The sequence below is a fragment of the Bidens hawaiensis genome, unplaced genomic scaffold (genome assembly GCF_021521415.1).
Source record: "Bidens hawaiensis isolate Kalapana, Puna unplaced genomic scaffold, B.hawaiensis_p1.1 tig00024002_1, whole genome shotgun sequence".
Taxonomy (NCBI): Eukaryota; Viridiplantae; Streptophyta; class Magnoliopsida; order Asterales; family Asteraceae; genus Bidens; species Bidens hawaiensis.
Window position 1 is genome coordinate 1,589 of NW_027493778.1, and position 144,179 is coordinate 145,767.

The window sequence follows — 144,179 nt, forward strand, 5'->3', positions numbered from 1 at the left end:
GTGTAATAACTCGGATATTTTCGTTTAATACTTTATCCAGTATCCAACCCGTTTATATATTCAAGTTATTTTATCAAATAAAAGTACCGCATTTATCGAATTAAATAATTATTATAATATTATCGTTTAATTAGTTATTTAATATAAATATACTTTCAAAATGTTGTAAATCTATATATTTCATGGACTAAAATGCAAATATTACATATTAATATTATTATAAACCAAATAATCCGTTTACCCAAGATTCAGACCAGTTAACCCAGACCCATATTACAAACCTGTGTATACAATTTCGTATCTTGGACCTTAATTCTCGTAACCAATATGAATCAAAATCTTTATTGTACATTCCAAGTTCGGCTCACCGACGTTTGCAATTAAGTTATATCGATCAAAATGATTCAAATTTCTTATTTTAACAAACCGCCCTTACTCGTTAATCGATTTATATTATAACGATCTTGATAATTCAATTAAACGCATATATAACATCCTTATTCCAGCGCAAACCTTTCACCCATAGTTAATTTGATTATAAGCATCTGCTGGTGCCCGTATGTAATCATCTTCTGTCGGCTCTTCTTCGTTACAATTAACCACCCATCCATTCTCGTTTAATGTAATTGTTTGTATCAGTATGATCAGTTTTCAGTGTATAATATATACCCTAACCTCAATTGAAGCTAGGGTTCATATGATTTTATGGTAAATTCATAAGCTGGTTTTATATTTTGGTTCCGGGTCATTCAATGTGTTAGACACCAGCCTGGATGACTGGTGCATATGAGTCTAAGTCACTTGGGTGGATGGGGGTGTGGGTTCGAAACACCCCCCCCCCCCCCCCCCGTTTTTATCTTTGTAAAAATTCTTAAAACTATTATATATTATATATTTATGTTTATAAATATTAATTAATATCATAAAATCAATAACAAATTATATCTTTTCTTAAAACCAACATATTAACTCATTGTATTTTCGGATCCTGATTTAAAATTATATATATATATATATATATAATAGTTATTAGAATTGTTAAAGGTTTTGTTTATATTAAAGATTTTAAAAGGTTTTCTTTTTAAATATAAAATTCTTAATTAAATTTTATAAATATATCTTATTATTTTTACATGATAATTATTTGGTCAATACTCCGTTATAAACAAATACTTATATTATTTATTTCAAAACAAATCTTTATATTGTTTATTACAACCTTAAAAAAATAATGCTTATAATTAAAAAGGATTTATTATGTTAATTATATTTTATTAATCTTTATAAAAATAGTCTTTAAAATAAATTATTTTAAAACTCTCAATCTCAAGTCATTATTAATATATTGTCCATTTATTGATTCGTAGTATTTCCTTCGATTATTACTACTTAGGACATTCTGTTGATTCATCCCGACGAGCGTGACATCTATTATACCATCATTCTTATCGCATACTTTTACTCTTGCTTATTTACTAAGGTGAGTATCTTCCTCCTCTCTTTTAACTCATTTTTATTGTTTCTCAACTTGCAAATGTTAGTCATGTGTGTTTAAAAAGTTATGCCTAACGTATTATATGCTTATATGCTTTATTTGAATACATTTCAAAGAGGTCCATCATAATCTCATAATAGTATGATCATACAACTGTCGTAGTAGCCATCGTCCAGTTTATCTGGCATCGTGCTTAACGACAACATATTTACTTTCTCATTTAGTTAAATTGTTTATCTCACTTAATACAGTTTGCACATTTTACTATACTTATTATATATACACTCATCTGGAGTTTTACTTACTCAACCTAATGTTTACAAACTTATTGTATTTTTATCGCATATGCAGGTCATCGTATGATATGATTATCAGGATTTGCTTTAAGAAAACTTAAGGTTGTATGCTAGAGAAGAAGATACAAGAATTAAATTAGGATTTTGTTATACTTGTTTTATTTATGGGCTTTTGTACTTTGTTTATTTGAACCTTGTGGATTAATTGAAATTGATTAATAGATATTATCATTTTAAAAATTGCATAATAGTACCTTGAGAGCTGTGAGCAATCAGTTCACGCCCCGACATTTCCGCCTTAGGTTGGGGTGTGACAAATAGAGTAGCAATAAAATTCCAGTTGGTATACTTTCATAATCCCTATAGGCAATGTTTACATAACTGGATCGGACAGCGAACCGAACGGGAAACTGGTTCAACCGGTCGGACCAGCAGAACAAATTTTCCTAAAAATGGCGGTTTGGACCAAAAAAGGTTTTTTCAAAAATATATTTTTTTCATAGTAAACCGGTTGAACCGATCCGGTTTTCCGGTCGGACCGCCCAGTTTTCTGGGAACCGAACGAGCTGTATAGAACAGGGCCGGTCAGTAGACCGAATCCCGGTCGAACCGGTTCTACCGGTCGGTCCGGTCCTATCTTAACAACATTGCCTACGGGTGATAACTGAAAAGATAACATTGCCTACGGGTGATAACTGAAAAGATGTATTTTAAAATAGCAAACCACGTCGATTAAAAACTTATTGATCAAAAGCTGGAAATGAGTAAAGTTAAATTAGGATGTACACATGGTAGCCTTTCTTTTGGGGGTTATGAAGGGAAGTATCATCGGGATAATGACAAACAAGATCTAGGGTTTTATCTTTATCATACTTATGAAGTTATCAAATCCGTTAGTCGTAAGTTTTCAAGTAATTATACCTGGTTAAAACTTAGACGCATAGCAACCAGATCTCCACTCAAATCCTCAAAGTAGAGAAACAAAGTCCTTTAAAATCGTAAGACATCATGTTGGAGAAACTTGACGTATGTTTGAAGATAAACTACGTAAATGAGGTGACCTTGGCGCTATTTATATCATTCTAAAATTAAATAGTGAATTTCATATTTGAGATAAATGTGACGGACATGAGGTCTATACCACTAGTTGAGTGACACGTGACCACTGTTATAGTGAAACAACAACGCCCTAATTAGCACTTTTTTATAAAGTTCAGGGTTTAATAATTGACGACACACGTTAATAACGCGATGATAACCTGCCTTATAACTTGAACTCATATAATACACAATCGTCAAGGCTAACATTCTCTCCCGGATAATAATTCATCTAGATTTTTTTTATTACAACTTCGCACTCTGCAAATTTGAAGAGCCCTAATGTCCCACTTTATCCGGACTATGTTGTCTTAACCGGGTCCACGTTAGCTTCAAAGTTTGGCTTGGGCGTTCCACAAGAGCAGAACTCTTTGGCGTAACACACGGTTGGACAAAAACCCGGGCGGGCTCAGGGTTCGAACTAACAACATTTGCATAATGTCTAGCTCAAATCATTCATTGGCAATATCCACAAAAATGTGACACAAATGAGATTCGAACTTGAGTTTCACTGGAGAACGAAGCCTCCAACCACTTGACCACAAGTTGAATATAATAATTCATCTGGATATTAAAATTTTTAAATTTATTGAAAAAATATTATTATTATTATTGTTATTATCATTATTATTATTATTATTTAATAAATAAATGTTTCATATTGCCATATGTCATTCTCTGGTGCATTCCTACTTTTTTTTCCCGCCTCTCTCTCTCCTATTAATTAGACATTAAACATATATATATTTTAATTCATTTTGATTTCTATGATTGCTTTTACAAAATATATTTTATTTAAAAAAAGTTAAGGTTTGTTTATTAAACATTTTTTATAAATTGAACATTTTTCGTTATTTAACTTCTCAAGTATGAATTATATCATTTTTTATATATATAAAAAATTTACAGATATAAGAATCATTTTAGCCCTTAAAACTTACTCGGGTTCATTGTTAAAAAACGTGGATCTTTAACTGAACTCGGCTCGCCTTCTTTTTCTCTATAACCGTAATCTCTTTCTTTCTATCCATATATTGTTGATCAAAACCATATCGATTCTCTTTACGACACATTCTTTGACTAACCGGAAGCTTTCTTCACTTATGACAGGTTCATTTTTGTTTCGATTGAACCAGTTATGTTCTCGTAATACTATTCTACTTTAGTTGTTACCATATTTTTAGTGTATCATCTAATGTTGTATCGAAAGATTATTTAGGGATTTTGATTTATTTTTAAATTTGTGAATTATAGTTGCAATTTAACTTTGTACTTATTTAATGTATAATACTCAACTTGTGAAACTAGCCTAATAGTAAAGGAATAAGAGATGAACATGTAGGGAATAAAAAGGAGATTTTATTAATAAGATGTGTATTACAATTATGTACAATGAGATGCATATATAGGGTTAGAAAACTTGGAAAGAAAGCTAATCTATATTAGGTATTGTCGTATAGATAACCATAATATTAATATATGGGTACCTATCCTAGTTTTTAATAAAAGCAGTGTCCAGGTTGAATAATATATAACCAGCCATCCACAAACAAGTTTCAAATGAGTAGTAACAATGAGTTTCAGTTTAACACCACCCTCTCTCTATTCCCACTCAAACAACCCCCAATTCAATCTTCAATACTTTCACATTCACATTCAATTCCACAAAACCCTAATCCAAAACCCCAATCTCTATTCTCAAATCAATTACTCTCATTAGCAATTGCATTTGTAACACTCACTTCACCACCACCACCATCTCTTGCAATCCCATCTTTAAACAACCCAATTCAGCCACCCAATTTACCTTCTGCCACCACCCCATTCTCCCAATCCAAGAACTTAATCACTGGATTGGATAATGGGTATTCAATTTTTTACTATTTTCTTTAATGGGTTTCATTTTTCTTGAATTGTGATTGTGTTTCTGCAGGAAGATTAGACCATGCCCGTCGAATAATCCAGGGTGTGTTTCCAGTAATCCAAAATCGTCCTCGTTTGCGTTCCCTTGGCGGATTCCGGACAAGTCTTTGGATAATGCACTCCAGGTGTTTGATATTTTGTCAGTTGTGTTTTTTAGGTGTATTTTATTTTGTGTTTGGTGAAAGTTACAATTTTTGAATGTTTATTGCAGCAATTGCAGGATGCGATATTAGAAACGCAGAAAAACGCCAAAATTGAGATTGTAGAAGACACCCCGGATGGTAATTTTGCTTCACTTGTGTAATGCAAAAGCATTGTAATTTAGTTTCGGTTATGTAATGCTAGATGATCCTTTTCAATTTGCATTTCTAGAAATAGAATAATTTATCACGAATCAAGTATAGCTGGTAGCTAGAAAGCGTGGGACACAACGAAGAAGTCACACATGGGTTCCACGGGTAAGAGATATAAAATGCAAATTTCAGACATGCATGCCAAAATGAATCAAAACCCATTGCAAACCTAGAAACACATTCGCAACGTGCAGGTGCGTTAGGCATATATCTGCACCGTGTAAATGGGTTAAACGGACTCTTTATCACACAATGCACAAGCTTCTCAATTCTGGTATACCTTTTTGAAAAAATGAAGTATGCAAATTTTCAAGTTTTAAAAAAAGTGATGAATTGTTTTATAAGTCAGTATGCTTACTACGCTTTGTAGGAAAAATGAGTTTTATATGATTTGCCCTCTATTCTTGTATACATAAATCATGCATTATTTACTTGTTCTTTTCTTTCCTTCTATAACAATTAAAGTCATGAGCTTGTTGATGATGTTGGTGGTTGCTAGTGATCTAAGTAACTAGTAGAACTATAGAAGTGTACGCGCTTTTCGGTTCATTGATTATTGGCCTATTTACATAATATTTACTCGCCAGGTAAATATTTGCAAGCGACGGTGGATGGAAATTTTGGGCGTGATGTTTTAGAGTTCTCGGTGAAAGGAGACGTGGTATCTTATCGGTGCATGGCGACAAAGGTTACATATGTGTACCCTTTCACCACAGCCTTAGGGGACTCAAAGGGTCAAGAAGAAAGAATAAGGAAGATTGTGGACCGATTAGGGTGGGATGCACCTAGTTTTAGTGCCATGGATTAGGATCAGTTTAAATGTGTATACAAACAATCATGTTCATTGGTCCCATTTGTTTATGTTTATATCATTTTAATATGAGATTGTAAATGATGTTTGATTCATTCACTGCTATTATCTGTTAAGTAATTGCTTTTAGAAAACGCAGACCAATAGGTCGTTGACTTACCAGATTCAAGGAGATTCGTCTAGTGAGTTGTGAACTCAGTGAGGTGTTCCGGTTTGTTGTATTACACTACGAAACAGACAGCTTTTTACTAGAGATGCAGCCACAGGTAACTCCAAGGTCAGTATCAGTCCGTTGTGAAACCTGACATGGATAAAAGAGTCTACCGGCGGATAGATTACCTAGGGATTACCACTGGTCTAGATAGCCGTGGTAAATTTAATTACCGACAGGAGTATGGTCGACACACAAGTGAAGGATGTTAAGGGTCCTAGGTACAGGGTAGTGGCATAAAAGTTTTGAATTGGTCATTCAGTGGGTCATCAATACGCACGCTCGCTTAGATCAAAACAGGTTTTGTGTGACAAGATGTTCATGATTAATTAAAGGGGAAATTGTGTAAAGTTTCAGTTCAACCAACTATTCTATACGGAAGGAACCGACCAATAGGTCGACACAAGCATAGAAATTGAAGATAGCGGAAATGAGGATGTACGAATAAGGAATTCGTAGAGGTGACAGATGACTTGACATGTAAGGAATGTGGAGAGTCATGAACCTATGAGGTTATCCAGTTACATGTCTAGCCTCTAGGCTGCCAATGCCTTCAAAAGAGTCACATTTACGACAAATCGTGCGTTTAATAAAGGAATCGAAGAAACCAGTTTTGTACACGGGTAGTGGTTGTGTGAACTCGAGTGATGAATTATGGCGTTTTGTCGAGCTTACTGGTATTCCAGTCACTAATACTTTGATGGGACTTGGAACATACCCGGGCTCTTGCAATTTATCGCTTGGAATGCTCGGGATGCATGGCACAGTTTATGCTAACTATGCTATTGATAAAAGCGACTTGTTGGCATTTGGCGTCCGGTTTGATGACCGTGTCATGAGAAAGATTGAAGCTTTCGCGAGTCGGGCTAAAATTGTTCATATTGATATCGACCTTGCAGAGATAGGAAAGAATAAGTGATAGGAGTCGTATGTTAGTTTTTCACTTAAATAGTATTTTGCAATTGTGGGAGGGGGTATATGTAACTTTACCGTTATAAATAAAGAGGACTAGTGGCTTGGGGAAGGGGAAATAGAATTGGTTAGTATTAGGCTCATTGCCATGTGCATGAGAAGGGCTTAGCCCGGGACACTTGTTGTTATCCTTGTAGATCCTTGTGATCAAATCTTTCAATTTATACAATTAGTATCTTTGATTTTCATCATCTTCGTTATACACAATTTAAACCCTAACAATAAGCAGCCTCATGTGTCGGTTTGTAGCGATATCAAGACCGCTTTACAAGGAATAAATAAGATTTGGGAAAGAGATGAGAGTATGATGAATCTTGATTTCTCACTGTGGAAGGAGGAAGTAATGGGTCAGAAAGCGAGTAACCCGTTGACATTTAAAACATTCAGGAACGCGGTCCCACCTCAGTATGCGATCCAAATGCTCACTGAACTAACAGGCGGGACCGCAATCATAACTACTGAGGTCGGGCAGCATCAAATGTGGTCGGCCCAGTTCTACAAGTACAATAGGCCAAGACAACTGCTGACTTCAAGCGGGCTAGGGGCGATGGGGTTCGGGCTGCCTGCAGCTTTTGGGGCAGCGGTTGCACGACCTGATGCAGTGGTGGTTGATATTGATGGTGATGGAAGTTTTATGTTGAACATTCAAGAATTGGCTACAATTTGTGAGAATCTCCCAGTTAAGATAATCGTGATTAATAACCAACACTTGGGAATGGTTGTACAGTGGGAAGACCGTTACTATAAGGCGGGCTGCCTGCAGCTTTTGGGGCAGCGGTTGAACGACCTGATGCAGTGGTGGTTGATATTGACGGTGATGGAAGTTTTATGTTGAACATTCAAGAATTGGCTACAATTCGTGAGAATCTCCCAGTTAAGATAATCGTGATTAATAACCAACACTTGGGAATGGTTGTACAGTGGGAAGACCGTTACTATAAGGCGGGCTGCCTGCAGCTTTTGGGGCAGCGGTTGCACGAGCTGATGCAGTGGTGGTTGATATTGACGGTGATGGAAGTTTTATGTTGAACATTCAAGAATTGGCTACAATTCGTGAGAATCTCCCAGTTAAGATAATCGTGATTAATAACCAACACTTTGGAATGGTTGTACAGTGGGAAGACCGTTACTATAAGGCGGGCTTCCTGCAGCTTTTGGGGCAGCGGTTGCACGACCTGATGCAGTGGTGGTTGATATTGACGGTGATGGAAGTTTTATTTGAACATTCAAGAATTGGCTACAATTCGTGAGAATCTCCCAGTTAAGATAATGGTGATTAATAACCAACACTTGGGAATGGTTGTACAGTGGGAAGACCGTTACTATAAGGCGAACCGGGCCCAGTCGTATTTAGGAAACCTGAGAAAAGAATTAGAGATATTTCCAGATATGGTGAAGTTTGCTGAAGCGTGTGACATACCAGCGGCCCGAGTGAGCAAAATGGGAGATGTCAGAACCGCGGTTCAAAAAATGTTGGATACACCCGGGCTTTATTTGTTGAATGTTATTGTTCCACATCAAGAACATATTTTGCCCATGATCCCAGCTTGAGGAAGTTTTTTAAGGATATTATAACTGAAGGTGATGGCAGAATACAATACTAACTTCATTAATGTTTTCTTGAACATAATAAGAACAATAACTGCTTTGTAAAGCAGTGTGTATGATGCGTTAAAACACTCAGCACTATGTACCTTGTTGTATAGTAAAAGATTTCAACTTCATGGCATTTGATAAGAATAAAAGAGAAAATCTGGATCGCTCACACGTACAAAATGGATTAATATAAAAACTCAACACAATACAAAATTAAAATTATCAACCATAAATGAATATAAAACCATCAAACCACATATGGCACTGCTTCTAACCAGACATGATTTCTAACGGGTTTTCTTAGCTTTAGCCAACTTCTTTTTTTTCTTCTTAACCGCTTTTGGTACTTTACTCTTTCTAGCTTCTCTTTTCTCTTCTTTTACTTTCTTTTTATTTTCTTTTCTCGCCGCCTTTTTATCCAAAGCTGTCGGTTTTTCATTACTAGAATAATATTCATCATCTGAATCATCTGTTTCGGTTTGTGATTCATGATCTTGTGAATTAGAATGTTGTGCCACGTCAGCATGTGAATCTTCTAAAACATTTGTTTCTTGATTCTGTTCTTCTATTAAACGCACTTGTTTGAGCCCTGTAATCGTTCGATAATACATGTCTCCTGTGTCTTGCCCGCTTGTTAACCGTATTACATCCGCCTCCACGTTTTTCACATTATCCAATGTTTTCGGAATATATGACTACATAAATTAGAATAAAACAAATTTCAGAAACAGGCCCAAGAAAACAAACGGCCCAAATGGTTTAATAGTTAAACAAGGCTCTCGTTAATAAGTCTTTTAACCAAACTAAACAAAGAGTAGATGTGACAGCCCGTTTACAAAGACAAACTTGGTTGTTATGCATACCTGGACGAAAACAGCATCTGCAATTTCATCTTCTGTGGAAAGCTCGTGTCCTCGGGCCAAAACTTTCTTTTGAGCCTGAATTTTTGAATTTGATTAAATATGTGAATTTAATTCCTTGAAATTAAAATTAGAAACAATGATGATGATAATAAGTTAAATAGTTAATAATAACCATAACATACCTCCTCCAAATAACTGTCTACAGACTCATCACTGATTGACGGGTCAACAATAAAGTCAAACAACTCACGAATAGTCATAACCGCCACTCCACCTTTCTTGAAAAAATCCTACATCCCACAACAAAGTTAATATGATTTAACCGATTTGACCTGTTTAATAATAAAAATTAATAAAACGTACAGATACGTGAACGCAATCCTCTCTCAGAAAGTCAAGTGCGTGAGGATGATCAAGATCAACTGATTGAGATACATCAATGATGTACATGTGACCCTGCAAAAAAGAAATTTTAAGTAATTATAATAACACGAAGTTTTTTTTAATATTAAATATGTGCAAAAAAAATAATGAAAATATAAAACTTGCCTCGTGATAAAGTATGTTGTATTCACTAAGGTCTCCATGTACTAGCTTGCACTTTTGATATAGTATCCGCATTGAAGTTATCATCTACACAGAGATACACATGTTGTATTGTAAGAATGTAAAATTATACAACTACTCTCAGTTTTAGTAAAACAATCTCAACTACCTCAACATAACCTTCACGTAACTTGTCTAGAGACAGTGCAGCATCTTTTAGTCGAGGTGCAGCCCATCCAGTGGTTCCTAAAAAAATAAAATACATATATTAATAACCAAATAAATATCATAGTAATAATCCATAGTGATCACACTGAGAGTGTATCATAAGTATATTATTAATCAAAATATAAATACAACAGTTTACCAATAAACTCCATAACCAACACATGGAGCCTTAAAAGAAGCGGAGTGGGGCAACGAATTCCAGCAGCTTTCAGGCTGCAGTAAAATATACATATAAAATTTTAAATCTCCCTCTCGATCTATAACGAAAAACTGAAAAACAAACAAAAACAACACATACAATGATACAAATTCTCTAGTTTATAAATTTTGTATTATGTGTAAGGTAAAAAATTTACTGTTCTGCCTTTTCTATAGCCACAATCTGGCTCTTTGCTGCCATGGCAGCCAAATAAATCACCACATCATTAAAAACGATGACATGTCACCGGTTAGAAAGGCAACAATTGGAAGTATGGTACATTAAAAAGGTAACTTAAAAGCTCAATGCATACATTATCTGTCAGTGTAAAGTTGAATGAATATTTATCTAGTTTACCCTTGACAAATTATTATTGTGTAGTGAACTTTTCTGATTTCTCTAAACAAGATTAATAGAACAGATGTGGCATTTACATTACCATCCAAAATGAAATTTATATAACCATCAAAATTGAAATTTTAAAGACAACGAAAATCACATAACTACAAAGAAAGAAAAACTTGTGTTACCGCATCAGATTCCTCATTTCCTTTTCAGCCCATGTCTTCACCATTTTCCTCGGGTTGTGCTTACAGTATCCATGTCTGAACCTATAATCACCTTGCACATAGCGATCTCTATCCCTGAAGTTGTGAAGAAAAAAACATGAGTATAAAGCCAAATCATAGAATATTTCATCGCTACTTTAATCATCAAATTCACAATGCAATCTTGAAAGGACAAAAGCACACAATAGAACTGACAAAACATACTCATAACACATATTAATGTCACTATAACTTATAGATAATCTAATGAAAGTCTGAGGTTTAGCGTGTGAGACATACTTGAACACAAGAACAGAAGTTTTGTACACTTTGATTGCAAGTTCCTGACCATCCGATTTTGTAGCATGATATACATTTGCCTGTTTGACATAAATAAGTTGAAAGTATAAGAAAACAAACTTTCTTCAAAATGGCTCACTTCTGTTTAAAATGCCTAGAAACATTCTCTTCTGATTCTAATATGTGTAGTAGTGCATCAACACATACCTCCTTCCCAGTTGAAATGCAGCCATTGATATCATGGAAAACACCACGATTCAACATTTTGAAGAGAACCATCCGAGTTCTAGGGTCAATTGCCTGACAATAATAACAGTTTCATTGAGAATACAGGGAACAGTATACGTCAATGTTTACTTAAATGAAGAACATTACTCACTTGTTCAACAGTTGCTCTGTCAGCTTTCTCAGTAGTTTTAGTCTTACCAATAGCCGTCCCACGCACACTCTCACGGATAGCAGTGGTGACCGAGTTCGACATGCCGGTATTCCACCTTCCTTCCCACTCCTGTACACCACCAATTCAATCACCAAATTCTAAAAACACAATTCAATCACTAACATCAACACACCTCCAACGGCGAGGCCCTAATATGATTAGTAAACTTCTGGTTCCGGTTCGAAAGCGGTTGCAGAGCGGACGCATTCGGTCGAGAGTGAGCTCCGCCGTGAGCATTCGGGCGGCGAGAATTAAGTGTGATAGCTCCGTCTACTGCTCCGGCGTCATCTTTGGCGTCCAAATAATCCAAAGCCTCTCCAATTTCAGAATCCGATGACCAGAATACCTCATCGTCGTCGTCTGATGGTAGCTCAGGGTCTTCGTTTTCTTCAATTGCAGGATTCTCAGCAGCTATCGACATCGTTGAATGATTATTGTTCGATTGAAAATGATAAACCTTGTTATAGTTAGGTTTAGGGTTTTAGATTTTGATCCAGTTTTATATGTTGCACAAAGTTCGTTACTACGGTTTTGTTGGATTGGGCTCACGTTACTGGGCTCATCATATGCATCCGGTTGATCGCCCCCTTAACGGCTTAACTTATCAAACCTAATATCGTTTTCACTTAATTTTATTTATAAATTTAGACAGAATTACAAATTTTGTCCTTTAAAATAAGACGAATTACGGTTCGTGTCCTTTTCTAAGTTTCCTTGCAGGCGGTGTACTTTAAACTTTTTTTTCCTACAAGTTTTGTCCTTTACGCTAACTGGGTTAGAAAAAGTCAGTTAAATGCCCTCACGTGAGACGCATGTGAGGGCATTTTTGTCTTTTTACCCATTAAAGACTATTTGTGTAATAAACTAAATTTGTAATTTTGATATTTGGCCATTGTGTAAATCCTACCCCTTAATTTCTTAAAACACCAAGAAACCTCATTATTTTGACTTTGGCTGTGATTTTGAAATTGGCTGCTACTGCAAGTAGGATTATATTGCTCATATTGTTCATAATCATCTGATTTTTTTGTTCTTTACTAATTCCCTACAGCAGCTCCAAGAAATCGAGTCTCTCTAAAATCGATTACAATGTAATCGGGTGTAACAGTGTAATCGAGTCTCAAATGTATTCGAAGGGTAATGGGAACGAACTCAGTGTAATCGATTCTTGTATTCGAGTTGTTCGCATCTGGATCCAATTGTAATCGAGTTTCTTTGTAATCAAGTTATAGTGAAAGTAATCGAACCTCGATTGTAAGCGACTGGTAGTTGTAATCGATGTATAACGTAATCGGTGTCCGATTGTAATCGAATCCACTGTTGTGTTCGAGTTTGGAAGGTAATCGAATCCACTGTTTCGGTGTCCGATTGTAATCGAATCCACTGTTGTGTTCGAGTTTGGAAGGTAATCGGGTTCTGGGATTGTAATCGAATCCTATGAGTAACGAAACCCGATTGTATTCGAGTTCCAAGTAATCAAGTTAACTGGAATCGGGTCCTGGAATCACCGATGATTAGATGGTGGCGGTACTGTTGCAGGTTTTAATCCGAAAACTTGAGTCGATTGAAGCTTCTGATGGTGCGTTTTAACTTTTAATCCCTATATCAGAGATGGCGGTGACGCTGTTGCAGGTCCGCCGGAGATTTCGGTAGACGGTTTTGTGGCCGGAGTTGTTAGTGACGACAGTTTCCGACATTGGGTGGTGTTCAGGCATGGTGATGATGGTGGCGGCGATTCTGGCATGGTGGTTGGTCGGTAGGGTTAATAGATACAGAAACAGAAGAAGAAGAAGAAGAAGTTGTTGGGTAGGCAAAAAGACAAAACTACCCTCACATGCTTCTCACGTGATGAGATTTAACTGAGTTTTTCTAACCCAGTTAGCGTAAAGGACAAAACTTGTAGGAAAAAAAAGTTTAAAGTACACCGCCTGCAAGGAAACTTAGAAAAGGACACGAACCGTAATTCGTCTTATTTTAAAGGACAAAATTTGTAATTCTGTCATAAATTTATAATATCTACTATTATAATAAACAAAAATGATATGTCCTTAACCCACGTGGCATATTTTTTCTTTACCCCGTTTTTGTTCACCTACCGTAAATAAACCTTCCAAATTCACTCGTATTCCTCAATTGACGGTTTCTTTGTTCTTCAATTCTCACAAAAGTTCTTGAATTCGTGTTTGTTACTATTAATCGAAATTCGGTCTCATAATTATGCAGTTACGTTGTTCTTATTTGGATCTATTTTAAGGTATGTTATTAATCTTGCTCCGTTATCCACTTGAATTATTAAATTTCATCCACTGTATAAACCCTAATTCGACTTTATAATATGAAATTGAAACCCTTACTGTGTAGAATTTTGAATTTCATGTTTGTTTTGAATTGCAGCTCGACCACATTAATTCATGCCAATAATACAAGTAAATTCTTTTTAACTTCATTAGTCTGACCACATGAATCATGCTCTAACCTTTTTTAATTAGATCAACTAATTACTTCTATAAGTTGTTTTTTTTTCTTTAAGGCTGCTAATTTTTTTGTTGTAGGGATGTTCGGTACCAGCCAATTATTATTTTAGGTATGAGCTAATCAAGAGTGAAGAACAACAATCGTATGTCAAACCTGTGATGGTAAGCAAATTCTATAATGTCGAGTATGTTTTGTTACAATGGTTTTGATTGTATATTAAGAATGTATTATTGTACATTCCAAAAAACTGTTTTTTTTATTGTATTACAACTTGAAATTCCTCATCATATTCATTCTCATCAGGTACACAAGGGATTTTTTGATTTGTGACCATTGATTGTTGAGTTTACAAGTTTACAATTTTGCTCGGTATTTGTTTAGTTTTGTATTTGCAATTTAATAGAAAATATGAGGGTTCTCGACGTCTAAAATGTTGATTATTTACATGAATTGGTTATTGCATTTTCTTATGTTCGCTCTTGAATGTCTAACCGACATCATTATGCTTGATATATGACGCAAAAATTTTAAATCGAAACCCTACATGTTTACATTTTCCAATTACATGCCTATTTTAAACTGCAATTAAAATAGTAGTTCCTGTCGAAGTGGTATCTTTTAGCAGTTAATAAATTTGATCAAAACATGTTAATATGTGTGTTTGATTATTTTGGTTATTCATTATATGAAATGGATATTAAATTGGTGTGTTTGAAATGTGACCAAGTGGAATAAAAGCTGTCAAGAATCCGAGTGAGAATTTCTTGAGTAAAGGGTTGTTGGTTTATGGGTTGAATTGTTAAACCCTAACAAAATTAGTAGTTTTATTTGTGTCAAGTTCGCCAGCCCTAACTTGCACACATGAAAAATTTTGTAATGGGAAAACAGCCTGTTTTGCCCATTTATCTAAACGTGTCAAATGGGTTGGTGAGTGATAATCAATGTGTAAACTTTTAATCGAATTTGTGGGTTGTAAAATATTGGGTCTAATGGGTCATAAATGGGTCGACCCGTTTTACAAGACAGGATGCAGGTTGGACCATTTAACTAGCCAGGATTGCGGGTTGTCTCGTCTAACTAAAAAAGATGACAGTTCGACCCATTAAACTAGATTAGATGACGGGTTGACCCGTTTATCTAAACCGGTTAAACAAGTCAACCTGAACAAGACCCTTTTAATTTAACAGGTGAAGTTTTTTATTCAAAGAATATTAAATACCATTTGTTTTAATATCGTACTGTACTATTGTAAACACATTCTTTATTTGTGAAAGAAAGTCAAAACAAGATTAACAGGTCAACCCCAACTTTTCGTTGAAGTAAACTAACTTTCTTGCGTCTTTTTGGTGTAGATTGTATTGTGTTTAGTTGTAGTTGAGCAAATTTTTTATTTATATCTGCAAATCAACATTGATACCACCATGGAACTTTCATGCATGTGTTGAGGGCTAGGCGATCAGGTAAGCATCAACACTTATCAGTTGAAATTGTTGTTATTTGCAGGGAATTTTAAAATTGGGTCAATCTTGAGATGAGAAATTAAGGAAAATGACTTAGCATGTAGATGAAGCAGGCATCATTTTTCCATCGTAGGTACATTAAACAACTTTTAGCTTCCCAAATTATGGATATGCTTATGATTTGGAGCTTATGATTTGGAAAACGGGAGGACCTTATTCTTATTCTGGTTGTAGGGTCTTGGATAATTGGGCGTTACTCGGTGTATGCACAAGCAGTTCGGTTGAAACCACGAAACCATCTTGGATTACCTTATTTTGGTTGGTAGGGTTGGCTAATTCCATTTTAGCTCACGTGCTCAAGAAACAAACTTCTACTAATGCTTTTACACAGCCTTTCGGATGCCTTTGTTTTCATAGATATTATGAAGTAGTTTTCTTCTCATTGCGCCATTTATTTTTATACTTTTGTATAAAAGATACAATTTGATATATAACTTAGAAGCTAATCTACATATTGAGTTGCATATTATATTGGTGATTCTAAATTATGGATATGCTTTTCTTCAAATTTTGTAATTCGCTTTTGATTAATAGGTTTGGGGCTGCAAAATTTGTTCTTCGTTTAGTGATCAATATAGTTAATTAAGATTTATAAGTTCGATAGATGCGATATTAAAAATATTAGCTCTAAGTTATAAAAAAGTAACTGGAAATTTAGGAATCGTAACTTTTGAAATTCTATGTTTTCGTTAGACATAGTTTCATTCATAAATAGTATTTTTAAAATTTATGAATTATATTGGTTATCATTGTTCAATACGTGTAAGACACATGTTTCTAACCTGGTGTTGTATATATTTAGAGATTTAAGAATGTCATATATATATATATATATCGTTTAATATGTAATTTATTGTATCATATAATACCTATTTATATTAACGGTCTAACATTTTCTTTTTTTTATTTTGTATTGTTATCATTTAATACATTTATTTATTCCAACCCGTGTTGCACACGGGTGCCTAACCTAGTTACTAATATATATAAAAAGAAAGTGTGGTAACGTTGTTATTTAATTGGTCCGCTTGGCAATGTTTTATTGGGTAAGGTTTTTCATATATAAGTTTTTTTTGTTTTTTCTAATTTAGATAATTATATTTCTAATTAGTTTTGTTATGTTATATATGTTTTATTTTAGTTTCGTTACCGTGACGAACGTGATGTTAACTTACCTAATTTGCATAGACTTACCGCTTTTTGTTTTAGTTCCGGTATTGTAACGAATAACGAAAACCAACCAAATGCCAAATTTTTTAAGTTTCCGGTTTCGTAAAGGACGTGAAAAAAACCCGACCGAATTTGCATAGACACACCACCTCAACATCAGGGATCAACAATGCTCGAGTTTTACCAACCCCATTGATCAATCTCAATTTTTATATCTTTTTGGTTTTAGTTCCCATACAATAACACACGTACCAAAACCGACCGTATTCACGTCGACTTACCGCCCACTTAGGACCAGTAATGCTTGGGTTTACCACCATCCAGATTTACCAACTTGCCAGGCGCGTGGCCCCGCACAACGCGCCGGGTAAAAATCTAGTTACATAAATATTAGGTGTTCTTTGGTTCGTTTTTCAGGTTTCGGGTTTATCGGGTCGGGTTCTTCAAGTTTCAAAGTTTTAATTCTTGACCCAAAACCCAACCCAAATCTCTCACGGGTTTTTGGGGTTCTGGTATTTCGGTTCAGGTTAATCGGGTTTCGAGTATCCTAGAAAAATAATCACACAAAACCAATTTAAAAAAAAACAATGCTAAAATTAAAACAACATATTATTCTTTACTTATAACACAAATAATCAAATAATAAACTAGCCTAGCTTGATAAAACAATTCAAAAGAACAGTAAAACTAACTCGAATTATAATCGTATTCAATCGGACATGATTTGGTTGTTCGATTACGATTGCTATTAGTAATAACCGGAAAACATAAATTAATAATACAAAATTGATCCATAGTAGTTAGAATGACAGTCTATTAGGCCATGGGGTATACTTTAACCCTTACATATGTTAAAGTGACATGACACTTTAAAGATGAATTAAACCACTCCCCTCTTGTGTTAAGTGTGTTAAAAAGTCCCATGGGTTATGCTTTTAACGGGTTAAAATGAACAATATGTATTAATTATGTACTAATTACTAACTAATTTGTTATATTAATTATGTATTAAATGGGTTAAACCATTTCCTTTGTATGACATAGAGTGAAAGAGAAAAAAATGATGATGTGGAGCTTATGTGGAATTAAGATGAGTTAGAGTATACCTCATGGCCTTAGAGCCAGATTTTGATAACTTTAGTGGCTAAGACTTATCCTATTATACATAAAAATATATTTAATTTCAAAACTAACAGTTTATTCATGTTTTTTGGGTTGACCCAAATCTTATAAATCAAATTCAAGAACCAACCCGAATTACTTCGGTTCGGGTTCGGGTTAGTCTTTTCTCAAGTTTGGGTTCTTCGAGTCGGGTTAGTTCGAGTTCAAGTACGGATTTTTTCGGGTTGGGTTTCGGGTTTCGGATAAAAATAATAGCCCTAATTAGGCCTTACTTGCTCTAAGGTTAAAGTCGAGCATCAAAAACCGTTTGGTTTGCTCGAGCAACCTCCGATCCCCGTTTGGAAATGGGAAGACATAGCCATGGATTTCGTTACCAAACTCCCCACTACTCAAAGTCGCAATGATAGTATTTGGGTGATTGTTGATCGTTTGACCAAGTCAGCTCATTTCATACCGTTCCGAGAAAAATCCTCCGTAAGCGAATTAGCCCGACTCTATGTCAAGTACATCATTTGCCACCATGGAACACCTTTGACCATTATTTCCGATAGTGATGGTCGGTTTACCTCTCATTTTTGGAAATCGTTGCAAACCACCTTGGGTACCCGTATTTGTCACACCCCAACCTATGGTGGAAATGCTAGGGCGCGAACTGATTGTCACAGCTCTCAAGGTTACTATCATGCACAATATTTAAATGACAATATTTATTAATTGAATTCAGTTATCAAATAAATCAGCTACAAACAAGTACATAATTCATACAACAATACAAATTTTATATTTCTTGATTAAAATATTCTTCTAGCTAAATTCTTCACTAAGTCTTCACCAATCTGCATATGCGTAAAAAATAAAGTTTTGTCAACAACACATGTTGGGTGAGCAACACACCAGTTTACTTGTACATATAGTATATATAACAAAGTACGTAGCTGCAACAAGTCATATGAGAATAACAAATTAACCAAATGAGCAAGTATAACTGAGATGTCGAGAAGAACAAAGGCTAACGACTGGCGTATGATCATATTAGACTGAGATTATGTTGGACCTCTCCGAATGCGAAAGCATACAAAGCAAATAAGCACATAAACAAGTAAGGTATAAGTTGTTAACACATAAGACAAAGTCGCAGTTTTGTGTATAAGTATATATGAGAAATATAATTTACGCATATGTCCCCAAAACGTGAGAAAACAAGTAAAATAGGGGAATGTGGTACTCACCTTAGTAATAAGCACGAGATAAGCGAATGCGGTAAAGAACGTTAGTAAACAAGAGTCATGCTCTTTGGAAGTTATCGACGAGAAATCCTAAGTAACAATAGTTGAGGAAAAATAAATATGAATTGAATAAAGAATAGAGGGTTCGGAATTTGATGATCGAGTGTAAAACTTGCGAAGGCTATTTATTAATAGATTTATTATTAAATTTATTCTCAAAATGTGATTTAGTTATATAAAATACTTAACATGCTTAAACAATTATTTGTAAAACTTTAAATAAAAAGATTTGTTTTAAAGGTTTAAAAATACAAATACGTTTAATGTGTTTATATAAAACTAATAGTTAATAATTAAAAATAATTATATAAAATATAATATTTTATAAAATATTTATACTATACCTTTAATACGTTACATGACAAGATTATATTAGAGGTATATTTTAGATTAAAACTCTTTTGAAATCATAAAACCTTTATAAACTTTTAATAACTAATATATATGTGTGTGTGTGTGTGTGTGTGTGTGGTTTTAACCAAAATTGAGAAATCAGACCAGTTTAAGTATCGGTTTTAATAAAATACAAAATAAATTATGATTTTATATATATATTTAAAGTACTAATTGATGTTTAATTATACAAAAATGTTTCTAAAAAAAATAAAACGCCCTGGTCGGGACTCGAACCCACGCCAGTGGCTGGTTCAACAGAGCATAAACGCGCACACCCAGCCAACTGAGCTGGATGTGTTCGTTGGTTAAGAACAGAACCCGATAAACAAGATAAGCAGAAGACGAACAAACGAACTCTAAACCCTAGAAATTCAAATCAATCTAATCGGTGTATAATCAAACAAAACAACTTAGGGCTTTGATCTACGTAGACTAGCGATCAAAGCCCTATCATCAATTACCTTTAATTGACGTCTAGGATAAGCTAAATGGGCAGAACAGTGGTGGCACTAAGATGGGTATGAACGAGCAATGAACTGGCCAGGTTAATCTATTAATTGAAATATTATCACTGATTTCGTGAATTAGGGTTAGTCGATTGGCGGTTTGGTTCAAAAAGGAAAAGGGATCAATCAAGAACATAATTAGTTTGTTTAAAACGTCGGTGAGGCCGAAGATACTATTGATAAATGATTTCCAATATCAATTCCATCAATCACAACGATAATTACGGTTCAAGATAGCCAAATTGAATTCGGGTACAAGAAATAGAAAAACGGGTACGGGTCTGGGTAAGAATATCCAAATTAGTGATATGGGTTAGAAAGATATTTATAGTTTTAGTCCCTCGAGATCTAGTATGGATACATAATGAGATAAAACCTAGTTTATGGTTAAATATGTATTTGGTGGAAAGTTATATTATATAACAATAACATTAAAATAATAAAAATGTCTCGATAAGCATGATATAGAAGCGGGTCGGGTTATGATTAAAGAATATAAATTTAGAAAATCCGAGTTCTTACAGTTTCCCCTATTTTAAGGAATTTCGTCCCGAAATTAAAGGATACTATAACAAACCATTTAATTTTGAGAAAAAGAACATTAAAATAAAATTTAATAACTTATCATAGCATAGAACTTTTAATAGTTAAAATAACGATTTAAATGCAAATCCCATAAGGGCACTTATATATAGGATGTACCAGCGGCGTATCCACCATGCCCTTATCATTTTTACATTTGTACCGTCATCCCAACTACTTTCGATTCTATAGTATGACACACAATCTTACGTGTCATGATTTCCATGTGAGGACTTCGATAATTATGTCCCGGACCATAATTATTGTTATCGTCGGATGGTCCACATGATTCGTCCTATCGTGTGGATTTACAAAACGTTTGATTAAAACATGATTTTTGAGGAAACAAAATTTTTTAGGAGTTTTTAATTTTGAACACTAGAAAGTCACCAATGTAAAATTTCAAAAGTTCTAGTGAATTTTAATAAAGCAAAGAAATTTTAAGACGACTTTTAAACATAAAGATATAAGTATTTAAAGTTCAAGAATGGGTAGCTTATTAAGGTTAATGAAGGTAAGAAATAAGATAGAAGTAAGCTTCAATAAATAATATATTTAATCAAAAGAAACTTTATTTATTAAACAAAAGGTAAATAGCTTAAATGGAGAAATAATTCAAGGCCATAAAGAGGCTTTACAAAACGTAATTGAGAAAAGACGAGATAAATTAAGATAGATAAAGAAATCAGTGAAAGTCTTCGGGGTCCTTGAGTAGCTTAACTGATCAGACTTACATGTGACTTGTGCGGATCTCGTATCGATCAGAGCATTTGCTCGATTGTGTGGTTCGGGATATTCACGCGGGTGTAGAAATCGTCCCGTTTCGACTATTCGCGGGACGTGTTTTCTGTGTTTTTGAGTCAATCTTACCTCCTACCATCGAATTCAAGCCTTTGCACCGTCAAGAACCTCGTAAAATCCAGATTTCAGATCTGCAAAAACGTCCGTGTTCATCAGGCGAAGTTGCCGTCAGGATACGTAGGGTTTCAGCGAAGATATAAGGTTAAGCGAAGTTATCCACAACTTCGCCTACCTTCTCAAGTTCGCCTAACTCAGCGAAGTTCTCTACAACTCCGCCTACCTCCTAAGTTCGCTTACCTTAAGCGAAGTTAATCATCAGCGAAGTTCTTCAGCGAAGTTAATCAGCGGCGAAGTTAAGGCTTAAGCGAAGTTATCCGTAACTTCGCCTACAGTACTTTTCAGAAAATTTTTGATTTTTTTCGGGTTTCTTACTTTTCAGGAAAGATGTCGTCGATTAACATCTCTGAGTTAGTAAAGATGGAAGTTGAAGCCGGGTCAGCTACTAAGGCCCCAAGATTGCTGAAGGGAACCGATTTCGTTGCATGGAAGGATCGGTTCATACAATACGTCAAATACCAGGATGCGAAGATGTGGGTATGCATCCAGGATGGTTATATTCCACCAGTTATGGAGTATGAAGGTCGTGATCAAATCAAAAAGTATAGCAAAATGGAAGAAGAAGAGAAAAAGATGTATGAGGCCGAGAGCAAGGCTCATGCTCCTATTACTATGGCTCTTCCACAAGAGATCCTTCATACGTTTAGAAAGTATACGTCAGCAAGAGAGCTTTGGGAAGCTCTTGAGAACAGATTTGAAGGGAATGTAGGAATCCGAGCTTCAAAGATAAAATTGCTCAAAACCAGTTCTCAGTCTTCAAGTATTTGAAGAATGAATCTTTAGATGATATTATCACTCGATATTACCATCTGATGACTGAATTGAGCAACTATTCAATTTCCTACCGAGAAGAAGAAATAGTTGAGAAGCTTCTAGATGCTCTCCCACCAAAATGGGAGAAGTACACTGTGCTGTGAGGGAAGACAAAGACTTTCCCACATATGATCTAGAAACGGCAGTCAACAAGCTCAGAACCTTTGAGCTTAACATGGTTAGAAAGGAGACACCTACGGATCAGGTTCAAGATCCAGGTATGTATGGAGCTAAAGTCAACACTAGCTCAGGATCGAAGACTGAATCTGCTGCCTACTACTCGAAGGGAGAGTCGAGCGCCAACTCATCACATGAGGGGCATGTGTCAGTCAACACAAATGGTGATGTTTGCTATGTAGCAGGTGGATCGAGTGGTTCTCAACCCCAGGTAAGCAAGAGTAGTTGCTCTCCAAGTATTCCCAGCCACAACTACTCCAAGATGCCTATGAGTGTCAAGTCTGCTGAAGAGCAGTTTGGTCTCTATGCTTCTTTTATTGCTTCCTATGAGAACTACATTCAAGGGAAGATTGTTGATCCAGCTATGTTGGATGAAGACTATGACCAGATTGATGCTAATGATATGGAAGAAATGGATCTACAATGGCAGATGGCCATGATCGTGAGAAGAGTGAAAAGGTTTATGAATAAGACCGGAAGTAAGTTTGTCGGTGGAAGGCCAGGGTTCGACAAGACGAAGGTAAGATGCTACAATTGTCAGCAAAACGGTCACTTTGCAAAGGAATGCAGGAATGAGCGTGTAGAACGAAGTCAGGGCAGGTCTACACAGCAAAGTGGGGGTTCTAAAGATTATAGTGCCATGATGTCCAGAGAAGCTGGTGAATACAACTGGAACCTGCAGTCTAAAGAAACTTTTGAGCAGGCAAATTTGGCGAAGGTTGAAACTGAAGAAAGTGAGAAGGTTACCGGAGAAGAAAAAGCTTTCATGGCAGATGTTAAAAACCAGCTCTCCGAGGTATGTTCTAAACCAACATGTTCTAAATGTGAAAACTTGTCTGAGCAATTAGCAACTATAACCGATCAGTATGTTAGGTTGGATGCCGAATTTAAAACCCTAAAAGAAGATCATCATTTTACAAAAGCAAGAGAAAATAGCTATAAAGTCAAAATAAAAGCTTGTGAAAAAGATGTTAAAAGTCTAAAAACAAAATTGCTGAAAAAATTGAAGTGATTGATTTAAGCTATGAAGTTTTGGAAGAAAAAACCAAACTAATTGCTGATAGAGAAAAACAGATTGCTGATCACCAGGTAAAAGTGGTGGAACTGAATAGAAAACTAGAGCAGTTCAGAAATTCCTCTGCTATTCTTGATCACCTTGTTAGTGATCAAGGTTCCTCTGTTAAGAGAGGAGGAATTGGTTATCATGAGGTTCCACCACCGTATAATCACAATTACACTTTTAACCCTAGTGTTCAGAAATCTGTTGACTTTGAGGTTGCTCAGACAGTACCAGTTAAAGTAACTTGTAAAGAACCAAATGTTAGTGGAGGCGAAACAAGTTCGCCTGTTTCAAGTGTTAAAATTTCTGATCCAAGTCCAGTCTCATCGGATTCGGATAAGTCATCCGAGTCTGGTAAGGCAAAAGAGGAGGTGGTATTACCCAATGGTGGAGAGAAAGATAAGACGAATAAAAAGAGTACTCCACTAAACCCGTACGTCCCACCATATGTGAGACGAACGAGCGGTAATAAAGCCTCGACATCTAAAACACCGGTTGATAAAAAGGTTGAGCATAGGTGTTGTTTTAGGTGTAATCAATTAGGGCACCTAGTTGCAGATTGCCCTCTGAAGCAGCGATTCAGAGGTGTAAGGCCTACTAAAACTGAGAATAAGCCTAATAGTAATTATCATGCTGCTAAAAATGAAAACCATTCAAAATTCAAAAATGTGATTAATTCAGGTTTTCATAGAAACAAATCTCAGTTTTACACTGCTAATAACCAAACCACAAGCTATAATTCTTTCAATTCACAAAGGTTTGGAAGGCCTCACAATCAATCTTCAAGGAGATATCCTAATAGGACTTACAGGAATTATCCAGAGACTAACTTTGGAAAGCCAAAGTTTGGGATGTATAGATCCAAGACCAATTGGTCTTGGGTCCCTAAATTCTAATCTTTTGCTTTATTGTGCAGGAACAGTTGAACAGGGCTGCCAACAATCTTTGGGTTGTGGATAGCGGCTGTTCCCGGCACATGACGGGTAACAAATACTTGTTACACGATTTGAAACCTGTTCAAGGAGGGAGAGTGAGCTTTGCCGGTGAAAGTTGAGGCAAGATTACAGGAATGGGAACGGTGTCGAACGGAAAGATGACATTGGAGAAAGTTAACTTTGTAGAAGAATTGAAGCACAATCTGTTGAGTGTGTCGCAGATTTGTGATAAGGAGTACACCGTACACTTCACAAAGAATGAAGCAATTGTGTTACATCCTGGTTTTCAGATACCAGAGGAGTGGATTGTGATGAAGGCTCCACGTGATAGGAATACGTACATTATGGATATGAGGTCGACTGAAATGGCCACGGAAGAATCATGCCTTATGACAAAAGCAAGCGAATCGGAGTCCGAATTGTGGCATAGGAGAATGGGGCACATTCATCTTCGGAAGATGAACCACATTGTCAAGAATGGGCTTGTGCTGGGCGTTCCCTTGAAAAGTTTCAATTTTGAAGACAAATGTCTACCGTGCAAGAAGGGAAAGCAGCACAAGAAATCCCATCACACCAAGAAGGTCAATTCAATTGCCAGTACCCCAGAATTGCTTCACATGGATCTCTTCGGTCCCGTGAATGCAAAAAGTCTAGGAGGTACTTCATACTGCTTGGTGATCACTGATGACTACTCACGATATTCGTGGATATATTTCCTGAAATCAAAAGATGAAACGGCTCAGATGGTGAAGAATTTGATTACCAAAGTTGAGAACGTTATGGATAAAAGGGTTAAGTTCATCAGAAGTGACAATGGAACGGAGTTCAAGAATTTTGAAATGGAGATCTTCTGCCTTCAGAAAGGGATTGAACACCAATACAGCGCTCCATATACACCGCAACAGAATGGAGTGGCTGAAAGGAAGAACAGAACATTAATTGAAGGAGCCAGAACTATGCTGGCTGATTCAAAGCTTCCTGTGGTGTTCTGGGCTGAAGCTGTTGCTACAGCCTGCTATATCCTCAATAGAGTCTTGACGGTTAAACGACTTAATAAAACGTGCTATGAGCTTATGCATGGGAGGAAGCCCAACTTGAGTGGTCTTGAACCATTCGGGTCCCCTTGTTCGATTTTAAAGACAAATTCTAAATTTGGTGAAGTAGCCGATGAAGGAATCTTAGTCGGTTATGTTGTTGTGACACCCAACAGACGTGTCTTTAATACATCGACCAGCAAGGTTGAGGTGGTGTGTAACACCGATATCACAAGTTACCAACCGCCAAAACCAAGCAACGGACCTGCTGAGTTTTTCGACTATGTTAAACTTTTTAAGTATTTTAACATACCGTATTTGGATATTGCTGAAGAAGAAGAGAGAGTTGCTACGAAGATGATCCTTGATGAGGAAGAAAATCTATTGCAAAGACAGCTGATCGATAAATGTCAACCTTCCTCATCAAATGCTATCGATACCCCTGCTGCCTCGACTGAAGAAGAATTTTTCAATCCGTTTCACTCTCAGCAAGAAACAATCATTGACGAGCTCTCTTCTAACTTGGAAGACAATTTGCATGTCGGTTCTGTTCCGACCACGAGAATTCATAAAGATCACCCTTTGGAGAATGTGATTGGTGATGTGTCCTCCGGTGTACAAACAAGACGTATCTTGAATGAGCACACCTGTGTTTACACAAGCATTAAAGAGACAGACATAATCAACGAATGCTTGTACACCTGCTTTATCAGCCAGATTGAACCGAAGAATTATCAAATGGCTCTCAAGGACAGCTCGTGGATCGAAGCCATGCAAGAAGAGTTGGCTCAGTTCAAGAAAATGGAAGTTTGGACTTTGGTTGAAAAACCAAAGAATGTGCATGCGATAGGCACAAAATGGGTGTTTAAGTGCAAGAGAGATGAGAAAGGGATTATTATAAGAAACAAGGCGAGGCTAGTCGTTAAAGGTTTTAATCTACAAGAGGGGATTGATTATAATGAAGTGTTCGCTCATGTGGCAAGATTGGAAGCCATTAGATTGTTTTTGGCATTTGCTGCTTATAAAAAGATGAAGGTTTTTCAGTTGGACGTAAAGAGTGCATTCCTAAATGGGAAAGTTGATGAGGTTGTGTATGTTGAGCAACCTCCGGGTTTTCCTGACCCAGACTTTCCAGACCATGTGTACAAATTAAGCAAGGCATTGTATGGATTACATCAGGCACCTCGTGCCTGGTACTCAACTTTATCAGATTACTTGCTTGAAAATGGGTTTGAAAGAGGGAAGATTGATAGCACGTTGTTCTTCAAGAGAAGAGGAAGTGACTTCCTGCTGGTGCAAGTCTACGTGGATGACATTATCTTTGCTGCATCAAAAGTCTCCATGTGTCAGGAGTTTGAGGCCGTCATGAAGAAAAGGTTTGAAATGAGTGCTATGGGTGAACTAACTTTCTTTTTAGGATTGCAGGTTGATCAGAAGAAGGATGGGATGTTCATTCATCAGACGAAGTATGTCCATGATGTTCTCAAACGATTCAAAATGGAGGACAGCTCTCCATTTGATACTCCAGTCTGCGTCAATTCCAAATTGGGTGCTGATTCAGACAACGATGCAGATGTGGACCCAACTCAATATCGGGCTATTATAGGTTCTTTAATGTACTTAACTGCTTCTAGGCCTGATATAATGTTTGCTGTTTGTCTTTGTGCACGCTTTCAGGCAAACCCAAAAGAATCTCATTTGAAGGGTGCGAAGAGGATACTGCGGTATCTCAAGGGCAAGCCGAAGCTGGGGTTGTGGTACCCGAGAGGAGGAGACTTGGAGCTAGTCGCTTACACAGATTCTGATTATGGAGGGTGCAATCAGAGTCGGAAATCAACAACAGGTGGATGTCAGTTTCTTGGTGGCAGATTGGTGTCGTGGCAATGCAAGAAGCAGACTTCAGTCGCAATTTCAACCTGTGAAGCAGAATACATGGCAGCATCCAACTGCTGCTCCCAGGTTCTTTGGATTCAACAACAGTTGCGCGACTATGGTCTGAATTTCTTACTTACTCCTATTTGCATTGATAACACAGCTGCTATCTCAGTAACTAACAATCCCGTGAAGCACAGTAAAACTAAACATATTGACATACGTCATCATTTTATACGGGATTGTGCTGAGAAGAAACTGATTGTGCTTGAAAAGGTGGATACGCTTGATAATTTCGCTGATTTATATACTAAAGCGTTTGACAAATCAAGATTTCAAAACCTTTTTGAGTTGAATGGGATGATCAATCCCGAGTAACTATGCTTTTTATGTTTATTAAAAAAAAAAAAAAACACGTCACTATCGCTTAGAATTATGTCGGTTGCCTCAGTTTGAAGGACATGTCTTAGGACATGTTTGGTCCTCATTTCTACTTGTAGAATATGAGGATAGCCATTAACCAGATGACTGAAAGTGACCGGGGCGGTTTATGATGTGTTTTCATTCTTTCGCTTAAAATTAGTCGATCATACTTAGTTAGAAGGACACATACTAGTATGTGGTCGGTCCAGCTGATCCATTGGATCTTCGGGATAGCCGTTGACCTGAAGACTTGACTTGATCGGGGCGTTTGAAGTCATAAATTTGTTGAGGGAAATGAAATTATTTTTCTAGTCTACTACTTCATAAGAAGTTAGTTTGCTATGTTTAACAGAAAATTGATCCAACCTTGGAAAATGATAGATATACTGATTCTGTGTGCTTAACTAGTGAAGTTATTAGGCTTAAAAGGCTTTAGGACAGTCATTGTATGTCATGGTAGCTTTTTATGGTGCGTAAAAGTAGATGCGATACAAACAAAATCTACTCGATTTTACGTGGAAACTCCTTAAGAGTTATGCATGTCTTCATATATATCTTTCCGAATGATAGGCAGAAAAGCGATTACCCAGTCATACACGAGCCCATAAATGTTCTGATTCCCGTAAAGATAGTGTGTGAAGAAACTGCAGTGATCCAGATTCGGGACTTGCAGTTGATTACTACTCTGAAGTCTATGCAAATGTTTATTAAAATATATATATATATATATATATATATATATATATATATATATATATATGAGTTATTGAAACACTCTAAGAGCTGAAAATGTTAAGACTTCTCAATCATGGAGTAAGAAAGAGAACGGGAAGCAGATGAAGAGTACTTACAAACTTAATCAGACACTACGGGTCGAAGTCAATTCGGGGTGACTTGGGGAAAGCCAAATACGTTGAGCCCCCGGTTATGTGAGCAACTGTCAACAATCAAGAGGTTCAGTTCTCATCTGAACAAATACGGGTGACTTTACGGTTCGGTGAGGAGACTAGGGATGACCCTACAGAGTTTGTGGCTCCGTTCCGTGATGGAGCGTTTCTCCGAATGGGCTATTCTGGTCCATTAGGTGATACTCAGAGGAGGAAGGGTTTCCTACTCGATCAGTGGCGCTTCCTCATGCACGTAATGATTGTCTGCATGTCTGGGAGGAAGGCGGGCACTAATGGTATGGGTGCGACCATGCAGTCCGCAATGACTGCTCTGACTTATAACAAACGTTATAGCTTCAGTCAGATGGTCTTTTATGAGATCGATAGGCAGAGGAGAGCGATGGCTCGTGAGCGGTTCATTATGTATCCAAGATTCATTCAGATGATCTTGAATCAGGTTGCTCCCACGTTGCCTCAAAGACGTCCAATACGATACGTGGAGAGTGTGTGCAAACGGATCTTTGCTCAATGCCGGACTTCGAGTGCGAGAAGCAAGCCTGAGCTGCGTCCGAGGCATACTCCACTGTTTGGGTATTTAATCAACCCGGAGTATGTTCCTGCTACTGGGGATGAGTTCAGAGACCCTCAACCACGACAGGCAGGAGCAACTCGAGATGTACCTGCTGTGCCTGTTGTATCGGCTGAGGAGGAAGTGGACCTTGATGCAGAATTCGGAGGTCAAGGATTCTTCGATATGGATCGGGTGGATCCAGAGGAGAACGTTCAGATCCCAGTTGAACGTGTCTCGACTGTGCGTGTTACTAGAGCAGCTACGACGGTGGCTGACTCAGATCTTGATGATGTTATGGATGAGGCGAGAAGGATGTTGGTGACTCGAGAGAGGACGTTAGGGAAGAGAAAGAGGACAGTTGATGATAGTGAGTCAGAAGAAGAAGAAGAAGATATTCACAAACTGATCAGACGTTCAAGACGGGAAAGGACAGGTGCAGGTATGGGAGCTGGAGAGACTTCAAGAGTTGTACGTTTCGCTCCGCCCGCACTGTCAGGTATGTCGATTGTTCCTACATCTGTACAGGTTACAAGTTTAAGCGCCGCGGATGTTCCCGTGGTGGCTACATCAGCTTTCGGCATCCCATCCATCACACTACAGATGACGACTCCAGAGATTGTATCGTTGCCGCCTCCAACGCTTACTTCGTCGGAGGTTGTTGCACGATTTATTGAGTCTACAGTCGTTGCAACTGCAGGGTTGTCGGTCACGTTACCACCTGCGGTTACGTCCACAACTGCTTCTGATGTCCCGGTTTCATTCGAAATCCCTGCTGAGTATACTCAAGACACATCTCACATGAGGTTTGATTTCGATGCAACCCTCTCAGACTCGGAGAGAATAGCTGCACTTGAGCGGGTCGTGGCAGAACAATCAAGGGTGAATCTTGTCCAGACCAAGGCTATTCAGCGCCTTGTAGCAGAGAATCAACTACAGTCGTCCCTCCTGGTTGAACATGGGAGAATTATAGATGCTATGAAGGAGTTCTTGGCATCTCAGGGGGAGATAAGCTGTAAAGGCGACGAGTTAAGGACAAAGAAGAGAAATGATAGAGACGATGATCCCAACGCATCGAAAGGTGCAGGTGGTGAGTTGCCAAGAACTACTCAAGCTCTTGGGACTTCCACAGCTCAGGGGGAGTCTGCAGGTGCAGTTGGTGGTGATGAGGTGGTGATGGTTGATGATGAAGATGATGTGATTGATGCTTTGAAAGAATTAGATGATGATATGTTTAGTGATGATGTGTTGTTTGATGATGATGTGCTGCCAATTGAGGAGATTGAGAAGATTGGCGCACAGATTGTGATTGAAGAAGATGTTGAAGAGGGTGAGATAATTGAGGAAAATGTTGAACACGAGATCCCAGATGTTGAGAAAGCCGATATGGGTAATGAGATGGCAAATGATGAGACTGAATGGGAGGAGCAGCCTAGGTGGAAGGAAGGCTATGCTCATTGGTTTATCAAAACTAAGAAGCCTGCTGTTCCAACCATGTTCAAGAAAAGTTATAATATCAAAGGCTACGCTGAGTTCGAAGAATCAGTTGTTAGTGTTAGTTTGCTCGATTGTGTGGTTTAAGTCACATTTGCTCGATTGTGTGGATCTCGTATCGAACAGTCGATTGTGTGGTTCAAGTCACATTCGCACAAATCACTTGAAACATGTAAGTCCCCCCGGGGCGTCGCTGATCGATACGAGATCCGCACGAGGTCTAGGAGTGCGGAATCCTCCTAGACTCGTTTATTGGTGTAAAGATGAAGAACACAAACACGTACACGAACAAATACAAGAACGGGATAATCAAATCTGCAGATTCTTTATAATAATAATTAAACAAACACGTTACATACCGTAACATAAACAGAAACACGTCCGACCCGAGGTGAGCTCTACCTCGGGTCGTCCCTAACGACACTCTCTCTCTGTTTGTTCTCTCTCGACACTCAAACTGTAACACACAACTCTCTGAATTACTGGATTCTTAAAACTAAACAAGACACGCGCATATATATATAAACTTCAGTAGGCGTCAGTAGGCGAAGTTGTTCATAACTTCGCCTATGGCGAAGTTGTGATAACTTCGCCTAAGGTGAAGTTGTCCTAACTTCGCCGTTGGCGAAGTTGTTCTAACTTCGCCTAAGGCGAAGTTGTTCTAACTTCACCTATGGTGTCTCCGCTGGTCTGAATTGCATAGCGACGGTCACAAAATGCACCAACAGTCTCCCCTTTGACCGTTGCTCTCAATTCTAACAAACACGAAAGATCATCTGTTACAAAACATGCACCAAATTGACTCCCTCTTAACTGATGATCTTCTGTTTGCTCTTCAACCGGCCGTGTCTGAAACTGTCTTGTAGCTTCACAAATCTACCAATCACCCAGCGTCTTCCATATCAGATCTCCCCTTCAGTGTAAGCTTCTCCGACTATAACGATTGAGGTCTTTGAAATGCATGCATCCTCGTGCCAATAGATCATCTCAACCAATCACGTGAGTCCATCTGACTTCACCAACACGTGAAGTTGGGCTTCCTCCACAACTTCACCAACTCGTCGGCATACGATAAGGTTTAATCTTCAACTACTCAACATCAAGTGATCAATTTCATCACAAAACCACCTTGACAGAATCTAACACATGACCATTAATTAATCCGAAGCATCTTCAATCACCAGGGATAACGATCAAGAACATAAACACTTTAGTTCCCGATTAAATCCAACTTGTTCCAGAATTTTCACTCTAATAAATAGCATCACGTTTCAGGATCCAATTCTCGAACGCCTTGAAAATAACATAAATAATATGCTCTGACCGCAATCCAGTAATGACAAAAACCTTAAGTTCAATTTGACTTTCTTCAGTTGGTCAACCTCGAACAACAACAATTTCATTGCCCACAAACACCCAAATATGTGTCAATATCCAGTTTCAATCAATATCCCATTCACAAACTCAACTCCATATCCAGAGTTGACACGTATTTGTTCACACGTAAGACCCAGAGATAACAAGTTTCACTCGTTGACGGAACAACATCTTCGGTCTCACAATAATCGTGTACACCGGGCCATACAGACGAAAACACAAAAATACTCTTTTTTTTTTTTTTTTCGTTAACTTCGCCTAAAGTTAACTTCGCCTAAAAGTCAACTTCGCCTAAAAGTCAACTTCGCCCCTCAATAACTTCGCCTGGCCATAACTTCGCTTGGCTGCTAACTTCGCCTGTCCATAACTTCGCCAGACCTTATATCTTCGCTGAAACCCTACGAACAGTGACGGCAACTTCGCCTGATGAACAATAACTTCGCCTGCGGCGCTGTTCGGCCAGAAACGCACAGAAACGTGCCAGAAACACCAAAACGCAGATCTCGAACCATAGCATAAGAGCCTAAGGCTCTGATACCACATGTAAGTCCCCCCGGGGCGTCGCTGATCGATACGAGATCCGCACGAGGTCTAGGAGTGCGGAATCCTCCTAGACTCGTTTATTGGTGTAAAGATGAAGAACACAAACACGTACACGAACAAATACACGAACAAATACAAGAACGGGATAATCAAATCTGCAGATTCTTTATAATAATAATTAAACAAACACGTTACATACCGTAACATAAACAGAAACACGTCCGACCCGAGGTGAGCTCTACCTTGGGTCGTCCCTAACGACACTCTCTCTCTGTTTGTTCTCTCTCGACACTCAAACTGTAACACACAACTCTCTGAATTACTGGATTCTTAAAACTAAACAAGACACACGCATATATATATAAACTTCAGTAGGCGTCAGTAGACGAAGTTGTTCATAACTTCGTCTATGGCGAAGTTGTGATAACTTCGCCTAAGGTGAAGTTGTCCTAACTTCGCCGTTGGCGAAGTTGTTCTAACTTCGCCTAAGGCGAAGTTGTTCTAACTTCACCTATGGCGTCTCCGCTGGTCTGAATTGCATAGCGACGGTCACAAAATGCACCAACATAGATTGACTTGGGATAGCTCGAATAACGTGAGCTTGAACAGTTTGCAAGAAGGTTGTTTGGAAGAAATATGTCGGATAAACTTGAGTTTGTGGTTTGGGCTAAGTAAGGGTGACCTTGATTGATGGGAGGAGCTTGAGGGACATGAGGTTGATGGGTTTGAGCATGGTAAGCATGGGTCAAGTAATATGATGTAGTCGTAGTTTGGGCTTGATGGGCTTGGGTAAGTTGAGGGCACGCATTATAGAGGTGATTTGGGTTTCCACAATGGTAGCAAACACGGGTATTAGGAACACCGGTTGAGCAAGAGGGGTAGGTTGTTGCGGGACAGCTTGTGCAGTAGGCGGGACACAGTAGGTGTTAGCAAGATGGCCATAACATTTACATTGGATGCAGCGACGGCATAGGGATTTAACCGAATAATGACGATTACAAATGGAGCATGACGGAAAAGGAACGAGGTAAGGTTTCTTGTTTGAGGAGACTGGCGGGCGGGTAGGATTTGTTGCAGCAAGGTTCTTACGTTTCATTTTGTGATGATAAGTGGAGGTAGATGGCTCGTAGTCACCATCAGAGGAATTAGTGGGAAAAGTTGGATCGGTTGCATGGAGGTTCCGAATTTGGGTTACTATTCTGGGGATCGCAGCAGTTAACTCTTTGGCGATACAGGCAGCCATACGGTGGTCACGAGAATCAGACGATTGATGTAGAGGATGGCGTTGGTATCTTGAATGACCGTATTGATTTAAGCACCTCTTATCACCCGCAAACCGATGGTCAATCCGAAAGAACGATCCAAACTCTCGAAGATATGCTCCGCTCTTGCATACTAGACTTTGGTGGAAATTGGGATACTCACTTACCACTTGTAGAGTTTTCCTATAATAATAGTTTTCACACTAGTATTGGCATGGCACCTTTTGAAGCTCTCTATGGCCGAAAATGTCGTTCCCCGATTTGTTGGAACGAGGTTGGTGAATCGCAAATCACCGGTCCTGAGCTTGTTCAAGAAACTTGCGATCGAATCGCTCTCATTCGTCAAAATCTTCTTGCCGCTCGTAGCCGTCAAAAGAGCTACGCCGATAAGCGTCGTAAACCTCTCGAGTTCAATGTTGGTGATCAAGTTCTCCTCAAAGTATCTCCTTGGAAAGGGGTAGTTTTTGTCAAAAGGAATAAACTATCTCCTCGTTTTGTTGGCCCGTTTGAGATCGTTGAAAGGGTTGGTAAAGTTGCGTATCTTCTCAATCTCCCCGAAGAGCTCTCCAATGTTCATCCAACTTTTCATGTTTCCAATCTTAAGAAGTGCTTAGCCGAGGGGAATCTCCACATACCCCTTGACGAAGTACAAGTTAATGAATCTATGCGTGTTATCGATAAGCTTATTGAAATCGTGGATCATATGGAGAAGGAAACCAAGCGTAGCCGCATCCCGCTTGTCAAAGTTCGTTGGGAATCTAAACGTGGTCCCGAGTTCACTTGGGAACGTAAAGACCAAATGGATTCCAAGTACCCGCACCTCTTCGTTACGGCTTAATTTCTAATTTCGGGACGAAATTTCCTAAAGTAGTGAATGCTGTAACATTTCGGGTTTTCTTTTTCATATTCTTGTATTTATACCCGACCCGTTTAAGGGTTCAGGTCACTCATTTGATAAAACCGACGCATTTATTGAGTATTTTTATTTTATTTATTTATTTATTATTATTGTTTAATAGTTAAACACTTAAACTTACAAGAACTTGACGAATCCCACCCAAACTCAAACTTTAACCCATTCTCGTTTCCATCTACAAACTTCAGGGACTAATATGTAAATTCTAATAATAAAATAATATATTATAACCCAAACCACCCTCCCTGGTCCGACCAGCTTATCCAAACCCGACCCGCGCACCACAATGTCTCCAAAACTTTTAATTCCCGCTCATTTGACCAAATCAAATATGGAATATAGCATATTCGGTCGTATAATCTGTTAGCCGACATCCAATTTTAGTAAACACGTGTTAATTCGTTCTTAATTTGATTGGTTTACCATATTAAAGCCGAACGAACCCTAATTTGGGATTGTATATAATCCCCTCGTAATAAATCAATTAAACTTGCAGAAACAATCTCTTCCCCATCGCGATCCTTTCCCCTCAACCCAATTCAGTTATCATCAACATCTCGTCACTCAAATTGCCCCTCCTTTGGCCGCAACCTGTTGGATCAATTTCACCATCGTACCAAACTTTATAATTCAATTAAAAGGTACGGCTAGATTCGTGATTTGTGATAGATAAATAGCCCCAACTTGATTTAATCAAACATGGATCAGATTACCCGATTGGGTAATCTAGGGTTCATACCTTTTTATTTATCGTGTTTATATATTTCGGAGTCTGCAAGTTTAATATCTTGTGATGTTGGCTCAACTGGTTAATCCACTGCATAAAAGAAAGCTGGGTCGCGGGTTCGAACCCGACCCAACCCGTTTTTAATCTGTTTTTTTTTTTAATTTATTATTTATTACATATTTTTTTATATATTAACCTTCTATTTGGGTCTTTGATTATTATTATTACTTAATAAATTTTATAAATATAACTTTGGCAAAACCGAATCTCTAAGCCTCATGAAATCCGGTTTTTGTTATTTATTTTTTTATCACCTTTAGACAACTTTCTTTTATATTAATTTATGTTATTAACTTTTAATAAATGAAAATTTAGTTAAACCGAATCTCTAAGTCTCACGAGACCCAGTTTTTATAGCTTTATAATTTTAAAACTTCTTTAATTAAATTTTTACATTTACTACATATAATACAATATTTTGATAACCGAACTTAAATAAACTCCACGTTAATTTAGATATTACATAATATTTAACTTAGATATCAAACATAAATAATTAATAATAATGATAATTAAACACTAATAATAATAATAGTTATAATAATTATAATAATAAAATTTATACATATAACAATAATCTTTATATTTAACGTTAATGTAACTTTCAATATTTCTAACCTCATCGAGACCCAAGATCCGTCATATTAAGTTGTCATTTATAGTTAACTCACTTCATTATTATTAACAACTAGGATTAATTGTCGGCAAATCTCGAGGAGCTTGACCATTTTCATCCTAGCATGTTTCTTTATTATCCCGCCCTCGCTTATCCCGCATTAAGGTAAGTAAATTCACATCCCCCTTTTTACCGCTTTACAATTTTGGGGGCGTTATGCGTTCACAATTAAATTATTGTTTTCACTACGATTCCACTATATGCGTAATTGAAATTGCTCGATTATTTGATATGTGCAATTGTGACTATGTGTTTACTTTATGTTGGTTGGTATCCTCATCCTCATTAGCATGATCATACGCCGTCGAATTAGCTCGTTATCAAAATGATTCGAGTGAAAAGACAACTTTTATTTATTGTTATACTAGTTGTAGTGATTTACAACTATCGCGCGGAATTGTCATTTTAATATTACATATAGTCAAAACCGTGGTTTACTTGCTCAACTTTATGCTGACAAAATATATATTTTCACGCATGGCGTAGGTAGCTTTATTGGATGAATCGAGTATTGCAAGTTAGATGAGACCTTAGGTTGCTTGATGAATGAAGATCATTTTCTTTTTGTTTTAAGTAATTTATGTTTTGAATATTTAATTGTAACGGTATTTCATTTGAAACGATGTTTGTGCTTTTGAACTTGATATATGAATGAATAATTTAGATATTGACATGTGTATTTCACTTAGTGTCTTCTGAGCTATGATACAATCAATGTTTTGCCCCGGCATGTTCCGACGTAGATTGGGGTGTGACAAAAACATTTTTACACTTGATAGTAGTCTGCTGGCCCAAACTAAATAAAGTCCAAATATTTTTGTCACACCCCGATCAAAGGCGGCGGAACATGTCGGGGTGCAACGTGATTGGTCAAATACACAAGACAATATTAAAGTGTTTAATATTTAATCAACTCATTTAATTTCACAAAAAAAAAACATAAAGTCACATAACAATATTTATACGACAGTCATAACAAAATATAACAAATAATATATTGTTTTTTTTGCTAATATCCTAAAGGTCTTGATAGCGTTTTTTCCACAATCTCGAGTCAACCAAAAGTCAAACCTGTAACATTGCATAAAATAAAGTTTATCAACACAATGGTTGATGAGCAATTCATAGTTTTGAACAAATATGTATATAATAAGAAATTCCACAATTCGTATACGAAACAATAAATAATAACAATAATTGAATAAATGAGATCACTAATAAGAATACATTAGCGACATCGTCTATAAGAGAATACCAAATAGATTCAGATTTCGTATGAGATCGTTAATAAGAATACATTAACGACACCTTGCTATAAGAGAATACCAAATAGCTAAGGATTTATGAATCAACCCTCCAAAAGCGGTAAACACATTAGCATATAAGCATGTAAGCATATTCAAGCATTTATTTAAGTAAAGTATACAATAAGGTTTGTGATTTATGACTCAAGTATAAAGCATTTAGTTTGAATAATATGCAACATCACTCCCAAAACGAAAGATGGAAAACAGGGTAAGAAAGTACTCACTTTCAAGTATAAAACTTGATCGGTAAAAGACGGGAAATTGGAAGGACGGAGTTTAACGAGCAAAGTCTAAATAAAAGGAAAAGCCTTAAATTAGAAAGGTTGTTTTAGGAATACTTTAAAATAAAAGTTAAGAAATGTAAACAACTAAAGTTTAAGGTTTAAAATGTAAATAATTAAGAATTTATAACAATAGTCCTTTAAAATATAAGTTTGCTCGAAACCGAGTTAAAGTATCTAGCCTTAATATTTATTCAACCTATGTTAAGTAATAAGGTGGGTAAAAATGCAAGAATTCAAGTCCCTTTATAATATAGATACTAAAACGGGTTTTAACGAGTGTTCGGATTGTTGGTTTGGGTCTTGATAATTGGTCAAACTCAAAGTCAACTTTCCAAAATATTAAATGTTATGAAATAACTCATAAAAATCAAGTAAGACTTAACCAAGTATGTAGTTCTATTGTTTTAGAACTAACAACGTGCGTTAAGCGAGAGTTCGGTTTTGTCGGTCCAACTTTGTTATAAGATCAAGTTGGATTCAACATTTCAAGTACTTTAATAAAATATTTAAAATCAGTTTATAAATGATTTTTAAAGAAATATACAAGTCTTGATGGCTAAAAACACAATTGTGTGTCTTAAGCGGGTGAAAATCCGTTTAGTTCTGTTTGGTTCGGTTTCCATCTCACAATAAGTTCATAGATAGTTGCCACATGCCCAAATATCAAAGAACTTGTATAATAATTTATAAATGATGATACTTAAGTTTTACAACAAAAAAGTTAACAATAAAGTTTTTAAACAAAAGTTTGATTTTCGGTTCGGATCTTGTTTCGGATTAAGACCGAGGTTAGATTTCATAACCCATAACCATAGAACTTATAAAAATGATTTTAGAAACTTAAATCTAACATAAAGCATGTTTAAACAATTATTTAACAAAACTAGTAAACAAGTTCGGTTTACGGTTTGGAACTATTTACGGTTAAACCGAGACTAGTCTCTTCAAACCCATAACCATGGAACTTCATAAATATGTTATACAAACTAAAATGAGTAGAAGTTAAGCATAGTTAATATGTATAAACAAGTTATATAAGTATATATATATATCAAGGACTACGAAAGTCCTCCATGAAGCCTTGCCTTACGACGCCAGACACTCCACCGACCGGAACCGGGGAAGTGACCACCAAAGGTAACAAGGGGTGTATATTATATATATATATATATATATATATATATATATGTTGTACCACAAGCTTAAGTAACAAAACAAGAATTAAAGAATGGTTCTTGATTGATTATTAAGAAACCTTGAAGAGATGAAGTTGTGTTCTTTGTTTGGGAGAGAAAAGATGAGAAATGAAAGAGATGAGCTTGTTTATATAGGGAAAGAGTGGAGGGTTGGTTATAAAGGTTCTTTAATGGTTTGCATGAAAATGAGTATGTTTAAATGGTCAAACAATGCATAATAAAACAAATATAAAATCCAATATTTTATATATTTTAAATGACAAAAATCCAATATTTTATATATTTGAAATGTTCGGGTTACTAAAGGGTCGGGTTTACATAATAAAACAAATACAAAAGTGACCCAAAATTGACGAATGTCACAATTTTCAAACAAATAAAATAACCTACAACGATGTGAGAAATCAGAACCACATGGAGGGTTAATATAAAACCAACAATAAGCCAAGCGACAGGAGAGACGACAATCACGAGTGCAATGACCGTGAAGGCAAGTAACCATTAAACCAGGTATAAATCGTTTGGTTATTTGACAAGGAAAATATTAAAAAATTATATCGTATGAACACTGAATCCCATATTTAACTTTCTCATATAATGTTTTCTCTATCTTTAACTCACAACAACTCATAACTTACAATATAATTTGCAAATCTCCCTCACATATATTTGGAGAACAGATTAAGAATGCTCTTAGATACTTGGAATATGAATAAAAAGTTTATTTCAATCCAAGAATGATAAGGTTTTAAACTTTAATATGATTTAGTCATTTTTATAAGGTTTCATAATTTTGGACCTAGAAAAAAGGCCTTAGTTAGGGTGTGGCTTGCCCAAGCTTGGGGTCGACCCTATTGATGGGTTTAGGAAGAGTTTTGGTGTGTTCTTATTCTCGAACACCGAAGTTCGTATCGTGAAAATTATACAAGATTTAGTTTATTGTGAAAAATCTTATAGTTTTCTAATCAAATTAGCAACTGATTTGAATTAAGATTTTGAATTTCAGCTTGAATTATAATTTTCAAAATTTTATAAATATGGACTTCCCTCCATGGGGATTTTTGGAATCTCATATAGAACACCTATCATATTCCCGTGTTTTCTGTATGGCAACTTGAAATGAATTTGATATTTACATCTTTCAAAAACCCTAATCTATTTATCTTTGAAAGTTCAAGTTTGTTTCTTTTGAATCTTGAATCGGTCAAGTTATGTCATTTAGAAATTTGCAAGCCATATAGTAGTGAAACTTCCTATGAGAATGATATTTCTTTACCTTGGTTATCGTTAAGGTTAGCTTAAGATTTTCTCTCTTAATTTATCACCACCATCGAATTAAGAGTGTACAAACAATGCACATGAGCCTCTCACACGTACCTCATGTTCCTTTCTTATCTACCACCACTTTCTAAATATCAAGCAATGTATAGAGTACACTACTAGAAATTAGACCTTTAATGACGTGTATTGCGCGTCATTAAAGGGGTAGATGACACGCCAACACGTGTCAAGGAAGGCACTGTCATAAATGAATGTGCGTCATCTCTTTATGACATGCATTTATGACTGTGTGTCATGGTTTTATGTGTTTTATAAAATTTATTATTTTTTAGACTTACTTTTCTTGAAATTAGATGGCAATTAATCTCATAATACAAAATTAAATGCATATTAACACAACAATCCAGTTCATACGATATATCATATTATACTAAGAAACATTTCACTGTTAACAATTTTTTATTAATACAACGCAAACATTAATATCGACACAAAATTTCACCAGAAAATGATGGTTGCCACAAAACTCGACAATGCTTCACAAACTCCATCAATATCAGCTCTGTGCATCATCTTTCATACCCCCAACCTAAGTAAAAATTTGTAAACAAGTTAATCATAAACATAAAGGCAAATCCCAAACACCCATAAACAAATTAATCAGGAGCAGCATCCTTATATAATGATATGATACAACTAGTTTGAAGGCAAGCAAAACTGTTTGCAGTAACCACATTCTCACATTTAAATGCATTTCACTGCAGCTGTTAATAAAGATCGAGGGTCCTATAGAGCTCGCTCAAAATTGGCTCATTTTTAACAAGCTGGCTCACTCGCTTAAAATAAAGCCCAAATTTATAGATATATTTGTACATTAAAGCCGTATGGCACTTCTTAGTGAAAAGAATATTGAAAATACCCTTATGATTGAAAATCTGGGCAATAGTTAGAATTGTTATTTTGGCTTTCACGTATATCACTGTTTAAAACACTAAAGCTTGCAAAATTTTAGTTAAAAGTTGTTAAACGAACTCCAAATTTTAGCTCGCTAAGATAAATGAGCTGAGCCGAACAGCTTGTTTACAGCTCTACATGTCATACCTGGAAAAAGCATCATCATTGGTGCAGATTTGTCTTTGTGAGCCTCTTGAATTCTCTCACTGACAACAAGTAAAAAAAAACTGTATTAACAAAAGTGATTGAAGTCTTCATGTTTAATTATTTACATCCAATACAAAATATGTTGGCCAATGTTCCATTTATGAAAGACAGAATGATGAGAATTAAACATTACTAGAAATCACATACAAATTAATGATCAATTTACTCCCACGGCCCCATACAAAACGCCAAATAGGTAAAAGAAACAAAATTTTGGGATGCACATGAAAACTATTCCTTATTTTGGAAAACTTTATCAACAAAATTTCCATAAGAGTATGTTTTGTGGACTTTAAAGAATGGTCTCTAAGATGAAAAAAATGTTTCCATGTAGGCTTGCTAGAAGGGGCTCTAAAGGGGGCGTAGTGGGGATTTATATAAGATTATTAGGGTTGAGGTAACATATAATGTGGTTAGTGAAGTAACATATAAGATTATTAGGGTTGAGGTAGGCCCATAACACATAGCCTAAATGCCAAAGATATTGATAACTGACACAATCAATATATAATGTGGTTAGTGAAGTAACATAAAAACATTTAAATACCTGTAACACCCTTTGTACTTGATGATTTAGACTCCTATTGAAGGCATATACAAATATACAACTGAGGCATTTGCTGAAAAACCAAGAGTTATTAAAACCCAAGAATATGGTATATAAATAGTACAATAAGTTATATAACAATAACTTAAAGAATGTGCGATTCAAATTTTGAACAAGCCTTATATGACCCACCAAGGGAAGCTTGCTCACTGATCTCTTCAAAAATATTAATAATAAACACAAGAAAACAAAAGTTATCAATAAACATACCTACTAGAAAATGATGAAGACATATGACACAAAATATACATATGTTATATATGATTTGATATTATTACTCCAGGCCTTTCAAGACCCTAAGTTCCTCAGATTGCTCATTGCAATCCGCATCAACATCAAAAGGAAGTAATAAAATCACAATCAAATTACAAGTTTAGTTGCAGAGTATTTCCCTAATAGCCTAATATGATCTGGATGCAGCATACATATTAAAAAAAGAGCTCGAATTAGCTGACCTTGGGCTGCCGTATGTCATAATGAGTCGCGCTTGAGCCTAGTCGAGCTCGGTCTCGGCTCGCTTACATCCCTACAAATGCAATGAAACCTACCAAATACATTCTTACTAAATCATACGATTCAACTATTGGTAACCTAATAGAACATTTAAGTTTACACATTCACACTAAAAAATCCACAAATCAACTTATCAGCATTTGGTTACAGAAATCAAATCTGCAGATTAACAACAAAAAAGTAATAAGATACGACTTCATGGTACAAATCAGAGGATGAATCGTAACTACCTCATATATATGAACATAACTAATTTGAACATAATCTATAAACTAAACTTAACTGTACATGATAGTGTTAATTGTTATGAGCTAAGCCCTAAATGAGATGAACAACCATAATTCCAAATTAACACTTATAATAGATTAAACAGGTCTACAAAAGTGACTTACAACTCCAGCAGGTGAATACACCGTGGCGTTGAACTTATAGTCGTAAATCACAAAGTTGAGATCGATTTAGTGAGAGGCGATGAGATTGATGTAGTGATTTAGGGTTTCGTTCATGTTTTGGGCGTTCAGAGTCGTAATCGATCTAATCAGAGCTTGTTCTGCGTGCTTTGAAATTGAACGAATCAGAGCTTCAAACTCATAATCGAAGGAATTAGAGCTTCGAACTCACAATTGAAGGATCGATTTAGTGATTTAGGGTTTTTTGAACTTGCAATCAGGTCTCCAGGGTATCCGGTGTTTAATAATTAGGGCACACATACACAAATAAACGAGGTGTCTTCCGTGTTTTTTTAACTTATTTTTGACACTAAAATGATGACAGACGAAAATATTTGTCATCGATTCTTCAATTTTTTTAAAAATGACATTTTTTATGACAATCAATTTTTTGCACGTCATTTATTTATTGTATGTCATTGTTCGCACTTCATTAAAGGTTCATTTTCTAGTAGTGGTATAGACACGTAACATGAAACAACATGCACATACGGGCATACAAGCACGTACTTTAATTCACAGACATAAGTACATAACAACTTATACACTTTTAACAAGAATTTGAAACCCGTTTAATTCAACAGTTGTTTTAGCTTGACCTAGTTTGACATACATAACAACTTTATCTCTAAATTTTGTTTAACCTATCACATTTTATTTCCGCTATAATTTAACTAAATATCATATTCGCTAAATTTATTTTTGAATTTTGCTTAACATACCAAATATGGTTATCCATCTCTAACCTTTTCCCACTCACAAACACTTATTTTATTTCCTTTTTATCTTTCTTAAATCCTCACAAACGTTGACAAAGATGACAAGTAGTTGATCATATGCATTTGGCAAATGACTAATCATAAAACTCTAAAATTTAGAGATATAAATGATAGTTGAGATCTTGATGGAGATGAAAATAAAGAAAGTATCTGCATTTTGAGATAGAGATGGAGTTTCCACTGCTCTTATATTTGCTTTTCCAATTACTATAAACCTAACACTTCACATACAACAATCAATTATTAGCTTAAGCAAACAATCATTTTAATAATTTACACGTATTTGATGATCATGTCCACGATATACTTACTATCTTTAGGTTTTCAAGTTAGGTAACACCTTTCAACTTTCACGAAATTCTTATCCGATGACATTTGTTTGTCTAATAACATTATCACATGAACATGTGACTGTCACAAGTAACTCCATTAGGACAATTCTCCAATATCACTGTTACGTTGTCGGCCCATGTAACCCATGCACAAGATCCAAGCCCGGTTCCGCTGCCGGATGATCAATCAAATACGAGGGCCCGTTCAACTAGAGTAATTTCCAAGCCACTTCGTTATAGGAATTAAACAAGAAGATAAGGAAGTTGAAGATTTTTAATAATTATCAAGAATTTATTTCTTGATATACAAGTTATTTATTTTAATTATGAGATTGTTTCTTAGGTGCTGTTTGTTTTTGAAGACAAAAAATGTCTGCAGTCTGATTTCATCTAATTTCATGTCTGCAACTGAAGATGTGGTCTGAAGGTCTGCAATCTGAAAATATAATATTGTTTGTTTTATAAACTGGATATCGTATGCATAAGCTGAAAATTAGTTATCTATCATATATATAACAGTAGAACGAAATCTTTTAACGTCTGTAAACTGCTAAAATAATTGGTGGTGGTGTACGAACTATGGAAGTGAGTGGTGATATACGAACTATGTAAGTGGGTGGTGGTGGTAGACGATTGAAGTAGGCGGTGAACGGTGGTGGTGGACAGTGGGTGGTGGTGGTGGTGGCAGCGAACGATGGGTGGTGGTGGACGGTGGTGGTGGTAGTGGACGGTGGTGGCGGGTGGATGGTAGAGGTGGTGGTCGGTGGCAGGGGACGGTGGGTGGTGGGAGTGGATGGTGGCAGCGGACGGTGGGTGGTGGTGGTGGTGGTGGTGGCGGCGAACGGTGGGTGTTGGTGGCGGCAGACGGTGGGTGGTGATGGATGGTGGTGGTGACGGACAGTGGTGGTGGGTGGTGGTGGTGGATGGTGGTGGTGGGTGGTGGTGTCAGCGGACGGTGGGCGGTGGTGGTGGCCGACGGGGGTGGTGGTGATGGACGGTGGTGGTGGCGGCGGACGGTGGGTGGTGGTGGTGGACGATGGTAGTGGGTGGTGGTGGCGAAGGACGGTGGGTGGTGGTGGTGTTGGACATTGGGTGTTGGTAGGATGTTAAGAAGTTTGAAGAAGTGTGAAGATGATGGATATTAGCTTATTTTTTAAGACCATAAAAGCAGTTTTTATATCTTTATTTTATTTTCAAACAAACTGTCTTCAGATTCTTATGTCTGCGCGCCCGCAGACATGAGCTTATTGCAGATCTTTGAAGCAAAAACAAACACAACCTTAGTTTGATTAGGTTTCTACTTCTTTTGTTCTTTATAAATACGTTTAGACTCTTTAATAATTTTAGTGATTTTTATTTGGTTTCTCTCTTCTCTTCCTCGTGTTTTTTGGAGATTGTCGGTTGTCTCGAATAAACCGTATCAACTGGTGCTTTCATCAGATCTTACCATGCCTCCCCATCGCGAAAACCCTTCTTTGGAGGAATCAATCGCCGCCCTTGTCGAGTCTTTTACCGCCGCGTCTACTGCACAAACGACGGCGTCCGCTGAACAAACAACCAAGTTGGACTTGGTTCTCACCCACCTAAACGAGCAATCTAAATTTCTCCTTGCTGCCATCAACAAGCAAAACCACCCATGTCAAACTTCAAAAACCTTACCCATTGATAACCCTTATGATATCAAACCACCTAAGCTCATCCTACCAACTTTTGATGGTTCTAACCCATTGGATTGGTTGTTCCAAGCCGATCAATTCTTCGCCTTCTATAAAATTGAACCCACACAACGCTTATCCATGGTTGCGTTTATCTTATCTGGGGATGCTCTGAGTTGGTATAAGTACCTCCACAACAATGGTTTATTAACCACCTGGGATGATTTTACCAATCTACTCGAACTCCGCTTTGGCCCGTCATCCTACGATAATCACCAAGCTACCTTGTTTAAGCTTCGCCAAACTTCCACAGTCACCGCATATGTCACTGAGTTTGAATGCCTTTGTAACTATGTTATTGGGCTACCACCGGAGGCATTACTCAATTGCTTTCTCTCCGGCCTCCGAAAGGACATACAACAAGAGCTTGCCATCCATAAACTTAACACTCTTCAGTTAGCTATCGGGCTCGCGAAACTTGTTGAAGACAAACTCAATGACCAACGTTTTCGCTTCCGTCCAACACCACCCTTCCGTACCACCCCAACTTCCACCACCCTAACCCAGCCTACCTCGAATTCCCCTGCTATCACAAATACTCAGCCGCTATTACCCACCCCGACCACCACCACCCAAACCGTACCCACTACCCGCCTCTCTCACGAAGCATTACAACAGCGCAAGGCAGCCGACCTTTGTTTCCATTGCCCGGAAAAATATCATCGCGGTCATCGATGTAATCCACCACAATTTCACCTCATCGTCGACAATTATGAGCCACCGTTGATTGACCTCGATGACACTCACATCACCCAACCGAAACCGCCACCTCAGGATACCTCTCAAGAAGCCTCCCACCTTCACTCGATTATCGAAAACCAATTTTGGGCACTTTCTCCGGCTGCCCTACTAGAGTTTCGTCGCCTAAAGCACTTCGTGTCACCGGGTTCATAGACGACCATCCGGTTATCATACTAGTTGATTCCGGCAGTACCCATAATATTATACAACCCCGCATGGCCACCTTTTTAAACCTATCAATAACCCAAACTAAGGCCTTTTCGGTTATGATCGGGAACGGTGACCTAATTCATTGTACCGGATTCTGCCCGGACGTACACATCTCGTTAACTAAACACGTTTTTTCTCTTCCCCTGTTCGTGTTACCAATCGAGGGAGCCGATATTGTACTGGGCATCGCATGGTTAAGCTTGCTGGGTAAGATTACGGCCGATTTCTCTATACCTTCGATTTCTTTTACACACCAAGGTCATCATATTACTTTAGTAGGGGAACCACTATCATCACAAGCTTCTTCAGCAACCCTATATCACCTCCTTCAAAAAGATGCTATCGCATCCATTCATACACTTATCTGCGAACGCCACCTAGAAACCGACCCACCTAGTCCCTCACCACCAGCCGATCCACAACTGCAACAACTTTTACATACCTATGGCCACTTGTTTCAAAACCCCACATCGCTACCTCCTATCCGACAACATTATCATCATATCCATCTTCAACCCAACAGCCAACCTGTTAATGTTCGACCATACCGCTACCCCGCACTACCAAAAAACTATTATGTCCACTATTATTAAAGATATGCTCAATGATGGAGTTATACGCCCTAGCACCAGCCTGATCTCATCTTCTGTTCTGCTAGTACGCAAGAAAGATTGCACGTGGAGATTTTGTGTGATTACCGTTCGTTGGACGCGTTAACCATCAGAGACCGTTTTCCAATTCCTACCGTGGACGAGCTTCTTGACGAACTGCATGGAGCTACAGTTTTTTCTAAACTGGATTTACGTGCCGGTTACCATCAGATCCGCGTATCACCAGATGACATCCATAAAACCGCTTTCCGCACCATTGACGGACATTATGAATTTCTCATCATGCCATTCGGTCTTTCGAACGCTCCGTCTACGTTTCAAGCCGCTATGAACGATATTTTTCGAGACGTCTTACGTCGGTTTGTACTCGTATTTTTTGACGATATTCTCGTTTATAGTCGTTCTCATACGGAGCACCTACAACACCTTCAACAGGTTCTCCACACCTTATCCTCTCATCAGTATTTTGCTAAACTGTCCAAATGTGTGTTTGCTGTACCAGAGATCAATTACTTGGGCCATGTCATATCTAGCACGGGGGTCCTACAGACATAGACAAAATTAGCGCCATTCAAAAGTGGCCTACTCCGACTTCACTGACCGCCCTTCGCGGTTTCTTGGGCTTAACAGGCTATTATCGACGCTTTGTTCGCCATTACTCTAACATTGCGGGTCCACTCACCGATCTTCTACAGGGTAACTGGAAAATTGTGTGGACTGATAAGGCACAACAAGCGTTCGACGCTCTAAAAACGGCAATGACATCCTTACCGATTCTCGCACTTCCAGATTTTTCTCTGGTCTTTGATGTTACAACCGATGCGTCTGATTTTGGCATTGGAGCTGTCTTATCACAATGTGACAAGCCTATTGCTTACTTTAGCAAAAAGCTTAACACCCGAATGCCATCTGCATCGGCTTATGTTTGAGAATTGTTTGCTGTAACGGAAGCGGTTAAAAAGTGGCTTCATTACCTTTTGGGCGCCGTTTTCGTGTCTTTACGGACCACCACAGCCTTCGTCATCTCTTAACACAAGTTATTCAAACCCCTGAACAACACAAATGGGCTAGTAAGCTATTAGGGTATGACTTTGAAATTCATTACAAACCGGGTAAAGAGAACAAGGTTGCCAATGCCTTGAGCAGGCGCGATGAACCCCATCTTTTCACTTTATCGGTTCCATATTTTCCGTGGATCCATGAGCTTCGAGATTATTATACGGTTAACCATGACGGTCGTGCTTTTCTTCAGCAACTCCATGATAAGCCCGAGCAGCACCCGCATCACCGTATATATGATGGGTTAGTCTACCACCGTAGTAGGCTCTTCGTCCCTGCTTTATCAGAATTACGGTCAAAACTTCTGACCATGTTTCACTCCAGCCCGTTAAGAGGCCATTCAGGGATTACAGCTACTATTAAACGAATCCAGGCGTCTTTTTATTGGTCAAATCTCAGAGCCGAAGTCACTCGGTTTATTGGTGATTGTCTTGTTTGCCAACAAAATAAATCCTCCACGCACAAACCTTATGGGCTTTTACAACCACTTCAAATTCCTAATCAGGTTTGGGAAGACATCTCGATGGATTTCATCACCCATCTTCCTCCTTCGAATGGAAAAACGGCGATATGGGTCATCGTGGATCGCCTCACAAAGTTTGCCCATTTTATTCCCTTACCGACTAACTATATTGCCAGCCAACTTGCCACTATTTTTCTGGATCAAATTTATAAACTCCATGGGCTTCCCAAAACCATTTTTTCCGATCGTGATCCGCTGTTCCTTAGCAAATTTTGGAAAGAACTGTTTACAACTCTTGGAACGCACCTTCTTAACTCAAGTGCTTACCACCCACAAACGGATGGTCAGACAGAGGTGGTTAACCGAACTTTGGAAAGCTATTTACGATGCTTTACGTGTGATGAACCTCATCGTTGGACTCGTTTCTTGTACCTTGCGGAATTTTGTATAATTCAAGTTATCACAGTGCCATTAATATGACGCCATTTCAAGCTTTGTATGGACGTCTTCCGCCGTCTATACCGCAGTTGCCACTCGCCGAGTCCGATTCCTCTAATCTTTCTACCGCTTTGGCGACTCATCAGTCCATTGTCAGTTTAATCAAACAAAACCTCCTAAAGACCCGCCAGCGAATGCCTGATCAAGCTAATAAACATCGCCAAGATATGAAGTTTGAAGTTGGTGACCGAGTTCTTTTACGTCTCCGGAACTATCGCTAGACTTCAATGACTCGCATGCATTCTCCTAAGTTGAGTCGTCGCTATTATGGGCCATTTACAGTTCTTGAACGTATCGGGCAGGTTGCGTATCGTTTGGAGCTACCGCCGGGTTCTCGTATTCACCCGGTCTTTCATGTTTCCTTATTACGGGCTTGCAAAGGTAATTGGGTTTCTAATTTTGCGCCATTACCAACTGGACTTATTGATTCGAATGCCACCGGTCTTGAGGACAAGCCCGATTTTGAAGGGGAGAATATTGTTACGTTGTCGGCCCATGCAACCCATGCACAGGATCCAAGCCCGGTTCCGCTGCCGGATGATCAATCAAATACGAGGGCCCGTTCAACTAGAGTAATTTCCAAGCCACTTCGTTATAGGAATTAAACAAGAAGATAAGTATGGAAGTTGAAGATTTTTAATAATTATCAATAATCTATTTCTTGATATACAAGTTATTTATTTTAATTATGAGATTGTTTCTTAGTTTGATTAGGTTTCTACTTCTTTTGTTCTTTATAAATACGTTTAGACTCTTTAATAATTTTAGTGATTTTTATTTGGTTTCTCTCTTCTCTTCCTTGTGTTCTTTGAAGATAGTCGGTTGTCTCGAATAAACCGTATCAATCACTATCAACCAATTGGACTATCTAATTATTATTAATATAATTTGCTCACAGTACTCTCACAAGTGACAACATAACATATGAAACACCACACACATGTGAATACAGCTCATACACTTGAAAAAAAATTCCATTTTTGTTAAAAAAAAAGAGTTAAGTGCCATTTTAGTACATGTGGTTTGTTCAATTACGCAACTTTAGTACCGATTTTGATTTTTTTGCAAGTGGCTACTTCATGTTTCTAAAACTTGCCATTTTAATACTTTTTTCTAACATCGTTTATTTTTGTTCGTTAAGTCAGGGGTAAACTGGTAATTTCATTTATTTTATTTACAAAAAAGTATAAGCTTGAACAATATGAATTAAAAATAAACTCCTTTGAAAGTAAAGGGAGCTATGTGTAGTTTTCAAATAAAAATAAATCAAACCCAGTTCCCTTCACGTCTTTCCGGTCAAAGTATCTCGCCGCCGACGAGCTTGGTTGTTTTTTCCGGCCAACTCCAAACAGTTCGCAAGACCAGTCCACATCATTAATTCTTTTCTATTTCGCAATCATAACGCATCACGGCTATCTCCTAATCTTTGGCTTGAGTAATTCAGTTTTAATAACTGTTAATCTATATTATTAACTTGTAACCTGCATTAAAACCAAATCAAATTAGACATGTTATTGTTGATTTAGCCAAATAAATACACCCAAAATCACTCATTCGATGATTGCGAACACACTCATATGCTCAATTCCCCCAAACATGAACTCTGTGTTCATCTTGAAACTCACCATCGACCGATACTTGAACTAGTCAACTGACATCAAATCGTCCACTTATGAGGTAATTAATTCATGTTTCCTGCACGTCCTTATGTAGATAACAAAAGCCCTCTGTTAAATCACATTGACAAATGAAAATTATCGATCAATTTGAGGATGCCATTTATAGGGTTTATGAGGATTTGGGGCTCATTTAAATGGGTACTATAAAAAGTTTCAGAACTAGATTAGAATTAACTGTGTCGTCTGCTAGAGTGGTTTTTTCATATCTTGTTGCAACTCTGGTTAGGTCACAGACGCAGGTTCGAGTCCGGCACCCTTTTTTTGAGTTTACGATAAAAATATTGAAATTACCAGTTTACCCATGACTTAACGAACAAAAGTAAACAAGGTTAGAAAAAAGTACTAAAATGGCAAGTTTTAGAAACCTGAAGTAGCCACTTGCAAAAAATCAAAATCGGTACTAAAATTGCGTAATTGAACAAACACGTGTACTAAAATAGCAATTGAACATAAAAAAAAAAACACCATTTTGACTTGAACCCGGCTTGACCCATTACATCCACAGTAAGCTTCAAACGACGAACTCATTCAGTTTCAATGGCGGAAGAAACCCTACCGGAGAACCGACCCGACCCGACGGCGGCGTTGGTCAAAACCCCACCGGCGATTTTGAAACAGTTGCTCGATCGTGGCTATCCACTCTTCCGGCGGGCAAGACTGTAAGTCCGTCCGACGTGGAAGCCTGGCTTCAATCCAACAAGGATTCACCATTACTACCTGATCACATCAAATCCATGCCTCCATCAGATGTCTTCCAGCTCATCAAATCCTTTGTACCTCAGGTATTATTATTATACAATTTCATTTTAACCCAATACGCTTGCTTTTTCATGTTCTATAAATTCTACATTTAGCAAATTAACATTATTTTTAGCCTTTTAGGGTTCTGCGTACTGCGGTTTTCGGCTAAAACCGATCAAAAGACCAAAGTTTTGGTTTTTGGGTTCAATTCGCTTTTGCTAATAGGGCTAATAATTCTTTAAAAATTTAATATTAACAGAATATTACATATTTTGGCCTAGAATATTAAGAGCAAATAAAAGATGCATTTGAAATGATTTAATCTCCAAATCGACAAGGCATAACCAATTAACGTTAAAAATAAAACAAATATACAATCCAACTTCAAAAAACATAAATAAATGATTCAAAGAAAAGCTAATTCAACAAATCAGATTTTTCAGTTTCGGTTTTTTTTTTTCTTTTTTTTTTTTTTTTTTTTTGCAAAACACAAAACCGGACCAAAGCCAATATTTCGGTTTGTACTAAAAATCAAAACCAAACAGTCGGTTTCTAATTCGGTTTGGTTTTTTCGAGTCGTTTTTTTTTATTTCATGCACAACCCTAATTACTTTTAATTTATTTGTGTTTTCCATTAAAGCTTGATTATGGTTTTTAGGGCATATTTTTATTCCAATATGTGGGATGTTAAATGATACATTTGTGAATATAATGTTTATTGTGTTGAATTGTTGATTATGTTTATATAATAGGAAAAAGATCCCTTTTATTTTCGTTTCCAACGGTCGGAGCAATGGATGCCGGTATACACTTGGTTAGAGAGTTTAAACACAGATGAGGTAGTTAGCAAAGTACAAGTTCAAGACTGGCTTACCGCAAATGCAGAGATCATGAGAGATGTGTTGGGAAAATATCCCGGTTATCATCTGGTGCACTACATTAGAAAGTGCCACAAGAAAATACTCAAGAAAAGAGAGAAAAAAGAGGTAAAATTTATATCACAGCTTCCTTTTATTATGTGTTCAATCGATTCAATAAGCTTTCTTCTTGTGATGCGGTTCCATATTAGTTTTTGGGAAAACCGCAAGAAAATGCAGTGTACTACTAGAATACTAGTCAGTTTTTGGTTTTTAAAGTTATATACAACAGACATTCGTTTAGTTATTTAATTGAATGTACTTACTTTTTCTTACCAAATTACGCAGTTTGTTTCATCGACTGCTAAAAACGTTAAGCTGTTATGAACTGCATATGTTGATAAGAAACGGTATGTTCATTAAATGGTTAAAAAAGGTACGCTCAGTTTGCTATCAAATTTATTTTGTGGTAACTTGATTCAAAAAGCTTCTTTTTTTGTTGCACGGTTACATTTTATTTTGCGGAAATTTGCAAGAAGGTGCAATGTACTAGTCACCTTTTAGTTTTGTTATATGCAATACACATTCTCTTAAACTGTTTAATGCAACAGACTTACCTATTCTCATCAACTTATGTGGTTGGTTTCATTAACTGCTGAATAACGGTATGTTTACAAATCGCATATTTTTGGCAAGAAATGGCAAGTATTTTCATGCAGTTTGCTATCTAATTTATTATTGCAAAAAGCTTTAAACAAGAATTAGGCAAAGATCCTACATTATCTTTCTTATTACGACCTAACTTTATTTAAATTTGATAGTGGCGACTTAATAATATTTTATTACTTATTCATTTTGCAGGGATTGCCTACTCGTGTTAAGAAAAGGTCTTCAAAAGCTCACAAGACCGAGAAAAAGAAATCACTAGCTATGCCACCAAGTATGACTTACGGTTTTTCATGCATCGCTTTTCTTTTAACCCGTTAATGAATTCATTGGTTTTCGTTTATGTCCATCTTTTTAATTGTTTAAACTTTTTAATTGTTTAAACTGATTTCATTAAAAAGTTGATTTTTTTATTTTTTATTTTTGCAGGCAGTAGCGCGACCAAACTCCCAAAGGACAGTACTACATACATGGTGAAGCGGAATGAAGCTTTTCAAAAATACCAGATGTGAGTTTTGTTTTATATCTTTATAATTCTTCAAAGATTCAATTATAAAAACCGTTCCCGTGTTTTGTGAAATTTGCTCAACATGTTCATTTTTTTGAAATTCAAGGTTTGTTTATGGTTCTGTAACACCTTTTCTCTCTCAATTTAACCAAGTTCTCCATATGTTTTGCACATAAGGGCAATTTTGTCATTCCGTTTTCCAAACAGATACGAAAACTAACCGTAATTTATGAACATTGGATTTTGAAATCACGATGAAAACATGGCTTCTAAAAGTCAAACTGAAAGCCTTTAAAACATAGTAAAGCTTAATTGGGAAAAAGAAAAGGGAGGGGGTGGGGTGTTGACAAAATTGTAAAAGTAGGGACTATTTTGAATTTTTAAGAAATATGTACCTTTTTTGCAACTTTTGCAAAATACAGGGATGGTTTTTGTAATTCGCATTTTTCTGTATTTTACAAGAATCCTCATTTTGAGCAAAACAGTCATGTCGGATTGTCAGACGCGGGGGTATAATTTCTGACACGACACAAACCCAACTAAAAATTCACGGATTTGGTTTAGTCTAGACGGGGTTGTCAATTTCGGGTTTGAGCCCGCAAATACGTTTAGCTAAATGTGCCGTGTTTGTGTCAAACCAACTGGTTCACCGTTTGACCCTTTTTATTGTTTTTAAAATGTGTTTTGTGTAATAATTTGAACTATCTGGGCTTTTTTTGCCAAAATTTGAAAGTTCAAAAGCAAGTTGGCACATTTAAAGCATAATTTTTAAAGACGATAAAAATAACATGTAGTTTTAGAATCTTAAGTATTAATATGAAAAAAGAGAGTCAAGCGGATCATTCGTGTCAACCTGCGAATACATGTGTCATGTTTAGGTTATTGTAAACTTTCGGGTGTGTGTCGGGCTCGACCCGCTAACCCCTGAAAATGGCTTGTTTAGCCACTTAAACTATAGATAATGATTTTGTGGCTTACTAGTTTTATTTATTGTGTCAACAGTTTAACAGAAATGGAAAAACAGCTTAGCGCTATGTTTCAAAATCAAGAAACCGCAAAAATTGTAACCGGGCCATGATTATCATTTATCATAAGTTAGCATGATGCATAAACATATTATGTATGCTGTCATTTTAGTGAAGATGAAGCCAAATTTTATGAGCATCTAATGTTTCTACCTTCCGGTGCCATTTAGAAAGTCTTGTGAAATGTAAGGTGGGTTTATGAGGATTATTTTGTTGCACCTTATTTATTCACACACAACTAGATAACATCAACTTCAATTTTGGTTTCTAACATCAACTATGTTAATTGGACGTTTTATAGTTTAGTAAATTACATTTTATATGTTTACACAAAAGAAAATCGAATTCGTTGGATGGTTTCGACCTCAGTGTAATCGAATTCTATGATGGTGTTTGAAGGTTGATGTTATGGATGGATGGTTATCCTTGCGTGTGCTAACTTGCCTCACCTACTTGCAACCTCCTATTTCCAATGTTTTAATTGCCTACCTTGTCCAATGTCAAACCTACTTGCCTCTTCTAACTAAGTTGAATTTATTTCGTTCGATGCTGAAACCGCCGGCTGTTCCTATTCTTTTCCTCTTTTCTCTCTCTCTTTGACCTCCCAGATGCGTCTCAAAAATGACTCTTAAAACCTTCAAACTCAGCGATTTTTTTTTGGTCCATATTGAGCTTTCAACATGTAACTTAATTGGTAAAGTTGTCAAATTATTTATCATATAATTAAAAATATGATTTTTAATTGCTCTTTTTATGCTCGTCCAGAGTCCCAAAATTCAAAGATATTCTTGGAGACGGTCCTGTCAATCGTTGAAAATCAGGCTCAAGAAAACGAGATTTTAATCACAACCAACGACTCTTCTTGTTTATTATAATTTTCTTGACACGCTACTTGCATATCCCTAACTATCTATTAATGCTAATTAACTCCCTAAACATACTATGACTTTCTAGACTTTAAAACTAATAAGGTAGCGTGAACAACTAAATGTATTTTGAATAAAAATAAAGATAAAATAAAGAGAAAATACTTTCTGACATTATAAATAGTGAATCACTTGTAACCTTTCATTTCATTCTAATTGGTTCAACTCCTCCAAACCATAAAAACAAATTAAGATGGCAATGAATTTGAGAAAGTAGCAAGCAAATTCATAAAACCATTGGTTCCAACCCCTCCAAGCCTTAAAAACTACAAAATAGGTTTCATTGATGAACTTGCACCATTCATGAATGTAGCTGCTGTTCTTTTCTTCACCAAAAACAACTATCACAATCCTATGTTGTTTGTTGCCCAACTAGAAAAATCCCTCGAGAAAACCTTAGCGCGATTGTACCTTCTTGCCGGTATATATGTTGAAGAAACTCAAACCGTTGATTGTAACGACGAAGGTGCTGAGTTCATACAAGCCAAAGTTAACATCAAACTCGAAGATGTTGTTGGTCCAGAAGTGAATGTTAGTTTGGTTGATGAATTTATTCCATCCAAAATTATAACCTAAACCCGAACCGTTGTTCTTACTGTTCAATTGACCACCTTTGAGTGTGGAGGTGTAGCACTTGCCGTAAGTGCTACACATAAGATTGTTGACGCGTCAACACTATGCACATTCCTAAATGAGTGGGCTGCCACGAACCAGGAACAAAGTGACATCAAATTCACAACGCCGGGTTTCATGTCATCTTCATTGTTTCCTGGTCGTGGCGTCCGTCGCAGTCCAATACCATATATCATCGATGACAATTTGTTAAGCAAATATACAAGAAAGAAACTTTCATTTAGTGAGAGTGCAATATCCAACATGAAAGAAAAGGTCACCACGAGGGCAAGGTTGTCGAAGGTACAACTGGTATCTGCTATCTTTTGTAAGGCTCTCATAGGTGTTGATCGTGCGACACACGATCACCCAAGAGAGTCTATACTCCGCCAAATAATAAATCTAAGGGAAAAAATGGCTTCTTCAATACCCAAGTATTCTTGTGGGAATCTTTGGGGGGGGGGGGGGGGGGTGGGTTTGTGGCACCAAGCCCACGTTCCTTGAATCAACCGAAGAATTGGCAAATCTATTAACCGATTCTGTCACGAAAGCTGTGAACGACTAGACTACTCAAAGGTAAACCACGATAGCGAGCATGGGCAAAGGATGGTATTGAATTCCTTGTTAAAAACGAACCGCATTCCTGAATCAACGAATGTAATTTCAATAACTAGTTGGTGTAAGTTTCCTTTTACGAAGTTGACTTTGGTTTCGGATAGCCCATATGGGTGGTTCCTTGGACCACTCCTATGAAAAATTCAGGACTTCTGATCGATGGTGCTGGAGGTAATGGAATCGAAGCATACATTGTTTTACAAGTTAAAGATGTCCCTTATTTTGAAGAAGCTCTAGATGTCAACAACTTTGGTGCTTAAAATCTACTTCTTTTGTGTATTAATTATTGTCTCTTAATCATCTTATACACACACACACACACACACACACGCAGACACACACACACACAAAGGGGGTGGTTAACGTACAATAATACACTATCGTACATTAGGTACGCGAGGATCTGGAACGTCTAATATAACGTGATGGTAAATTTGTAATTAAAAGGAAATTGATGATACACCGGTTATCAAAAGGGCAATTCCGTCCAAAAGATATTTCAATTTAGCCTTCGTTCCCCAAATCAGTTTTCCGATTTCCCCAAATCAGTTCTCAATTGCCCCCCCAAATCCGTTCGTCAATTTAACCTCCATTTGTACTATTAATAATGCAGTTATGGCTCACAGTTTCAATTTATTGTGTCAACAGTCTAACAGAAATGGAAAAGCAGCTTAGCGCTATATTTCAAAATCAAGAAACCACAAAAGTTGTAACAGGGCCATGATTATCATTTATCATAAGTTAGCATGATGCACAAACATATGGATGCTGTCATTTTAGTGAAGATGAAGCCAAATTTTATGAGTATCCAATGTTTCTACTTTCTGGTGCCATTTACAAAGTCTCTTTTTAAGTTTGTGAAATGTACGCTCTGTTCCCGAGTTTCATTTAAAGAGGGAAAAGAAACAAAAGGAAAAGAAAGGAAAATAAGTGTTATTATTTCGTGTTCCCCAGTTTAATGGAAATGAAAGGAAAATAAACATTTTGTGTGTTCCCTTAGTTAAACGGAAAAGAAATGAAAGTTATAATTTTACCATTATACCCTTACTTTCCTTTCCATTAAACTAGTCTCCATGTTCTAACACGATAAAACCTTATTCTAACTTTAACAATTAAAATTAACTGAACATAACAATTAAATGCCCTGCAAATTAATCAAAGCAACTGGGCATCCATATTTATCTTTGGAATTTATTTGCAACTTTTTAAACCTGAGCAATCAATTAATAGAGTATGTATATACTTTTGAACTACCAATATATTACTACCAAACAAAACAAAACAAAACAAAGCCCATAGCCCAGCCAAAAATCAACTGCATTGACCCGTTTGTTGTTTTGTTCACTTATCACCTAAATTGACTCGTCCGTAGAGATGCACATACAAAATGGTTTATCAACCGAACCAAAATAGAACTGATTTGGTACCGAACCGAAATAACAAATACATTCAATAACCACTTGCTGCAATAACCAGTTTAGTAATTTTAAACTGGTATGAAACAAGTACTTTATTAAACAGAAGATGACTCGCTATTTTTAAAATGCTAAATCTTCTACAAAGTAAATACTAAGTCATTCATATAACAAATACATGCATATAATCCATAGACACTAACGACCCACAGTCTTCTTACTTCAACTGTCAATCCATGACCTCCAATATCCGTTACAACCCAAATCCATTTTGACTTTTCGACCCGCATCATGTGCCTAATTTTCCACCTCTAATATGATACATGTGCTTAGAATAATTGTTCAGCTTCCAAGATCCCTCTTGTGTATTCATTCTAGAAAAAAGTTATAAATAAACACAAATCATAAACATGAATTAACACACTCACTAAATAAGTTAAAGATATATGAGAGAAGAGTATAAAAATGAAAGGTTATCAAACTCAACAAACATCTTTCACAAATTAGTATACTGGAATGGAAATGTTTAAGCAACTATTCTCCCATAGTAAAAAACGTTGGCCCGTTTGTAACTAACTGGAACATTTTTGCCCAGTTTTTTAAAATAATCTAGATTACAAAATTTATAATAATTTCACTAAGATTCAAAAGTCTTTGAACAAAGCAATTTAAGAGGTTGTATAAATAAGAACGCACCATGTTTGTCAAACCGTTTTATTCAAACCTTTGGGCTTTTACCACCGCTAAACTAACCCCATAATATGTTGCCAAACCAAATGAGCACGGATACTCCACAACATAACTAATACATCCTTGCATGCCACAACCAAAGCAACAAAATAAACTTACTATTAACTAGGGGTGCAAACGAGCCGAGCCGAGCCCGAGCTCGACTAGGCTCAAGCTCGGCTCATTTAACTTACACATAGCTCGAGCTCGGCTCGTTTTGAGCTCTATTTTCAAAGCTCGAGCTCGGCTCGGGCTCGGCTCGTTTACTATTTATCAATTATTTTTTTATATAATCATAATTATTTTATATATTTTTTATATTATAATTTTATTTATAAAAGAATATATATTATTTAGTTATTTTTATTTATTTTTTCATAACATTATATTTAATAATTAATAATTATTAAATATATATTTTAAAAAAATTATATAAATGGCAGGCTCGTTTAGGCTCGCGAGCCGGCTCGAGCTCGATAAGTAAAGCTCGGGCTCGGGCTCGTTTATTAAACGAGCTTATTTTCAGGCTCGAGCTCGGGCTCGGGCTCAATAAAGCTCGGCTCGATCAAGCTTTTTAACGAGCCAATCTCGAGTAGCTCGTGAGCAGCTTGGCTCATTTTCACCCCTATTATTAACTAAACTTATTATTATAACTAGTTTAAGAAACATAAAACCTGTTTATCCAAACACAAAACATTTATAAATGAAACTGCAGTTTCAAAACACACTCAATAGCACCATTCTAACACTCGAATCAGAACTCAAAAGCTAATCGAGAGGTGCTGTGGGTTTCAAAAATGGCACGAGCCCGTAAAAGGAAGAGATATTATACAACATGATTCTGTATGTGTTGAGTCAAAGATTTGACCTAAGAGAGATATATGGAAGATTTGAATCTTCTCAGCCTCCTCAGAATTCACTAAGTATGGATCCGGGCACACCTTAGACCTCCGAGCAAGCTTTTACTTAGCCATGCATGATATTTTGTCTATCGGGCAAAGTTATCTTCTAGAATTCTTCTTTAGTGGATATCCGGGCAGGGTTCGCAAATTGGTGTATTACCGGGCAAGGTTCACTAGTTTATGCAAATCCGGGCAAGGATCACTTTATCAAGCAAGTCTGTTCTTCATAGCCAAGTAAGGTTTACTCCCGAGTAAGCTTTTGGCTAACCAAGCTCATGAAGCCAAGTGATTGGAAGACCGGGCAAGGTATTCTTTAATAATACATTGGTCCAAGCAGGCTTGATGAATAATGAAATATATCAAGTAACATCGGGCAAGGTTCAACTCAAGAAAGGAACAGTGCTGCCGAGCACACTTTGTTAATAAGCTATTTTATAGTAAAGAGTTGAAGGAACCATCGAAGAACAAGGTTGCTCGTAAGGGTTTGACGGGCAAAGCCTGATAAAGTCAAGAAGATTGAAGTCTACCCGATGAGTATTTTACTTGGTAAAATACTCTTTAAGTAAAGTCTACCCGGAAACTGATCCCGGGCACACATCTATGTTACCAAGTACTGAAGGAAGGTAGAACACAGAGTATACTCGGAGAGTCATACTGCTTCAAAGCCTACCCGGAAGACTTGTTTTACACTTAGAATAGGTTTGAATATGTTTTAGCATTTAGGGTTTCTAGAAGGAATGACAGCTGTAAAGGAGGTGTCAGGCCTATAAAAGGAATAATTTAGGGCACGCCTCCTAAGGACGGATTCAGGCAATCACACTTTTAGGATAAGAGAGAATATTTCTGAGTGTGACAGCCGTCCTAGGAATCGTACGGATAAACTTTCCTTCAAGAAACCTTAAATCGATTATCACTTGTATGATGAACATTATATGAATGGAAATCTTTTGAGTGAATCTTGTGTGTGTTAGTTACCTTTGATTATTGTTTAGCAACTACCCTGTTTGTTATTGATTCCGCCTTTAACAAACGGTTATCTTTCTAAATATAGCAACCCGTCATTAACTCACTTGTCGACACATTTATTTGTGTGAGTTATGACATGATTTGTGTAAGATCTACCTGAAACCGGGGACCTGACAAGTGGTATCAGAGCTTGTTACTGCTATTTTAGTAAGATTCTTGTTGCTGATTGAAAATTTGAAGAAAGATGACGTAAGCAGACCACTGTTCCATTGAAAAGTGATGTTGGCAGCTCTGTTCTTCATTTTTCCTTCCAGATCTACAATCTTTTGGTGTTTTCTCTTCCTTATTTCAATTAAAGCTTGAATTTTTATTTCCAAATCTTGTTCTAATCGCACCAGATACATCAGATCTGAACAACCTGTTTTCAGATCTGATTGTTTTAAAACTCTGTTTTTACAAAGAAAATGATTTTGATTTTTCAAAATGTCTGGTTATGAAGAACAAGAAGTGTCTACTAACAAGATTCCTAGACTGTATGGACAAGAAAATTTCACAAAATGGAAGGTCTTATTTGAAGCACCGTTTGCTATAATGATGTTGATATGTGGAAGTCAATCAAGGAAGGTCCACAAGGCACTGATGAGGATGGTGCCAATCCAGCTGCAACTGCAGCTGTGCGTGAAAGAATGATGAAAGTAGATGACAGGGCCTTAACAATGATAAAGCTAGGACTGTCTTGGGAAATATTGACCAAGGTTGCACATCATCCCACCGCAAAGGTTATGTATGATGCAATCCTTGAAATGTTTGAGGGAAACACTGAGTTGAAGAACATCAAAAAGCAAAGGTTGAAGCAACAGTTGGAAAGGTTTAAATACACAGAAGGAGAGAGGTTGAAGTCAATTCTAGAAAGATTTCTAGCAATTGTAAATGAGTTGAGAACCACTGACTATGTCATGACTGATTATGACTTGAATATCAAGCTTCTCAACTCAATGCCTAAGGAATGGTACATTGCCTGCAAATCCATCCTTCAAAAGCCTAATTTCAATATTTTGAAATTGGATGATGTAGTGTGCTTCCTTCAGGCTGCAAAAATAGAAATTATTGAAAATGAGATGACCAAGGAAGAAAGGCCTTGCTTCAATGTTACAAATGCTTTAATTGCACCAATGGGAAACTTGTCAACCAAAAACCAACAACAGATTCCCATTATTAAAGAACCAGTTGAGTATGGTGTTGACACACCAAAGTCTTTTGTTGGTGGTAGCACAAGTCACCATGGGAACCATCAAAGGTTCAATGTCCAGTTGATAGATGATACTGATTCTGCCTCTATGGCAAGTGGGCAAATTCCTTACTCTGGTGGTGGAAATGGTCAAGGAAGTGAAACATAGGCCTTGTTCTCTATGTTTACAGAGTCATACAATGCTTTTGTAGCAAAAAATCTGATTCATACCAGTGTCATCCAGGATGACCTTGAACAGATAGATGCAGATGATTTGGAGGACATGGACTTGAAATGGCAAGCAACCATGTTGGCTCTTAGAAGCAAAAGGCTATACAACAGGACTGGTAGATCACTTCTATCAGGGCTTAATGAAAGAATTGGATTTGATAAATCAAAGGCTATTTGCTATAACTGCCAACAGCCTGGCCATTTTGCCAGAGAATGTAACATGCCAAGATAATTTCAGACTAATCAATTCCAAAACCAATCAAGAAATCAGCAGAATCAATATCAACAGAACCAGCAAAGAACCAACAATCCCAATAGCAACAACTTCAACAATAACAACAACTTCAACAATAACAACAACAACTATAATCCCAACTTCAACAACTTCCAGCCTCAAATGAACAATCACAATCAAGTTGTGCCACAGAATCAAGGTTTTCAAAGAAATAACAATCAAAACATTCAAAACACTCCAAATAACTCAGTCCCAACCAATCAAAACCAACCTAGAAATCAAGGAAATGTGGCTGTAACAACACAACATGAAGGTAATTTTGACTGGAGCAATCATGAAGAAGACATTGCTGATGATATCAAAAGGGAAAATGTGGCATTTATGGCCTTGATTGAGAAAGAAGCTGGATCATCATCTCAGGTACACTCTGCTCCTACTGTTGATTTAAATGAAATTATCAATGAGCTAAAAGTAAAAGCAGGCAAGCTGGAAAGTGAGTGTTTTAAGAAACAAAGTATTATCAATGCATATGAGGCAAGTGAGCTGATAAGTGAAGAAATAATGAAAATTTTGGAAGAAGATTGTGTAATCAGTTATAGAGCTCAGAAAAGGTTTACAACTGAAATAGAAGGGTTGAAGAAAATGATTGTTGAAGAAAAAGTGCACAACACAAAACTGCAAGTTGAGAATGAATTCTTGAAGAACTTGGTCTCCACTGGAAACATCTGTGGTATTATAAACCAAGTGAAGAAAGAAGACAAATACAAGGCAGTGCCACCACCATTCAACAAAAACTTTATGCCAAAAGTTGATAAAGAGAAAAGAAATGCATATCTACAACAATTTAAATGTGTTTTTCAATACAAAGAAGAGTTTGTGGATTTGTATAAGAATGTTGAGGTGAATGAAGAAGGAGAATTTGTAGTAAAGAAAGATGTGAGAGAAGACAAGTCAATTGGAGTTCAAGTTTATGAAGATGACTTTGGTTCTGATGATTTAAATCAAGATGATTTAAGTGATTTGAGTGATCAAATTACAGATGAAGAAATTAAAGCTGCTGAAAGAGGAAGAAGGTACAAGAAACCTGATTCAATTGAGAAATTGCCACAGCTTCCACCAGTGACACCCAAGATGAAGAAAATGAATGAAAGAATCAGAAGAGAACATGTATCCTTTGATATATGTGAGAGAAAGAAGGTAAACTACAATGCAGTCAAGCCACCTAGCTTTGATGTATTGGAGAGGATAAGTAAAAACAAAAAGAAAAATACAACTGAAGAAGTTAATATTGAGAACTTTATCCCAGTTTACCCTGTTTTCTCTAGTCATGAGGTGTTTGACATTGGAGAAGTGGAAACTATGGAAGAATATGAGAAGAGGCAATCAAGACACAGAGAGAGCCAAGTTGAAGAACCACTGAATATGCAAAAAATTGTGTTTGTTAAGAGCAAGACTGAAAGACAAGACATCAAGATTGAGGAGTTTGTTCCTTTCTCAATCAATTTTGATAGTCTAAAAAATCAGAAGACAATTGGTGTCAAAGAACCTAGACCAAGTGAAAGGTTCATAAAGGGAAGTGATAATGAGAAATACAAAGGAAAGGTTTGGTGCAAGAAATGTGATGAGTATGACCATCACACGGATTCTTGTAATGAAAGACTCAAATTCAAACCTTTTCATGTCCTAGATAAAACAATGTATGGACAAGACTTTGTTATGTACAAGCAAAAGTATGACAAATACCTAGGAAAAGGAAAGGTGTATGAGGAGGAGACAGTGAATGAGGATAAACTGAAACCATCAGTAAAATCCAAGAAACATGTGGCTGAACCAGCTAAAAGGAGTAGATCTCCTATGAAGCATGAGAAAGTTGTCAAGAAGAACTTTCAGCCCTTGAGAATCATTCCTAAAAGGGATACACAATCAGTCAAATCTGATAGTTCTCAAGGATCACCAAACAGTGAGAAGACAAAAATCAGAGGTGTCTTTCCTAGAAAGAAACCAACTGAACTTACTGGTGATGAGAAGTTTCTGGTGAAACATGGTTATGAACCTGAAGGATTCCTTTGGAAACCTAAGGTTGAGGCTAAGGTAGAGACAGTTGCTGATGTAAGAGATTACTCAGAAAAGAAAGATTATGTGGTAAAAGAGTATGATACTGCATCATTAGAATGCCAAAGCTCAACCTCATTTGTTAAAACCCCAAGAGAGTGTGGTTATGAAACAGACAATTCAGAAAATATAGAAGTCACTCATGAAGATCCTGAACCAACAACACTCACCTCCCAAGCTGCCACTGAAATTAAAGTTGATGAGTTGCAAGCTGAAACAGCTTGCACTTCATCATTCAACTGATCAAATTTTTTCTTATGTGCAGGAACAGTCCACTCCTCTGAATGACATATGGTACATGGATAGTGGTTGTTCTAGGCACATGACCTGTGATAGGAGGTCACTTGTCAATTATGAAGAAAAATTTGAAGGTCCTATAGCTTTTGGGAGTGATGAAAATGGTGGAAAGATTGTTGGGAAAGGAATTTTAACAAATGGAAAAGTTTCATTTGATAATGTGTTTCATGTTGAAGGTCTACAATATAATCTGCTGAGTATATCACAAATGTGTGATAAGGGTTACAAAGTCGGGTTTGATGACTCACATTGTTTCATCCTAAAACCTGTATTTGTTATCCCACCAGAAATGATTATGATGATGGCCCCAAGAAATGGTAACTTATATGAGTTGAATATGAAAGAAGCTGTTTCAAGGGGAGGTGCATGTTTTGTCTCCAAAGCCATTGAAAATGAGTCAAAATTGTGGCATAAGAAATTGTGTCATGTGAACTTGAAGAACATGAATAGACTTGTCAAAGGTGAGCATGTAATTGGCTTACCTACAAGAGAGTTCAAATTGGAAGATCATTGTAGTTCATGCCAGAAAGGCAAACAACACAAATCCTCTCATAAGACAAAGCTCATCAATTCAATTGATCAAGTACTTGAATTACTTCACATGGATCTCTTTGGTCCTGTGAGTGTGCCAAGCATAGGGAAGAAGAGATATTGTCTTGTGATCATTGATGACTATTTAAGATATACTTGGGTTTATTTCCTAAGTACCAAGGATGAGACTGCAGAGTTGATTAAGGGCTGTGTAACAATGATTGAGAACAAATTGAGTAAGAAGGTTAAAATGATGAGAAGTGACAATGGTACAGAGTTCAAAAATGGAGTTATGGAAGAATTTTCTGTAGGAAAGGGAATCATTCAACAATTCTCAGCTCCTAGAACTCCTGAACAAAATGGTGTTGCAGATAGAAGAAACAAAACATTAATTGAAGCTACAAGAACCATGTTAGTAGATGCTAATTTACCAGTTACTTTTTGGGCTGAAGCCATAAATACAGCATGCTATGCTCAGAATAGGGTACTTGTCAACAAAAGGCATAACAAGACACCATATGAAATATTCTACAATAGAAAGCCTTATATCAAGTTTTTCAAACCCTTTGGATGCAAATGTTTTCTTCTAAACACTAGAGATTATTTGAGCAAGTTTCAAACAAAATCTCTGGACTGTTTCTTTGTTGGATATTCTACATATTCAAAAGCATACAAAGTATATGTGAAAGACCACTTGAGTGTGATTGAATCATCTGACATCATCTTTAATGAGAATCAATTCAACACAGTTGATGGTGCAACATGGCTGTTTGATCATTAGAAATTGATAAGGTCTTTCAAGATTTATCCTGAAGACTTTGATAACTCATTCTACAAGACCAGTGTAATTGAAAAGAAAAAGAAGAAAACATTAGACTTGGAAGAATTGTGGAAGAAGGTTGCTAGTAAAGAAAAGGAGTATACATTTATAAAAGTTCCCTCAAGTGATATGGTTGAACAAGTTGAAGACAACAATCAGGAGAACAATCAAAGTCCAGAACAAGATCATGTAGATTTGAATCAAGAAAATGAAGAAACAAACAATGATCTAGTTTAGGATGAGGGAAACTCAGGCAACCAACCAAACAATGAAGAAGGAGTGACAACTACAAGATTTCAAGATCTATAAGATTGACTATGGACAACAATGGTGCATCCACTTCAAGACAAAATAATGAAGAAACACCAGAGTTTCATGATGCAGAAACTGATTTGATCATTGAAGAACCAGATCTCAATGAATCAAATCTTGACACAAATGTGTCTGCTGATATGATTGTTCAAACCCCTTATGTTGAGAAGAATCATCCTTCTGAAAACATCATTGGAAATGTATATGAAAGAGTCACAAGAAGCAATTCTGAAATTGCAAATATTTGTTTATACTCATGCTTTCTATCCCAAATAGAACCAAAGAACATTGCTCAAGCACTAAAGGATAATAGTTGGGTGGAAGCAATGCATGAGGAGTTGGCACAGTTCAGAGATTTTCATGTGTGGGATCTTGTTGATAGGCCAATAGACAGATATGCAATTAGAACTAAATGGGTTTTTAGAAACAAAAGGGATGAGAGGGGTTTGGTGATTAAGAATAAAGCTAGGCTTGTGGCACTGGGATCTCTTCAAGAAGAAGGAACACACTTTGAGGAAGTCTTTGCACCTGTTTCAAGACTTGAAGCTATCAGGATTTTTCTTGCATACGCTGCCTCAAAGAACATTAAGGTGTTCCAGCTTGATGTTAAGTCTGCATTCCTAAATGGCAAGATTGATGAAGAGGTGTATGTTGCTCAACCTCCAGGTTTTGAGGATCCTTTGTATCCAAACAGGGTGTATATGTTAAATAAAGCCCTATATGGATTACATCAAGCTTCTAGAGCTTGGTATGATGAGCTGTCAAATCATCTTCTTGAAAATGGCTTTCAAATGGGAGCCATTGACAAGACACTCTTCTACAAAAGAAAGGGATCTGACTTACTTCTGTTACAAGTTTATGTAGATGATATCATCTTTGGTTCCACAAATGAACAAATATGTATGGAGTTTGAAGGGGTAATGAAATCCAAGTACAACATGAGCTCTATGGGAGAAATGAACTTCTTTCTTGGACTGCAAGTTCAACAGAAAGCTGAAGGGATTTTCATTTATCAAACCAAATATGTGCAGGACATTTTGAATAAGTTCAACTGTCATGAGTTCAAGACTGCTTCAACTCCAATGGACACAAAAGAAAAGATGATTGCTAATGAAAAGGGGGAGCCTGTGGATGAACATGAATATAGAGCCAAAATTGGATCCCTGATGTACCTTACTGCAACAAGACCAGATATTATGTTTGCTGTATGTGTGTGTGCAAGATTCCAATCAAATCCCAAAGTCTCCCATATGAATGCTGTGAAGAGAATTTTTAGATATTTAAAGGGAAGACCAGACTTAGGAATTTGGTATCCAAAGAGTCAGTCTTTTGATCTGATTGCTTACACAGACAGTGATTATGATGGCTGTAACATGAGCAGAAAGTCAACCTCAGGTGGATGTCAATTTTTGGGTGACAGGCTAGTGTCATGGCAATGCAAGAAGCAGACCACTGTATCAATCTCAACTGCAGAAGCTGAATATATTACTGCATCTGCTTGCTGTGCACAAGTTCTATGGATTCAAAACCAGATGCTGGACTATGGTTTGAATTTTCTGAATACCCCTATTCTTATTGATAATACTGCTGCATATTTTACTGTTAAGAATCCAGTTCAACATTCTAAGACTAAGCACATTGAAATCAGACATCACTTCATAAGAGATTGTAGTGAAAAAGGTTTGATTGAAATGCAAAGAGTTGATACAAGTGATAATTTGGCAGACCTATTCACCAAACCACTTGATAGAACCAGGTTCAACTTTCTCTTGAAAGCCCTGAGAATGATCAACTCTGATGAAATCTTATTAAGGATGTGTGCCTAGTTGTGTACCTCTATGTGATAACTGATTATACTGTTAGAGGTTGCACAAATTAAATGTTGAGTGAATATGCTTGTTTATGTTACTTGATATGATTGGCTGATATGTACTTTAACTGATTTTGAGTGCAAAATTTTGATATGATTGATGTTTTTGCCTGTTTATCAGGTGATGTGTGTATGTGATGCTAGGATAAGTGCTTTCGTTTGAATTACTTGTTAGTGAGTGCTTGTCTGACATCACTGCTTAACTGCTTGAATATGTGCTTTATCTGATCATTTGATGTTATTATGGTAGGCTAGACCTTGAATGTTAGAACTGTCTGCTTATATTGATAATAATATATTTGATTAAGATGTGATTATGTTACAACTGTTTGTGTCAAAATAAGTTTTATGTCAAAACTAAATGATAAAATGAATTTTCAAATGAATTTTGCATAATCACTTTATTTTGGTCAAAAAATGAGCAAGTTGATTAATGGTGTTGAGATATGATAAGACTATTCAGTTCAAGCTTTAAAGAAGCTCAAAAGAAGGATTTTTTAAAGAAAATTCTCAAGTAGTTGTTTTTGCTGAAAATTATGTCATTTGCCCAGTTATATGGACATACACTTGTGTATGTTTGGTCCTATAATCTGTATAGATTTAAAGGATAGCCATTGACCAGAAAACTGAAAGTATTTGGGGCAATTATAACTTGTTTCTTATTCCTTCACTTAAAACTATGTCAATAACTCTGACTTTAAAAGGACATATATTCATATGTATGTTTGGTCCTCTTGACCACTTGTGGTCAAACAGGATAGCCATTTACCTGCCAATTAAGAGATATTGGGGTGATTGAATATTAAATTGAAGTTAATATGGGAAATGATAGTACATTGACTACTTAGCCAATCATATGGATTTAATAGGCTGAAAGGACCTTAGTATAGTCATTAACATGTATGGTTGCTTTCCCATGATGTGTAAAATCTAAGGTGATATAAACAAAATGAATATGCTAATCTTTATGTGGAGATACATAGTTGTCTTTGCATGTCTAAATATAAATCTCTCCAAATGATAGGCGAAAAAGTGATTTCCCAGTCATACACAAGCCTTTTGTTATTTGGTCAACCAAAAATGAAATACCCTTTAAATATGACAAAGAACATGCTTTAAGAAAATTTGAGAAAATATCAAAAACAAGGGGAAGAATGAATAAATCAACCAAAAGTTGATAAGTGTTTTAAATATTTTATCAAACAAGAGGGTTACAACAAGAACTACAAAGATGTTGACAAAATCTGTCTCATCTTGAATGAAAGGCATGTTATTTAACAGTAAGTCCAACGTTCAACCTCTATATATGTTTGAATCTCAAAAATACAAAAAGATCCAATAAGTTTTGTCATACAAAAACAATTTTTGACCAAATACAGGAGGTTGGAGTCAAATTGGGGTGATCTGGGGAAAGCCAAATAAGCTTTGAGAAGAGATATGAGGCATCATAGCATTGTGTTGACCACTAATGTATTAAGCTACTAAATGAACCTTAATCATATCACCAAAGAGATGAAATTCATGCTAAGTCTAGACCTGCTGTTAACCTATCTATGTTGTCATAATAATGCTGAGAATGAAGTATTGAGAAAGCTACTTAGTCAATATGATCCCATTCTTGAGATCTTCTCAGAAAATGGAAGAAACTGTTTTGAAGAGAAATACAACTGAAATTTGATCTCTAAATGTACCATTTGCTCTTAAACTATTGTAACGATTCCGGCAAATTCAGGTATACCCTAGCCGGAATATACTATTTACGTGTTATTTAATACTGATTATATGAGTTATAGTACGTTTATACGAGTATATATGATTCACAATATGAATCATACTCATATATATAGTGAATCGTATTGGAATTACAATTAATCAATGAACGATTATTGAAACCCGAACGAACCGGGAATTACATTATAGACGAAGTATATAATGTTTAGTGATGTTTACGAGGTATTAATGCTTCGGGATAAGTGAATTATAGCACAGAAAAAGGATTTCGATTTATTAGTACGTCGGTACGATAAACGAAACCTTTAACACCAAACCAAGCAAGAGACGATCAATCAAGCCGAAAAAGATGCGTAATTATTAATAATATGATGTTTTAATGTCATGGGTTAAGTTTTTAAGGTTTTTAAATCAGTTTTATGTAAATTTTATTTTAACCCGAAAAACGACCATTTTAGGCTCGTTTTAAGCCGAATTACGAGTTTAAACGAGAAACGAACTGAACCAGACTATCCACAACATTATCCGGATTGTGTAATCCAAATATGTGGCTATGGTTTGAGATGTGGGCCCCCCCCACACCACCATATGGCCGGCCTCACACCCACACACTTTATACATTTTCATTTCTTTTTTTTACTTCACAAACTCTCTCAAATTCTCTCAAACTTCAAGTGTTCTTCCAAGATCATCAAGTTTTAACCAAATTTTTCAAGGTATATACATGTTTTGATGCTTGATTCTTGTTTATAACTCTATAATCTTGAGAAAAGGAAGTTTCATGTGAAAAATGGGTGAAAACCCGAGATGGAACCGATTCTCGTGTGATCAAAGGATGTATACAAGTTATACAAAGGATCTTGATCCAAGTGATGAGTTAAAAGTGTTTAGAACGAAATTTTACGGTTGAAATATTGTCAAATGAGTTTTCCATGTGAAAGACGGGTGAAAGCTCGAGATGAAACCGACTCTTGCATGATCAAGAGATGTATACATGTTATACAAAGGATCTTGGTCCAAGAAATAAGTAAAAGAGTCGAGAACGGATTTTTACGGTTAAAACCTTTGTTTTTACTTAAAAACCGACACTATGAAAGAAATGGTTTGATTGTTGGTATAGTTTGCTTGGTATAGTGTTATTGTGCTTGTAAGTGTTGTATCTAGCGGCTAGCAAAGGCTAGAAACCGAGATCCTTGCGATCTAAAGCTAGAAAACACAAGATAGTTCGGTTTTCGTGTGTATATGAGATTTGGACAGATTTTCGTGTGCTTAGAGTCGGGTCACGAAATTTCACAGAGATGATCTACACATGAAAATATGAGATCTGTGAATTTTTGGTAATTTTTGGATAAAAGATGAATATTTGGTGAATTTAATGCTCGGTTTTGGCCAAAAATAGTGAAAAATAGCTAAACATGATGAAAAATTCTGGAAAATTTAAGATAAGCTTTTTATAATATATAAAAGTCACCCACAAAATTTGAGCTCAGTTGGAAAAGTCTAAGTAGGCTTTTCGGTGAAACGAGTTCTAGGGCTTTCTAGCTCGGTTTTGGGTGAAAATGGCTTGAAAAATGAGTTTTAAATTCTGGAAAAATTCCAGGAAGTTATGAGGATGACAGAGATCATCCCAGAAAAATTTGGGATTTTTCTAAAGTGTTTTGGTATTTTTGACATATTTAGTGTTTTAATAAGATTTAAAAATAGATAAATAAATGTAAATATAGGAAAATAAATTCTGGAAAAATTCCAGGAAGTTATGAGGATGACAGAGATCATCCCAGAAAAATTTGGGATTTTTCTAAAGTGTTTTGGTATTTTTGACATATTTAGTGTTTTAATAAGATTTAAAAATAGATAAATAAATGTAAATATAAGAAAATAAATCTGGAAAAATTTTGTAAAATTTTCTTTCTGTCAAAATAAGTTTTGTGCAAAATTTCAAGACCCGAGACTAAACGGGTAATTATTTGTGCTAAAAAGAACGTAAAAACAAATATTTAAAGCTTAAAACGTGTAAACCGGCAAAGTTCGCATAAGCGAGCTGACTGGTACACGAAAACTTTAAAAATGGACTATTTTCATAAATCTAAGTAAATTAAGTAAAAATAAATCATCCGAAAATAATTCGGATGATTTGGGTAATTTTACCCGATTTTACTGTTTCCGGCACCTAAATGACGGAAACGGGCCCCGCGGCCAAACGGGGTGTCAAACCGAGCTCTAATTTCATCACCTTAACTAAAATAGCATCCAAACACCATTTTTGGGTCGGGTGTGACCAAACTCATTTTTGAAACTAAAGACGGATAACCGTGCTAGGCACGCAAATCAAGGAAATCATAAAAATGATAATCTTGACCGTCAGACTCTAAGCAATGTCACAATCTGAGTCCTTAGAAGTGTCACGGGTTTAACATTGTCCCCGAATCGAGTACAGTACTGGGTTAACAATGTTCCCAGATGTACCGATTGATACGTATTTAAGTTATGGGAATTATATAGTAACGACTAGATATTATATTACAGATCCAGGCACGTAGCTGTTCCTTATATTACCCACCGACTCACAAAAAGGTGAGTTTTCACGAGCCCCTTTTAATGAATTGTTTTAATTATATTTTCCCGGGGCGGAAAACATGTCTTATTTAAAGTATTTAAGTACATACCGATCGTATGGAAATACTTGTACATTTATATATATATGGTCTGATGCACAGAATATATAAAATGTTTATCATGTGTTATTGTTCTGGGGTAACATAGTTCTCAGGGGTTATTATTGTTCTGGGGTAACATAGTTCCCAGGGGTTATTATTGTTCTGGGGTAACATAGTTCCCAGGGGTTGTTATTGTTCTGGGGTAACATAGTTCCCAGGGATTATTATTGTTCTGGGGTAACATAGTTCCCAGGGGTTGTTATTGTTCTGGGGTAACATAGTTCCCAGTGGTATTTATTGTTCTAGGGTAACATAGTTCCCAGGGGTTATTATTGTTCTAGGGTAACATAGTTCCCAGAAAGTTAATGGAAATGTTCTGGGGTAACATAGTTCCCAGCATGATTATATTGGTAATAAATGATTATTAAAATGATTTGTCAGTGTTTATTTAAATTAGTGAAACTCACCAACTATTCGTAGTTGACCCGTTTTCTTTACATGTTTTCTAGGTATGCCCAAGTTGGAATGATTGATATGTGCTTAACTATCTGTGCTACCTGTTGGAAGCTTGCTGCTCTATGTTTTGTAATGAATTTATTAATGTCTTATCGGTAAAATATGTGTGTAACACCTAGACAGTAATGAAACTCGCAACAATGTAATATGTTATAAATTAATGTAGTGGTATTTTCCTTATAAGCAATGCTGTTGATATCAGATGTGTCTGTGGCATCCCGTGTACGTTTCCGCTGCGGTTACGGGGTGTTACAACTATGATCTTTAATGAAAAATATGCTTTAACATGTGGTTTAAGTCAAAAAGTGTTGCATTTTGCCTAAAAAGGTTTGAATATGTATTTTTGGGTAAGGTTTGATGTTTTCTAACATTTCCGAACACAAAACAATTGAATAATTATTTTTGGGTAAGGTTTGATGTCTTCTAACCTTTCTGAACACAAAACAGTTGAATAAGTATTTTCGGGTAAGGTTTGATGTCTTCTAACCTTTCTGAACACAAAACAGTTGAATAAGTATTTTCGGGTAAGGTTTGATATTTTATAACCTTTCCGGGCAAGCTTAGTCACTTTGGACTAAGTTTATGAACTTCGAGCATGCTTTGAAGTGTTTACACTTTCCGAGTAGAGTACACTACTGTACCTATATCCCAAGCAAGCTTGAAGTCTTGAGATGAATATGTGTTCTAGCTAGCTTTTAACATGGATTTCTTGTTCCAAGCAAGCTTTGCAATCCTATATGCTGAATATTATACCAAGCAAACTTTGTGAACTTAGCAGTACACCGAGTAAACTTTGTGATTTGTGTGAATATGTTTTTCTTTGAAATTACAAGTGTTTTCGGGCAAACCTTGTTTTCCGGGCACACTTTATACTTCGGGCACACTTTGAATTTTCAAATGTTCCCCTAATATACTTGGGTAATTTCAAATCTAACTTTCCGGGTACATTGTGTGCTATGAATCCTTTTCTGGCATTTTGTACTCTAGCAAAATTGTCGAGCATACTTTGTTTCAAAGTATACTTGACTGATTATTATGAATGTTTACTACTACGGGTAAAGTTTGTGATTAACTATTTGAATGAGCAAGGTAGTTAAATTAGATGTAAAATTATTTTGGGCATCTTAACTGATTCCTAGTAAGGTTGCATGCTTGATGTGTTATACTTGATTAATGTTACTTGTGATATAGTTCTCAAGAAATCTTGTATTTCAAGTAAGCTTTCTTAATTTTAACTTCTAATTTATATTAACTTATAATTGGCTTTGAGTAAGTGGAGTATACCAAGCAGACTTTGCAAAGATTTACTTTTCCGAGTAAGGTTTGCTAAACTTAAATGATAGAGTTGTATGTTTTTAAAATGTTTTAAATATCAAGTGGATAATGTTACTGTTTAACAGCTAGTAACCCACAAAACGACAAAAAGGATTTAAAACCCACTTTTCAAAAGATATATAAGAGGGAGTGAGAGACGGTTTACACATTATTTTCCCTCTCTCACTCTCCTTCCACTAATTACTCTAAGTAATACAAACGGACTCATCGCATCCGATTAATCCTAACCCTAACTTTACTAGCCCACTAATTCCAACTCGGTAAGCAATAATAACTTGTTTTCCGACCACGATTAGTTGATTATGGGCTTCGATTATGTATTTGATTACTAACACTCTGTTTTTATGTTTAGGTTATTAATTCGTCGAAGATCAGGTTCTTAATGAAACTTTTCTCTTTCTTCTTCAAATATTTTTTAAACTTGAAATTGCTTAAAGTAATGAACTTTTATGCTAATTTCACTTTGAATATGTTTGATTGTGTTATTCAGATATGGCAGAAGAAGAAAATCAACCTAAATATGTCTTTGAAAAGATGCATAATATGTGTGCCTTGCTGCAAGTCACTCTTAACAATGAGCCGGTGTCAAGGATGATTACTTGGATGGCAAGATCAAATGTGATTTTGCTTTTACTGAGTGCCCAATAATCTATCGAAATCATTCACTCGATCTCTAGCGCTCTGCAAGACTGGTTGATGATATCAATGGTCGAAGAATAGAAGCAACAGTTGCAAGACAAGAAATACATATAACTGAAAGAATGATTAGAAGATGCTTGCAGTTACACGATGATGACCATAACCCTATAAATTTCAACACTAATCACCTGATGAGGATCTTTGAACAGACGATGGGATATCAGGGGACAGTACATGATGGGCAATTTCAAAAGGGAATGTTCCCTATATTGTACAGATTTTTAATACATCATGTGATACAGGGGTTTTCTCCACGAAAAGGATCATGGACTCTGATGAGTCGTGACCTAGAAAATGCCACTGTTGGCATTATATATGATCTACCTTTGAACTTTTCAAAGATGATATTTGAAGGCATGGTAGGAAACTTGAAGAAGGCCGAAGTGGATAGATTCCTACAATACCCCAGATTCTTATAGATAATCTTTAACAGGGAGTTACAAGACTTACCTACAATTCGCATTACACATCTGTTACAAAATCCCGACACATATAGAAGAATTGTTAATCCGGGAAGGGCAAACAAATTTAATCCCAACGTTCCATTTGAAATTTTACCATGGTTGTTGAACCATGATTTGGAGATTATGTCAGTACCTGAGTTGAGCTTAGAGGAGGAAGAAGGGGAAGATGATGTTGAAGGTGAAGATGATGATTCTGATGATGGAGATAATGATGATGATGGAAACGAAGGAGGGCTGGAGTAGCCATGGATGTTGATGTATTTGATCAGGGGTAGAACCAACCTTTACCAATTGACCAACCAATACAATCACCACCACAAACTCTATCACACCAACCAGTACAAACTGACCTACCTATTCAAACACCACCTGAATCACCACAACCTCAAGACCACACCACTCAATCCCCACCCCAAACCTTAACCTTGAGCCATCCTGAAACATCAACTCATACATCCTCAACACCACTAACACCACCAACCACCAGCCCAATCCAAACAGATCCATTTATTCCAAGTCCACCACATACACAATCACCACCACAATCCATTTTCCAAATTCAAATCACAAACCAAGAACAACCTGAACATGAACCTTTCTCTACATAACCACCTACAACCCCACATACTGAAACAGACATATTCCAAAGAAATTTGGATTTAATGATAGAAAATGCTGAACTGAAAAGAAGGAATGAGGAGGTGACAATGGAGAATGTAATGTTGTTAGATCAGTTGGTCCGGGAAAATTCAAGACTGTTAGTGCACAGAAATTTGACACTGTGGATATGTTATCCTGGCATATGATTTGGATCAGTTATCCTTAGCGTGTGTTCTAGATCCCGTCAGGATCAAGGATCCACAGTACTTTTTATTTACTAACGGTTGTTCTCATTGTAGTCTTATATTAGCAGGTATAACGGTTAGAAGACTCAGTCTATCCACTAAATTGCAGTCAAGAAGATATTGATGTGTTTGGATTAATTATCCTTCTGAAGAGTTCCAGTGCTATGTCAGGATCATGGATCCTCGGTATTTGCTGCTATTAACGGTTGTATCTTAAATGAAGGCTGATATTTAATAAGTGTAACGGCTAGAAGACCTGGTCTACCACCTATTTCGCAGCCTGAGTGATGGAGCACGTGGTCAAAGTAGCTGTTACGATTATATTGAAGACATGGCGGATTTTTAGGGATTATTAGTTAGTAGTCTTTATTATTCATAACTCCCTTGAGTTATTATCTTTTCTATATAATGGAGATTGTGATCAGTTAGGGGACACATGTAATATCACACACACTAGAGCAGAACACATAATTCTCTCTATGCACTAGCTTACTTTGTAATCTCGATAATCAACTACACAACACTTGTAACCACCTTTTATTATCAATATACTTGACGGTGATAGTTATCACCGTCCGAGGGTTTTTTGTGCTGGAGATTACGATAATCACGTACTAACCGAACAAGGGTTACCTTGTTGATCCTTGACCGAAGAGATTCGACCAACGACCTCGTTAATCCTTGACCGAAGCAATTCGTCCAAAGATTACCTTGTTAAGTTTTGACCGTAGTAAGATTATCGTGATTAAGGGATTTTTCCCTCGTGATCAAACCTTTGTGTTCACCAATATTACGATTACATACTTGTCATTATCGTGTTAGCACTATACCTCACTTTTACAGATTTGGATACATTATTCTTAGCAGATTTTTATCCAAAACAATTTGGCGCCCACCGTGGGGCAATTGGTGCTATAATCCAGATTATTTCCTATCAATTTTCATCTTTTCATACCCATATCACCATCAATGGCATCTCAATCAACCTCTGCTTCATCAACCATGCCGTCCTCGGTTTCTCTCTCATCAAGAACTTTGCCGCCGATGTCTCCTTCAATTACGGGAGCACCAAGGACCACCACGGCTGGAAACAAGACACAAATTCCAGTCTTTCAGAGCTCAAAAACCACCGCTGCCACTTCGGTGGTCAAATCTAACAATGATGTTTCTGCAATGTTTTCACAGGTTAAGGCATACATGGAGCAGCAGAACAAAACCAACCAGAGGATCCTACATGAAATTGAAGATCTCAAGAAAAGAAATAGGCCATCGGAGGATCAGACTCCCTTGATGCCTAGGGTGCTGGATTTCACTACTCCAGGATCCGTGGCTCAACATACTCAAGGATCGTCGATCCTTCAGCAAGGATCATCCATCCTTCAACCAGGGTCCGTGGGTCAACAATCTCAAGGATCCTCGTTCTTTCAGCCAGGATCATCTATCCTTCAACAAGGGTCCATGGGTCAACAAACTCAAGGATCCTCGTTCCTTCAAAAAGGATCGTCCATCCTTCAACCAGGATCCTCTTGGTTGTATCCTCCAGGATCCTTCGGCTCCCAACCTCAAGGATCCTTCTGGTAGAATCAAGGATCCTCAGGAATTCACCATCAAAGGTCTTCTGAGGTCCATGAAGGGGACATCATCCCCATGCAGACCATTGCCTCTGGTGGACCTGCTACTGTAGCAGATGCCTCTTATCTTAACTACACTTCTAGGATGCCAACGTTCAACCAACCAAGAGGTAACACCTATAATCACATATCCTTAGACACTAACCTTGGCTCTATGCAGGATACATGTATCAATCAGGCTATGGCTAGGGAACTTCATAAGCTTAAGGATATGATATCCAGCGTGCCAGGAGTGGTCCGTCCAATTCCTAAAATACCAGAAGGGAGCCATAAGTTGTCCAGATTTGCTCCACCGATATGCGATGCGGAGATCCCAAAACGCTTTCAAACACCCAACATGAAGGTGTATGATGGGACCACTGATCTGGAAGAGCACGTGGCTCAGTATTGGGAAAGGATGGAGATCAATCCAATTCCTGAAAGACTCAAGGAAGCTTGTCTATGCAAGGGTTTTGGATTCACACTAACAGGATCTGCACTTAAATGGCTGCTAAGCCTTCCTCCTTATTCTGTTACATTTTTTTCATATTTAGTTAACTTGTTCAGTAGCCAGTTTTCTTGTAGTAGGAAATTTGAGAAGTTAACTAGTGATTTATATAGAGTTGTCCAACCTTATGATGAATCCTTAAGGGATTTTGTTACAAGGTTTGGCAGGGAAGCCCTAGAAATACCTAATCTTGATATGGCTACGGCTGTTGAAGCATTCAATATGGGACTTCAAAGGGGCTCCCCATTTTATGACGATCTTGTGATGACTCCGTCCAGGACCTTAGATGAAGTCAGGAACAGGGCGTTAAGATTCATCCGATTAGAAGATGATAAAAGGATCCAGGATCGTCTTGGGAGACAAACGAAACAAGAATCCCTCGAAAGGAATAAAGGATCCTCATACAGGAACAACAATTCGAAGCCGTACACCAAGTTCAACAATCAAAACGTACGAGCAGTCGAAGAAGGAGATGACGATGAAGACTATCCTTGCATCTCTGACTATTGTTTCTCTGTGGACACTCATGGCTTGATATGTGCCATGAAGGACCTAGGGGAAAAAGCAAGGTGGCCCCGAAAGAAGGAGAAGACAACCGCGTTCAAGGACAAGTCTAAGTGGTGTGCTTTTCACGAAGATTTTGGTCACATAATAGATGAGTGCATCGGCTTAAGAAGGGAAATTGGATACCTCCTGAGCAAGGGTCACTTCTGGGAAGGAAGAAATCCAAGATCCAGGATCCTGAAGACCTTCCATGGAAAGCGACACCACCACCACAAGATGCTCATGTAATCAACTTCGTCGCCAGAGATTATGACATATTTCAAACCTATTGTTCTGCAGAAGTAGAACCTGTGGAAGACTTCAAGTTGGACGATGAAAGAAGGCTGCTCATCCACACTACTCGAATAACTGATCAGAGAGTCTTCTTCGATTCAAGTATGCAGGATCCTCACCAGGATGAAATGGATGTGCGAATGGTCAATTTCATCTCTGGAGGATCAGACATATGTGGAACTTCCTTCTCGGCAGCAAAGAGGCTCGCTAAAGAGATCAAGTTGGATAACGGAGAACGACCAATAGTATCTATCACTTTGACAACAGATAAAAGGATCTTCTTCGATGAGGAAGATAAACTAAACATCCAGGATCCTCACCATGACGGTTTGATTATTACTTTATTTATCGCTAACCATTATGTACGCAGGATTCTAGTTGACGGTGGGAGCTCGGTCAACATTATCCAGAATGATGTCCTCAAGAAGATGAATATACCAGATTCGGAGATCATTCCTAGAACATCAGTGCTAGTCGGTTTCAGTGGAGAAACCAAGAAGACATTGGGGGACATCAACCTCCCAATCTATATTGAAGGGTTAAATTCAAATAAAAATTTTTGTGTTATTGATAACCTTTCTTGTTGCAATGTTATTTTAGGCAGGCCCTGGCTGCATGGAATGAAGGCGGTGGCCTCAACTTACCCCCAATGCATCAAATTACCTACTCCTGAGGAGTTGTGAAGATAATTAGTGATCAGGCAGAGGCCAAGAACTATTATTCTTCATCGATGAAGCCACCGACCAAGCAAACTATAGCATAGCAATTACAGCAACATCCTAGGGACGTGCTGGAAGCTCGGGAGAAAGACCTTAAAGAAGTATCTTTGAACCTCGAGGATCCAGAGATAAAGGTGTTCCTAGGATCCAGTATCCCTAGCAAGATCGAGGAGGATCTCATATCCTTCTTAGGGCGAAGAAAATCTACCTTTGCCTTCAAGCACTCAGACATGACAGGTATTTCAAAGGAGGTAATTACTCATAAGTTAGGCCTTGATTTGTCAATTAAACCCATCCATCAGAAGCGAAGAAAATTCTCTCCTGAGTGGAACACGATCATACAAGAAGAAGTTGAAAAACTTCTTAAGGCCGGTATGATCAGAGAGGTTAAGTATCCTCGATGGTTAGCTAATGTGGTTGTTTTTTCTAAAAAGAATGGAAAGTGGAGGGTGTGTGTCGATTTTACTGATTTAAACAAGGCATGCCCCAAGGATCCTTTCCCATTACCACATATAGATTCCATGGTGGATGCAACGGCAGGACATGAAATGCTTACCTTTATGGATGCTTCCTCTGGATTTCAACAAATTCAAATGGAACCATCTGATCAAGAGGATACAGAATTCATGACTCCTATCGGAATATACTGTTATACTGATATGCCGTTTGGACTAAGAAATGCAGGCGCAACATACCAAAGACTAGTCAACATGATGTTCAAGGATCAGTTGGGTAAGACTATGGAAGTATACATAGACGATATGGTGGTAAAGTCGAAGAAAGCTGAGGATCACCTTAGAGACCTTGAAGAAGCATTCAATATCCTTGACCAATATAACATGAAATTGAATCCGTTAAAATGCCACTTTGGTGTTAAGGCTGGAAAGTTTCTGGGATATATGGTGACTAAAAGAGGAATTGAAGCAAGCCCTTAACAGATTGAAGCCATCCTCAATTTGAAATCTCCTGCAAAAGAAAAGGATGTCCAAAGGCTCACAAGAAGAATAGCCGCTCTCAATAGGTTTATCTCAAGATCCTCCGAGAAGTGCAAGGACTTCTATGACATCCTTAGGAAGAATAAGAAGTTTGAGTGGACGGAAAAGCTTGAGGCTACGCTTACAACCTTGAAGGATTACTTATCCTCAGCACCGGCTCTGATAAAGCCTGTGGATGGAGAATCCTTATACCTCTACCTAGCTGTGTCAGGTAATGCTGTAAGTGCCGTCCTTGTAAAGGATCACGATGGTGAACAACATCCCGTTTATATGTAAGTAAAAGCCTCTTAGACGCAGAGTTCAGGTATTCTCACCTTGAAAAATTAATTCTTGCTTTGATTATGGCCTCAACCAAGTTGAGACACTATTTTGAAACTCATACTATTATTTTGAGAACTAACTATCCTGTTAAGAATGTGCTTAGAAAACCAGAAATGTCAGGTAGAATGGCCAAGTGGGCTGTGAAGATGAGTGCATATGATATTCAGTATGAGCCTAGAACAGCCATTAAATCACAAGCACTTGCAGACTTTGTGGCTGATTTCTGTAGTGACATGCAAAATGAAGCTGATCTAGAAGTCCAACAACTTGAAGAAACCAAGGATCCTTGGATCCTCTTCACATAGGGAGCATCCAATGTAAGAGGAACAGGTTTGGGCATACTACTAAAATCGCCACAGGGGGACATAATACCCCAGTCCATTGCATGTGCATTCCAAGCCACCAACAATGAGGCAAAATATGAAGCACTTATCGCAGGTTTACTCTTACCTAAACAGATGAGGATTAGTGATGCGTGCGTGCGTGTGGTATAAAATATGATAGGATGGGATGATTTGCTTTTGCACAAGATTGTGTTTTAAATTTATAAAAGTGATTTCTACAAAGACTAAACACACACAAAATAGGCAAATGTACCTATCGTATATGTAGAACAGTATTGGTAAGAACCAAGTATCGATCCGTGGACACAAATGTTTCTAATGATAAATCGTTGTTTTACTTTAATTCGAGGTTTTAATCATTTTGGGGATAATTTTTGAACTTTTTATAAAATATAAAAACTTATATATAATATATAGGTGACCAAGATAAGAAATTCTAAACGAAATGTTCAATTATGCGAAGGTTACCATCTAAGATCAAGAATCCACTCCATTTTAGCATTGATAATTAATATTTAAACATGTGGTAAACTTCCGTATCAATATATAATAGATAGCTCCTTAAACCTTAAGTGAGCATCTTTGGCACTAAGGAGATAACATGCTCATTTTAAAGTCCATCCTTTCCTAATGTCATGCCATCTCAATGATGTCAATTTAAGTTGGCAAGTAGTTTCGTAAAGTAGAAAGATTAGGATTGACTTCGATTTCTCAAATACCAATTCTAACAACTTTGGGTGGTTGTAGTTAACTCACACAACCTCCCCTTGGTTGATTTATGTGTTGGAATTACGTATGCCCGAGACACGTATTTAGATTAATGTGGCTAACTGTGCTTGATCCAAGTCGGGTCATACCCAATAACGAGCTAGATAGACACCGGATTGTATTTGTTTAAGATATGATCTTTAAACGAATACCGAACACAAAGTTTAGGAAATCGGTTTTTCTAAAATTGCACTTGAAAGATTAAAATAAATAATTTGGATTATTTATTTATTTATTTATTTAATTATTTAATTGGTTAAATAATTAAGAAAAGATTATAAAATAGTTTTATAATAGTGTAGGCTAGTTTTATATATGTGATATATATAAATATATAAATCAAAAAAAAAAAAAAAAAAAAAAAAAAGATGGGTGGCCGGTTTTGGGTGGGACCCATCACCACCCCAACAAGCCAATATGATCAAAGTCTCTTGGTTATATTTTTGGTTAAAATCCCACTAGCCTACACATGCATTGGTGCACCTTTCATTTCATTTTTCAAGTGCAAGAAAACTCCCACTCTCCCTCTCTTTTTCCTCTCGGCCGAAACAAGCAAGGAAGGAGGGCTCGGGTGCTCGGTTTTCTAGTGTTCTTGTCCTAACACTCATCCGGTGTTGCTCGTGGGTATCACCTCTTGAGGCATCCTACTCTTGGAGGCTAGTCCATCTTCCTCTTCATATCATCCTACTCTTTTGAGGTAAAAGAGTTATTGTTATTATTAATTTTGTAAGCCTTTTGTTCTTGTAGATTGATCCTATTTCGGGTTTTAGCCTTGTTACATATTGGTATGTTTCATAAAATTAACAATAGGTTGTTGATATTATCATGCTTCCGTTGCTAGATTAGTAAAAATGTTTCAACTAATACTCTAAAATAGATACTAAAACCCAACAATTGGCATCAAGAGCCGGTTACAAGGACATAGGTTTACTTTTAGTTTTTCCCCTTTGGTTTTATAAAATTAACATGCATGAGATTTTATAAAACCCAAGATCTTAACATATGGATGTTAAAGTTCAAAAAAAAAAAAAAAAAAATTTGGTTTTTGGCCAAATGGGCCGAAACCCATTTGGGCCGTGAGGTTAAAATGGGCCGAAGCCCTTTGGGCCGGTTTTTTTTTTAATTGGGCCGAAGCCCAATAACTTTTGTTGGGCCGAAGCCCAATAACCACCGTGAGGGGTTTTTTAGTCTTTAAATATATATTTGGATATGTATTTATTTGTAAGTTAGTCCCTAAACCGAGCCTAGACCGATGTGGATGTTGTGATTGTGTGTTGTGATTTATCTATATTATTACTCATTTGGAATGTAATAGTAATTAGGGCTTGTATTTATTTTTTACAAATGGTTGTAATAGTAAATAGGTTGTTTGTAATTTTCTTTATTTTTAGAACAAATGTATTAGGATATATTTGTTGTAAATTGAAGAATTACAAGGTTTTGGTGGATTGGGCCTATTGGGCTTATTTGGGTTAATTGGGCCTCACAAGCCCAATTTGGGATTCAAAGCCCATTAAAGCCCAAATTCACATTTTGGGCTCAAGGAAGCTTATGGAAGTCCAAGGCCCACTAAGAAGCCCAAGTTGAAATCACAACAAATTAAAGAGGAGACACTTGAAGCATTGGATGCAAGATCAAGTGGGAGCATATCACTCATCCTTGTGTCATGTTTTGTCCCTTAGGATAAGACTAGGACACACACTTGTTTCGGCCAACAAGTGTGGTCCGCTTAGAGGCTCGTGTTTATGGTTGACCTTATGATGTTTGTATGCTTGTATGATTATGTTTGATTGTGTTTGAATGGTAGATATAGGATATCAATCCGTCACATAGATCTTTTAAAACAAACATATAAAATGGGTTCTAATAATTATTGGTAATTGACGTGACACGTAGTATTTATAAAATAATTAAATAGCCGTCTCACGCCTATAATAAAAATGGTTTTATTATAATTAGAACCGGTGAAAATCGTTTTCATATAACCGTGTTACTAAATGCATGTTAGAACATGGTAAATAGTTTCCTAAATCTAGAATATTGGAAAACTTAAAATCCCTTTTTTTCATAATTACCAAGGAAACAAGTCTAACACCATCCTTTTGTAAGACACTTAACGTATTAGGAAACTTTAAATGGGATAAAGGTCACCTAACCATTTTAGAGCAAACTAATATACTTAAGGTAATATTAACATATTTGTGGGATAAAGGTCACCTAACCACTTGTATGTTAATCTCACACGTTTATACAAGTAGGATGACTTGAATTGGAAACCATGTGATAAAGGTCACCTAAGCATGGGGTCCAATGGTGTTGATGGGATAAACATGCCAACACGAAATAAGGATTTCGAATGGTCCCATACCTCTAGAAGTTGCAAAGGGTTGCAATTGTCAAGGTTGACTACCTTGTTAAATCAAATAACGGGATAAAGGTCACCTAACCGAAATTTGATTTATCGTTGGATTCTAGAATTTAATTATTATTTTAAAATTTGGAATAAAAGGGTATTAATAATTAAATTGTTTATAATACTAAAAGGAACTTTGTTAAATTTTGTAGATGGCCGCTAACAATGCAAACACCTCTACCCATAACACCCGTAACCTATCCTTAAGAACCATCCTTGAAAAGGATCGTCTAAACCATAATAACTTTATGGATTGGTATCGCAACTTGAGAATAGTTCTCAAGCAAGAAGAGATATCATATGTCTTAGACGATCCCATTCCCGACGAGCCTAACGTGGAAGATGAGGAGGCTTATAACGATTGGGTCAACTACACCAAAGATTCGGTGCAAGCCTCTTGCCTCATGTTAGCGACTATGATTCCCGAAATTCAAAAGGATTTCGAGCATCATGGGGCATACGACATGATAACTCAATTGAAGGAAATGTTCCTTCAACAAGCTAGAGCGGAACGTTTCGAAACGGTTCGAGCGTTTCATGCATGTCGTATGGAGGAAACCCAAAGCGTCTCATCTTATGTCCTAAAGATGAAAAGCTACATTGAAAAGCTTCGTAGGTTGAATTGTCCCGTCTCAAATGAGTTGGCTACGGATTTGATCCTCAACTCTTTGACCAAAAGGTTTGAAACCTTTGTCATGAACTATAACATGAACGGGTGGGACAAAAGCATTGGTGAGCTTCACGCAATGCTAAGAACGGCCGAAGCGGGAATGGGTAAAAGGGTTTTACCCGTTCTAACAATCAATGAAGGAAAAAGGGGACATAACTCCAACCCCAAAGCAAGTGTTGCTAAGGGCAAGGGCCACGTCCAAGGAAAGGGAAAGAGGAAAGCCATCACGCCCACCAAACCGAAGGAAAAGAAGCAAAAGGTTGCGGCGCAAGATCCATGCTTTGAGTGTGGAGAGATAGGTCATTGGAAAAGGAATTGTCCGACCTATCTCAATGCGTTAAAAGATAAGAGGGATGCGGGGCATACCTCAGGTATTATCTTTACTATACATATTGAACTAAATGTTATTTCTTCAAATACATGGGTACTTGATACCGGATGTGGAACTCACATTTGCAATTTGTTGCAGGGGTTCAAAAGAAGTAAACAACTCAACAAAGGGGACATTAGTCTCTTTATGGGCAATGGAGCAAGAGTTGAAGTCCAAGCCCAAGGAGACTACTTGTTAAAGCTTCCAAGTGGTTTGGAAGTAATTTTGAAGAATGTTTTGTATGCTCCTAAGTTAAGGAGAAACATTATTTCCGTGTCTCTTTTAAAACAATGTGGCTTTGATCTTAAATTTATAAATTGTGATATTCATGTTTTGATGAATGGCATGTTTTATTTTAAAGCTATACCCATGAATGGTATATATGAAATAGATCAAAGTGGTATGTCACATAGTAGTTCAATGTACAATGTCAACACCAAAAAACTCAAGAAGGACTTGGGTGATTCCTATCTTTGGCATTGTCGCCTTGGACATATAAACAAGAATCGCATGCAAACTCTTCGCAAGAGTGGTATTCTAGAAACCAATGAGTTTGATTCATTTGATGTATGTGAATCTTGTTTACAAGGCAAAATGACAAAGCAACCCTTTAATAAAACTTTTGAAAGGTCAAAAGAATTATTGGGTATCATACATTCGGATGTATGTGGTCCTTTTAGACCAATGACTAGGAATGGTGAAAGATACTTCATTACCTTTATTGACGATTATAGTCGATATGGTTATGTGTACTTAATGAAACACAAAGATGAAGCTTTTGAAATGTTCAAAGACTTCAAAGCTGAAGTAGAAAGACAACTCAAGACCACAATCAAAGTACTTCGTAGTGATAGAGGAGGTGAATACCTAAGTGGTATTTTTCAAGATCATCTTAAGAGTTGTGGAATTATTTCACAACTTACTCCACCTGGAACACCACAACATAATGGTGTGTCTGAAAGGAGAAATCGTACCCTATTAGATATGGTTCGATCGATGATGGCTAGAAGCACTTTACCTCTATCATTTTGGGGCTATGCTTTACTTTCCGCTGTTCGCATATTGAATATGGCTCCAACCAAGAAAGTGGAGAAGACACCTTTTGAAGTATGGCATGGAAAGGCTCCATCGCTATCATTCTTAAAAGTTTGGGGTTGTGAAGCTTATGTAAAGCAATACACCCCAAACAAATTAGAAGTCCGATCCACTAAGTGTATCTTTATAGGTTATCCTAAAGATGATTTAGGATATTACTTTTACGATCCTAGTGAGCAAAATGTTATTATTGCTCGAAAGGGTAAGTTCTTGGAAACTAAGTTCCTTGAGGAAGGAACTAATAGTAGAACAGTGAAATTTGATGAGGATCAAGAATCACAAGATGATACACAATTGGTTGATACTAGCACTCAACAAGAGGTTGTTGAAAGTGATCAAGTGGTTGATCAAAACACACAAAACGTTCGCAGATCTGGTAGAATTAGCAATCCACCTGAAAAATATGGATTTTTTGTAGAAGGTTGCTACGTGGTAGATTCGGATGAACCGACCACATACCGTGATGCAATGTCCAAGAATGATTGTGACAAATGGCTTGAAGCCATGAACGTTGAGATGCAATCCATGTATGACAACCAAGTTTGGGAATTGGTTGAACCACCACTCAACTCCAAAGCTGTTGGAAGTAAGTGGGTTTTCAAAAGGAAAACTGATATGCATGGAAACTTGGATACTTATAAAGCAAGACTTGTAGCTAAAGGTTTCACTCAAACTCAAGGGGTTGATTATGATGAAACTTTTTCGCCTGTGGCAATGCTAAAGTCTATTAGGATATTATTTGCCATAGCTGCACATTATGATTATGAAATCTGGCAAATGGATGTCAAGACCGCTTTCCTAAATGGATATCTTGAGGAAGATGTCTATATGGTTCAGCCTGAAGGTTTTGTCGATCCAAAACATCCTAATAAAGTATGCAAGTTAAAGAAATCAATCTATGGATTGAAACAAGCATCTAGAACTTGGAATCATCGTTTTGATGAAGAAATCAAAAGTTTTGGATTCATCAAGAACGCTGATGAGGCTTGTGTGTATAAGAAAGCTAGTGGGAGTATAATTACCTTCTTAGTATTGTATGTCGATGACATTCTACTATTTGGAAATGACATTCCAACCATGGAAAGCGTTAAGGCTTGGCTTGGAAGTAGATTTTCCATCAAGGATCTAGGTGAAGCTGCCTATATTTTGGGAATAAAGATCTATAGGGATAGGTCAAGGCGCTTGATAGGTTTGAACCAAAGTACATACATTGATAAAATCTTGAAAAGGTTCAAGATGGAAAACTCCAAGAAAGGTTTTGTACCTATTCAAAGAGGGACCATATTGAGTTCAGCTCAATGTCCAAGCTCAAAGGGTGAGCAAGACATGATGAAACAAATCCCATATGCTTCTGCTATAGGATCCATCATGTATGCGATGATATGTACTAGACCGGATGTGTCATGCGCTTTGAGCATGACAAGCAGATACCAACAGAATCCAGGAGACAGTCATTGGATGGCTGTTAAGAGCATATTGAAATACCTTAGGAGAACTAAGGATATGTTTCTGATATATGGATCTGGTGAGGAGGAACTCGCTATAAAAGGTTACACAGATGCGAGCTTCCAAACTGATCGAGATGATTCTCGATCACAATCTGGGTATGTGTTCACTCTTAATGGAGGAGCTGTCTCTTGGAAGAGCTCAAAACAGGAAGTGGTAGCATTGTCCACTACAGAATCAGAATACATCGCCGCTTCATTGGCAGCTCAAGAAGCTGCATGGTTGAAGAAGTTCATTTCTGATCTAGGGGTGGTCTCTTCCATTCAAGACCCCCTAGAAATCTTTTGTGACAACGAGGGTGCGATTGCACAAATCAAGGAACCTCGTTCGCACCAAAAGACAAGGCACATAGAGCGGAGATTCAACTACATAAGGGATGAAGTTGAAAAAGGAAAGATATGTATTCGCAAAGTTGGAACTGATCAAAATCTTGCGGATCCATTCACGAAGCTCCTAGAAAGACCGAAACATGAGCGTCATGCGAGTGGCTTAGGACTTCGATATTCTAGTAATTGGATTTGATCTATTTTGTATTAAAGTTTAAAAGACTTTTGTAATTTAACTCTTTTATATGATTATGGAATCTTGAGTTAAATTCTAATTTTGCATGTTTAATCCATGAATAAGTTATCTTATTCTAAAAGTCCGTAGTCGATCACATTTGTGGGAACAAATATGAAGCAAGACTATTATGAACTAGGATTGGTGGATATTCATAAGGAATGAATATGGAGCATAGGTTTGCTGCCAAAGTTCATAGATATTTGTGGGATACAAATATTGGACTGACCCGCTCTCAATATTACTACATGGAGTCGATTGACTTGATCATTAGTAATTTTGAGTAAAGGAGAATTTCATATTATCCTTAGACCTGAGATGTATACTGGGTCTTGATTTTCACCAAGTATTACACTTTGACTCTCCCCTTTGCTATTCGTAAAAGATGGTACATAAGGATGAGCTCAGGTGGAGTATAAAAGTGATAGTGAGAGGCGTATACAGTCAAGAAGGAATTTGTTCCTCTTATGTGTTGAGAGTTTAGATGTCTAAGGCCTGATAAAGTTGAATTGAAAAGAGAATGATCACCTATGTCTCTTAGATCCAACATGACATCTAGTAACAAAGAGATATAATGATAGATTCACCTAAATCATATCAAGTAAGGGACTTGAAGGGATGATGTTATTGAATGGCACTTCGTCAAACACATTAGGGGTGGTGAACTGTTGTTAGGCGGTATTCACCACTTGCATTAATTTTCTATGTATCTCGTGCAAGTGGGAGATTGTTGGAATTACGTATGCCCGAGACACGTATTTAGATTAATGTGGCTAACTGTGCTTGATCCAAGTCGGGTCATACCCAATAACGAGCTAGATAGACACCGGATTGTATTTGTTTAAGATATGATCTTTAAACGAATACCGAACACAAAGTTTAGGAAATCGGTTTTTCTAAAATTGCACTTGAAAGATTAAAATAAATAATTTGGATTATTTATTTATTTATTTATTTAATTATTTAATTGGTTAAATAATTAAGAAAAGATTATAAAATAGTTTTATAATAGTGTAGGCTAGTTTTATATATGTGATATATATAAATATATAAATCAAAAAAAAAAAAAAAAAAAAAAAAAAGATGGGTGGCCGGTTTTGGGTGGGACCCATCACCACCCCAACAAGCCAATATGATCAAAGTCTCTTGGTTATATTTTTGGTTAAAATCCCACTAGCCTACACATGCATTGGTGCACCTTTCATTTCATTTTTCAAGTGCAAGAAAACTCCCACTCTCCCTCTCTTTTTCCTCTCGGCCGAAACAAGCAAGGAAGGAGGGCTCGGGTGCTCGGTTTTCTAGTGTTCTTGTCCTAACACTCATCCGGTGTTGCTCGTGGGTATCACCTCTTGAGGCATCCTACTCTTGGAGGCTAGTCCATCTTCCTCTTCATATCATCCTACTCTTTTGAGGTAAAAGAGTTATTGTTATTATTAATTTTGTAAGCCTTTTGTTCTTGTAGATTGATCCTATTTCGGGTTTTAGCCTTGTTACATATTGGTATGTTTCATAAAATTAACAATAGGTTGTTGATATTATCATGCTTCCGTTGCTAGATTAGTAAAAATGTTTCAACTAATACTCTAAAATAGATACTAAAACCCAACATTATGTAGGTTATAATTACACATTCCATTAACATATGATTTCTTTAAGTAGCATGATATCCTAGGCAAAGCCATTTTTGGATTACCAAGACTTAGAGAAATACATCATAACTTATATCTCATCATTTCTAAGTATAATATAAGAATCCGTGTTTCGATAATGTATCAAAATATTTCTATCTTTCAAGAACATGAATCGATCATGAACGATTGCCAATAGAATTGACAACCACCAACTTTGAATTAGTGATTTAAGATGGTGAAACATTTCTCATCAAAAGATAATTGTAATATAACCATGTACTTTACTAGACTACACCACATGTTTTATATAATTATCAATTAAAACAAAGCTTCTTCATAGATTTTAGATGGTAAAAGGAGTTTAGCTCATAATGAGCATGATGATAAACATTAAGATGAACGATGATAACAAATACATGATTAAAATTGGAATGATCTAACCAAATGTAGATGAATCTTCCTTCTTAATGATGTTGATGATGGTTGATGATGATGGTTGATGGTGATGACCTCCAAGACTTCAAACTCTTCACTAAACCTTCTATGTGAGTGTTAATATGTGTTTTTATAAGAGAGAATCGGATAGAAATATTTTCAAGGCACACCAAATGAATGCAACATGAGCCACTATTTATAGGCAATCTAGATGGTGAGGCACGGCCCCGTGCTTGGTGATCACGCCCCCGTGCCTTTTTATGACATGTGCCAGATTTGTTTTGTCTTTTGTGTGAGGTGGAAACGGCCCCGTGGTTAGTAGGCCCCGTGGTTTTTACTGACATGTGCCAGATTTGTTTTGTCTTTTGTGTGAGGTGGCAACGGCCCTGTGGTTAGTAGGTACGTCCCCGTGGGTTTTAGTGACATGTGCCAAATTTGTTTTGTCTTTTGTGTGAGGTGGCAACGGCCCCGTGGTTAGTAGGAACAGCCCCGTGGTTTTTAGTGACATGTGCTCAATTCTTCTTTGTCTTTTCTGCATTCCCGTCCACGGCCCCTTGCATGATGAGCACGGCCCCGTGCTTTTGTTTCCAGATTTTGTCTTTTCTTGTGTCAGAAGCATGGGGGCGTGTTTCTTTGTTTTCTTCTGTTTTTCTTCGTCTTTTTGCTTGTTTCTTCGTTTGGGGTTTGGTTTCACCTGAAATTATGTTTTATTATGATAAGTAGCCTTTTATGCTATGTTATTAGATAGAAATTACAGTTTTTAGAGATTATTTGATGCCGAAAAGATGTATATTTCTATGTACATCAAACATCCCCACACTTGAAAATTGCTTGTCCTCAAGCAATCTTCTTATAAATATCCTCTAAAAACAGCAAATTTTGTTTTTATGAGCTTCCGTTTATGCAAAACGTCATGTTCTCACAATGTGAACACTCTTAGCCAAAATGCAACTTGTGATAAATAAGCTTGTAACAAGTTCAAATCTCCACCTTTTGAAGGGTTGCATAGATCAGAAGGTAAAAAGGGTTTTGGTTTAGTGTGAGTAAGAATTGGTATTTTGTGGCGGTTCAAGGGTTAATGGTAAATACAACTTCAATTGATTCTCGGGAGGTTGAGATGTCTTCATTGGTTAGCTCATTTTCTCTGAGTTTTATATATATATATATATATATATATATATATATATACCTAATGACTCTTTTAAGGTCAGATCGTCAAGACCGGTTTTATCGAGGATGTGGATCAATTCTTCCTCAATCCTATTCTGAATATAACTTCCAACTCTAATGGATCGTTCGGCTTTGAGCCTAATAGCCCCTACCCTCATTAGCTTGGTATATTCATGCTGAGACTGAGTTTGACTTTTTCTACATCTTCCTTCGTGGGACCAGTTTCCGCAACCTAAACATCGTTCGTATCTTTTTGCTCTTCTCTTCATTGCGTTTTTGGAAATTCCACAGAATGGTGGCCTTTGTTCGTTTTGGCGCTACTTTTTCCTCACCTCATTACTAAAGAGAAAGATTCTCTCCCTAAGTTCTGGAGGTAACCTAGGTTTTGTGAAGTGTATGCAACAAAGGAAATTGAAATCGAAAGAATGCATTTCCAGTTCTTTAGGGTCTGCCGGTAAAAGACCAGTATTGTATTTTACCGGTGAAAGTGGATAAAATGATCAGATTCTTAGATTTTGTAATTTGATAATGGGTTTGCTGGAATTGTGTAGATATTACCTTCTTCCTTATACAACGCTTCATGCGGTCTTGAAATGAATAATTGCAACAAGTTCTAAATCACATGAAACATATGACTTACTCAAAGCTTCCGAAAAAATATTTATATGGCATGAGGTTTATCTCACAGTAACGGAGGAATTGGGTATTAACGCCATATTTTGCATAAATTTATTCTCAATATTACAAAACTTTTTCTTACCTTTTCACTTTTATGTAATGATTGGTTGTTTGCAAAAAAAATTCTTGGTTTTCTCTTTAGGTTTTTAAGTAATCTTTGTTTGCTGCAAAAATATTTGTTTTAGAGAATTTTTATAATTAGTTGGACAAACAATTGGTCAAGTAATTCCCCTCCCCACACTTGATCTCACAGTGTCCTCAATGTGACAAGATTCATGAAAATATAAAAATTCTAATTAAGTATTCTGGGTAAAAATGGAGAGTTACTTCCCTACGGGTTAACGAAATTTTGACAGAGCGTCTCCTGTTTATCGTCTGTTTTCCTGTTTTTGTCCCTGTATAATATAAAATTGCAAACATCCACAAACAACCAAGCATAAACTGCTGAAAATTGGGTATGGAATCATCCATCCATTGCCCTATCGGGCTAAATTAGTACCTAGAATAATGTTTTTGGCACCCACGACCATAAAAGTATCCAAACCAACATAAAAACAAACAAACAAGTACGAAAAGTAAATTGTTCAAAACACACATAATAAGTTCATAAAATACTACCAACCCGTGCCTGTGCCCGACCTACCAGTGCCGCCAGTCATCAGTTACCTGCATCCGGGTCAAATGGTCCCCACTGCCTGTCCATGCGATAGCCCAAACGATCAATCTTTCGCCTCGTCTCTGCATATTCGGCTGCTCGCTGTGCATCTGAGGCAGCCATATGCTCTATAATCCTGTTAAATGAGGCGGTAGTGTTAGCTGAGAACTGATCAATAAGTCCATAAATACCCTCAAAAGAGTATCGGCTATCGTGTGCTGAACTGGGGCCGGCCCCTGATGAAGATGGGCCCCCTCTCTGATGGTAAGTTCGGCGGCGGTATTGTCTGGGCGGTGATTGTCGTCTCTCATGCACATCCTGTATCATCATCTCTGACGGGTCTTCTGGGTCCCAAACTTGGTTGTTCTTGTCACAAAATCTCCACACACCCGGGCTGATTTGCTGAACCATCTGCATGCTCTCACAGTAATCAAGGTTGAGAGCGATCGTGTCTGGGCTTGGAGTTCCTTCTGTGTCTGCATTATAGGCCTGGTAGAGGTTGTAGATCCAGGGACCACCGAAGATCGGGGAATTTCCTCGGGCAGTAGCATTTGTCATGAAAAGTTTGCAAAATAGCATAGTGATATTGCATGGTATTTCGTTTTTATGCAGTACAATGCCCAAAGATCCTTCAGGTTAACAACCCCCACACTCTGTCCTCTAGCGTTGACGGTATGACTTAGAAAACGGTGGATGTACCTCATCAGCGGGTCACGCAGGGCTGTGCTTTTAGAGACACTTGGTCTATACGTTGTTGTTCCATAACTCAATTGTTCCCAAGCTTCTTCCCTTATGGCACCTGCTACGGCTTCATCATTGTCACCTTCATCTGTAAATGTTGTTTTTGCTTCGAAACAGATGTCGGTGTCAGTTTCCTCGGCCGTGTAAATACCCAAATCAATTCCCAGTTGGGTGACAGAAGTTGTATGCCAAACACCCCCACATCGGAACTTGATTGCCTTGGTATCCCACATGTCAAACCTTTTCTTCTTTATGTTTAACGAGGCTAGGAATTCTTTTGTGAGTTCCGTCACTGAATCCCCTGTCTGGTTAAAAACTCGTCTCCAAGGTCCCTTCACAATGCTTTGATAGCGGTCCCATTGGTTTACGTTTCTTAGGGTGTCTTCACATGCACGGAAGTGGGCTTCTGGATATCTGTTGTTGAGATACGTTAATCTTTCGTTTGCCATCGGTCCTTTGTCTTGCGATTTCCGAAGACTAGGAATGCATGAAAATCTTCCCCATACTCAGCCATCTGCAATTCACACTTAAATTAGTCAAAACTTCATGAAAAATTTTCATTTTGCTGAAATAGAAAGCAAAACACGGCGGTGTGCTTTCAGAAGCACGGTACCGTGCTGCTGCTTCTGGTTCAGTTCCTTTGATGTTTGACTTTTGGTTGACCACTACTCGTGTTGTTTTGGGCACGGCTCGTGTTTTTAATATCGATTTCTAACTTACTCAGACTCGAACCCTCGTTTCTAACCGGTTATATCAATTGGGTTTAATGGTATGTCGGGTATTTATGCAAAAACCCAAAAAACGAATTGTTTCTTTCAATTAAACCCTAACCATCAATCATTCAACAATCTATTCATCATAAACAAGCATAATAACCCATACCCTCTTCGGTTTTTGACCCGATTTGGTCGATTTGAACAATTTTAGGGTTAATATAAACCTAGAATGACGAATTTGGACAATACAATTGTTAAATTAACATACCTTAGGTTTAGAATTGACGAATTGATGAAGAAATTAGCAAAACAATTGAAGGTCGGCGGTTTTCGGTTTAGAATGCAGTGAAAAATAGGGTTGGTTGTGTGAGAAAGTTATTTTATCAAGTTAAAACTCGTAACTGCCCTGACACCAAAAACACGGCCCCGTGCTTTTAGAATCACGGTACCGTACTGCTTAGTGCAGACAGTACTGTTTTGTTATTTGTCGAGCTGGTTTGTTTTTAACTGGGTTTTTATTTTCTGGTTATTCTAAACTTGGTAATTTAAAAATCCTAATTTTCATTAAAAACATAAAAGTAAAAACATAATTAAAGATAGATGAAATGAAAAGTACAACAACAATTCTCGGGTCCTAACACATAGCACTAGCGGGAACAACTTAAACATGAAACAAAGTCAGAACTTCAACGGACACCACTCCCGAACAAGTCCTGGATGTGTGGTGGTGCTCGTTTGGCTTCCAAAAGTTTTTCAAGCTTTTTGTTAAGCGTGACGATTTCTCGGTTGAGAAAGTTAAGTTTGGAAGTCACATCCTTTGGTGGCCATCCATAACATGGAAGTTCTCGAACCTAAGCAGGTCGACTTTGTTAATCAACTCGACTACTCGAGCCTCGGTTTGCATGTTGCTCTCAACTAGATCTCTTATGATGCATTGGAGTTTCATGATTTGTTCCTCGAGGAAGGAAGATTCATTTTGTTTCCCCTTCTTCACTGGCCTCCATTCAACCCGTTTTCCTTCCATTTAGGTAGTTTTTGTTTGGTGTGAATGGAATAGTGAATTTATGCATGCATTATATAGAGACTGGAAAGTTTAACACGGCCCCATGTTTTTGGAAGCACGGCCACGTGCTGCTAGAGGAATAAATGTTTCTGAGTCAGAGAATTGTACGGAGTAAGCGCGTATAATGCTGAAGATTCTGGGGTGACCATGGCCTCGTGCTTAGGAAAGCACGGCCCGTGCATTTTGTCACAGTGATTTTTTTCTTTTAAATTTTCAACACGATTTAAGATCCGGAATTTTTTAGAATGACGTTTATTGTGATAATTTGGAAGTTTGGTCATCTAAAAATTACTTTTCATTAAATAAAGATACTAGAACAATTTCGGGATAAGCCCGGGTTTCCTAAGAAAAGAAAATAATCGGGTTAAGCGCGAAGTCCTAACACATTGTGCTTAATACACTTGTTTACACATAAAAGCATAAAATTAAGTTTCCTAGAGTTCCCCGAAAGGCTCTCCTCCTCCGAATGGTCCTGGTGGTGGAAAATACGTGAAACCGAGAACTTGAAACTGGAGTTGCTCGTTGATGTCTCGGAATTCCATTTTCATGTTTTCCACCAATTTGGTGAGTTGCACGAGACGCATCTCCGCAAGGAGATTCATTTCGGTGAGTTCTTTCACGAGTTCTTGAAGTTTCAAGAGAAGCTCGGTTTTGGAAACATGGCGGGCATCGTTTCTCGGATGTCGGGAAACGGGAATTGCTTCATTCATCTCAGTTGGCATGTTTAATTTTCAGAGGTTTTTGGTTTCGGTTTTGGTTTGTGCAAGAAATGCAATGACACAAGGTGCCTTTTATAACCAAACAGGAAACCGAGCACGGTACCGTGCTTTTAGAAGCACGCCCCCGTGTTTTTGTTCTGACAATTCTGTTACAAGCCAGTCTGACTGAGATTTTTGCAGCGAAGATGCCGGCCCACATTTTTAGGCACGGGACCGTGCTTTTGGAAGCACGCCCCCGTGTTTTTAATAATTTTTTTTATATATATTTACAAGGTCTGGTTTTGAGAAGGTCTTGGCCAGACCTTATTTCCTTAATTTCTTAATCAAGAAGTTTGGAGGGTTAATACCTCCAACACTTCTTTAAGTGTACCGTCTATATATGGTTTTAATCGATGCCCATTTACCTTGAACTTCTGGCCGTTTGAATTTGAAATTTCGATGGTTCCATAGTCAAAAACTGTTTCGACTATGTATAGACCTGTCCATCGGGATTTCAGTTTTCCTGGGAAAAGACGTAAACGAGCGTTATATAACAGTACACGATCGCCAGTTTGACAATTTTTATTTCCTTTTAAATGAGCGTCGTGTATGCGTTTAGTCTTCTCCTTTTAGGACCAAGAATTTTTGTAGGCCATTGTTCTCAGTTCCTCGAGCTCATGTGTTAGTGCACGGTTTTGTGTCTTGAGTCTTTGTAATTATCATTAACGTATTTGTTTTATATTTAATGTAATAAACAATTAAGTTAAAGTCTAGTTCGTTATATGTATTGTCTAGTTCGCTAGGGGATGTTAGCGAACTAAGACTTAAGGTTATTCCCTCTCATTCGTTAGGGGATGTTAACGAATCAGAGGATGATTCGTCTTATTAATGTATGTAACGAAGTAACGTCTGGTTCGCTAGGGAATGTTAGCGAACCAGACCTATCTTCTATATATAGTGAACACTGTTCACGTTTAATTTAAGTTTTGAGAGTTAGTTAACGAAACCCTATCCAAATCCTCTCTCGATCTTCATCCTAACATTATAACATCACTAATACATAAATACTGATAATATATACACACATATAACACCGAATCAAAGTTAATTATGAGCTAGATCTATAGTTAATGTATTAATCGGTTAACACAGATCCGAGGTATGTTAATTGTTAGTAGATTGATAACTATCCGGGTTCCAACAAGTGGTATCAGAGCCGTTGGAACTCAATTACACTTTATTTGGTGTTTAATTTGTTTTTGATATTGTTAATATTCTGTTTGAGTGAATTTGAATCAATTTTAAGTTGAATTGATTGGATGGATGAATTGGATTGAATACGAGTTGGTTAAAGTATTGGAATGGTTTTGTGAATTGGAATTGAGTTTTGGTTTGGTTTTGAATCGATTTGGTGTTGTTTTGGTTTAAGGCCGAAACAGGGTTCGTGTTTTGGTAAATTTGGATTGGTAATCGTAGATGTTTGGTATTGAGGATTAGCGTATTGGTTTCGCGATTGTGTTACGAGGATTTTGGTTGGTCATTTGTGTGATTTGGTTTAGTATCGAGAGTGTATTACAAATTCTGAGTTTCTGGATTTCTGAGTTGATGTTCATCATTTCCAGATTTCTGGAAATCTTGTGTTGAAGATTTGAAGATTCAAAGATGAATATGATTCGTTATCATATTTATGGTGATTCTCTATCTTGTTTCCTTTGATTCGTTCATTAAGTTCATCAATTTGTTATTCCTTTCAAGTGATTCGCTAGCCAGTTCGCTATAATAGTTGATTCGTGTGATCTAATTCGTTATTTGAGGTTAACTGATTCGTGTGACACGCGTCCACTTTGGGATTTGTGTCATAACAACCTTTGCCACGTGTCATAAGGTGTCAGAGTTTGTTACAAACGGTTGTAACAACCTGATGCGTTATAGTTGATTCGCTAATCAACTGTAGCTGATTCGTTATCCATTTCGCTAAGTATTTCTTAGTAATTCGCTACTGAAGAATCTCTAATTCGTTAAGTTTTTCTCATCAGTTTGATTGCTAATTCGTTGGCCAGTTTGTTAGTCAATTCGTTAGTTTGACTTTCTGATTCGTTAACTTTTTGATTCGTTGGCTGATTCGTTAAACTCAATTGTGATTCGTTGTCTGATCAATCTTAACTTCATAAAGATTTGATTCGTTAGATACTGTTCACAGTTCGCTACAACTGTTTACAGTTCGTTACATTTACCATCCATTCGTTAATCTTATTCGCTTATTGATTCGTTAATCCATTCGTTACACCCTTGTATTTTTGAAACTTGTCAAAAAAAATAGCCGGTATGTATGCATTAGCGTCTCAAAACATGTTGATGCAACAAATGTTGCAACTTGATACCGAGATAGGTTCACATTCGAAATGTCCAAGATTGATGAAGTTCAGTGATTTTGTCAAATGGGAAACTCGGTTTCGTGCTCATCTCGGTTCAGTTCATCATGACTGTTCATATTGTTTAGATGAAGTTTATACCGTTCCTATGATTGGAGATGAGACTATTGGTTATACACCAAAGGCTATCTCACAATACTCAGTTGAAGAAAAGAAAGCATTAGAGATAGAGACAAAAGCTTATTCTACTCTAACTATGGCTTTGCCTGAGAATATTTTTCATCAAGTGGGTAGCATAAAAATATATGCTTCTTTGTTTCAACATATCCGAATGAGGAGCATGGGAAACACTGCTGAAAGCAAGAAAGTGATGCTTAAGTTTCAATTCAGAAATTTAATTTACTCAAAGGTGAGACAGTTGAAGAAATGACAACGAGATTCAATCAATTAATTGCTGAAATGGACAAGATGAGGTTAGAAGTTTCTGAGAGGGATAAAATTGACACTATTAAGAGTGTACTCCCAAGTTCTTATTCCACATTCTTAATGGTTCTCAAGGAGAATAATTATTTCTTGAATGAAAATTTGACTGCTATTGAATTCTTACAAAAGATTGAAGCTAGGGAATATGATCTTAAGTGCCAGAAATCTTCTAAGGAAACTCAAGATCCTTCTTTCTATGGTGGTAGTATGCCTCTAAGTTCAACTATTTCTCCATTGACTGCTTTCCTTACTCAAGCTGCAAGTGAGAATGCTACTACAATGTATAGTGATCCACGAGCCTGTTTCTACACAGCTGGAAATACTAGATCTTCTGGTATCTCTGGTTCATCTAGAGGATCGGGAACTTCATCATCTACAAGTCAATTTTCATCTCAAACTAATGTAAACATAAAGGAGGTTGAACAAAACTTTGCATTTTTGTCTGCCTTTATGTCCTCTTACGAGAATTTGGTGAGTAGCAAGATTGCAACTAGTGATTTAACCGATGAAGATTATGATCAAATTAATCCCTATGATCTCGAGCTCATGGATTTAAAGTGGAACATGGCAATAATTGTTCGTAAGGTAAAACGATTTATGCAAAGAACCGGAAAAGATCTTCCTGCCCTGAGTAAGAAGTTGGGTTTTGACTAGTTGAAGGTAAAATGTTATAACTGTCAAGAATTCGGGCACTTTGCGAAAGAATGTGACAAGCCAAAGAAAGAGTATACTGTTCCTCGTGGTCAAATCAAAATTCCTCCACACCACGGGTCAATGATGCTGAAAAGAAATTGTCTACTTCTGGGTCACATGCAGTGTTAGCTGATGGAAATGATTGGTCACAACGACTATTGTGCAATGAAAATCAAGCTAATCTAGCTATGTTTGGGTTTCCTGAATACGTTCAAGATATAAGTGAAAGTGAAGTTTCTTCTGATGCTGAAACTGAGTCTGAATCTGATAATTCAAGTGAAAAGCTTCCAACTAGCTTTGCTTGTATGGCGAAGATCAGTGATTCTACCACATCTGCTTGCATGGCCAAACAAAGTGAGGTTAGTAATTCTGCTTCTAAGGTATCATGTGTTGATTGTGATTATAATAAATCTAAAATTGATTCATTAAAACTTCAAAATGATAATATGCTAAAAGAGATTGTGTCCTTAAAAGATACTTATACACAATCCTTGACTTCTCAAATGAATTCAAGAGAGAAAATTGAGGCTTTAACTATATGTAATCATGATCTCAAAGCTGAGTTATCTGTGAAAATAACAATTAATGACCAAAAGTTTCAAGAAATTTTGAAACATCGTTCAAAGATAACTGAGCTTGAGAATGAGGTTCTTGAGTTAAAGAACAAATTGGGGAAATTTTGAAATTCATCTTTTCTGTTGAATGAAATTATCGAAGTTTCTGGAAAACAAAAGGAATCAAAGAAAGGTATAGGTTTTGTTGAAATTCCTCCAACATTTCACAATGATTATAAAATTAATCCTTTTGCTCCAACTGAGAAAGATGTTATTCTTAAAGAGCCTGCGATTTCAGAAAATTCTAACCCAAGTAAGTCTGAAACTCTTAATCCCCAATCTTTATCTCAGAAACCTCATGTTCAAAGTAACAAAGTTTTTGTTGAAAATGTTGACAAAGTTATCATTGAGGATGTGTTTGAACCGGAAATTATACACAAGGACAAGAACATTCCAAGTTCTAATCACATACTGTGTGAACCTCATGAATTTGAGGAGGCTGTGTATGGTTCGCACACAACTAAGATGAAACAAGATGTTTTTGTTAAACCAGTGAAGGCTAAGAAACCAGAAAAACCCAAAATTTCTGATGAGGATTTGTTACGTTTTATAAATCCTAATGCACTTAAGCCATCATCTGCTCGTGTATTTAAGTTAAAGGGGATGGATACAATGTTCACTGAAAAAGACATTCTAATAAGTATCATCAAACCTAAACTCATTGAGAGTGTGTTTTACAATGAAACCTCCAAGGTTCGTGAACTTGAACGTCAATATGCTCATGCGAAAATATCAGCTTCATCTGACACATTAACTAAAGCAAAACAAGTTTTGAAACAGGCTAAGAAAATTAACTTTGTGAAGTCAACTGGGACAGACACATTGAAAAGTTTTTCGAACTGTTCTAATTTAGATTTTTACTTGAAAAAGAAATCTGAATTATCTGATGATTTTTCTAAGAGCATGACTAAGAATGTGAGTCATCAATCATCATCTGTGTCACATGTTCCAACAAATTTTCAACATCATCATGTTGACATGCTAAGTTGTTTTCTTTGCAGTCAACAGGGTCATGTAGTAAGAAATTGTGGCCAGAAGAACTATCAGAATCTTCATCCTTTTATCAAGGATCATTCCAAACCGGTTCCTTTGGTAAAGGAGATTTTGAAACGACCTGTGTCATGTGCCGATGATACTCATATTATGTTTTCGAACATACATCCTCGAAAAGTTGTTCATGTGAATGAAACTCATGGTTCCGTTAAACCTAAGTTTATTCCTACTGAACCACTGTGCAAAAATGTTAATTCAAATGTGGTTCAAGCCGCTTACTTAAGACGAAAGTCTAGGAAGCCTATAACTTATTCTCAAGTTGCTGAACAACAATTGAATGCAACTAAGGTTAATTTTTCTTAAGAAAACCAAAAGGTGCCCATGACTGAGGCCTGGGCTGCTTTTTGAACTAATCATTTTTCTTGTGTGTGTAGGGTTCATCCAAGACCATTTCTGGTTAAAACTGGATCATGGACAGTGGATGTTCTCGTCATATTATTGGAAATCTCAACCTCTTATAAATTGTGAGAAATATTCAAGGGTTATGTGGCGTTTGCTGGGAATTCTGGGGGTATGATTACACAGGAAGGTGATGTTTCAAATGGGAAGATTACGTTTGAGAAAGTTAACTATTGTGATAAAGTGGATCATAATTTATTGAGTGTGTCGCATATTTGTGATAAGCAATACACTACGATATTTACAGATAAAGAGTGTCTGATCTTGAAACCAGGTTATATGATTCCCGAGGACATGGTTGTCATGCGATCACCACGATCAAATGATATTTATGTCTTGAATATGAATTCTAAAGTATCTACATCGATCGAAATGTGTTTTGTCTCGAAATCAACCGAGAAAGACTCAATGCTTTGGCATCGAAGAATGGGTCATATACATGTTCGAAAGATGAACTACCTAATGGCAAACGGTTTGGTAGAAGGGGTGTCATTAAAGAACTTTAAATTATCCGATCACTGTGTTGCTTGTAAGAAGGGCAAACAGAAGAAGAAACCACACCCATCTAAGGTATTAAATTCCATTGATACTCCGCTTGAACGACTTCATATGGATTTGTTCGGTCCAGTGAATCGTGCGAGTATTTCTGGAGACTGGTACTGCCTGGTTGTTATAGATGATTATTCACGATATTCATGGGTTTTTATTTATGAGCTCTAAAGATCAAACACCGGGTCTTGTTCAAAATCTAATAACTAAGATCGAATCACTTTACAAACTGAAAGTGAGGAGAATTCGAAGTGACAATGGTACTGAATTTAAAAATACCGTATTGGATTTCTTTTGTGTACAAAAAGGGATTCATCGAGAATACAGTGCCCCATATGTACCACAACAGAACGGTGTTGCTGAACGAAAGAATAGAACTTTGATTGAAGCTGCAAGAACTATGCTTGCTGATTCTAAGCTTCCTGTCCAGTTTGGGAATGAGGCTGTGAATACGGCTTGTTATACCCTCAATCGAGTTCTAACTGTTAAACGACTCAAGAAGACCAGTTATGAATTATTGAATAATCGTAAACCTAATTTAAAGTATTTGGAACCTTTTGGGTGTCCTTGTACTATGTTAAGAAGGGATGTGGGTAAATTTGATGAAAAGGCCATTGAAGGTTATTTCTTGGGGTATGCGTCTCCTAAGAAACGGGTATTTTATTTTACGTCTGGTTGTGTTAAAGAGTGGTACCATGTTGACTGTCAAAAGTACACCACTCCTCCACAAGGGAAAGGTCCCGACTGGATGTTTTACTACGATGGCTTGTTCAATTCATTTACTCCATCAACCGATCATCCAGATGATTATTTAGTCCCTGCTTATTTTGAAGAACATTTAGAAATGCCAAGATTTGCAAGTTCAAATGATGTTGAAGCTCCATTGGTTGCTCCAACTGAAGAACTTGACAATGAGTCTCCTGTTCATCATGATAATACTTCTACTTCATCTGATGATAATGAAATTGTGGATCAAGTTATTGAACTTGACAGTGATGTTTCATCTCCTGAATTGGGTGAACATTACACTAATTTATTCGAAAATGTTGCTATTTCTGAAAATCCTACTCTCAGGATTTATAATTACCATCCACAGGAAAACATTATTGGAGACCTTGATGTGGGAGTTCAAACTCGTCGTCAAGTTGCTTCCTCTGGTGAAAATAATGTTTTATGTGCTTATGCCGATTTACATTCCACTGGTATTGTAAATACAGCTAAATTCTATTGTTTTTTTTATCCCAAGTTGAGCCTACAACTCCTCGTGTGGCTCTGCAAGATCCATCTTGGGTAGAATCCATGCAAGAAGAATTACAGCAATTTGCACGTTTAGGTGTTTGGGATCTTATTGACAAACCTGCTAGAGTCAAGAAGGCAATTCCAACTAAGTGGGTATATAAGTGTAAGAAATATGATCGTGGGGTAATTGTGAGAAACAAGGCACGTTTAGTGGTGCGAGGTTTTCATCAGCAAGAGGGTATTGATTACACTGAGGTGTATGCTCCAGTTGCAAGATTAGAGTCGATTCGAATCTTCCTGGCATATGCTGCTTACAAGAATATCAAGGTGTATCAAATGGATGTTAACAGTGCTTTTCTCAATGGTGAACTTCATGAGGAAGTGTTTGTTTTACAGCCTCCAGGCTTTTAAGATCCTGATTATCCTGACCGTGTTTACCGATTAAACAAGGCATTATATGGTGTACATCAAGCCCCGAGAGCTTGATATGGCACGCCCGCCGACCATCTGACGGATAACGGTTTCAAACGTGGAACTGTTGACTGCACTTTATTTTATAAAAATATTAGTGATGATCTTCTGCTCGTTCAGATTTATGTTAATAACATAATTTTTGGGTCTACAAACGACACGTTGTGTAAGGAGTTCGAGAAGTCTATGCAAACCAAGTTAGAGATGAGTTCGATGGGAGAGATGAATTTCTTTTTAGGGTTGCAGGTTCATCAGTCTGCGAAGGGAATCTTCATTCATCAGACAAAATATGTGAACGAAGTCTTGGGCCGATTCTAGATTACTGCCGGAAAAATCCCTTCTACTCCTCTTCCCGTGGGTCATAATTTATCACCGGATGAATTGGAGGATACCGTTGATTCGACCCTCTATCGTGCCATGATTGGTTTTTTAATGTATTTAACTGCTTCTCGACCCGACATAATGTTTGCTATTTGTTTATGTGCTAGGTACCAAGCTAGTCCCCGAGTGACTCACCTGGCAGCGGTCAAGCGTATTCTGCAATATCTACGGGGAAATCCTGACATCGGGTTATGGTACCCCAAAGATGATACTTTTGATCTTACCACTTACTCAGACTCAGATTATGGAAGATGCAAGCTCAATTTCAAGTCTACTACAGCGGGATGTCATTTCTTAGGAAGCCGGCTTGTTTCCTGGCAGTGCAAGAAGCAGACAACGGTCTCCACTTCAACCGCCGAAGCTGAGTAGGTTGCAGCCTCGAGTTGCTGTTCCCAGGTTTTGTGGATACAACAACATCTTCGCGACTACGGTTTGAAGTTTCTTACTACTCCCATCTTGATTGATAATTCTGCTGCTATTAGTATCACCAAGAATCCCGTACAACATTCTAAAACGAAACATATCAATAGTTGATATCATTTTATACGGGATTGTTATGAAAAGAAATTAATTGATCTTGAGAAAGTGCACACTGATTTTCAAAAGGCCGATCTATTTACCAAAGCGTTTGATAAAACACGTTTTAATTTTTTGCTTGGTTTAAATGGATTGAAGACCCTTGCTGAGATCCTAAAATTAGGATAATTATCTTTACTTTTATTATTGTTCTAGTTTAAATTTCATACTGTTTTTAGATTTTAGTGGGTGAATCTTAGAAAATACAAAAAATATTGTGATTTGAGTTTGTATAGATAAAACCCAAAAACATTAGAAAAATTTTGTAAAACCAAAAATATTGTGTTATTTCATGTTTTATTTTAATATTTGTAAAACCAAAAACATTTTAAAAATTAGAAAATACCAAAAAGATTGTGATTTTGCATGTACAGAAAAATTTTGAAAAAGAGAAAAAGAATGTGAATTTTCTTGTTTTGTAAAGAAAAATCCGAAAAGACAAAAAGATTGTGTTTTTAGTTTGTAATGAGAAAAACCAAAAAGATTTTTGCTTATGATCGCTGAAAATTATGTCATTTACTTCTATTTCGAAGAACATATACTTGTATATGTTTCGTTCTGATAATTTCTTGGAAATCTTCTGGTTAGCCATTTATCGGACAAACGGAAAGTACTTGGGGCGTTCGTTTAGCTGTCTACATTATTTTTTAGCTGAGAATTTAGTCAGTTATTTAAGTTTGTGAAGCATGCTTGCATGTATTGGTCATGTCCTCTACTTGTAGATGGATAGGATAGCCATTAGTTTATGAACTTAAATTAACTGGGGCAATTTAAATCATTTAGTTTTATGCTCCTCAAAATTTTGAGTTTTTGAAGCAAAAAGAGAAAATGATAGTACATTGATTATTTGACCCCAAATCCAGAAAAGAAATAAGCTTAAAAGGCTGTGTGCTTAATCATCGGTGTATTGATAGGTCTTAAACAAGCAGTTAGAGTAAAGTAAGTGATATAAACTTAAAGAAAAGCCAAATTGAAAGAGATGTTAGTCTCTAGCAAAAATCTCGGTGAAGATGGCAGAAATGTAATAACCGATCATACTCAGGCCTTATAATTGTTGATCACCCAAAAATATAATAAAACAAATAACAAGCGTTAGGATTCTGGACACTGTGAGTCTTTATGTGGCTTAATCATCTGGGTATTCATAAGCATGAATATTTCACTCGCTTTCTAGAGCAAACCCAAAGTCATTAAACTTGATCACCGCTGTACTTTGTACAATCTAAATTACTGACTTGATCAAAATCCACTGTTAGTCATACAACTGTTCCTCCCTTGCGTGCGTCTTAATACCAATAAGAAACGGACCCCAGAGGATACAATGTATGTAAGCCGACAGATGGACTCGTGCATACTCACTCACAGTAAAGGAAACTTGATGCATTGCTCAGAGTTTCTCAATTGGTATAAAATTTTGATCAACATTATAATGGTTTAAGTCAAGTTGGGGTGATTTGGCAAAAATCAAATTAAGCTTGAACCGAGATTAGGGGTTGATAGTTTCTGATATTCTGTGCGCTAATTGAACCATAAATCTTATCACAAAAATGCTCGAAGGTTTTTTATAAGATTTAAGTGGACAACAATATCAATGACCGACTTAACGCCAACAGTAATATAGCTGAAATATAAAACTGTGATGGAAGGGCATTTTGGTCAATATGATTCTTTGCTCAAACTCAACAAAAATTACAAAAATATGTACTGCTTTTGATAAATCATTGAAAAACACACAAAAAAAAATTGTCCAATTTTTATGTTCGGATGCTTCTTTGTACATACATTCTTTAATTTTTACAAAATACCATAAATAATTTATCTTTCGTAGTTTACATATTTTTTTAATGATTTTAAATTATGTTTCGTAAAAGTGAAACACTTTTTTAAGGTATTCAATTATCGGGATAAAAAGGTTCTCGATAATTTATTTAAGTTAATATTTTTTATTATTTATTGATTAATTCATTTAATTATTTAATTTAAAATTAAATAAATTTTTTAATTCAATAAAAGCTACTTCGTTAATTATGGATAACGAACTAGGTGATTCTTTAGCGAACTGGTTTCTAGTTCTCTCACCTAATTCGCTTCCGCACTTTGCAACGAATCATCTCTACTTCGTTATACATATTTAACAAATCAAGACACGAGTCATGTCTTGTTCGCTACTCTAAGGTAACGAACTGGAATAGCGAATTATCTAATTCGTTATTTATAATTCAAACGAATTGCTTAATTCGTACATAAGGTACTTCGGGAAATGTGTAAGGCTATATAAGACAAAGTGAACGAACAGTCCTTCACTGTTTATCATCTTTCTTCAACCTAAAGTAACCTATTCAAATTTTTCTCTGAACTTCGACCTTTAATTTTCGACATTTCAAGGATACCATTGTGTTTCTAAGGTATAGATGATCACCGCGGTGTGATTTTCGTCAAAAAAATGACTGAGATTTGATAGATTAATTATGAACTTTTGTGTTCTAAGGGTTTTTCCGAGTTCAAAACCCTGATTTGTTTATGTAATACTGTGTTCTTGTAATTGATATATAATCATTTGTGATCAGAATGCGTTTCCGAGCCCCTTGGTAGACTTTAATCGACGAATGATTTCAGTTTGCCGGGTTGATTGTATGTTAATGGTTTCGGGGTTCTTTTTTACTCTGGTTAACCTTAGTTATTTTCTGGGTTTTGAGTCTCAATCTCAACACCATGAGCTTCGTATTGTGTTTCCGAGTTTACTACACATAATGTTTTGATTATCCGACGATAGTTATGGATTAATTGAAGCTTGATTTGTGTTGTTGACTATCGGTGTTCATCTTAATTTTGACTTTGACTATGTGAGTCAAAGATTAAGTCAAAATTCTTGACCAATCGTTATCCTTAGCGAATTTGAACTGCTTTGTGTCCAATTCGTTAAGGTAATATACGAACTAGCTCATCGAACCACTTTCTCACCGAATCAAATACTGATTCGTCAAATCTGTAACGAACAAGACTTTAGTTCGTTAATCTTTTATAGTTATGACGTTGTGTCTCTTTCGTTAATTTATTTACCTGATAGCGAATTACTTGATTGTTATTACATGGTAACAAATCAGAGTGATATTCATACGAATGACATATCATTTTAATGATTTAATTAAATTAAAATCACCTTTTGCATTAAATACATTATTTCAACCGTCTAAATACATTAATTACACACGACACACTGTAATTATTTCTTCATATTACTCATACATTTCTAAATTCTATTCAGTTAAAATGGCTGATCAAGTAAATCAAGATCCACCGGCTGTCGATCAAGGGCAACAAGAACAACCACCACAGGAACAACCTCCTCAAGAGGATGTTATTTTGTTACCATATGACACGAAACACAACATCTGTGCATATATTGATCAAGATATTGCTGACGTTGACGTTGGAGACATGTTAGCATTCTTAAGACGTTCAGTGATACGTTATGCAATCACTGCTCAACCCAGAGTGTCTCTAAATATTATTAGGCAGTTTTGGGATACTGCTGAAGTTGTTGAGGCAGAAAATCATATTCGAGCCACAATTAATCAAACTTCTATTACAATTAATGTGGGAGTGGTTCGCCGCGTACTTCAATTTGGTGACAATGATGACAACCCGAGTGAGTTTGACAAGCAGTTGATCAAGGGTTTATTTACTCGTCTACGTTATGGTGGCAATATTGATAAGTCTATGTTGAACAAGAATGGTTTATGCCCACCATACAAGTATCTTCTTCATGTTTTAATTCATTGTATGAGTGGTCGACGGTGGATTTGACGAATGTAGAAGTAGTATACAGTCAGCTTTTGTTGCTCGTATTCTCAACAAGCCGTTTAACTACTCTGAGTTAGTTTATGATCATCCGCAAGAGCAAGTTCAGCAAACACTTCAAAAGAAGAAGTTTTTAAATTATCCTCGCTTCCTACAACTAATTATTGAAGAATTAATTCCCAATTTAGTCATTGATCAAACTCAAGTGAATGATGAGTTTCCTATGGAACATATGAAAGCTGATACAGTACATAGTATGTTGGTGTATCGAAAGGAGAAGCCAAAGGATAAACGAATGATTGGTCATATAATTAATCCTAATTATGTATGTCCTCCTAATGAACGCTGGATCCACGATGACTCGGATTCTGAGCGTGAAGGGGGAGAAGGTGGGAACGATGATGATGGGAATGATGATGGAAATGATGGAGATGGTGGAGCTGGTGATGCTGCCTTTCAGGAGAAACAGGAGGCAGTAAATGCTGCATTAGCTGCCACCATTGTAGCTCAACAAGAACGTAAAAGGAAAGGGAAAGCAGTGGCAACGGGCGAGCCATTGAAGACGAGACGTGTTTCAGCTGGGGCTGGGATCATTATTGGTGTCCCCCACCTCGTCAATCAATGCCTCAACACTCGGTAGTGCCGCCTACTACTAGCACTCCGATGCTTACATTGACTACGACGATGGTGTCCCATGAAAGGCTTGGTTTAATTTCTCAAATGACGTTATCTGAAATATCAAGGCCTCCTGCTACATTGTCAAAAATCCCTTCAACACCATCCATAAGGCCTCCTCCTCCTCGTCCTACTCCACCTCCTCCAAGTGATGTCTCGTTTATAAGAATCACTTGGCCTCAGGGACCGATTCAACCTGTTCATCCCTCACTATACAACTTGCCACCAAACCGTCAGACTGAGATGCTACTGAATCTTCTCCATCTTTATGAAAACCAAATGGCAGCTGACCGTCAGAATCAAGAACGTCTTATGGAGAATCAAAGACGGATGATGAGTTATATCTCATTTTGTCAGAAGGAGACTAAAGCGATGCGAGCGATTGTTGAGTCTCAGGGGGTGAAAATGAAAGAACAAGAAGAATTAATTTTGCAATTGACTTGCAAAGAAGATGCCCTTAAGAAACTCAAAAATAACGATCAAGATCCTGACGAGTCTGGTGCAGGAGTTGAGCCTAAACAATCGCATGGTTCATCTTCCGGTGCTGGTACAAGTGGCGGTGAAGACTCGGGTAAACAGATTATTATATATCAAGATCCAACTGCTACTAAGCCAATTGAGATGATTGCGGCTAATACTGTGATATTTGTGGATGGATCGGGGATGGTTAGAAGTGTGGTGAACAAAGATGAGATAGAGGTTGGTGAGTTTGTGTATAGTTCTCTGACACAGGAGTAGATTTCTATATTGCTTGGGCTGAATGACGATCAGTTGACTGCTTTAGAGACTGAGCCTGATGTAGAGGTAGTGAATGAGGAAGGTATATCGGATGATCCGTCAATTCAAATGAATACGGACTTTATTTATGAAGATGAGGATGTTGAGATGGAATATGTAACTGCTGAGGAGTATCCGGACTTGTTTCAACACACTAATGTTGATCAAGGTGCTCCGATATTTGATGAACAGACGGTTAAAGCGGCAGAAGACGAATTGGAAAAAGTATTGAAGTGTAAGCGGACAGTTCATTCACTTGAAGTCATAACTGATGATGATATTGCAAGATGGTTCAAACACCAGAAGGTGGGTAAAATTATCAGTGCGTATCGATATGTTGATCAAGAACGGAAAGACACTGCTGCTGCATGGGTTAAAGAAAACCAAATGACCTCCTTCAAGACTGTTTCCAAGGTACATGGTGATATTATCTCATGGCTTTATGATTCTAAGCTTAAAGTATGTATAATTAAGTGGGAGAAGGGGATCCAGTACTACGAAACGATGAAGGATGTACTTACTTTACCGCGTTGGGATCTTCGTACCCTCGCGAGACATCCATTTATCAATCGTGGTGGTTACCGGACAGCTGAGTGGTTTCATCAACACTTACTGTTCGAGGTCAATCATGGCTTCAAGTTCTTCAAGCCCCAGGTCCCGAGACGCAAACGCATTGATGAGATTGATCTAAGGACTGGCTAGAGGAAACTTGTTCTTAAGGTAAAGCCGCCAAAGACGATGAAGCGGGTTCCTGTGAAGACGATGCCCCAACAGATGCATCTCTCATTCAACCGCTGGTTCTATGACAATCGTACTGGCGAGGCCGTCATTGTACTTGGTAAAGGTCTGAAGACTGAACTTATCAAGATAATTGACCCGATATGGTTGGTTAATTTATCAGAGACTGACAATGACGTGCTACACAGGAAACAAATTCTGATTGAGCGCAATGAAGACTACGACCTGGCTATGCAATTCCAACGCGTTGTGCGTGTTTGTCATGAAAATGGAATTCATAGTTGCAGAGACTGGCAGTCCAAGCGCTTCAAGTAACTTAAAGACAAAGAGCTCAAGACGAGGGGGTGTCTGTTAGTGCACGGTTTTGCGTCTTGGGTCTTTGTAATTATCGTTAACGTATTTGTTTATATTTAATGTAATAAACAATTAAGTTAAAGTCTAGTTCGTTATATGTATTGTCTAGTTCGCTAGGGGATGTTAGCGAACTAAGACTTAAGGTTATTCCCTCTCATTCGTTAGGGGATGTTAACGAATCAGAGGATGATTCGTCTTATTAATGTATGTAACGAAGTAGCGTCTGGTTCGCTAGGGGATGTTAGCGAACCAGACCTATCTTCTATATATAGTGAACACTGTTCACGTTTAATTTAAGTTTTGAGAGTTAATTAACGAAACCCTGTCCAAATCCTCTCTCGATCTTCATCCTAACATTATAACATCACTAATACATATATACTGATAATATATACACACATATAATACTGAATCAAAGTTAATTATGAACTAGATCTATAGTTAATGTATTAATCAGTTAACACAGATCCGAGGTATGTTAATTTTTATTAGATTGATAACTATCCGGGCTCCAACATCATGAATTTGATATTCCTGGTTTGCTCCGGCGGACGTTAGATCAAAATTCACTACTCTGAGGGCCCAGTAGGCTTTGTGTTTTAGTTCTACTGGTAGATGACATACCTTCCCGTAAACGAGCTTGAAGGATGTCGTTCCTATGGGAGTTTTGTAGGCCGTCCTGAGGGCCCACAATGCGTCATCTAATTTTTCTGCCCAATTTTTGCGATTCATGCCCACACTTCTTTCCAAAATTCTCTTAATTCCTCGATTCGAGACTTCTACCTGCCCACTGGTCTGAGGGTGATATGGTGTTGCCAGTCAGTGATGGACCCCATATCGTGCTAAGACCTTGTCCATCAGAGCGTTACAGAAGTGGGTACCTCTGTCGCTGATTAGGGCTTTTGGAGTACCGAATCTTGAAAATAACTTTTTCAGAAATCGTACAACTACTCGAGCATCGTTAGTGGGAAGAGCTTGTGCTTCTACCCATTTTGATACGTAGTCGACTGCTACAAGGATGTATTTATTTCCGAATGAGTTAGGAAACGGCCCCATGAAATCTATTCCCCATACATCAAAGATTCACAAATTTGAATGCCCTTTTGAGCCATCTCATTTTTTGATGAGATGTTCCCGGCTCTTTGACAAGCATCGCATGCTTGGATCAAAGTATGCGTATCTTTGTATATTGTGGGCCAGAAAAATCCTGCATCAAACACTTTCCTGACCGTGGTGGCGGTACCGTGGTGTCCGCCTATTGGTCATTCATGGTAGTGTTTGAGAATGTCTAAGGCCTCCTTGCCTGCTACGCACTTACGAATGACTTGATCCGCACCTATCCTAAATACGTATGGATCTTCCCAGAAGTAAAACATAAGATCGGAGAAGAATTTCTTCCGCTGTTGATGGGTAAGTCCTTTTCTGAGGATCCTACAAGCTAAGTAATTTGCGAAGTCAGCATACCAAGGACTTTCGTCTTTTTCTTCTATCACTTCTTGAATGTGCATGAGGACTTCATTTGGGAAATTATCATTGATAATTTCTTTGTGAAGTTCCTCGGGAGTTGGACATTCTAAACGTGAAAGATGGTATGCGGCTACATTTTCTTCTCCCTTCTTGTCTTTAACTTCGATGTCAAATTCTTGGAGTAGTAGGATCCACCGGATGAGTCTAGGTTTGGCATCTTGTTTGTTGAATAGGTACCGTATTGCGGCATGATTGGTGTAAACTATGGTTTTGGAAAGAACTAGGTAGGATCTAAATTTTTCAAAGGCGAAAACTACTGCTAGTAACTCTTTTTCTGTTGTGCTGTAATTCTCTTGTGCATCGTTAGGAGTTTTACTGGCATAGTAAATTAGGTGAAAGTGTTTTTCTTTGCGTTGTCCGAGTACGGCTCCAACTGCAAAGTCACTTGCATTGCACATGATTTCGAATGGAAGGCTCCAATCGGGTGTGGTCATGATTGGTGCGTTGACAAGTTTGTCTTTTAATGTATTGAATGATTTAACATACTCCTCAGAGAAGACAAATTGTGCGTCTTTCTCTAGAAGTTTGGTCATAGGTCTTGATATTTTTGAGAAGTCTTTTATGAAGCGGCGGTAGAAACCTGCGTGACCTAGAAAACTTCTAATGGCTTTGACTGAAGTTGGCGGCGGAAGTTTGGATATGGTTTCTATTTTGGCCCTATCAACTTCTAGTCCGTTTTGAGAAATCTTGTGTCCTAGAACAATGTCTTCCTTTACCATAAAGTGGCATTTTTCCCAGTTGAGCACTAGATTTACTTTTTCACACCTAGCTAACATTTTGTCTAGGTTTTTCAGACAATGATCGAAAGAGTCTCCAAAGACTGAGAAGTCATCCATGAAAACTTCCATAAAGTTTTCGATCATTTCATGAAAGATGGCCACCATGCAGCGTTGGAAGGTGGCTAGAGCATTACATAGTCCAAATGGCATTCTTCGGTGGGCAAAGGTTCCATACGGACATGTAAAGGTGGTTTTCTCCTGATCCTCATGAGCGATGGGAATTTGAAAGTATCCGGAGAATCCATCAAGAAAACAGCAGAACATTTTCTCAGATAATCGCTCAAGCATTTGGTCGATGAAAGGAAGTGGGAAATGATCTTTTCTTGTGGAGTCATTAAGCTTCCGGTAATCAATGCAAACTCGCCAGCCTGTGATGGTTCTCATTGGCATCAACTCGTCCTTCTCGTTCATTACGACCGTCATTCCTCCTTTCTTGGGTACTACACTACTACTTGAACTGGACTTACCCAAGGTAAATCCGAGATTGGGTAGATTAATCCGGCATCAAGCAGTTTGATTACTTCCTTCTTCACCACATCTTGCATGTTTGGATGAGACGTCTTTGATGTTGGACCACGGGTTTGTATTCTTCTTCCATGAGGATTTTGTGAGTACAAAAGGAAGGACTGATGCCCTTGATATCCATGATCTTCCTTGCGATAGCCTTCTTCTGGTTTTTGAGAACCTTAAGAAGTTCGTCTTTCTCTTCTTTAGAAAGGTGAGATGAAATAATTACTGGGAGTTGAGAATCTTTCTCTAGAAAGGCGTATTCGAGATGTTTTGGTAGTTCTTTTAATTCTAAGGCTGGTGGTTCTTCGATTGATGGTTTTGATTTTTCATTGTTTTCAATGATTTCGTATATCATTTCTGATTCTTCTTGGTGGTTATTATTGAAATTTTCGTTTTCTATAATGGGTTTATTGAGTGTTTTGTCTAAGACTTGTGTTTCTAAGGGAGTGTTGATGGAGGAATCTCGCATATAGCAACTCACGATGGAGTCTATGATGTCAACACAATATAAAGTGTCATCATGTTGTTGTGAATATTGCATAGATTTTCCTATGCCAAAAGTGATTGCCTCGTCATTGACCCTGAGAGTGAGTTTACCAGTGCAAACATCAATGATAGCCTTTGCAGTGGCTAAAAAGGGTCTTCCTAAAATTAGAGGTACACTTTTGTCTTTCTCCATGTCTAGAATCACAAAATCTACTGGGAAAACGAACTTGTCAATTTTGACAAGCATGTTTTCAACAATGCCCCGAGGATATTTAACGGATCGGTCAGCTAACTGAATGCTCATGCGGGTGGGCTTTGGTTCTCCTATCCCTAGTTTTGCAAAAACCGCATAAGGCATTAAATTAATACTTGCTCCTAGGTTAGCCAGGGCATTGCTAACAGATAAATTTCCTATGATACAAGGGATAGTAAAAATCCCTGGATCGGTCATTTTTGGCGGCAGCTTGCTTTGGAGGACAGCTGAACATTCTTTACTCAAGGTGACATGCGAGAGCTCCTCCAGCTTCTTTTTGTTGGTCAGCACTTCTTTGAGAAACTTTGCATAGTTCGTGTTGAGTCAAAGATTTGACCAAAATGAAGTATATGGAAGATTGGAATCTTTTCAACCTCCTGAGAATTCGCTAAGTATGGATCCGGGCACACCTTAGACCTCCGAGCAAGCTTTTACTTAGCCGGGTACGATATTTTGTCTATCGGGCAAGGTTATCTTCAAGAAGTCTTCTTTAGTGGATATCCGAGCAGGGTTTGCAAATTGGTGCATTGCCGGGCAAGGTTTACTAGTTTATGTAGATCCGGGCATGGTTCACTTTATCAAGCAAGTATGTTCTTCATAGCCAATTAAGGTTCACTCCCGAGTAAGCTTTTGGCTAACCAAGTCCATGAAGCCAAGTGATTGGAAGACCGGGCAAGGTATTCATTAATAATAGTGGTCCGAACAAGCTTGATGATTTAGATGAATATCATTAAGTAACATGGGGCAAGGTTCAACTCAAGCAAGGAACAGTACTCCTGAGTACACTTTGCTAATAAGTTATTTTATAGCAAGGAGTTGAAATGGACCATTGAAGAACAAGGTTGCTTGTAAGGGTTTGTCGGGCAAATTCTGGCAAAGTTAAGAAGACTGAAGTCTACCCGGTGAGTATTTTACTTGGTAAATACTCTTCAAGTAACGTCTACCCGAAAACTGATCCCGGACACACTTCTATGTTTACCAAGTTGTGAAGGATGGCAGAGTACATAGCCTACTCGGAAAATGAAGATTGATGCAAAGCCTACCCTGAAGAATTGTTTTACACTTAGAATATTTTCTGATTATGTAATTTGAATATGTATTTATGTTTGGGGTTTCTAGAAGGAATGACAGCTGTCCTAGGGTGGCAGGCCTATAAATAGAATGTTTTAGGGCCGCCTAAGACGGACAAGGCATACAGACACATTAATTAAGAAAGAATATTGTGTGTGTGACGGCTGTCTTAGTACGGATAAACCTTCCTTTAAGAAACCCTAAATCGATTATCCAATTTGTATGATAAATGTTATATGAATGGAAATCTTTTGAGTGAATCTTGTTTGTGTTGGTTACCTTTTAATATTGATTAAGCAACCATATGTTTGTTATTGATTCCGCCTTTAACAAACGGTCATCTTTCTAAATATAGCAACCTGTCATTAACTCTCTTGTCGACACATCTATTTGTGTGAGTTATGACATGATTAAGTAAGATCCAGCTGAAATCAAGGGACCAGACAGTTCGGCATTTGAGCAATGGCTTCGACGAAAGGGATGTTGATGTGGAGTTGTTTGAAGAGTTCTAAAAACTTCCCGTACTGAGCTTCCAATCTCTCCTGTTTCAGCCGTCCAGGGTATGGAATAGGTGGAACATAAGTTCGGACTGGTTCCTTAGGTTGTACGGTGCCTGTCGAGATCAGTCTTTCCTGCATTTTCTCAGGGGATTCCTTTTCCATAACTGGTTCTGAAGTTGGTGAGGCAACAGTGGTTGTGCCACTTCTTAATGTAACAGCATTGGTTGCTGCATCTGGGTTTGTTATAGTGTTGCCTGGAAGAGCGTCGGGTGATCTTTCTGACAATTGTCGGGCAATCTGTTCGATCTGAGTTTCTAGATACCGCAATGATGCTTGTTGACTTTTGAGTCGACTTCATGTTTTAACAATACTCCGCTGATATCAACAGCTCTTGAGTCGACCTTCTTCTCTGCTTCATTTGTTTTGGTTATGAGTTGGATTAACATCTCTTCGATCTTTGAGTAGCTCGGGTTTTGATGGTTACTGGAACTTTGATCTTGAAATTGCGGTTTAGGCTGGAAGGATTGATTCATCGGCCTCTTTTCGAATCCGGGTAGGGATTGAGTATTACCTTCGTGTAAGTCCCGAATCTGTATCACTACAATATGATATCAACTAAATGAGTATTGATGCGGAATACCAACACTCGGTGAATCAAGAACACGAATAATAACAGTAAAGGTAACACGGGATTGCTTCAAAACACACGTATATTATTGAATACGTCAGGTGCTTAAGCACTTACAATACTTGAAAATATTAGGAATGAACAACCATAACCCTATACATCACATCTCTATATATAGGGATAACAACCAAAGGCCGGCCCACCGAGAACACAAAGGTGTTCTCGGTTTACATGTGCACTCAAAACCCAAGCCCAAATAACTAATACTAATTACAATCAAGCTCAAACCACAAAACTAGGCCCAACAATCTCCCCCTTAGTTTGTAGCTTTATCTTTACTCTTCCTCCATGTAATCAAGATCCGCATCCTTCAACCCTCTAGCCCAAAATTTGTTATTGATGATAGATGCCACCATGCGTGTGTATTCTTTGGCGGCTGTTTCAAAAAGACCATTAGCAACAATCTGATGTGTACTGAGTGTTTTGATATACTTCTCATGAAAATTCAATAGATACTTAGGGTCAACAAAGCAATATTGACCTTTCCCCTTTTGTAGCTTGGCAACAGCTGTAGCAGTAAAGGGATCAAAGAACCAGAATCTCATGTTGTCCAATGTACCATCGGGAATGGCACCAGGTACAGGAATGTAAGTAGCTTTCTTTGTGGGAGGCCACATCACATTCACCATAGTTTTCCCAGTTCGTGGATCCAAGACTCCTTCGGCTTTCTTCAGGAAAGATTCAGCAGTCGGCATGTTTGGAAAGCCTTTATCAACTTGACGCTTGAGAAAGTTCCAAAAAACTGTGCCCCGTTTGTCATGTGATGGATTTGTAAATGGAGCATTTATTAAGTCACTCAAATTAACTTTAGTCCAAGAACCAAAGTCCTTCATATTTTTGTAGTACTCCATTGTCCCTGACTTTCTCTTGACCCACCACATGCTCTTATCTGCATCAAAACCCCATGATAGAACTCCCGATCGACCACCGTATTTGTCAGAGAGCCCCCTCTGAATTGTAACAACATATCTCTCTGGGTGATCTGAAGATACAACATTTTGATCTGAGTTCTTCATTACCAGCAGCTTCTTCATTCCCTTCTCAAGCAACTTCTTCTTAATTCTGTCAGACTTCTCTTTTGTAACAGATGGTGCATCCAAGTAACGATTCAGAGAATCTGATTCTTCTTGTCGACTGACACCAATGTTATCGTCTGGATGAGCATTAGAATCTTTGTCTTGATCAGTAGTTGGAGCTCGATGTACCATATCTTCATTACTTTTGAACTCATCTCCAAACTTTTGAAATAGCCTTTGTTGAAGATCGAGATACATGGCAGTTAGGTCTCCCATTCCAGACTGCAATTCTTTAATCTTGGAGTCTTTGTCTGAATTGCTGGCCTCAAGCTCCTGAATACGAACATCCTTAATTACCGAATCCTGCTCGAGTTCAAAAACTCGTCGTTGCAGAGCCTGAATGTCCACAGGAGCATTCTCAAGAACCACTCATTTTCCCTTGTTCTGAAGAAAGGCTTCCTGCATGGCAAGAATTTGAGCAACCTTATCTGAAACACCCGAACTTGACTGACCATGAACAAATTGACTAGATGACCCAGAGGGGATATTTGCAGCGTCAGTGTGCCGAATTTCTGCTTCAAAATCAAAGTCATCACCGAAATCACTGGAAAATAGTTCCATAGATGTTGGCTCAGTAGTAGATGTAACTGGTTCAGTTTGTGATTCTGGGACGTGTGATTCTGATTGATCGTTGACTTGTTGAGGACTGGAGGTTGATTCTGGTGCTGGTGTGATTGTTGGTGTTGGTGTAGCTTTGGTTGTTTCAACTTCACTGGCCAACTCGCTTGATTTCAAATCATCTCTCTTTCGTTTACGATGAATGAGATCAGCAGTTGGCTCTTCTTCATAGTCTTCCTCAGCATCTTCAGTAACTGTCGAACGAGGCTTCCGAGCAGTTGACTGAAATAGGACTTTAGCAGCTTCTAGGGCTTTTAATATTTCATCATCTTTAAGAGTACTTGGCTGACGAGGCTTTTCTTCCTCATCTTCATCATTGGAGATCTCAAACGTAGCAGCACGTGGTTGAGCGGGTACCACGTGTTCATCAGCAACCTGAGCTATGACAGGCTCAGCTTCGGTCTCAATAAAATGACTGAATTTTTCCAGGGGACTCAATTCCCTGTAAACTATTTTGGCCCCTTTTCTTGACTGCTTCATTAACCCAAAGGAGTTGGGTCCCATTGTCTTCATATCCAAGGTCTCAACAGTTTTAACCAAATCAGTGTAATGAGAGTCAAAGATCATCTGCAAAAACCTTGGGTACATCAAAAACATCTCCTTCTTCTTTGCCCTGAGATTGCTCATCATTTCATTGAAGACGAATTTGGAATAGTTGTAATTCCAACCAATGATCAGAGCAGCAATGGCAGACATTTGAGTGTGACTGATCTCATCTGAACCCCCCTTTCTTCCCGAGATACATGTGAAGAACGTGTGCAATAGATATCTCCAGTAGGGGTGAAACAGCTTCTTGATTGCCGGTGGATAAGTGACTTCATACCCCATCCTAGTAATTACTTCAGTAACCTCGGATGTAGAATACTCTGTTGGGTAGTCGGGTTGATCCCCAAACAGAAGTACCTCTCTAATAATTGCTTCAGTAACAGTAACAGGCTTCATCTGTATTTTGGAGTCGATTGAAGTAACTCCATCTGCCCCTTGAGAGTTGATCTTTGAATTCTTCCAGAAAGCAGTGACCATCTTCTTGCAAGTGACAGGATTCTCACGAAGAGCATGAGAGATCCTGCAAATATTCAGTCCAACAATCATCGACTTGAATTCCTTGTAAGCTAGTGGTGGATCATACAGATGACCAGCTATATTATGAGTGTCTACGAACTTTAACGGATTTTGATCAGTCATATCTACACCAAACTTAACAAGTTAGATAGTGGTAATGGATATTTGATCCAAAAATTAAGAAACACTTGGACTATTAAACATGGTGGGCTCAAATCAACTCATGTGACAGTCCAAGCAACTTGGAGTGCCCCAAGATAATACCACAAAGAGAATCTGGGCCCAAACAATGAGGATTGGGCCTGGCAGGGGGGATCTCGGTCAAATAAGGGGGTTCTCGGTCAAAAGAAATCAACGAAAAACAACCGAGAACAATATATGATAATCTATGGGAGTTCTCGGTCAACATAAGTCAAACCGAGAACTCCTTGCCAGCTAGACAGAGACCGAGAACAATATATGATAATCTATGGGAGTTCTCGGTCAACATAAGTCAAACTGAGAACTCCTCGCCAGCTGGGCAGAGAACCCCTTGGGTTCCACCTTGAAACCTGTGTCATCATCTTCAATCTACCGAGATCCCCCAAAAACCTTCATTAAACCTGCAAATATCTATAAGTAGTCAACCGAAAACTCATAATCAACACTAAGAAATCCACCGAAGATCCTAATTAGTCAAGAATCCACTTTTGATTTATCAAATCGAGTTACAGTAGCCTCATCTAACACCAAAGTAAGCCTTAGTGACATTCAAATTTCATAGATCCTGGTCCAGTACCTGCTAGTCACAAAAGCAAACTAGAATCTTTGATTAGTGAGAAAGCTATGATCTCGGCAGGGAGTATTATGAAAGAGGATCTCGGCCAAGAAATATTATAGAATGGGATCTCGGCTGAGAGGGTTTTGAGATTGAAAACATAATAAAAGTAAAAAAAATAATTCCTTAATATATTTATATCAAACTCAGCTGGCCGGGCCGAAAACTCTTTGTGGGCTCAAAATGAGCCGAAAACCCAAAAACCAGCCCAACTGGACTCAAGATCCATTTGATGATATCCAAATCTTTCAAAGCCCAAGATTAAAAAAACATCACTTGCACTTACACAAACGTTTCGAGGAGAGTAATTTCGAAGAAAGATAAAATTACCTAAGACAGGACAGAATAAAATAAAAGTAAAAATAAAAATCAAATAAAACAGAAATAAATTCTCACACACAAGTAAGACAACTCCCTTTATTTCAACGTCGGGATCAAATTTCAGTTCTTCGTAAAGCTGCACCCCTTTTATGAAAATATCCGAACATGGAATCATATTGTTTAAGATGCTGTCACAAGGATTCATGTTCAGCATTATTATGACATCTAAGAGACAGATTGATAGCGTGTATCCCATACTTAGCATGATCTTTCATCGCATCAGTGATATGATTAAGGTTCAGTTAGGCATAAAGCTTAGATGGACATCACTCGTGGACCTGTGATGCCTCCTATCTCTTCTCAAAGCGTATTTGGCTTTCCCCAGATCACCCAATTTGACTCCAACCCCCTAGTGCTTGATCAAAATATTTTTTTTATACAAAGCATGGCTTATATTTAAGGTTGAACGTTGGACTTAGTGCCAGTAAACTGACAGGCCTTTCATTCGAGACATGACAGGACTTACTTGTGTGCCCCCATCTCTGTAGTTCTAGTTTGAACCCTTGAGGCCTTGATAATGAGATAACTTTAATAGACATAAATTACTTCAATCACAAATATATATATATATATATATAGAGAGAGAGAGAGAGTAAGGTTAAAATAAGAAGTAAAACTATCCTAAGAAGTGTAAGTGTTTTTTACCCTTAAAAAATAACACACCGAACAAAAAACACACCGAACTAACAAAATAAAACACACTAACAATATCCACCATCAGATGATCACATCCAACGTCCGATATTACTTCTCACACTTCTTACAAATAACTCACTTCTTATTATAACCTCACCCTATATATATATATATATATATATTAATAATAATAGTAGTAGCAATAGCTTGATTATACAATATTTTTGGTGATCAAGACACTAACGGACTCGTGTATGACTGGGTAATTGTTTTTCTGCCTATCATTCGGAGAGATGTATTTGGAGACATGCACCTGTCTTCAAAATGACTCTCCACGTTAAGTTTAGCAAATTTTGTTTATATCACTTTAACTTTTATGCATCGTGGAAAGTACCATACACATCAATGACTGTTCTAGAGCCTTTTAAGCCTAATAACTTCACCCGTTAGGCACACAGAAACAATTTATCTATCACTTTCCAAAGGTTGGATCAATTTCTATTTGAAAAATTTTGAGCTTCTAAAAAGCTATTGACTGAATAATAATATCACTTCCCGTGAGAGTTAAGTAAAATACACGCGTTAACCATTCAGTCACCCCGGTCACTTTTAGCCTTCAGGTTAATGGCTATCCATTGTAACCACAAGTGGTTAACCAGACCAAACATGCATGAAAACACATCTCCTTCCGACTCAGAGTTACCGACATAATTTTAAGCAAAAGAACACGAAACACAAACAACATATCATAATCGCCCCTGGTGCTTTCAGTCATTAGGTGAATGGCTGTCCTGTAAACTACAGATAGAACACCGGACCAACCATATACAAGTATATGTCCTTCAAACTTGAGCAACCGACATGATTTTAAGCAAAAATGAATGTTAAAGTAAATTTTTTTAAAAACAAATAAATAAAAGCAACGCACACACACTATTTTTGTCTTTTTGAATTTTTTAAAGCAACGCACACACACTATTTTTGTCTTTTTGATTTTGATTTTTCTCCCCCTAAATTTGTGCAACAATTAAACAAAACAAGTACAAATTTACTCCCAAAAAGACTCAATCCTCGAAACGTAGCATTTTAAGAAAATTCACAAGCACGTTAAATTTTGTTGTTCCGACCGGTTTTGTAAATAGGTCTTCCACATTTTTATCTGTGTGGACCTGTTCAAGATGAATCAGTTTTCGATCGAAACAGTCACGAATAAAATGAATTTTAATATCGATGTGCTTGGTTTTAGAGTGTTGGACTGGGTTTTTCACAATAGCGATGGCAGCATCATTATCACAGAAAATAGGAGTGTCAAGAAATTCCAAACTGTAATCCAGCAACTGATTTTGCATCCAGATAACCTGAGAGCAGCAAGCGAACGCAGCAACATACTCTGCTTCGGCTGTCGAGGTAGACACTGTTTGTTGTTTCTTACACTGCCATGAAATGAGCCTATCTCCGAGAAACTGGTAGCCGGCTGACGTGGATTTCCTGTCAATGTCATCTCCACCATAATTTCTATCAGCAAAAGCATAAAGATCAAATTCTGATTGTTTGGGATACCAAAGACCTAACTTCAGTTATCCCTTCAGATATCTAAAAATACGTTTAACAGCAATTAAATGAGAGAGTTTAGGATTAGCCTGGAAGCGAGCACATTGGCAGATAGCGAACATTATGTCTGGACGACTGGCTGTGAGATACATCAGAGACCCGATCATCAATCGATAGTATGTTTGATCTACGGGACTCCCTTCAGGATCAAACGACATTAATGATCTTTCTGCCATTGGAGTATTAGCACTCCTTGAGTCTTGAAGTTCAAACTTCGCCAGCATATCTTCAACATACTTTCCTTGATGTAACAGAATTCCCGTTGGACTTTGCCGAACCTGTAACCCTAGAAAAGTTGTCATTTCACCCAACGAGCTCATCTCAATTCTTTTCTTCATAACGCCTTCAAATTCTTTGCACAAGTTAACACTGGTGGAACCGAAGATGATGTCATCAACATAAATCTGGACCAGAATCAAATCCTTTCCGACAGTTTTCCGGAACAAAGTCTGATCAATCGCTCCCCGCTTGTAGCCGTGGTCAAGTAAGTGCGCGGTCAGTGTAGCATACCACACCCGTGGAGCCTGATGTAGCCCATACAGAGCCTTGTCTAACTTGTAAACATGATTTGGCTTCTTAGAGTCAACGAAACCCGGTGGCTGATCGACATAAATTTCTTCTTTGACCTCACCATATAAAAACGTTGTTTTACATCCATCTGATAAACTGTGAAACCCATGTATGATGCATATGCCAGAAAAATTCTAATTGCCTCAAGTCTAGCTACCGGAGCATAGACTTCTGTGTAATCTAACCCTTCAACCTGACGAAACCCGCGAACTACCAGTCGTGCCTTATTATGAACAATAACCCCGGTGTCATCTTGCTTGTTCCTAAAAACCCATCTTGTATCAAGAGCTTTCTTTCCTTCCGGAAATTTAACCAATCTCCTTACCTTCAACTTCTCAAACTGATTCAGTTCTTCGTGCATAGCATCAACCCAACTAGGTTCTTGAAGGGCCATCTCAACATTCTTTGGTTCGACTTGACTTATGAAACAAGAGAACATGCAACTGTTTATGTGACCGGTCTGACTTCTGGTGGACACACCCGCTTCAATGGGTCCTATGACGTTCTCAATCGGGTGATTCTTTTGAATTCTTGAAGGAATTAAATGATCAGAAACATCATAGTTAGGTTGAAGATTTGTTACATTCTCCCCGGAGTCAGTAAGGGGGTTTTTCCATCTTGACGTTGCTGTACTATGAGAGTACGAGGTGCCGGAAACGTATTCATCTGGAATGGTATCCGGAAACAGAATGCTTCCGAATATCTGACGAACGGAACTCTCCCCCTCAACGTTTGCAATATCTTCAGACATAATTTGTGAACAATCAGTCTCTGAAGATTGATTAGGCTGTTTTTCAGTTGTAGTCAAAACACTGGGAGAGTCAACACTGGTCAGCTCGGTAGCTTCATCATCTAGTAACGGGGAAATATGAGACAATGATTGAGAATTGTCTTGTGTTACTCCCACGGTGGGATCACCAGGAGAGTCTGTGCTGATGACTGGAAATACATTGAAAGGCTTGAAGAATTCATTGTAGTCGAATAACCAATCAGGACCAACACGGGCGTCAGTCTCATTTTCTTCTAACCAACGAACTTCATAAGACTCTATAATCTGTTTGGTGGACTTGTTGTAAACCCTGTAGGTTGTATTACCGGCATATCCAACGAAATAACACTCATCTGCTGCGACCCCAAATTTTGGAGTGGTTTCTAGATTTAGCAACGTGCACGGACACCCGAAAGCTCTGAAATGTGCGACAGTGGGTTGATGACCATAAACAATCTTATACGGAGTCTTCATCTTTGACTTGTTGATTATCACCCGGTTCTGAACATAACAAGCTGTATTAATGGCTTCAGCCCAGAAAAACAGCGGCATTTTAGAGTCACATAACATCGTTCTTGCTGCTTCAATTAGAGTTCTGTTTCTTTTTTCAGCGATACCATTTTGTTGAGGCGTCCGCGGAGCACTATACTGACGAAGCACCCCTTTTCTGAGCAGAAATGATTCAGAACTGCATTCTTGAATTCCGTTCCATTATCACAACGGATTCCTTTCAGCTTAAGGTTCAGTTGATTTTCCATTAACACCACAAACTTCTTGATCAGATCTGCAGTTTCACTCTTATTTGACAAGAAAAATACCCATGTAAAACGTGAGTAGTCATCAGTAATAACGAGACAATAAGAGCTACGAGATAAACTTAAAACAAGAACTGTCCCAAAAAGGTCCATATGAAGTAATTGAAAAACAAATAAGATGGCTTTAATTAACTTAGGCTTATGAGATTTTCGATGATGTTTTCCCAAAGCACAAGCAACACATTTTTCAACAGTCACAAAATCCTTGATTGGTAAGCCACACACCAAATTGTTTTTAGCAAGACAATTTAGATTTTTTATATTAGCATGACCAAGCCGACAATGCCAAAGCATCGCATTATTTTCTAACACTTTTGAAAACAAGCAGGTTATTTCGTCAGGAACATTTTTGTTCATGTCGATGACATAAGCATTATCTTTTCATTGTGATCGAACAAGAATCCACTCTTCTGGTATGATTATACCAGGTTTCAGAATTAAGCACTCTTTTTTAGTAAAATGAGTTGAAAAATCTTTGTCACAAATTTGTGACACGCTTAAAAGACTATGCTTCAATTCTGGAACAAAATTAACATTTTCAAACTTCAACACACCGTTACTTACAGTACTCTTTTGAGTGATCTTTCCTTTTTCTCCTCCCGCAAAGGACACATACCCACCATTAAATGTTTGAATGTTGTGTAGCTGGGTGATGTCTCCTGTCATGTGCCTAGAACAGCCACTATCAACATACCAAGGTCTGATGATATTCCTCCATAGCTGTCCCTGCACGAAACGCGGGATTAGTTAGATTTTGGTACCCAGTCCATACTTACACTGGGTGACCCTGATTCGTCTACAGTTGTCACGGATTGCCATGACATATCATTTTGATCATCAAAAATAGAATGATTAGATGCTTTCGCTGAAGACTTAGGCAACCATTTATGTCTGGAAGATTTGGAATTATAAGTACGAATGGTTGTCATGATCTCCGGTGTCTTAGACGTAGAATTATTAGATGAAACCGTTTTCTTCTCCTGTTTAGGTCTAGTGTTAGTGTTTATATTTGATTTTGAACTTGAAACACCTTTACTAACCCTTCTTTTGATCATGTTGGGTTTGGTCTGATGAGGACTAAACCTGCCAGATTTGTTTCGATTCCAATCATCGTCAAAGGAACTAGCCGAATAATGTCTAAACCCTTGCTTATATGCATTATGAGGCACATATGGCATATTCCTTTGATAAAATTCGTAGTATGGAATGTACGGACGATGGGGACAATTTCTGTAAATATGACCAGGAGTGCCCCAGTTAAAACATGTCTGACGTTTTATGAAAAATTTACTCTGGGCAGCTCCTTGTCTGGACTAGTTGTGTGGACCAGTCTATTTAGATTTGCGAGAATTCACATTTTTCCTTTTGAACTTATTACCTTGTTTGTCATTAGAGCATCCCTCCTTGACAAACTTAGGTGCAACATATTTTTCTGATGTTTTTGAATTTTTTGAAATTTGGTTTTTATTAGAAATCACATTATTAGAATTTAAGGTTTCAGCCGAATCAATCACACAAGTATCCTTGCTCTTTAAAACAGAGCCCACACAAACAGTCGGAATAACAAAATTCAAAACAGGAAGTTCTAAAGAAACATTAGAAACAAAATTATTGTCAAAATCAAAACAAGGGTCGTCATCCTCATCAGTCCACTCCTTCGCAATTAATTTTTCTGCACATGAAGTAGACACGTTAGAATCATTCACACTTGAAGTAGATGAACCGACACCAGTAGAGCCAGTCCCCTCATCTTTATCTGTTTACCGTACTTCAAATCCTTTATCTTTTCTTCCTGTTCTTTGGTAACAGGAGTGGGAACATAGTTGTGGTTGTATGGTGGGGGAACTTGACTGAATCCTATCCCCTCACCTTCATTTTCCTTCCACCACAACTGATTCTCAATCATTGAGTTGACAACTTTACTGGAATCATCGAATTTCTTAAAATCAAGTTCAGCCCTTTCAAACTTGCTAGTCAAATTTAGAATTTTAGATTTGGCGGTTTCCAATTTAGCAGTCAACTCAGCGATTTCTTGTTTAGCATCAAGATAGTGACAGCCCTTAATACTAAAATTAGACTTAAGTTTCTTAATGTCTTTGTTGAGAGATTCAATTTTCTCTAAAAAAGCCTTTTTCATTTTTCTTGAGTTTAAAACTCTCTGATTTTATTCTTTCCATATCTCTAATTAGACTGTCATTATGAAGTTGATACATCTCAATTTTCTCACCACAATTTAAAGAACATGGTTGAAAACGTACCTCAGATGAATCCGGAGAAGTGAACGCCATGTATGCAAACTGGAGCTCCTTGACCTTCTCCTCAGCAGTGTTCTCCTCTTCATATTCCTCAACTGTTGCGAAATTTGCAGTTTGATTTCCAATGTTCGTGCAGCCATCTAACCTTCCCACGAGAATGTTTGAGCAACCATACCTCTTTCACCATTTCCAGAACTACCTCCAGCTTCACCCCGAGCATTTCCAACTGGAACCAAGGCCCTTTCAGTATTTCCTTCCTTAGCTGGATTAGTACAGTCACGAGCAAAATGACCCGGCTCATGACAGTTGTAACATCTGAGTGTCTCTTTGTTAAAACCCACCTTTTGGTTATTAGGCATGTTCCAGTTATTTCTACCCGTCCTCTTGGTGAACTTCTTTGCAGGGAAAACTGCCATGGCAATTTGCCATGAGATGTCCATTTCTTCAACATCATCGGGATGAATCTGATCATTTCAGTAGTAACCACTTGTTGAACCAAGTCTCCGGCCAGAAATGCATGATAGCGATTCATGAATCCCGCCATGTAACACCCCGCAACTGCAGCGGAAACGTAAACGGGATGCGATAGACACCTCTGATATCAACCACATTGTTTATAAAGAAAACTGAATGCATTAATATACTTCAAAATTACATTATCTCGTATTTCATTACCGTCTAGGTGATACACACATCATACCATACGATACATAACTCTATTTGTTATAATGTATCCTAACATCCCGCACACAAATCTTACACACATCAAGCACTTAGCACGTAAGCAATCACTTTATCTTAGTTGTACCTGAAAAGCATGTGAGAAAACGGGTCAACTACGAATAGTTGGTGAGTTTCACAATTCGAGTAAACCATGATATATCAATATCAAAATATAATATTATCGATGTAATTATGCTGAGCCCACAAGTGAAACCTCTGTTAACCCAGAACACCTCCAATAACCTCTGGGGACACTGTTAACCCAGAACACTTCCAATAACCTCTGGGGACACTGTTAACCCAGAACACTTCCAATAACCTCTGGGGACACTGTTAACCCAGAACACTTCCAATGACATCTGGGGACACTGTTAACCCAGAACACTATTGCGGGACCTTACAATGTTAACAACTCAGACAATTACCATCTTAGTACATTTCCGTACGATTCCCTTACAATAAACAATATATATAAATCCACGCAAATCCATGCGTTCAGTAAAATTCACGCAAATCCATTCGTTCAGTATGTACTTAAACATTTTAATAGAAACATGCTTCCGCCCCGGGAAAACATTTGAAACAATTCAGAAAAAGTGGCTCGTGAAACTCACCTTAGCACATGCAAGCAGGTAGCAACAATCATTATCAGTTAACACGTCCAATCTGTAATATGATCCCTACGATCGTTACTACACACTCATTATTAATATAACTTTAACCAAGTTAACCGGTACATCTGGGGACACTGTTAACCCAGCACTGTACCCGTTCTGGGGGCAAGGTTAACCCAGAAACACTTTTTCGGACTCAGATTGTGATGTCGTTTAGAGTTCAACAGTCAAATCTTCTAATAGCTTGTTTTCCCCGTTTTGCGTGCCTAGCACGGTTATCCAATTTTATGTTTCAAAATGAGTTTGGTCACACACGACCCGAAAATAGTTGTTGACTGATAATTTAATGAAAGTGGTGAAATTAGTACTCGGTTTAGACGCCCCGATTGACCGCGGGACCCGTTTCCGTCTTTGGCGTACCGGAAACTGTTAAATCGGTTAAAAATACCCAAATCATCCGAATTATTTTCGGATGATTCATTTTTACTTGTTTAACTCAATTATATGAAAATAGTCCATTTTTAGGGTTTTTATACACCAGTCAGCTCGCTTAAGCGAACTTCACCGGTTTACGCGATTTAACTTTAAAAGTTTGATAATTAGCACAAATACTTATCCGTTTACTCTCGGATCTTGAAATTTTGCACAAATCACTTTTTAACAGTGGGGAATTTTATAAAAATATTTTCAGAATTAATTTCTATATTTAAAAATTATTTATCTATTTTTAAACACCATTTAAACACTAAATATGTCGTAAATACCAAACGATCTTAGAAAAATCCCAAATTTTTTCTGGATGTCCCATGCCATCCACATAGTCCCCTGTAATTTTTCCAGAATCAAAATATTCTCTTACATGCCCTTTTTACTAAAACCGAGCTAGAACACCCTAGAACTCGTTTAACCGAAAAGCCTACTTAGACTTCTCCAACTGACCTCAAATTTTGTGTGTGACTTATACATAATATAAAAAGCTTATCTGAACATAATATTTAACTATTTTTCACCATTTTTGGCCAAAACCAAGCATTAAATTCACCAAATATTCATCCTTTGTCCAAAAATTACCAAAAATTCACAGAAATCTTATTTTCATGTGTAGAACATCCCTGTAAAATTTCATGACCTAACTCTAAACGACCAACAATCTGTCCAAAAACACATACACCGACATAAACCGAATATACCTTTCGTTTTCCGCCACTACAAGCTACAAACTCGTCTTTCCGCCTTATCTACCACTAAAAACAGAGCCTACAAACAACATACCACAATACCAAGCAAGTTACACTCACGATCAAGCCATTTCTTTCATGGTTTCGGTTATGATTCAAAAACAAAGATTTAAACCGTAAAAATTCGTTTTTGGTTCGTTTAACTCCTTTCTTGGACCAAGATCCCTTGTATAACCCGTATACATCACTTGATCATGCAAGAATCGGTTTTCATCTTTGAAACCTCATTTTCTTGCAAACAAACTCAAGAAACGAAGATGAACACGTGATTAACTCGATTCCTTACCTTGTTTTCTTGCTACAAACTCTCGGTTTTTGATCATCAAGTGGAGAGGATTCATGGATTGTTGAGTGTGTTTGTAAAAAAAAAATGGAAAGGGTTTACACCCTTATGCATTCCGATCGGTCCTCATGTGGGGTGGGGTGGGACCCACAAGTTCATTTTTGGCCACTCATTTGGATATCCGCAATCCGGATAATGTTTTGGATAATCTGGTTCAGTTCGTTTCTCGTTTAAATGTTTAAGTCGGCTTAAAACGAGGCTAAAACGGTCTTTTTCGTCTTAAAAATGAAATTTATACAAAACCGATTTAAAAACTTAAACCATGACATTTATTAACTTAAAACGTCATATTATTAGTTATTACACATCTTTTTCGGCTTGATCGATCGTCTCTTGCTCGGTTTGGTATTAAAGGTTTCGTTTAACGTACCGACGTACTATTAAATCGAAATCCTTTTTCTGTGCTTTAATCCACTTATCCCGAAGCTTTAATACTTCGTAACATCACTAAATATCATATATCTCGTCTATAATTGAACCCTCGATTCATTCGGGTTTCAATAACTATCGATCGTTTGATCGCATATTCAATACGGTGAATTATATATTCACGTACAATCAATACAATGAACCATGTATTCTCGTATAATTACCATGGTAACTCATGTACCCGACATTACATATGACGTAACTAACGTCTATCGGTTAGGGTATACCTGGTTTCGTCGGAATCGTTACATTCTCCCCCCATTAAGAAATTTCGTCATCGATATTTTACACGCCCTCTATCTCCCTTCGAGTGGAAGGTGGGGGGTTTTTCCTTCAGAATTCACCCTCGCGTTACCAACTATAATCTGGTCCTCGCTGTGAATTCCACTTAATCTTAATTAATAAAGCTTGGTATGTCCAAACTGTTTAATTTTCCCGTCTACTATCTCTACGGAATTATTTATCATATCAAGCATGTCTTCTATGAGTACTTCCATTACTAGTACTTTCGTTGTCTCATCGCTTAGGTACTTTTCATTCCGTATACATGGCAAAACATCATGTATAATACTTAGCCCCTGGAGTACTTTAATCGATAAACTAAATGACCAATCATGGAAATAGTCTCATGAGGTCCAATATATCAAGGAGCTATTTTTGGTTTTGCCAAACCTCATATCACTTCTCTAAGGTGATGCCTTAAAAATACCTTGTCACCTCTTTCCAGCGACAATGGTTTCCTTTGAATGTTGGCATAAATCCTTTGCCAATCTCGCGCTGCTTTCAGCTTATCTTAAATATTATAAACCTGATTGGTTGATTCTAGAATCAATCCAAATATTATGGCTTGAGTGACGCCCATTTTTGATTTAACAAATTGGTGATAATCACTTTACCCATAGAAAGCTTCAAGCTCTCGATGCTTCCTTCCCTGTCTTCCAATAATGGAAGTAGGATGCCCATTTCGATCTGAGATAATTGAAAATGGTACTCCACGACGAGATACCATTTCACCATCAGGAGTTTGGGCGAGAATTCATTGTGGTAATCGTTATAGATTGGAATGAAATGCGAGGATTGGTTAATCGATCCGCGATTACCCAATTGTCCTCATGCCTTTGATATATCTTGGGAATTTGAGTCCCGAAATCCAATGTAATTTATTCCCACTATCATTGGCAAATTTTCTGTCGTTGTGGCGTTCCCAAGGGTTTTCGGTATGTAGCCTTATCTCTTGCACAACTTAAATATTCACCAACATACGTAACCATATCTTTCTCCAAACTCGGCCATTAATAAACTCCTTTCAGATATTCGTATCATCAATAGTCTAACCCGATCCCGGATGTATGGAATATTTCGATCTATGCGCTTCGTCCATGATTAATTCACGAAGGTCATGGAGGGTCGAGATCCAAACCCGATTTTTGAAGTAGAGAATTTAGTCCACACGCTGTTCGAAATTCTCCTTATTGCCGTAAGATTCCTTCTTTTCCAATTGTTCCTCTTTCAACGCCTCACGTTGAGCGACTCGAATCAGGTTCGAAGGTTCGAGTGGACTATCATCCCCAGCACTCGCACTCGCAATGGCTTAACCCGATCTTTCTTACTCAAGGCATCGGCTACGACATTAGCCTTGCCAGGGTGATAACGGATGTCACAGTCATAATCGCTTAACAACTCGACCCATCTTCGTTGCCTCATATTCAGTTCCTTCTGATCAAATATGTGCTGCAAACTTTTATGATCGGTGAAGATAGTGCACTTCGTATCGTAGAGACAATGTCTCCACATTTTAAGTGCGTAGATAACCGCTCCCAGTTCTAAGTCATGAGTAGTGTAATTTTTCTCGTGTATTTTTAACTGTCAGGAAGCATAGTCTATAACCTTATTATTCAGCATTAACACGCATCCTAACCCTCTATGCGATGCGTCACAATACGCGACAAAACCATCGTCTCCATCGGGGAGACTTAAAATCGGCGCTTGGCACAATTTTAATGGTTTCTATCTTATTTGGATCTATGTGAAATCCTTGTTGTTCTACAACATGATCAAGGGATTATGCCTTCTTTATTCAAAATCACATTTCGAAAACTTCGCGTACAACTCCTCTTGCTTTAACCCTTCCACAATTTTCCTTAACCGTCGTTCGTGCTCCTTTTTACGTTGCGAATATATCAAAATATCATCAATGAATGTTATGACAAGTTTGTCAAAATAAAGTTTACCGACTCGGTTCATGAGTTCCATGAATGCTGCCGGCGCATTTGTTAGCCCGAAAGGCATAACTAAGAATTCATAATGGCCGTAGCGAGTCCGAAACGCTATTGTTGCAACGTCCTCCTCTCGGATTTCTCATTTGGTGATAACTATATCTAAGATCAATTTTCTAAAAATAAATCGCCCTTTGCAGTTGATTAAACAGATCATTCACTTCGAAGAAGTGAGTACCTACTCTTGATCGTCACTTTATTCAATTCTCCCTAATCAATACATATCCTAACACTTCCGTCCTTCATTTCCCAAATAACACTGGTGCACCCCATGGTGACTAACTAGGTCGTATAAAACCTTATCCAATAATTCTTGCATTTCAGTTGGTGTAAGTCGGTAAGATGCTTTAGCAACAGAGCCAGCTTGAGGTATTAAATTGATTCCAAATTTGACATGTCGGGTTGGCGGTAATCCAGGAAGTTCTTCTGGGAAAACTTGTGGAAATTCGCGTACCACCGGGATATCTTCAGTATGTTTTCTTTTAAATACTTTGGCAATCGCGTTTGTTAAATACACCACGTCTTCTTGTCGTAAATACTATAACATCTCAAAATGAGATTAGAGTGGTAACATAATACCGTACACTTTTCCTTGTATCTAATCGCTTCATCGTCCGAATGAGAGTTTCTAATCATCTTCTTTTCATAATTGATTTCAGCTTCATGTCGAGTTAGCCAGTCCATGTTAACTATTACGTCAAACTTCTTAACTTTACTGGTCGTAGGTCAATAAGGAAAGGTTAATCGTTCAGAATAATAGGACAATTCCGAACAATTTAGTTAACCATTAGGGGTTTACCGTAAGCGATTCTACAGTATAGGGTTCCATAGTTTCACTAATCGGTATCTTTCCAAATGATAGGAGGTTAACAGGAGCTAACTTCTATCGACGGCCGTAAAAATATCACTGAAGCCTATTGATTTAAAACTACAACGTACTTAATACCACTTTTGGATCATGACGTGCTTTATTTGAATTACTCACAAAAGCACGGCTCCTTGCTTGATCAGTGGTTGATGCTTGTCATGAGGTTCATCTTCCACGACACCTTGGTTCACTTTGGGCAATCTCTCTTGAAACGTTCTGTACTGCCACATTCATAGCAAGTACAACTGTTTGGCATAATTTGATTTCTTCGGATGGATTGTTATTGAAGTTGTTGGGTTCGGAGTGGTTGTACATGAATGGGTTGGGGTTGCCGGTTCACATGGCTTCAATTGGTTCTACAAATGGGGCATTACGTCCATCTTTACCACACCCGTGGCCTACTATCACTTGACATTCTTCTTCCTGCCGATAACCATATTTTCCACAGTTAGGGAAGGACCCTTCATGTGGTTCATATTTTCACACCAGAACTAGTCTTAGTATAATTCTGGGTTGTAGGACATACCTACTTATTCAAAGCCTATCTTGCACTATACCTTTATCATTTCTCTTCTTTATTACTCGACGTCTCACCTAACGTCCTTCCAGTCCACTTCCCATAGAGTAAAATATATCAATGCTGGCTTGCGACACAACCCTTTCAAAGGTTGTATATTTTACAGGATTGACTATACTCTTTATCGATGGAGTTAGTCCCCAATATTGCGCTCACTTCACTTAGTTTCAGGAGTAATTAGCCATGTTACCAGACATGACAATTCCTTCAAACGATTAGCGTGTTCCAAGTGATCAGCACACAACATTTCTACCTTTCATCGCTCAGTTTCCAATCTCTGAACTTAATTACTCGAATAAAAGTGTTCTAGCCCAAGAATTTTAAATTCCGACCATAACATCTGAGTAACAATTTTCTAACTATAATTTTGTACCATCGTGTTCCATCACGATACAACATAATCTACCAACATATCTGTAGCATATTACACTAGACTCATTCCAATATCCTTAACCATTTCGATCTTTTCTATCCACTCACTAATCTATTCCTCCCTTTACCATCAGTAAACTATTAATAATTTCCTTAACACAATCAACAGACATATCCTTCATACCGGATCTAATTCATTACGACTACTATTCATGTTTAGTTTATAACTAATACTTGTAGTCATAATAGTATTCGGTGGAACATTATCACTTTTAGTAATACCACCAAGAATTGAAATATTCATATTCATGTGATTGCTCGATCTACAATCTTGCGATCACATTTGCATCAACACTAGCAGTGATCTATGATACGTCATTCGGTATCATCATCTGCCATCTTTGAGCAATCAACTGAATCATATCAATCTCCATCACTGGAGTTACTTTTTTTATGTCATTCTGTCGTACTCATCCCGTACGCAGTAATCAATACTAATCTCACCGTATAACTCGTTACCAGTTCAATCATAACAGCAGGTACACATACACACCAAATATTATCATACATATTACACATACCAGTATCTAGTATATATGTCCCACAAGTATAATAACATATGGACTTAACCTGACGTCGGTTAACTTTTAAATACGTTTCATAACCCTTGTCACCAACTGACATAGAGATCTTCTCAACAAAGATCAATGTTTAATATGCTTGATTTCAATATCCGTCTGCATGTCAGCATAACCGATACATGCTCACCGTGAGCACCAAACGATTACATACCACGGAGTTATAATATCCGTGTTTATTCGTATATCCGGCATACACAGTATACCTCCTACGAACGAACAACCAACTATGCCATAATGATTCCAACACTTCTTTGTGTATAGGTAATCATTCTATTCGAGCATACATGGGTGTAAACATCTAACGGATGTAAGGATAACATAGGGAGTTGCAAGGTTCAAGGTAATCGCGCAACATGGGTTGCCTTCAAATATTATTAATTACTATTATGGGAAATTCTATCACTTGCTCAGTCAATGTTCTCAGGCGTTCTAGGTTCGTTGAAATCGGTAATTCTCGATTTGGAGGTGGTATGACTCATATGTTTGAGAGTGAGAAATACATATATATATTTCAATACATTATTTTTTTATCAGCTCATTTATTATCCATTTTATTATTATTATTTTATTTTTATTTTAATGGAACAAGGATGGGTTCAGGTACAGGTTCGTCCGTACGTGAGGGTCGACGGTTCAGGTGAACATCTGGGGTTATTAGAATATACGGTACCGGTATTGGTAGGGTAGGGGATTTATCAATTTCAGTTAGGAGGGATGGTTACTAGATATTTCTGGTTAATGTCAAACGGGAGATCTAGCTTGGTACTATCATAACTATGGCCCAATAAGTCAGACTTATCATCAACCGATGCTCTGAAATTTCAGCATCCTCGGTACTTTTTATTATTTCCTTCCCCGGTTCCTTATCCGGGTCCCATTTCTCACTACATGTACCCACACGATATGTACATATATATATATATACACATTAGCACGTATAAATAATATTATATACTTTACACATATGTTGCCATTTTTACCTATTAACGAACCCCGTGACTTCCCCTGAATTCCCTCGTGCGGACAAGTCTGTTATTATGTTCCGGACCATAATAACTCACTTGTCCATCCAAGTTCATCCAGCTCTCGTCACTATATATTATTAGTTGATATTCAGATCCTATAATACTTGAGCTACTGGTTATATTTTAGGTATCTTTTAAAGACATCCTAATTCTTTTATAACCAATGGCTCTGATACCAAGTTCTGCAACACCCCGCAACTGCAGCGGAAACGTAAACGGGATGCGACAGACACCTCTGATATCAACCACATTGTTTATAAAGAAAACTGAATGCATTAATATACTTCAAAATTACATTATCTCGTATTTCATTACCGTCTAGGTGATACACACATCATACCATACGATACATAACTCTATTTGTTATAATGTATCCTAACATCCCGCACACAAATCTTACACACATCAAGCACTTAGCACGTAAGCAATCACTTTATCTTAGTTGTACCTGAAAAGCATGTGAGAAAACGGGTCAACTACGAATAGTTGGTGAGTTTCACAATTCGAGTAAACCATGATATATCAATATCAAAATATAATATTATCGATGTAATTATGCTGAGCCCACAAGTGAAACCTCTGTTAACCCAGAACACCTCCAATAACCTCTGGGGACACTGTTAACCCAGAACACTTCCAATAACCTCTGGGGACACTGTTAACCCAGAACACTTCCAATAACCTCTGGGGACACTGTTAACCCAGAACACTTCCAATGACATCTGGGGACACTGTTAACCCAGAACACTATTACGGGACCTTACAATGTTAACAACTCAGACAATTACCATCTTAGTACATTTCCGTACGATTCCCTTACAATAAACAATATATATAAATCCACGCAAATCCATGCGTTCAGTAAAATTCACGCAAATCCATGCGTTCAGTATGTACTTAAACATTTTAATAGAAACATGCTTCCGCCCCGGGAAAACATTTGAAACAATTCAGAAAAAGGGGCTCGTGAAACTCACCTTAGCACATGCAAGCAGGTAGCAACAATCATTATCAGTTAACACGTCCAATCTGTAATATGATCCCTACGATCTTTACTACACACTCATTATTAATATAACTTTAACCAAGTTATCCGGTACATCTGGGGACACTGTTAACCCAGCACTGTACCCGTTCTGGGGGCAAGGTTAACCCAGAAACACTTTTTCGGACTCAGATTGCGATGTCGTTTAGAGTTCAACAGTCAAATCTTCTAATAGCTTGTTTTCCCCGTTTTGCGTGCCTAGCACGGTTATCCAATTTTATGTTTCAAAATGAGTTTGGTCACACACGACCCGAAAATAGTTGTTGACTGATAATTTAATGAAAGTGGTGAAATTAGTACTCGGTTTAGACACCCCGATTGACCGCGGGACCCGTTTCCGTCTTTGGCGTACCGGAAACTGTTAAATCGGTTAAAAATACACAAATCATCCGAATTATTTTCGGATGATCATTTTTACTTGTTTAACTTAATTATATGAAAATAGTCCATTTTTAGGGTTTTTATACACCAGTCAGCTCGCTTAAGCGAACTTCACCGGTTTACGCGTTTTAACTTTAAAAGTTTGATAATTAGCACAAATACTTATCCGTTTACTCTCGGATCTTGAAATTTTGCACAAATCACTTTTTAACAGTGGGGAATTTTATAAAAATATTTCCAGAATTAATTTCTATATTTAAAATTTATTTATCTATTTTTAAACACCATTTAAACACTAAATATGTCGTAAATACCAAACGATCTTAGAAAAATCCCAAATTTTTCCTGGATGTCCCCTGCCATCCACATAGTCCCCTGTAATTTTTCCAGAACCAAAATATTCTTTTACATGCCCTTTTTACTAAAACCGAGCTAGAACACCCTAGAACTCGTTTAACCGAAAAGCCTACTTAGACTTCTCCAACTGACCTCAAATTTTGTGTGTGACTTATACATGATATAAAAAGCTTATCTGAAATTTTCCAGAATTTTTCATAATATTTAACTATTTTTCCCCATTTTTGGCCAAAACCAAGCATTAAATTCACCAAATATTCATCCTTTGTCCAAAAATTACCAAAAATTCACAGAAATCTTATTTTCATGTGTAGAACATCTCTGTAAAATTTCATGACCTAACTCTAAACGACCAACAATCTGTCCAAAAACACATACACCGACATAAACCGAATATACCATTCGTTTTCCGCCACTACAAGCTACAAACTCGTCTTTCCGCCTTATCTACCACTATAAACAGAGCCTACAAACAACATACCACAATACCAAGCAAGTTACACTCACGATCAAGCCATTTCTTTCATGGTTTCGGTTATGATTCAAAAACAAAGATTTAAACCGTAAAAATTCGTTTTTGGTTCGTTTAACTCCTTTCTTGGACCAAGATCCCTTGTATAACCCGTATACATCACTTGATCATGCAAGAATCGGTTTTCATCTTTGAAACCTCATTTTCTTGCAAACAAACTCAAGAAACGAAGATGAACACGTGATTAACTCGATTCCTTACCTTGTTTTCTTGCTACAAACTCTCGGTTTTTGATCATCAAGTGGAGAGGATTCATGGATTGTTGAGTGTGTTTGTAAAAAAAAATGGAAAGGGTTTACACCCCTATGCATTCCGATCGGTCCTCATGTCGTGTGTGGTGGGACCCACAAGTTCATTTTTGGCCACTCATTTGTATATCCGCAATCCGGATAATGTTTTGGATAATCTGGTTCAGTTCGTTTCTCGTTTAAATGTTTAAGTCGGCTTAAAACGAGGCTAAAACGGTCTTTTTCGTCTTAAAAATGAAATTTATACAAAACCGATTTAAAAACTTAAACCATGACATTTATTAACTTAAAACGTCATATTATTAGTTATTACACATCTTTTTCGGCTTGATCGATCGTCTCTTGCTCGGTTTGGTATTAAAGGTTTCGTTTAACGTACCGACGTACTGTTAAATCTAAATCCTTTTTCTGTGCTTTAATCCACTTATCCCGAAGCTTTAATACTTCGTAACATCAATAAATATCATATATCTCGTCTATAATTGAACCCTCGATTCATTCGGGTTTCAATAACTATCGATCGTTTGATCGCATATTCAATACGGTGAATTATATATTCACGTACAATCAATACAATGAACCATGTATTCTCGTATAATTACCATGGTAACTCATGTACCCGACATTACATATGACGTAACTAACGTCTATCGGTTAGGGTATACCTGGTTTCGTCGGAATCGTTACACGCCATTAGAGCAATATTTTCTTGAGTTTCTTTAGGTATAGTGGGAATCTGGTTGGATTTTACACTAGGAGTGGTTTTGCCAGAATCACTGGCATACTGACCAGATTTGGTAAAAAATACTGGAGCTGGATTAGGTGAATTTGACGACGATGATTGACCGAAGATGGATGAGAACATCTGAAAGTTTCCCTGTGGTGGTTGTTGAGTAGATATGAACAGTGAGAAGCTATCTTGAGACATGAGGGCACTATTAGATACAACGTTATAACCGGCAACACTATAAGAACTCGCATGATTTATTGCCCGTTGTCTATCATCCATATCGCATGCTTTAATGGTGGCAATCATTTCAGTCATGCTCATTTTATTGAGATCTTTGGTCTTTTTGATAACCGCAACATTCATATCCCAATTTTTCGGCAAAGAGTTCACTAGTTTGTTGTTAATTTCTGAGGTTTGCAGAAAAATCCCAGCAGTTCTTATTTCAGTTACTAGGGATATAAACCTCTGAAGTTGAGATTCCAATGTCTCTCCCAGAACATGATTAAACATATTAAACTTTTGTCGCAACAAATCCTGGCGACTTCTCTTCATGTCCTCATTACCCTCATAGACTTCTATCAATGCAGCCCACAACTCCTTTGCTGATTGGAGCTCTCTAAACTGGAGAGCAATCTCGGGTGAAAGTGCCATAGTTAGAGTTGACAAAGCTTTCTCATCTTCTTCAACTTTTGCAAAGTCATCATCATCATATTGAGCAACCGGTTTCACAAGAACCTCAGTTGAACCAGCCCTTTGATAAGTAATCCTTTGAGGTCCCCTCACGATACTTCTCCAAATCTTTGAATCTTTCATTTTGGCGTAATTTCGAAACGGAATTTCCATTCACTGAAACCCTCGTGAGATAACAAACGTGGTATACGAGTAGCAGTGCCCATGATAGAGTCAAGTTCTTGGTGAAGTGACGAGTTGGTTGAATTGCTGCCATTAGTTAATTGTGCAATTTCAAATTTGGTACTGATTAAAATTGTATTTTGGTTCAAATGAGATTAAACCCAATAAAATGATCCAAGTTCAAGAGTAACAGGCCCAAACAGAAACCAGCACGCTGAACAGTTGACCGAAAACCCAGTCGGTTGACTGATTCTTTGACCGAGAACCACACTTGACGACCAAAATTTTTGACCGAAAATTCCCCTTTACCGAGAACTCAATTTGTTGAATATTTGCTGACCGAAATCTTGAATATTGACCAAGTCTTGACCGAGAACAGGAACAGACCGAGAACTCACTTGTTGATGACTTCTTGACCGAGAACACTAATGGTTAGTGGCCGAAAACCAGAAAGTCAGCAGAGAACTCACTAGTTGACCAGTTGTTTAACCGAGATCTACAGGGAGCCGAAAACCAAAGAACTGTGAGTAACCGAGAACTACGAGTTGCCGAGAACTGTGAGTAGTCGAGAACTACGAGTTGCCGAGAACTGTGGATAACCGAGAACTACGAGTTGCCAAGGACAGGTAGTCACCAAACACACTGTTCAGCCGAAAACTAATGTTTTCACATCCAATGATCAGCCAGGATGTAACAAACTTCCAAATAAAATGGGATTTGATTTAATTTCCAAATTAAGTCCAATCTTTACCCAAGATATGTTAATCTTCTTCACCGATCAGACTCTTGCCGGAAAACACAAAATAACCACCGTAAATACTGTTTTTGAGTCGTTGATATCACAATAACGAGCCTGAAAAGGTCTAAGGCTATGATACCAATTGTAAGTCCTGAATCTGGATCACTACATTATGATATCAACTAAACGAGTATTGGTGCGGAATACCAACACTCGGTGAATCAAGAACACGAATAATAACAATACAGGTAACACGGGATTGCTTCAAAACACACGTATATTATTGAATACGTCAGGTGCTTAAGCACTTACAATACTTGAAAATAATAGGAATGAACAACCATAACCCTATACATCACATCTCAATATATAGGGATAACAACCAAAGGCCGGCCCACACACCAAAAAGCCCACCGAGAACACAAAGGTGTTCTTGGTTTACATGCGCACTCAAAACCCAAGCCCAAATAACTAGTACTAATTACAATCAAGCTCAAACCACAAAACTAGGCCCAACACTCTGTCTTTCCAACTGAAATTAGGGTGGTTTCTCCAACCTGGATTATAGTTGTTGCTGAAAGCGTTGTTTTGACGGTCGATGAAGTCAACTTCTTCCATGGCCATAATGACTTGTTTGCAGTCACTCGACTTATGGGTTCCTCCACAGATGTTACAGGTG

General features: G+C 37.4%; 3 protein-coding genes and 2 pseudogenes across 3 annotated transcripts; 4 read left to right on the forward strand and 1 right to left on the reverse strand.

Annotated features, from left to right (window-relative positions):
* Positions 1–4,416: 4,416 nt before the first annotated feature.
* LOC143568518 (thylakoid lumenal 17.9 kDa protein, chloroplastic-like) lies at positions 4,417–6,071 on the forward strand. The gene is made up of 4 exons (XM_077054666.1): positions 4,417–4,754; positions 4,823–4,937; positions 5,024–5,093; positions 5,753–6,071. The coding sequence occupies exons 1-4, from the start codon at positions 4,450–4,452 to the stop codon at positions 5,971–5,973; spliced, it is 711 nt and encodes a 236-aa protein (XP_076910781.1). The 5' UTR covers positions 4,417–4,449; the 3' UTR covers positions 5,974–6,071.
* Positions 6,072–6,625: 554 nt separating this feature from the next.
* LOC143568522 (acetolactate synthase 2, chloroplastic-like) lies at positions 6,626–8,825 on the forward strand (annotated as a pseudogene).
* On the reverse strand, positions 8,674–12,363 carry LOC143568520 (uncharacterized). The gene is made up of 12 exons (XM_077054667.1): positions 12,012–12,363; positions 11,819–11,947; positions 11,647–11,739; positions 11,440–11,519; positions 11,122–11,235; positions 10,532–10,605; positions 10,334–10,410; positions 10,168–10,251; positions 9,982–10,074; positions 9,801–9,908; positions 9,619–9,693; positions 8,674–9,450 (listed from the first exon to the last, which is right to left on the reverse strand). The coding sequence occupies exons 1-12, from the start codon at positions 12,297–12,299 to the stop codon at positions 9,043–9,045; spliced, it is 1,623 nt and encodes a 540-aa protein (XP_076910782.1). The 5' UTR covers positions 12,300–12,363; the 3' UTR covers positions 8,674–9,042.
* Positions 12,364–49,861: 37,498 nt separating this feature from the next.
* Positions 49,862–55,607, forward strand: LOC143568526 (uncharacterized). Its single transcript, XM_077054671.1, has 7 exons — positions 49,862–50,066; positions 50,186–50,264; positions 52,068–52,344; positions 53,056–53,289; positions 54,022–54,100; positions 54,256–54,334; positions 55,337–55,607. The coding sequence occupies exons 1-7, from the start codon at positions 49,862–49,864 to the stop codon at positions 55,410–55,412; spliced, it is 1,029 nt and encodes a 342-aa protein (XP_076910786.1). The 3' UTR covers positions 55,413–55,607.
* Positions 55,608–55,745: 138 nt separating this feature from the next.
* Positions 55,746–57,783, forward strand: LOC143568527 (pelargonidin 3-O-(6-caffeoylglucoside) 5-O-(6-O-malonylglucoside) 4'''-malonyltransferase-like; annotated as a pseudogene).
* The last annotated feature ends 86,396 nt before the right edge of the window (positions 57,784–144,179 follow it).

What these genes read in the sequence shown, in the direction of transcription:
- LOC143568526 (XM_077054671.1), top strand. Translation starts at nt 49,862, where the DNA reads ATGACGCCATTTCAAGCTTTGTATGGACGTCTTCCGCCGTCTATACCG. An exon ending in TCAAATCCTTTGTACCTCAG is followed by an intron (nt 52,345 to 53,055) that starts GTATTATTATTA and finishes TTTATATAATAG; the next exon opens with GAAAAAGATCCCTTTTATTT. An exon ending in AGAAAAGAGAGAAAAAAGAG is followed by an intron (nt 53,290 to 54,021) that starts GTAAAATTTATA and finishes TTCATTTTGCAG; the next exon opens with GGATTGCCTACTCGTGTTAA.
- LOC143568520 (XM_077054667.1), bottom strand. Translation starts at nt 12,299, where the DNA reads ATGTCGATAGCTGCTGAGAATCCTGCAATTGAAGAAAACGAAGACCCT. An exon ending in TTAGGGCCTCGCCGTTGGAG is followed by an intron (nt 11,948 to 12,011) that starts GTGTGTTGATGT and finishes GGTGGTGTACAG; the next exon opens with GAGTGGGAAGGAAGGTGGAA. An exon ending in GCATTTCAACTGGGAAGGAG is followed by an intron (nt 11,520 to 11,646) that starts GTATGTGTTGAT and finishes TATGTCAAACAG; the next exon opens with GCAAATGTATATCATGCTAC.
- LOC143568518 (XM_077054666.1), top strand. Translation starts at nt 4,450, where the DNA reads ATGAGTAGTAACAATGAGTTTCAGTTTAACACCACCCTCTCTCTATTC. An exon ending in ATCACTGGATTGGATAATGG is followed by an intron (nt 4,755 to 4,822) that starts GTATTCAATTTT and finishes GTGTTTCTGCAG; the next exon opens with GAAGATTAGACCATGCCCGT. An exon ending in CTTTGGATAATGCACTCCAG is followed by an intron (nt 4,938 to 5,023) that starts GTGTTTGATATT and finishes TGTTTATTGCAG; the next exon opens with CAATTGCAGGATGCGATATT.